The sequence below is a fragment of the Silurus meridionalis genome, chromosome 13, assembly GCF_014805685.1.
Source record: "Silurus meridionalis isolate SWU-2019-XX chromosome 13, ASM1480568v1, whole genome shotgun sequence".
NCBI classification, from domain to species: Eukaryota; Metazoa; Chordata; class Actinopteri; order Siluriformes; family Siluridae; genus Silurus; species Silurus meridionalis.
The window spans coordinates 19,499,576-19,643,754 of record NC_060896.1 but is presented as its reverse complement, the minus strand read 5'-3'; the positions used below and the strand labels follow the sequence as shown (position 1 = coordinate 19,643,754).

At 36.6% G+C, this 144,179-nt stretch overlaps 3 protein-coding genes across 8 annotated transcripts; 2 read left to right on the top strand and 1 right to left on the bottom strand.

The window, feature by feature from the left end:
* Nucleotides 1-6,480: 6,480 nt before the first annotated feature.
* LOC124395544 (golgin subfamily B member 1-like) lies at nt 6,481-57,957 on the bottom strand. 3 transcript variants are annotated; one of them, XM_046864117.1, is made up of 29 exons: nt 57,805-57,957; nt 49,732-49,792; nt 48,874-49,014; nt 47,735-47,881; nt 46,968-47,096; nt 46,718-46,885; nt 46,319-46,486; nt 45,368-45,490; nt 44,901-45,014; nt 44,490-44,742; nt 42,865-42,980; nt 41,478-41,595; nt 40,691-40,782; nt 40,383-40,543; nt 36,546-36,696; nt 35,482-35,575; nt 33,437-33,570; nt 31,348-31,457; nt 31,097-31,265; nt 30,906-31,010; nt 24,919-29,550; nt 17,120-17,247; nt 15,201-15,255; nt 14,366-14,491; nt 14,007-14,159; nt 12,981-13,078; nt 12,683-12,817; nt 9,317-9,431; nt 6,481-8,672 (listed from the first exon to the last, which is right to left on the bottom strand). In XM_046864117.1, the coding sequence occupies exons 2-29, from the start codon at nt 49,774-49,776 to the stop codon at nt 8,514-8,516; spliced, it is 8,139 nt and encodes a 2,712-aa protein (XP_046720073.1). In that variant the 5' UTR covers nt 49,777-49,792; nt 57,805-57,957; the 3' UTR covers nt 6,481-8,513. The 3 variants fall into 3 exon arrangements, with proteins under 3 accessions (XP_046720073.1, XP_046720072.1, XP_046720074.1); XM_046864116.1 differs by having other exon boundaries at nt 35,449-35,575; nt 36,546-36,697; nt 40,384-40,543; XM_046864118.1 differs by having other exon boundaries at nt 35,449-35,575; nt 36,546-36,652; nt 40,384-40,543.
* Nucleotides 57,958-62,213: 4,256 nt separating this feature from the next.
* Nucleotides 62,214-69,610, top strand: LOC124396141 (latent-transforming growth factor beta-binding protein 1-like). Its single transcript, XM_046865152.1, has 4 exons — nt 62,214-62,595; nt 66,296-66,366; nt 67,557-67,797; nt 69,198-69,610. The coding sequence occupies exons 1-4, from the start codon at nt 62,372-62,374 to the stop codon at nt 69,217-69,219; spliced, it is 558 nt and encodes a 185-aa protein (XP_046721108.1). The 5' UTR covers nt 62,214-62,371; the 3' UTR covers nt 69,220-69,610.
* An 11,913-nt stretch (nt 69,611-81,523) lies between these two features.
* LOC124396137 (latent-transforming growth factor beta-binding protein 4) lies at nt 81,524-141,005 on the top strand. 4 transcript variants are annotated; one of them, XM_046865146.1, is made up of 37 exons: nt 81,524-82,113; nt 88,329-88,550; nt 92,923-93,200; nt 94,740-94,839; nt 102,734-102,802; nt 106,981-107,103; nt 109,771-109,935; nt 110,897-111,280; nt 112,581-112,688; nt 115,448-115,576; nt 117,276-117,401; nt 117,972-118,091; nt 118,207-118,326; nt 119,729-119,848; nt 120,250-120,369; nt 120,444-120,563; nt 120,686-120,805; nt 121,412-121,531; nt 123,689-123,808; nt 124,793-124,912; nt 125,702-125,821; nt 126,290-126,409; nt 128,502-128,627; nt 128,840-128,965; nt 129,250-129,372; nt 130,987-131,118; nt 131,272-131,397; nt 131,596-131,730; nt 132,670-132,903; nt 133,450-133,521; nt 133,674-133,802; nt 136,389-136,532; nt 138,023-138,175; nt 138,503-138,740; nt 138,941-139,137; nt 139,697-139,846; nt 140,186-141,005. In XM_046865146.1, the coding sequence occupies exons 1-37, from the start codon at nt 81,906-81,908 to the stop codon at nt 140,320-140,322; spliced, it is 5,454 nt and encodes a 1,817-aa protein (XP_046721102.1). In that variant the 5' UTR covers nt 81,524-81,905; the 3' UTR covers nt 140,323-141,005. The 4 variants fall into 4 exon arrangements, with proteins under 4 accessions (XP_046721102.1, XP_046721105.1, XP_046721103.1 ...); XM_046865149.1 differs by lacking the exon at nt 106,981-107,103; XM_046865147.1 differs by lacking the exon at nt 112,581-112,688.
* Nucleotides 141,006-144,179: the final 3,174 nt, after the last annotated feature.

Sequence of the window (144,179 nt, the reverse complement as noted above, 5' to 3'; positions counted from 1 at the left end):
GGTGGACGGTGAGTAAGACTATGGTGGATAGAGAGAAGGTCATGGTGGACGGTGAGTAAGACTATGGTGGATAGAGAGGAAGGTCATGGTGGACGGTGAGTAAGACTATGGTGGATAGAGAGGAAGGTCATGGTGGACGGTGAGTAAGACTATGGTGGATAGAGAGGAAGGTCATGGTGGACGGTGAGTAAGACTATGGTGGATAGAGAGGAAGGTCATGGTGGACGGTGAGTAAGACTATGGTGGATAGAGAGAAAGGTTATGGTGGACGGTGAGTAAGACTATGGTGGATAGAGAGGAAGGTCATGGTGAATGGTGAGTAAGACTATGGTGGATAGAGAGGAAGGTCATGGTGAATGGTGAGTAAGACTATGGTGGATAGAGGAAGGTCATGGTGGACGGTGAGTAAGACTATGGTGGATAGAGAGGAAGGTCATGGTGGACGGTGAGTAAGACTATGGTGGATAGAGAGGAAGGTCATGGTGGACGGTGAGTAAGACTATGGTGGATAGAGAGGAAGGTCATGGTGGACGGTGAGTAAGACTATGGTGGATAAAGAGGAAGGTTATGGTGGACAGTGAGTAAGACTATGGTGGATAGAGAGAAGGTTATGGTGGACGGTGAGTAAGACTATGGTGGATAGAGAGGAAGGTCATGGTGAATGGTGAGTAAGACTATGGTGGATAGAGAGGAAGGTCATGGTGAATGGTGAGTAAGACTATGGTGGATATAGAGGAAGGTCATGGTGGACGGTGAGTAAGACTATGGTGGATAGAGAGGAAGGTCATGGTGGACGGTGAGTAAGACTATGGTGGATAGAGAGGAAGGTCATGGTGACGGTGAGTAAGACTATGGTGGATAGAGAGGAAGGTCATGGTGGACGGTGAGTAAGACTATGGTGGATAGAGAGGAAGGTTATGGTAGATGGTGAGTTAGACTATGGTGGATAGAGAGGAAGGTTATAGTGAATGGTGAGTAAGACTATGGTGGATAGAGAGGAAAGTCATGGTGGACGGTGAGTAAGACTATGGTGGATAGAGAGGAAGGTTATGGTAGATGGTGAGTAAGACTATGGTGGATAGAGAGGAAAGTCATGGTGAATGGTGAGTAAGACTATGGTGGATAGAGAGGAAGGTTATAGTGAATGGTGAGTAAGACTATGGTGGATAGAGAGGAAAGTCATGGTGAATGGTGAGTAAGACTATGGTGGATAGAGAGGAAGGTTATGGTAGATGGTGAGTTAGACTATGGTGGATAGAGAGGAAGGTTATGGTAGATGGTGAGTTAGACTATGGTAAATAGAGAGGAAGGTTATGGTGAATGGTGATGAATGACATGAAAGGCTGTAATGTATAGTGAGGGATGGTGAGGAAAGTTATGGTAGATGGTAAGGAATCTATAGTGCTTTAGCCAGATTTAAGCTGGAATGAGCTGGTTAAACAAAAAAAAAACAGAAACAAATTTGAATAAAATGCAAACACATTTCAGGTTTTGCGCAAATTGGCATAGTAATCTTTTATATATGTATAAAAATTATGGAAAATATTAGGCATGTGAAAAGTAATTTTCCAAGTTTGTAGAATTCGAGTTATATTTATATTAAGTTTGTAATCTTGCGTACCAGTGTAGATTTATTCATTACTAGAGATTTAAAGCACTTTTGTACGTCACTCTGGATAAGGGTGTCTGCTAAATGCCGCAAATGTACATGTAAATGTAAATTTCACAAAGTTGATGCAATGTAAGAAGAAAAACTGAGCGACTATAAGGATCCGATTGCCTTTGAATAGGGCTAAAATGTGATGCCTAGACTACAGATCTTGTGATCCTGGTATGCAGTGGATAATACCTACCAAAAGTGGTCTAAGGTAAAGTGACAACAGGGTCATTGGCACACAAAGTCAAACAATCAGATGTGTGTTGGGAATGAAGTCTAGTCCATCTCCAATTTCACAGAAGAGCCACAGTAGCACAAATTGCTAAAGAGGCTAATACTGGGTATGAAAGAAAGGTGTCAGGACTTTTTTAATGTGTTTTTTTAAAGCGTGTGTGTGTTCATGAGCTACAACAGTGTAGTTACAGTGTAAAGTGAACTAAAAGTTTTGGTGAACAGAAAAGATGTAAAGGCTGGAAGAATAATGCTGTCAGTCAGCCAATACACACACACACACACACGCACACACACACACACACACACACACACACACACACACACACACACACACACACACACACAAACTATAAATAAATAAGACTGTGTGGTGTTATAATGGATGAGTATGGCCTTGTCTCTTCTGACCTGTGCTGTCAATCATAAATGCCAAACGCGCTTTGCTATATGGAAGTCTCTAAATTCACAACCTTTAAAGGCAAAGTCCTTCAAACATTGCAGAACCGGAGAAAAAAACAATTTATTCAGAGATGAAAAGATAAGGCAAGCACATTTTGATCATGGTCAAATTGTTGCAAGATGAATCTTTTAAATCTTTAAATAAATTATTTGTAAAAAAAAAAATATAGGTTTAATCAGAATTAAACCTTTGCTCTGTTGAAGTTTTTAAACCTGATCGTCAGAAGGTGTTTAGTTTTCTGTTGCAGTATGTTTCTATAATAATTCGTCCCCAGGCGCTTTTTACATACATTATATTTCCAAAAGTATTGGGTCACCTGAACTTTCCTGCTATATGTGGTTCTTTTGCAAACTGTCACCACAAAGCTGTTGTTGACTTAATTGTATATGACGTCTTTTTTCATTCACTTAAACATGGAAACCCAAACCTGTTCAAGTATGGCAATGCCGATGTGCACAAAGTGAGCTCCTTAAGATCTGGTTTATGCTTTGAAGAGGAAGATCTTGAGTGGTCTGCTATAGAGCTCTGATCTCATCCCTACTGAACACCTTTGGGAAGAATTGGAATGCTGACTGCACCCCATGTCTCCTTACCTACATCAGTACCTGCCTTTCGTAATACCCTTGTGGCTGATAAACACAAATATCCATAAACACACTCCAAAATGTAGTGGAACATCTTCCCAGAAGAGTGGAGGGAATTATAAGAGCAAACTGGGACTAAATGTGGAATGCAATGCTCAAAAATCACATACCTTACTTATGACCAGGTGACCCAATACTTTTGGATATATAGTGTATATATAGCCTTCAGTTGTCAGTTGCTTTCCAGCTTCTAAGTACAATGATGAGTAAAGTCAAAAAAGAGTTCAAAAGAGAGAGAAAAAACAAAAAGTAATGGCAGTCTATAAAGACTATAATCTACAAAATATGTATTTTGCTTAACATAGATATTACATATGTATTTTCTATCTAGATTTATTTCCTTGCTCAAGTAAATTCTTTAATATTATGCGATACATCAATATGGTGTACTGCGGATCATATGTACAATGTATCATTCCAAAAAACTTCCAATTTGTTTTTAGTCATACATTTTCTTTTGTTTGTTTTCCATAGGACTTAAAAATGTAGTGCAAAAGTAAATACTATTTCAGCTGCTTTCAGGTCATCCTGCAACTCTTTTCTGACTGCTGGTCTCCTTTATATTCGTATGCATTAGTCTGAGAGCACATTGCGAAATTGCACTCCAATTATACTGACAGCGGTGTTTGAGTATTTTGGCTACGGCTCTGTAGATTTTTTATTAGACCACTGTTTAATAATGCCATCTACGAGAACTTTATTTACTCCTTCATTTTTATCATTGTTGATTCTTGTTGCATGCAATCTTTCCAACCAATGGTGACGCTTTAGAAAATGACAAAGCACAATTTGTGTGAGAAACCGTGTTTGCAGCACTAAATTTCTGATTTGATGTACACTGTTATTGAGGCATCACAATGGTTTATACAGCTTTACTTCTGGATTTACTCTAGTGATAATTACACCATTTGTGTCTCCAGAGAATGAATTCTTCTGGTGGGTTCTGATTTTTTTACTTTGATAGTGACCGTAGTTTAGCCTTTTTCCTGTAACTATACTTTAATCAGATATCGATATATAGGTATTTTAAGATTTAGGATTATGCATAGGGTTGTACTTTACCTCGGATTTCCATTGTGTAATAACTATGGCGATCATGAATTACTGTAGAAGTAACCTAAGTTTCCAATCCTAAGATTCTAACAGATAACAATGGAAATATGCAGGTTCATCTCAATTAAAATGTTGATTTATGTTAGTAATTAAATACAAAAAGTATAGCAAAACTCGTATATTATATAGATTCATCACACACAGACTGATATGTTTCAATTGTTTATTTCTTTACATTTTTATGGTTTTGGCTCACATTTAACAAAAACCCACAAATTCACATATCTCAAAAAATTTGAATACTTCTTAAAAAAAATTTTGTGAATTGTTGGCCTTCTGAAAAGGATGTTCATATACTGTGTATGAACTCAATACTTGGTAGGGGATCCGTTTGCTTTAATTACTGCCTCAATTCGGCATGGCATGGAGGTGATCAGTCTGTGGCACTGCTGAGGTGGTATGGAAGCCCAGGTTTCTTTGACAGTGGCCTTCAGCTTATTTTTTTCCTTGATAATACAACATAGATTCTCTATGGGGGTTCAGGTCTGGTGAGTTTGCTAGCCAGTCAAACACACCAACACCGTGGTCATGTAACCAACTTTTGGTGCGTTTGGCAGTGTGGGCAGGTGCCCAAGTTCTCCCACACCACCCCACTGCTGCGCTTCCTCCACTGGCTTCCAGTCGCTGCACGTATCAGATTTAAAACACTGATGCTTGCCTTCAAGGCCAAAAATGGACCAGCGCCATTTTACCTTAGAGACCTAATCACATATTGCACTGCACCACGCTGTCTGAGATCCTCAATCACTGCTCGACTGGTACCCCCTTTACCTCTCATTCTCAGAGTATACTTCAAGGCTCTTCTCTGTTCTGGCACCGAGGTGGTGGAAAGAACTTCCCCTAGATGTCTGAACAGCGGAGTTCCTGGCTGTATGTAAATGGATATGTAAATATAAGTGCTCTAAAACTTCTTGGTAGATGGCTGTGCTGATCTTGGACTTGACATGACCCAAACCAACACTGACTGCGCAAACTTTACACCAGACCTCAGGCAACTTGGATTCTGTGCCTTGATTTCCAAATGAAATTTAATTTTTTTTTCCTTTCATCTAAAAAAAAAGACAACTTTGGAATACTGAGCAACAGTCCAGTCCTTTTTCTCCTTTGCCCAAGTAAGACATCTCGGACATTGTCTCTGGTTCAGGAGTGGCTCAACACAAGGAATGTGTCAGTTGTAGCCACTGGATACGTCTGTGCGTAGTGGCTCTTGAAGCACTGACTTTAGCTGCAGTCTACTTTTTGTGAATCTCCCCCCAAATTTAATGGGCTTTGTTTCACCTTTTTCTACCACATTTTTTCCTTTCATTCAACTTTCTATTAATGTGCTTAGATACAGCACTTTGTAAACAGCAGCTTCTTTAGCGATGACCTTTTGTGTCTTACCCTACAGATGTGCAGGGAGTCACTGATTGTCTTCTAAACAACTGTCAAGTCAGCAGTCTTCCCCCATGATTGTGTAGCCTGAACCAGACTGAGACACCATTTAAAGGCTCAGGAAACCTTTGCAGGTGTTTGGATTGAATTAGCTGATTCAAATGCGACACCACGAGTCTCCAATATTGAACAATATTCTAATTTTCTGAGATACTGAATTTTGGATTTTCAATAGCTATAAGCCATAATCATCAAAATATAAAGAAATAAACACTTGAAATATATCATTCTGTGTGTGATGAATCTATACAAGATACAAGTTTTACTTTTTGTATTGAATTACTAAAATAAATAAACTTTTTAAAATAATATTCTAATTTATTCCACCTGTATATGGAACTGAAATGTTTTGTGTGGATAATTTTTGTATTTTTTTGTTATAGTATAAACAATTTTACACTACTCTTTTTGACAGGGCAACAATCTGGGTAAGGTAAACCTGAACATCTTTTTATCACTATTATGGAACACAATATAGCTCTATTCTCATCTCTGCACATTACCCTCAGGATGTACCCTCAACATTAAAAAGACTTTTGGGAAGCATTATTTCCATTTTAATGTTTATTTTTTATAGATAGGATGTGTAGTTAATGGTAGACATGAATATTATAGAGCTTGGAGCTTTTATACTTGTGTCTCACTGTCTGCTCTATGGACCCTAAAGTCACTTTTAAAATACAATTTATGTCCAAGATGCTGCTGTAATCCTAGGAACTCCAAACTACCTAGTCAGTATCACCAATACGATGATGTTCTCTTTCAAGTCTGGTTCCTCTCAAGGTTTCTTATTTTGTCTGAGAGAGAAACTGGCTTGAAATGATCACCTCTGGCTTCTTCATTTTAGATAGAAACAGAAAACTGTACATTCAGATTTCTGAAAAGCTGCTGCATAGAAATATCAGGTGTTAAACAAATAAAATTGAACACAACAACAGTTTCAATAGAAAGTTTTCTAACAGCTTTATTTAAAATGCGCTTCATTTAAATAATAATAAAAAAAAACATTCCACCATATTGCACACATTTCAGCCCACCAACTAAGGACAGCCACAGTCTCTCTCTAGTCGAACGATTCTCCTCAAAAATAGACCCTATATAGAAAATAGGACAATTTGAATGCATCAGTAGTTTTCATTTTTAAATAGAGATCCTTTTAGCTTGAAATCATCCCATATTTACAGATCACTTTAGTGTAGAACAGCATTATACAGTAAATCAGCCTGTAAACATTCAGTGTTATGGTACATCATCTGTAGAATATATATGTACACACACACACACACACACACACACACACACACACACACACACAGTAGCATAACATATAGCAGTGTTCTTTGCAACAGTTTTCCAGCTGTGTTCTGTGCAACACAGCCGTTCCTGCTCGGACTCACCTCAGCCCCTTAGAACACACCCACATCACACATGCTACATGCCCCTATGTATTTAACTTCATATATGTGTTGACGAGTTATCATATTTCGGTACGTCATTGTGTTAGTTCCTAGTGCTGTACCTATATGTAATATACTATTTACTGGATTTAATAGAATGCCATCATTTTAAGCCTTTTTTTCCCCAAAAGGTAACACATGGAAAGCAGGATTTAAGACTATACATTACCCAAAATGCACTATAAAAGATGAGCTATAAAAATGAGAAGGTTTTCATCATATTAGAGTGAGTGAGTAATGAAATAATCAGCTTTGTTATCTGTGCTAGAGCAAAAAAACACATTGCTTCAACATACTAATGTGCAAAAAAACCAAAAAAACACTGCATGCGGTTTGGGTTAAGGAACTGATGAGCTGAATCAGGCATGTTCGAGCAAGACGTACACTACTTTCTGCAGACCGTTAATGCTTCCTGGACCATGTTTTACACCATCTTTACAGTCAAATTAAATACACACACACAGTGTCCAAACCTCTGAGTAGTGTCACTAGTCACAACCCACACAAACACACTATTTACACAGCACTTTCTCATCACGTGTGCATGTGGTGTTAAAGAGTGAGAAAGTGTGTAATAGAATGGAGTTTATATATTGCAATATTTGACATGCACAATATTGTCACACCTCTTGTGTACGGTGCTGCCTATATAACGTAGCACGCTGAGCAGTAAGATTTATTAGTTTTATTTCCCCCCAAAGTATATTGTTCTAGGACCATAAACCATGTTTAAAAATTAGCCAATTATGACGATCAAATGCAATATTAACACAGGCCTAACCAGTAGATATAGAGTCCTGTTTTAGAAAATGTCACCCCGAGTCCTGCTTCACTGTCTGTAATCCCTAAATAAACATTTAGTACAATAACCGCAGCAGCAGCGAGAATAACAGATGCTCGATGAGTGGACACAATGACATCTGATGCTGTCAAAACTGTCAAACGCAATCAGTTACCAAACACCAAAACATCTCTCAGATAAACCTTATTACTGAATAATCCCATATTTAGCATGGAGACGGATAGATAGTTCAGCCGTGTAAGAAATATTTACACTGAAACTGGAGTATGTTGCTGTCAGCTATTAATGAATAAAGGCCCTGATACACAGAGAGCTGATGCTGTTGAAATCAGTCATTTGACAGACATTCTGCTTGATAAAGAGGAGTTAATGGAAGTTAGGGGCAGTCGATATAAAAAAACCTCAGATTGATTAACTACATCAGTAATTAATCCATAGCAATACTATTCTTTCACACTGTTAAATGAAGGAGTATGTGGCTGTATGTGGTCCTTCATGTTCTAAAAAACTTTTTTATTTACTAAGATTTGCAGTAAAATGGTTGTTTGATATCTTTGTTAGAAAAAAAAAAAGATAAGAAATTAAATAATTTAAGTGATTGGTGTTTGATAACTGATTAAACAGCTTTTGGTTATCAGCCTTTTTGACCACAACACTAGAAAATTACACTCGTTCTCGTACGTGCATGTAAAGCGCCCTTGGTTTGAAACATCTATAAAGCTCCAGCGAAGCACATGAAGACGAGGATATGGAGGACGAGCAGGTAGGTCAGGAAGAAATAGCGGGATTTTGCTCTGGAAGTCAGCATCTTGGTGCAGTAAAGACTGCGGCCTCGTAACCAGCGGCGGAACGAGTGGACACCACTCTTCATCTGGAAATACAAGCAATAGTAAGTTTTTTTTTTTCTTCTTTAAGCAGAGACTGATCCATGTACAAAATTAAATATGGGGCTATGGTAAAGTAATTATAAACCAACATGCTTTTTATAGATTTTAGAGTCATTTTTAATGTTGTGGAATGTCCATCAAACAAGTTAGCGTATTCATGTACATGGAATTCTTTACAGACAAATTCATTTCAACCATTAAATCCTGACATTTAAATTTCAGCTGGAACTAATGTAAGAATTGTGGTTATAGCAATTTATCAAAACGTTCTGCTCAATAAGAATCAAGAATTCAATAAACCGACATTAATGAACACAAAGTATTTAAAGGTATTTATTAGTCTAAGGTTTCCATTAATCATGATCTTAATGAAATGTGGGACGTGACCATGGCAACCTTTATCATGACCTATTCTATACTTTACTAACAAACAGATTAATGTAGACAAGATTTATTTATACTCACAGGTAACAGAATTAGAAGACTTAAAACTAGTTCTTGAGCTACTTTTATACTGTATAGTTCCGTTCAGCATAATGAGCCACCAGGAGAGTAATTTTAGTCAATAGAGATGTAAGCTGAACTTTAGAGTGTTCCACACCTTCACCTCACGGAATCATAGACTTACTGTGCGCATAACCAGAGGTTGCGTCGGGTCTAAAATCAGAGCTTCCCACTCGTCCTCGGGCTCTAACTGGATACTGAAGTCTCGCTGAGAAGTTCTAGAAGGGCTAGGTTCCATACTGACATACACACACACACAACACACACACACACACACAACACACACACACACACACACACACACACACACACACACACACACACACACACACACACACACACACACACACACACACACTATTGTTCAACATGCATAATACTGTTAATGTATGGCTTGTGTTAAAAATAGATGCTAATGTTTACTGGAATTTCATGAGCACTAACTAAGACATTATTGTAATGAGCAGATTTTGTGACAATTTAGTAACTGCAGTTGGATACAAGTGAAAATAAATACAGTATTTGGGATGAAAAAAAAAAAATACAAGAATTGTTTTTTCTTACAAAGTTACTGGAAAAAAACTAGGATCTCCTGTATACCTCCTTACTTATGTAATTATCCAATCATAGAATCACATGGCATAAAATGATGCAATTACAAACAATGAGATTCAGCTACTATTTAAACATTGACCATAAGTATAAGTGGTAAGTACCTAGTTATGCTGGCAAATCTGAAGTCACGACTGTAAATTCACTTACTGAGCTATTTGCTATACCTAAGCTCATTCTTGCATAAAAAAAGCAGGCCTGATAAACACCATTTTGTTCTAATTTAAATCACTGTTCATATCTTGTGGGTGAAAACCAGTGGTGGATGAAGTACACAAACCATGTACTTAAATTAAAGTAGAGATACACTTGGTAAAATATTACTCCAGTAAAAGTGCTCCCTTTAAACTGAAGTAAAATAATATCAATATACAATATAAAATACAATAAGAGTACAATGTCCTACTATCATTTTTGTAAAAAAAAAAACTCTTACTCTTAGCAAAAAAATCTATTAATAGAATGATATCAATTAGTCACACTCTGATTGATATCTATTTAAATGATCACAAGCCCAAATCCTTCTTTTTTTTTTTTTTTTTTTACTATTTTGGTGGGGGGGAGAAAAAAAAATTAAATATACACTGGCGATCAAAATTAAAGAACAATTTATAAACAATTGAACAATTCTGAAATAATGTCACCTTCACTGCTCAACAGTTGAAGGAGTTTTTGTCCTGTCTATACCATGCTACCAGAACACCATTTCCACAAAATAACTAATGCATTTAAAAAAAACAACATTATTTTACAGAAAACACACTGATCAAAATTAGAGAACACTTTCAGATACCTCCCAGTTATTGGTGTTAATCTGGTACCTGGTGCTAATTTCCTTGATTATCTGTCAACCCCTATTTAACTGGCAGCCTAACTTCCAGTTTCACTGACTCTGCTAGATGGTGGGCCGTTCTAAAGTGACTGAAAGCCGCCGGCAGCAGGTTGTTCAGATGAAGGCCAAAGGGATGACCCTATCAGCCATAGCAAGACAAGTTGGTCGTTCCAAATCTGTGATTTCAAGAATATTGACTCTTTACAACATCACAAACTCATTCAAGTCCGCCAAGAAGGCTGGTCGTCCACGGAAGACAAATACAAGAGAGGACAGGATACTGCGGAGGATCTCAATGGGCAATCGTTTCCACACTGCAGCTGGAATTGTTGACCAGTTCAGCACTGAACAGGGTAAGGATCTGTCTCGTCATACAGTGTCTCCACGTTTAAGAGCATTTGGACTGAAAGCCCAATCTGCAGTGACCAAACCTCTCATTAGCAGAAAGAATCAAAAGGCTAGACTAAGCATGTTGTGTGGACAGAGGAGAACTGGTCCAAAGTTCACTTCAGTGATGAAAGCAAGTTTAATTTATTTGGGTCCGATGGGAAACATTATGTTCGGCGACAAACTGGAGAAAGACTGAACCCAAAGTGTGTAAAGAAGTCAGTGAAAAGTGGAGGAGGAAGTGTCATGGTTTGGGGCATGTTTTCTGCAGCAGGAGTTGGGCCTCTTATACAGCTACATGGCAGAGTGAATGCAAATGTTTATCAGAACCTTCTTCAACAACATATGGTTCCTTCCTCGTTCATCACCCAATCAGCCCGCAGTGTTCATGCAGGACAACGCTCCATGTCACACAGCAAAACAGGTAAAGCAGTTCCTTGAAACTAAAAACATTGAAATAATGACATGGCCTGCCCAGAGTCCTGACCTCAACCCAATTGAGAACCTCTGGAAAATCCTTGGCAACAAAGTTATGGCCAAAAAAAACCACTACAGTCACCGAACTGTGGAGGAGACTGGAAGAAGAGTGGACCAAAATCACACCAGAGCAGTGTGAGAGACTGGTGCTGTCCTGTGGCCACAGATGTGCTGAAGTCATTGAGAGCAGAGGCCTGTACACTTCCTACTAATTGCTGACTGTTGTAACCTTCAGAAAATTTTGTTGTAATCTTTTTCCATGCTACAGTCATTGTTGTTCTCTAATTTTGATCAGTGTGTTTTCTGCAAAATAATGTTTTTTTGGAAATGCCTTAGTTATTTTGTGGAAAAGGTGTTCTGGTAGCATGGTATAGACAGGACAAAAACTCCTTCAACTGTTGAGCAGTGAAGATGACATTATTTCAGAATTGTTCAATTGTTTATAAATTGTTCTGTAATATTGATCTCCAGTGTATAAGGCCAATATGGTGTTGTGGCAAGTTAGAGTCCGGAGTTTTTTCCGCCATTTATTACTCCTAAAAAAAGTTCTGCTTGCGGTTGAACTGACGCTGAATTGTATGTTGGTGAGGAGTAGATACCACCAAGCGGCAATCAAAACTAGTTCCAAACAGAGCGCGCGCTCTACCCTGATCAGTGGCTTACTGCCTGCTTGACCAGTTACGTTTTTATCAGCTCAGAAATAAAAAGGAACGACTGATTTCACGAAATGTAGTTGAGTAAAAAGATATTTTGAAAAAACTACGTATGAACAATAATGAATCACATGTACTTAGCTACTGTCCAACACTGGTGAAGACATTCATAGCTTTGCTGGCAAGAAAGCTGCTCTGAAGTCAGACAGCAGGTTATTTAAGATATTAAAATATGTATAAAGCTACAAAGCAGATTAAAAGTAATGCCAGATGTAGTTTTTGACACTTCCCTCATCCAGCTTGATAGGACATTACAATATTTGGACTCATTCTGAGCTTCATGATACTTGTGTCAAATGTTCCTTACCCACTGTCTGGTACTAAAATCTAACCATCTAACCATTCTAACCGTTTAATTGCATGAACAAACAGGTGCATGAACAAAACAACAGATACTGAAACAAGTGTACTATATGGACAATATGGAACAAAAGAGCATTAGCATAGGTGAACATAACTGCCCCAGTACCTCTTCATCCTCTGCTCAGCAAATCCCAGTGCTTCTTCAGCTGCCTGTCTCCGCACCCTTTCTTCCTCCAGCCTGTCGTTGAGCTGAGACACATTTTGCTGTGTTGAGTCAAGCAGGAGCTCGGCTTCTGCCAGTCTAAACAAAGGAGACAACATTTATTCATCTTTTCATCTTCAAATGTAGAAACATTTTTTTCTATGTAACATCTTTTTAAATAGTGTATCAATGACTTGTTATAGGGTTTCAGTGTTCCACAGTGGCCTGCCTTGCCCTGTTTCTGCATTCATACTTAATTCACCTGCTTTTGAGTTCTCTTATGTCCAATCCATCCAGATCGCTTGTAGCACTGCTGATTTCCTGAGGAGCTCCTGGAGCAACTTCCACACAAACTGTACCCTGTGATAAGGTGCATTCTATGTTAAAAAAGTTTTCATGTTTGAAAAAATAATAGTACTACTAATAAAATTGTAATATTAACATATAAAAGCAATACACATTTAAAGCTTAACAGTTATTAAAACAGCGTCGTTTGGGTATTGCAACCTAAAGATATATAATCACTTTAATCATCAGCATTATTAACATGTTGCTCTTTAGTCTTCTAATGTGAGCTTTAGACCAGTGGTCCCCAACCGCAGACCGGCACCAGTCCGTGGGTCAATTATTACCGGGCCGCTCAGAAAGAATACATCACTTACATTATTTGTGTTTTATTTATTATCTGATTCTGAACGATTTTATTTTGGAAAATTACCGGATTCTCTCTGCCACATCTGTCTATGACTCACTCTTGATGCATGTCATGATGCCTCGGTCACATGTCTTACCTCCATCCGCTACCTTCTTAAAGGGGCTGCTCCGGCCGCTAACACATAATACATTACCGCTAAATTCAAACCCTCAAGCGAGCAAAATGAACAAAAAACAACACTGTGGATTCACGTTTATTATTATTTAGAAAATACCAGTTTTTATGCTGGTCGTATCATTTTATTTTATAGTATTTATCCGCCACACCTTAAAGGCTGGTCCGTGAAAATATTGTCTGACATTAAACCGGTCCGTGGTGCAAAACAGCTGCTTTAATCTCAAGATTAACCAAACAATGAACCCAGCCCAAGCCAAACCCAGGAAATACCCAATCCTACACAAGGCCTATAAAAAACTATTCCGCTGTAATCTCTGCAAATGTAGACAACGGGACCACTGTAGCATTATAAACCCCCACATAAAGGTCTGTTGAAAAGTGGCACAACATTGCTAAGTGAAAAGTACAAGGCGGTTGAAAAAGAAGACAAATGCAGGCAGAAATAAACAATTATACCTGTGTGGGTGAATGCTGGATTTGTTGTTGATTTGCTATCCAGTAATAGCGGTTCTGTAGCTCACTCAGTCTGAGCTGGGTTTCTCTTAGAGTCTGAGATACAGCTCGCAGTTGAGCAGAAACGGCCGCTTTTTCCTCTACAGACTGCTGCAGCTGCAATACAACACAGAAATTTACAGAAATTTGACAAACAGGAAAATTAATAATAATAAAAAAAAGCCATTAAACCCAAAAACAGAGACTTGGATTTGAGTCTAACAAACAGAGCCAATCAAATAGAGAAATATATAATATAATGAAACGATGGTATGCTGATTTTGCAGATATGAAGAGTTTTGTGTGCTGGTTTGATCACACACCTTGATGTTGAGCTGCTGGAAGCCAATATCTCTCTGCTGAATCTCCACCAGACAGCGCTGCAGATGTGTCTGCAGCTGCACAACTTGCTCTGCAGATGTGCCTTTATTTGAAACAAACCCTGACTCCTACACACAAACACACAGACAGTACTACCATTAGAATTATGCAAACCTATAACCTTTTGTCACATGATGCATGATGTCATGTTGTAAACTGCTTTACCATCAGCCTGCATTTAAAAAAGTAATCAAATAAAATGTCTTCAGGAGTGAAACAGCCTTGATGGCTGGGAGAAGATGATTATACAGAATGTCTATGCTTTTTTTTTTTATTTATAGTTGTCCAAGATAAGTGTTCAAAACAAATGCAATTTTTAGTTCTAATTCAAAAATGTGATGAATCTCAGAAAATGTATATTTAAACACTTGTTTGTGGATTAGTGAGGTTTTTTGATTCTCATTCAAAAATCTGAGACAATGTGTATTTACACACTTGTTTGTGGATTAATGCGTTACAATATCTAATCAGAATATTTGATTCGATTATTATATCTAGTCAAGTCAAGTTTATTTCTATAGCGCTTTTCACAACAGACATTGTCTCAATGCAGCTTTAGAGAAATCAACAGTCAAGGTGAATGGTGTGCATTTATCTACCACTCTACACCTAGTCAACTCACACAGCCTGATGAGTTAGCTAATAGATTTATGATGTGTCAACCCGTCATACCATATGTTAGTGTTGAACTAAAAGATCTAATCATTTATCATGTACTTTAGATACAAAACGGTGTGACCTCTCAGCCTGTATGAAATATGACCTGTATTATGTTACCTTGTTGATCTCCCTGAGAGCTTGACATTCAGACTGCAGTCGGCACTTTTCGGACCTGTACGGTTGGGGGTATGAAAAAAAAAGAATCATGATGTCAGTAACTCCCTTCTTCCAAGAAATGATACACACATTTTCCTGGCATAGTTAGCACATCATGCCAAGCATAGTGCTAAAGGCTTCCTCTGTGTGTGTGTGTGTGTGTGTGTGTGTGTGTGTGTGTGTGTGTGTGTGTGTGTGTGTGTGTGTATGTGTGCCTAATAGCTGTTTGTTCTCTAAGTCAGTTAGGTCCCAATAATCGCTGCTTTATATAATCCCTATTTACTGTACATAATTCTGTTTACAATACATTTACAATCATCACTGTTTAAATCATTTTTGCCTGTGTTACTGAATTTATTTTGATAGCTGATATTTTCACACTAAACAGCCAATTAAAATTCGTATAAAACACTGTACAATACCATCTGATTGTATGCAGAGCGCATTTTGTGTCAATGTCACAATAAGCTTTAAGCGAGTCAAACATAAAAATGTAAAAAGTAACATCAAACAATTTCCTTATAAGAAGTCAATCCTTTTAAGAAACTCAAACTAGAACTTATCATTGGACTGTGAAGAAAAACACAGATAGAAAAAAAAAGGATCATAACTGTAAACTTGTTACTTTTGTTTTAATGGTTTATCATACTGATGTGATGTAAAGTCTCACTGAGCTAAGAATTTCAAATGAAAGATATTTATGAGATTATTAACAGATGACAAGCTTGCGGATAAGCGGAGCCGCTAAACACAAGTTACAGTTTAGTACACTACAGTGCATTAGTCCTATTTCAGAATTTATTCTATAGTCAATTCTGATTGGCTGGAAGGTGTGCATACAAAGCACAGGCGGTTCTGGTCAGTAATTTTTTTATCACCGTTCTAAATTAGCCCACTGCATTACACAGTAAACAACTAAAACCATAGTAACATACAGAGCTGGCCAGCTATTCTAAACCTTTTCATTATTATATTACTTTCCTATTATTATATTACTGGGTGATTTCGTCCATCATTTAACTGAAGATGAGTGAAAAAAAAAATTATAAATAAATAAATAAATAGATAAATAAATCCCTGCTTTTTACTATTTCTGTATAGGATTCAGAGCAGGAACAATTCTAGATCAAAATGAAGGAGGATTTTATTTTTTAACCGCTATTTATATCGATTCAGCTACTTCTGCACTGCGAAAAAAAGAAGAAAAAAAAAAGCGTTTGCTATCCATTTCTTAACCACTGCGAAACTCTGCATTCATTCAAATCACTTATTACGAGTAAAACACAGTGAACCAGTGTCAACATTTATTTTAGGCTTCATATATTATAAACAGAACATTTTAGCAGCAGGCTTTTCTGAATGACCTTTCTGTCCTTTAGTATACGATTCTTTAAAAATAAACGGTTCTTGGTAGTGCACACAGGCATGTTGAAAAGACAGCGTGGACATATTCGTCATGCTGCATTTATCTGTCAGCACTGACAGATTTGCTTAACTAACCCAGAGGAACTGCATCAGTCACATAAATAAATAAATAAATAAATAAATACATCCTCAATAGTCCCGTTGAGTAATGTAGGTAAGAATAACTATGACTTCATATAATAGTGTCCTTAATTAAACAATGCTGCCTTATTTACCCCTTATTTTGATTATAATTGTATATAAAAATCCACTACTTAAAAAAAAAAAAAAAAATAATAATAATAATAATACTAATAACAACAGAAATGCACTCAATTACAGTAGTACTCTAGAATGATATTATATTCTCGAATTATAAGAACACATTTCAGTTATTGAAAAGTAATAGTATTTCCCCTTAGAAAAAAAAGAAAGAAAGAAAGAAAGTAAGAAAGAAAGAATTGTCCCAGAATTACCTCAACTCTTCCAGCTCAGTCTGGTATCCCAGTATGTCCTTTTCACATTGTTGTTTGTAGGTGTGTGTTTGTTGTAGTGCCCTCTGTTGGTCATCATATTTCTGCTTCAACTCCACCAGCTTGGTGTTCTGAGACAAAAAAAAAAGGGGAATAAAAAAAAAAGAATAAAGGATTTAAAGAGATTCAAATTTTGTGAATTAATATTATGGCAGAAAAAACAGCCAAAAAAAAAAAAAAGGACTCAGAATGTATTGACTTGTGTCCCATTGTTTCAAGCCATCTTTTTTTTTTTGTTTTGTTATAAATGTACAAAGCCCAATTGTTCTAAATCTCAATTGTGATGAACAAACAATCTCTATTGGAAACAGATAATTCTATTGGAAACAAAGCCCCACAGCCCTTTCCCATGCCTGATGCACCACAGATGGAAAAAAATGGGACAGTTACTTTTTTGGTTCAGATGTACAATTGGTCATTTTGAACCAAAAGAAGATTAAAGACAGAATCCCATGCTCTAGCACATCCCGGGCAAGCCACAACAAAGCACACCAATCAGACGTGCATGCCACAGAATCTAATCAGAGACACCGCCTAGGACTCACCAGGCCATCTCTCTCAGTCTGAAGAGCACCAACACTGACGCTAAGGCTATTCGAGTCCTCCGATCGGATTGACTTGATTGGATCGGGGCTTGTTTGCTGTCTATGGTCGACTTCCTTCTTGGCCCTGCTGAGCTCCTCCATGAGTCTGTCCCGGTCAGACTGCAGACTGACCATCGCTTTAGAAAACGCATTGACCTGCCTGCTACATGAGCTCTTCTCCAGGGAAGCCTGTTTAAGCTGGGCCTCCTTCTCCGATACGGCTTGCGAAAGATCATTCACCAGCTCCGATAATTTCGAGTGTGGATCTTTGCCTTCCAGTGCCGACAGCTTTTGGATCAAGACATTCTTTTCTGTGGTGAGAGCTGATACCTCCGACATCGAATCATTTAGCAGGTGCTCAAATTTATTCACGGATGCCGTAGCTTCCCTGAGTTCTTCCTCGTACCTGCTGCGTAAAATCTTGAAGTCGTCGATGAGCTGATCCCGGTCGTTTTGCAGGGCTGCCATGGCTTTCCCGAGTGATTCGTTCTGAGATTTCAAACTCTTGTTTTGGCTTTTAGCTTCAGACAAATCCTGCTCTGCTCGCATAAGGTCTCTGGCCAATTCGGCAACTCTCTGGTCCGCGGTTTCTCTCTCGGTTCTCATTAGGTTTACTTCGCGCTCGAAAGCGTCTAATTCCTCGTTGTACTTCTCTTCAGCCTCTGCCAGTTTTCTCTCGGACTCTTTGAGGGCTTCAATTCGACTCCTGTTCAAGTCGTCTGCGGCCACTTTTTGCGCAAACGACTTCTGCTGAAGTTCGTTACATTCGGAAGCTTTCAGTGCTATGGCTTGCTGCAAATCAGCTATCACTTTACTCTCATTCGTCTCCTGTCGCTCCTTCTGTAAGGCTGTTAAACTGTCTTGCAGTTCTTGCACCTGAGATTGTAGTTTTGCTTTTGCTTCTTTTAAGGCTTTCATTTCCTCGGCTTCCCTTTGCAATTCTAGGAGGGCGTCCCGATGATGCATTTCGACACTTCTTTTTTGGTTCTCGAGATTTCTTATTGAATCCTGTTGCTTTTTCAGAAGATCCTTCAGCTGGTTGTCTTTAAGCGATAACACCTGGTTTAAATCCTCTCTGTATCTGATGAGCTGCGCTTTCAGCATGGCATTCTCCGAATTAAGATCGTCCATCTGATGAAGGAGGGTTCGGATCTCTTGTTTTAGGGTCTTGGTTACACTCTCGGCAGATTCTTCTTTACCCTGTTCTATGATCTGCTTCAATTCGGATGTCAAGCGTTCTTTCTCAGATTGCAGAGATAACATCGAGTTCCGTGAAGAGTCAACATTTATTACCATCTGCTCCTTCTCCTGTGCACATCTTTCCAACCTGGCTTGGAGATTTCGAACTTCGCTTTCGAAAGCTTTTATTTTTTTTTCTGCACTTTCCTGTTTGGTATAGAGGGCGGCCAATCGATCCTCATATCCTGCTAATTGAGCATGATGGTTAGCCTGAAGCTGCTCCAGATACCCCGAAAGCTGTCCGTCTTTAGAGGATAACAGCGAGGATATCTCCGAATCTTTGCTCTGAATAAGTGATTTCAAGTGCAACGAAATGGCTTCTTGCTTCTCCAAATCGACCAGAAGTTTGCTGCACTGCCCCTGGACTGAAAGCAGCTCGGACTCTTTGTCTGATAACATTTTCAAGGAGTGCCCAAGACTGGACTTTAATTGGGAAGCGGAATATTTTTGCTCGTCAAGTTGCTTCGTGAGGGCGCTTTTATCACCGACTAACCTCTCCGTTAAGGCACTTTGTTCGGAGAAGCGTTTTGTAAGTATTTCAAGGTTCTGATTGAGTTCAGTATTGCTCGCACGCATGACAAACAGCTGCCTCTGGTGTGCTGCAGCTGCAGCCGAATATTCGTTTAGAGTCCTCTCCAGTTTCCGGTTAGTAACCTGCATGTCATTTAGCGTCCTGGTTTTCTCCCGGTTGTCCTCCGAAAGACGAGTAATAACCAAGTTTTGTTCATGAAGCTGGCTGTCCTTATCACGCAAGACTTTTTGAAATAGGTTGTCCCACTGCTTTCCAGCATCACTAATGTTTGGATCTATGCTTAATGCTGCTAGTTTGGCTGAAGTGCTCTCCATTTCTCTCTGCAGACATTTGATCTGCAAATCTTTAGACTCGACTTGTTTGTGTAAAGAGATATTAACTTGAGCATCCCTGTTATTCTGCTCTTGCAAGTCATTGATTTGGATTTGTAGCTCAGTTCGCTGCTCTTTTAATATGGCTTGTTGCTGTTCCGTTATTTTTTCCAAAGACTTCTCCTTTTCGGCCGACTCGAATTCGGACCGCGCTCGCCTCTCCTCAAGTTTCTGCTCAAGAATGTCTTTTTCAGAAATAACACTAGACAGTTCCTTTCTGGTCTCATTGAGGATATTTTTGTGCGTTTTGAGCTCGTTTTCAAGACTCCCCTTATCCTTTTGCAATTCTGCGATCTTCTCAGTCATGTCTCTGAGCTCCTTAAGTACATCTTGGTGCTGGGTCTCGGAGTGCTTTAAAGACCTTTCCAGATTCAAAATCAGTTCCTGATATCGAATACAATCCTGCTGTAGCTGGTTGATCTCTTGATGCTTTTCTTTCAGCAGCTCTTGAAGCTCCTTTCTCATGTTTTTTGAGCCTTCGGTGCCTCTTTGCAACGCTTTGAGCTTCTCTTCGAATTCCTTCACAAGCTTCAAGTGCAACTGCTCCCTTTCCTGACAAGCCTTCGCCTTGTCCTCCTTGACTTCCATCACTTGGGCTGAGAGCTGCATTTTTTGCGTTTGCAGGACTTTAACCGCCTCGGTCAACTCGTCAATTCTTTCGGAATTTTTTAGAAGCATCGTCTCCAAGTACTCGTTTTCGTTTTTTACCTTATCAGACGTCTCTTGAACGTTCTCAAGTTCCTCTTGTAGCATACATTTGTCGTCTTCCAAAATCGTAACCTTTTCACTCAGGTTGATGGTTTCCTGCGTGTATGTTTCGATCAGCTGCTGAAGTTCTGATAGCGCTCTGTCCCGCTCGCTCACTTCTGCTTCGTGTTCCTTCTCCACCCGTTTAAATTTTTCGGTAAGATTCAATTTCTCCTTCTCTAATAGAGCAACCATTTGGATGTGCACTTCTAAATCTGTTTTTTGACTCTCTAGTTGTGCTGCAAAACTCTCTTTCAAACTCATTGCCTCACTCAATTTCAGCTCCAGATTGCTTTCAGTTGATTTCGACTCGTTTTCGCGTTTCTTAAGGGACAAGCTGGTTTCTTTAAGTTCCTTTGCCAAGATCTGGTTATACTCCTGGAGTTTACTCATTTGTCCTTGTAGCTCCTCTGATGATTCCTGAAGGGACTTGATTTCACTTTCCAACTGACTATTTCTTAAAGTCAACTCGTCGACCGCGCATTTCTGCTTGCCGTCAAAAGACTTCAGGTCCTTTCTTAACTTTTCATTTTCTGCTTCGAGTTCTTCAAACTTTTTTTGCTTCGACTTGGCAAACTTCCTCATTTTTTCTTTCATCTGGTCATTTTCCTCTTCTAATTCAGCAATCTGCTTTCTAAGAACCTCTCTTTCAGATTCACACTTGTGAGCCTTCAAAAGAGCTTCCTGCCTCTCTCTCTTGGCACCTTCGAGAAGCTGCCTCATCTTGTCTATTTCGCTGCTGACGTTCTCGTAAGCTTGGAGGAGAGATTCGTACTCCTGCTTTAAATCAGCATGCTTGGACTTCCATTCAGATAACTCCTCAGTCTGAGAGTCTTTCAGGGACTCGAGCTGGCACGAGAAGGCTTGCTTCTGTTGGGTGATGTTCTCGATTGTGAGTTTAAGGCTTTCGCAGGCCGCTGATAAGTTGTGATTTTCGCTCAGAATTCGATCCGCGTCCATTGCGAGAGTCCGTTTCTCAGCATTCAGCTCGGAAACGCTACTTTCCAGTTCTTTTTTCTGCCTTCTTAGCTCAGAAACTACACTTTCAAGAGATGACTTTTCATGTTCGTTTTTCGACTGCAGTTTCTGGATTTCTTCTGCCATGGCCCGGTTCTGCTTCAAGAGCTCCTTGCGAGAGATTAAAGCGGCTTGCAGTTTTTTTGTTAGCTGTTCTGCTGACTTGTGTTCTCCGCTTTCTGCCGCTTTTTGTTGCCGCTCATTTACTTCGATTCTCATTTTTTCCATTTCTACCTCATGGAGATGAATTTGTCTCTGAAGCTGTTGTTCTAGAGCAGATATGAGTTCCTCCTTTTCTGAGAGCAGAGACTGAAACTCTAACCGAGTATTATTCGTACCCTCTTTAAAAGAGGATTGCTGTTCGTATGGTACACATGATACAGATGGCTTCTCTTCTGACGCAATTGCCTTGTCGGTTAATTCGTTCTTAATCAGAAGTTCCTTGTTTTGTGCTTCGAGTTGCTTTAACAGTGACTCAAGTTGGGCGAAATCCTGTCTGGACTTTTCACAGTCCACAACGTAGATGTCCTCTTCTCTCTTTAATGTTTCCACTTCCAGTTTCAGGTGGTCAGCTTCAGATTTTGCCTCCAGCCACCGGGAGTGCTCTTCAGAGATCTTGCTTTTCAAAGCTTGCATTTCTTCCGATTTCTCAGTGACCATCTGTAAGGCAGACTCAAGTTCTCTAGTTACGATTTCTCTTTCTCGACCACTTCTTTCCAATTCCTCCTGCATGTTATGTTCAGCTGCCTGCAAACTCAATTTGAGCTCTTCAAATGATGCCAACTGATTCCAATGCTCACACTGTAGCTTGCTCATATTTTCTTTAAGCTGCTCGAGTTCCTGGTTCTTCTCACTGAGCTCTTGAACAAACTTTGATCTTTCAAACGAAGACTTCTCAACCATTTCTTTGGATTTTTCCTCCATCTTGACTAAAAGGTCATCTTTATTGGCCATTTCACATGTTACCTTTTCTAATTTCTGCTTCAGACACTCCAACTCGTCTTGAAGTACAGATGACCGTGTTTCTTCAAGGGATGCATTGAGCATATTTAATTGATTTTGATGGTCAGAGTGTAGGTCGGTCATGTTTTGTTGCAGGTCCTTAAGTTGCTGTTCAGTCGTTTGGATGTAAGCCTTTTGCTTGGCAATGCAATTATTCTTTTCATTGATTTCTTTAACAAATTCAGATCTTGCTTGCTCCATTTTCTCGGTCATTTCTTTCGACTGTTCTTTCAAACCGACTAGTAATTCATCTTTATGGGCCATTTCAGATTTCAAATTTTCCAGGTTTTCTTTAAGGCACTCGAGCTCTTTAAGAAGTGATGATGTTTCTGCCAAATTCGCTTCAAAGGCCACTTGTGAATGCTGCACAGCTGTTTCTCGTTCCTCAATGGCTCTCTCCAAGGCCTCGATTTTGTCTTGCAGACATTTTGAATTCTGCACTGAACATTCTAGCTCTTGAACTTTGAGATCATAACTCGATTGGACCGCCACGAACTCGTGTGCTTGCTGGTCGTGCTTCTCCGTTAGAGCTTTGAAGGTGGCTTTGAGATCACAAAGCTCATCATTTAAAATTTTCTGACTTTCTTGAGATTTTTTTCGTGCCAGCAGTGCAGCGTGGGCTTTCTTCTGAAAATCTGATTTTTCCTTCTTTACCCGGGCCAGCTCGTGTTCTAATTCTTCAGTACGATGCGAGATCTCAGAATATTCGTTGTTGGTTTTCATGCTTAGGTCTTTCTCAAGTTGTTGAAGTTGCGCCGTAAGTTTTAGCTTCTCGTTCTCAAAAGCAACATCTTTTTTGTTGATGCCAACTTGAAGCTGGTCAATTAAACGCCTCTGATCTTCTAGTTTCTGAAGCGTGGAAATTGAACTCTCCTCCTGTTCCTTTAATCTACTTTGTAAACTTTGAGCACTGTCTTCCATTCGCACTATGATCTGCTCCTTTTCCGACATAACCAGCAATAACTCGTTGATTCTATTGTCTTTATCCTTTAGTTGCTGACTAAGATCAGAAACAGTTGCATTGTGTTCTTTTGTGATGGAGTTTATTTGCATATTTAGTTCTTCCAATTTCTCCTGTAAACCCAAAATTTCTGCCATGTTCTCCGCACTTTCGGCATTTTGTTTCTCATGTTCCTCGATTTTCTTCAGCAGCTCTTTTCTGATGACAAGCGCTGCTTGAAGCTTTTTCTTCATACCGTCTTTTTCTTTAGTTAGCTTGGAAATTTCATGTTTGAGATCATTGTTGGCGTTCACCAAAGCCTTGTTTTCGGATTCGGTATTTTCCATTTGACTTCGGCAATGAGAGAGATGTCCTTTTGTCTCTTCCAGTTGCGAAAGCAGACTGTTTTTCTGCTCCTCGTACGTTATCCTTTCATTTGAGGCGGATGCAACCACCTGTGTTATTGATGTATCCCTTGCTTTTAATTGCTGGCTGAGTGCAGCGAGAAGTTCCTTCTGCTGGCTGATCTGAATGTGCATACAACCGATTTCATCGTCTTTCTTTTGAATGAGAGCGTTGTGTTTCAAACTAACCTCTCTGAGCATTTCTGATTTCTGGATTTCTGCCTCGAGTTTGTCTTCGAGATCTTTAATACGTTCAGATAATAAATCGTTCTTACCTTCACGCTCGGTTTTATTCTCTAGACCCTCCACATGCCTTTGCTCTAGCACCCTATTCAACATGGCTATTTCCTGTTCAAAGATAGATACTTTTGACTGATTGTCTTCTTGTAGCTGTTTAATTGTAGATAGCAGGGAAACCCTTTCTTCTCCGAAAGCCACTTCTTTATCTGAAATAGACTGTGTTAAACGTGCTACCTGTCTCTGAGCGTTCTCTTGATGTTCTTCTGATTTCTTGAGTTCTATTTGCATATCATGTAAGGCCTGTCGTAATTCAAAATTCTCCCTATCCTTTGCTTGGACTGTGAATGCAATCTCCTCTAATTTGCTTCTACTCATTAAAGCATCCACTTCTTTCTCCTTAAGTCTCTCTGAGCCCTGTTCAACGGCCGCCGTGGCTTCGGCTAACTTTTTGTTTAAATGATCTAGGTCCTGTTTCAGAGTGTTCACTTTACTATCTTTGGATGTCAGTTCATGCTCGACTTCTTGAAGCTGCTTCACGAGGGCATTCTTCGCCTGCGTTTCCCTATCAAGAACCGACAGCCACTCTTTTTCAGACTCCTGAAGAGTTTGTTCAACTCTCTGAACTTCTGATTTCAATCCGCTGATAATATCATCTTTGGCACTAACCTGGATGTGGAGTTGCTCCATCTCGGTCTTCATTTTCTCCATGCTACCACGTTGCTGCAGTTGTTCTTGTGTCCTCTGAGTTTCAGAACTGTATTTCCTACTGAATTCCTCTTTTTCCTGAACTAATTTATGGAACTCCTCTTCCTTTTGTGTTCTTTCGTTGTTGACTCGATCGAGCTCCTGCTTGGCCGAACGATTTTCTTCTTGCAGCTTCTTGCACAACTCACTCATTTTCTGCATCTCTGACATCGTATGCTCGGTATGTTTTACCTGAGAAGTGTATTGACTATTGATAGCATGTAGAGCCAGTTCCCTTTGCTCGAGGTTCTCAGTCAGGGAATTGACCTGGGCTGCAACTTGAAGGTGTTGTTCCCTCAATCTCTCAATTTCTAATGTCAGGGAATTGGCGTTCATTTGCTGGGCAACTAATGCGTCGTCCTTTTGCTTAGAAAGTTCAGCACTAAACAACCGCAGCTGTTGGACCTCATTCTGCAATGATGACGACTCCTGTTGGAGAGCGTGAAGTTGTCTGTCTCGCTCACTTATCATATGGTTAAGGTTTAGCAATTCTTCATTCTTCTCAGACAGCTGAATCTTTGTTTCTTGAAGGTCTTCGACTTGCAATGCAAATTTATCCTGAAGGTTCATTAAGGCACTTTGCTTCTCTTCTACGGTTGTGGAAAGCCTCATCGACTCTTCCTTGAGAGCCAGAATTTGACTTTGCAGCTCAGACACTAGTTCTGTACTTTCCATAAATTGACTCTTGAACAATGCAGCTTCATCGGCTTTCCTCTGAAGTTCCTGCAAAGCTTGGGTTTGCTCCACCACAGTGCAACCACGTTCTTCAAGGGCGGCTTTTAATCTTGTTACCTCTGCAGTTTGCTCACTAAGGTTGCTGCTCAAGTCCGAAACGGATTCCTTGAGTTTGGTCAACTCTTGTCTTATGTTGTCATTTTCCAAATCCTTTAATTTCAGCGTTTCATTCAGGCTGCTGATCTCTGCAGAGTGAACAGACATAGAGTCTAGAAGGACCTGCTCTTTCTCAGCAAGTGCAGCCCTGAGTTGTGTGGTCTCTAAAGATGAACCCTGTGCTTCACAAGTCAGTTGTGAGATTTTTACTTCAAGCGCAGTAGTGCTGGCCTTCATACTCAGCAGCTTCTCTACTTCATTCTTCAATAAAGAATTCTTCTCCGCAAGAGCAACACCGCGTCTGTCATTTTCCGCAAGCAATACCTGCAAGTCTGCTTGCAATTTAGAGATGACATCCATGTCTGATTTAATTTGTACTTCAGACACCTCTGAATCTGCTTTTATTTTTGCGCTCAACTGCGAGATCTCTTGATCCTTCTTGAGCAGAAAGACATCTTTTTCCTGCAGTGATCTTTGTAAGTTCTGAACGTCCCTCTGTAGATCAGCGAGGGCTTCCATTTTCTGACTGATCTGACCTTCGCCTGATTCAAATCTGAGCTGCAATTGACTCAAGAATGTCTCCTGTTGTCTAAAAGACTCTTCTTTTTGCTGCAACTCCAGATTTAAGCTTTCAGCTTTGGAACGCTCGGTTGCCAGCTGTTGCGTCAAAGAAGTCAAGTCTGCATTCCTGTCGGACAACCGACACTGGAGAAGACCGATTTCTTCCTGCCTTGTGGAACTCTCTTCTACTGATCTTTGGAGCTCTGCTTTCATTGTACTATTTGCCTCACTTAGTGCCTGGATGTTATCTTGAAGATTCACAAGCTCGACTTGTTTCTGGGTCAGCTCCTCTTTCAGTGTTGCACTTTCTGCCAAACGATTCTCCAAAGAACTTTTAAGATGTTCATTTTCTGAGTGGAGCTTCGCAACATGTTCGTTCATGGTTCCCAGCTGACTACTGAGGGAAACGAGTGACTCGTTTCTCTTGTTGAGCTCGTCGGTGTGTTTACAACATTCAACTTCTTTTGCTTTCGAATCCTCGACCGATTGTAAGCATTCCCCTTTAAGCCTCTCGTTCTCAGTTTGGAGATTTGCATAAAGCTCTCTTTGATAATCAAGCTCACCTTGTAAGGAGGAACACTCCTTAGACTGCTGTTGTAAAAGAGTGTCTTTCTCCATAAGTCCTGACTTCAGAGCACTGCTCTGTTCCTGAAGTAATGAGAGAGTCTCTTGCAGCTGAGTAAGCTGGTCCTGATAGCACTCGAGCTGTTTGCGTAGATCTGAAATGACCTGGTCTTTTTCAGCAAAGCGGCTGCTAAACTGAGAATTTGACATCGTTACCTCTTCACTCAGACGGTTCACAGTGTCTTTGCTCTTGTTTAGCTGTCCTGAGAGTGATTCACATTCAGTGGTCTTTTCAAGTATGGTCTCGTGGTTTTGCTTGATTGTTTCGCTAAGATCTTCTTTGTCTTTAAGCAAGCCCTCTATAATTTTACGGTTTTCTGCATGCTGCATCTCTAACCCGGATATTTTATCGTTTAACGCACTTCTTTCCAAGGCTAACTCCTCTAGTTCTTTTTTAACTTGATTATTTTGCTCGGTAAGTACGGAGACTTGAGAAGCGAAATTTCCTTTCTCTTCCAGGGTCATAGCTACCTTTTTATACATTTCAGACACCTCCTGACTTAGTTCGGCTAGCTCCTTCTCTTTATTCTCATATAAAGCTCGTATTTGTTGGTTTTGTGTGCTCAGGGCATGAATGCTGTTATGGAGCTCGATGATATTAGCCTGCCTTAAAGATAATTCATCAGTTAGGTTCTTGTTATTGGCAAGCAACTCTTCTAGGGACTTCTTCACGTCACCATTTTCAGCCTCAAGCTTGGCATTGAGCTCATTCATGGTCCCTAACTGACTGGTGAGAGAAGCAAGAGATGTGTTCCTCTTGTCCAGTTCATCTCTATGGGTTTGACACTCAAGAGTTTTATCACTGAGAGCTGTATTTTGTTCCTGAAAGCTTTGGCGGAGTTGTGTACATTCTTCTCGGAGGGAATCGCACTCAATGTGAAGCTTTGAAAAAAGGTCCCTCTGTTGTACAAGTTCGTTCTGTAAATCAGTGAACTGAGATGTTTGTTGCTGTAAAAGGCTATCCTTCTCCAACCGCCCTGAATTTAGAGTCTCCTCCAGATGAATGAGTTGATTTTGCTGAGCGTCTATTTGTGCCCTCTTTTCGCTCAGAGACAGCTCATTTTCTGATATTTTACAGTTTAATTGGTCAACCTGAGTGTTCAAGGCCTCAATTTGGCTTTGTAAATGACTGACCAGATCTTTACTGCTCTCCAAAGATTCTTTAAGCTGACTACACTCGCTTGTCCTCTCCAACAAATGATCAGAAAGAGACTGCTTGTTTTGCTCAAGTTCTGTGGCTCTACCATCGAGCTTCTCCTTCTCCTTAACCAGATCCTCTAACAGTTTGCTGTTTTCCACATGCTGCGATTCAAGTTCTGCTGTTTTCCTCAGCAGCACGTCTTTCTCCTCTGAAACCTGTTGCAGTGACTGAACCTTATTCTCAATTTCCTGCTTTAGAATACGATTCTCTTTGGTGAGGTCCTCCAATTGGGACTGCAAAGTGACATTCTGGTTTTGCATCTCTTCCATTTGTCCCTGGGAGTCTTGCAAAAGCTGTTTTTGGGTCTGTGAATTCTCCTCAAGAGATTTCTGAAGACCTAGATTTTCCCCCTTAAGTGTTTTTAACTTTGCTTCCAGCTTTGAAATGCTCTTCGTTTTGCCAACCAGCTCTTTTTCCAGCATCATCTTTTCTTCTTCTGCCTTTTCCTGTACATTCTTAAGCTTTTCCTCCAGCGACGTTATAATCTCCAGTTTCTCCTCGACCCCTAGCTTGACCTGCTCCTGGCACTTGACCTGGGCTTGAAGCTGAGTGGATAGAGACTGAAGTTCGTTATTATATTTTGTAACCTCTGCCAGCAACTTGTTGCGTTCATCCTTGAGAGTCTTCATCTCCTTCTCATAAGTCTGCTCCCGGTCGAGGATCTGCTCTTTAAGCTTCTCGTTTGAATTTTTTGTCTCCTTTAGTTGCTCGAAAACATTCTCCGAGTCTTGGAGTTTTTGAGTAGCGGCAACCATTTGTACCTTCAGTTCTGAAATTTGAGTTTCGCATTCGGTGAGATGAGCGCGCTGACTTGTATGCAGCTTCTGAATTTCCACGTTGAGATCTTGTATTTTCAGCTTGTCCTCTTCCAGTTGACTGAGCAGTTTCTTAATTTCCGTTAACTTTGACTCGTTCTCTTTTCGGGCCTCATTTAGTTCGCTCTCTTTGACCCCTAGTTGTTCCACCAGCTCAGCTATTTTCATATTAAGGGAATGCTGATCAGAAGACTGTGACTCTCTAATAATTTTAGCTTCCTTTTCAGCTTTAACCAGAGCACTCTCAATACGAACCAAATCCTCCTCTTTATGTGTTATATCCTGTTTGAGCTCTTGAATTTGTTCCGCATATTCCTCCATACTGCCCGAAAGAGCCGAAATCTCTTTGTCCTTGTCAGCAATAACATCTTTAAGGCTGTCGATTTCTCGCTCACAGCTCTGGAGATCATGAATCAGCTGCGCTCTTTCTTCTAAATGGGTGGTGTTTAGCTTGTCAAGCTCATCATTGGTTTGATCCAAGTCGCTCTGCAACGATTCAATTGTAGCGTCTTGTCTCTGTGTCTGAAAATTGAACGAAAATAAATAAATTAAAGGGTGTCCAATCATACACTGCATTTTCCGGAACTAGAAAAATATCTATTTACACAATATACTGCTGAACCACAATGACATAGCAACTGTTTTAATCTTCCGTGATTGTACTGCCACTAAAATTGCCGTTTTCATACTGTGTTTCTATGGTTCACTGTTTTCCACGCTGAGATTTATCATTAAAAAACAAAAAAACAAATGCACACTTTTACATTTATAACATACACCCACTAGCCTCTGTTCACGTCTTCATTCATACAACTATCCATTCCTGTGGCACCAGTGCAATCCATAAATCCATTTAAATGCAGGTTAAAAGCTTTTTACATCAAACAGAACACTGATTACAAAATGTAAAAAAGTGAGATATTAAGTGATTTGAACCGTGCCATGGTTGTTGGTGCCAGATGAAATCTGCTGATATCCCGGGATTTTTATAAATAAAATAGACATGCGCAAACATCAAAACATTCAGTTCTTTCAAACTCCACATATTGTGTGATCTTGGTTTAGCACAATGCTCATACAAAAGAAATGAGTAGTTTGCCTTTATATACTGATTTACCAAAAACCGCATATAAAGATATACTGTATATTCCGGACTATAAGCCGCTACTTTTTTCCCACGCTTTGAACCCGTGGCTTAAACAACGAAGCGGCTAATTTATGGATTTTTCCTCGGTTTTTCCCGGTTTCACAAACTTCATGCCAAAAAACTGAGCCCCATAACATTAGACCAATGAAATTGCGGAACAGGTTCAGGTGAACCAATGAAACTCTTTATATTAAATCAGATGCGCTCCCACTGAATCGGGCCGCACCACATCATAAATATGGATGAGGTTCCTCTGACGTTTGACCTGCCTCTCATTCGGACTGGCAACAGGAAATGCGAATCATTCGTCACACTGAAAACAACCGGGCATGAAAAAACGCACTTCACCTGTGTTCTGATCAACGATGATGATTTTTAAACGCACGACGATGCCAAAAGATAAACTAAATAGTTGTGAAAGGAAGGAGGAAGACAGTGAATAATGACTTTCTTGGTAGGCTGCTGTTTATATACAAGCCGTGTAACAGACACTGTTTTTCATTAAAGCCTGTGTAAAGTTCATTAGTTTCAATGTAGACACCTACGGCTTATAGACAGGTGCGGCGTATTTATGTTCAAAATATAAATCTTTGTAAAATTCAGTGGGTGCGGCCTATATTTGGGTGCGCTTATTAGTCCGGAAATTATGGTATTCAGCCAGAAGTTGATTACATCATTGGGCATTTTATTATTATTTTTTTACGTACAACAGAAACAAAATATCGCTCACCTTCTCCTTCAGCACATTAATCTTCTGCATGAGATCTGCAACTGTTGCTTTCATTTCTGTGCACTGCTTCTCAAATGTACTGCACTTCTTCGTCACTTCATTCAACTAGTGAAAATAAAAAATACAAAACTCTTACAAAAAAAAGTGTATGTTTAAAGAGTAAATCCCGTTAAAACGACAACATTACTCACGTTGTTTTCAGTCTGCAGTAGTTTATCAGCAGCTTCTCTGTGCTGCTCCTCCTTCTCCTTCAGTGCATCTCTCAGACCGTCAATAAGCTCCAGTTTTTCTGAGGTTTGGGCGAGCGTGTGCTCTTTCTCCATCAGAGATGATTCGAGACACTCCTGTGTGCTGCTCAACCTGGTGTACACATTTATTTAATGTGCATTTTCTCCAAAATATCTTTAGGCATTATCAAGAAAATAATACTAAAAAATATTACCCTTTGAGTTGTTCATTCAAACTTGTGACAAGGAGCTGATGCTTTTCAGCGTCTCGGCTTTGCTGGTTGCGAAGGCTGGTAAGTTGGGCTTGAAGTTTCTCAGATTCGTTCTAAAAAGTCACAAAGTAAAAACATTGAAGGTCATGGAATAAAACTTCTTTAACCAGGAAGTTAGTTTACAAAGCACCAAAAACCAAACAGGAGAGCAGTAAGTACGACAAACCCAATCAAGCCAATGATTAAATGACACCCTGTGTAAAACGCACACACCGACTGTCACATTTACACACAGACACACCTGAGAAGCCCAAAATGGCCAACCTCCTTCATCTACATCGAAGGTCACCTGTATTAGAAGGACGCATTTCAAAGTTCTTGGAATGAGCACATGCAAGTTACTGGATGCCCAAATATGGAACAAGGGACAAAAATACACGATTTAGAAACAGAACAGTTATGCAGTAAAAAAAAACAGTGCACATGAACTATATGAACAAAATTATTGATACCTGACTTTTCCAACCTTATGAGGTTCTTTTAAAAATCTTTTACTGGTTAGAGGCACACATACTCTGAAACACAACATCCTATATACATAATGTCCCAGATGTTCTCCAGATTCAGGTTTGGGGAATGTGAGAGCCAGTCAATGGCATGAATCTTGGTTCCTAACAGCAGTAAGAGTACCATCGGCTAGCACATGGGGTCTTTACGACCCTCCAAGGATATTCCCCCAGACCATCATTGGTCCATCACCAAACCAATCATGCTGGATGAGGTAGCAGTTACCATAATGTTCCCCACTAAATCTCCATACACTTTCATATTTATCACATGTGCTTAACTTGCTTTCATCAGTAAACTTGAAGCACCAGGGGCAGACCTGCCGATTCTGGTGTTTTCTGGCAGATGCTAATTAAGCTGAACGATGCTGGACAGGTCCCACTAGAGTATTTCAGGCCAACCATGCAACCCTCATGGAGTGTATTTCTGACAGATTGGTCAGCAACATGGACACTAGTAGCCTGCTGGAGGTTAGTTTGAAGGGATCTGGCAGCGTGACTCCTGTTCCTCCTCACACAAAGGTCTTTCCTGTTCAGCTCTCCATGAGTAACAGCCTGCCTCCGGGTATATACTTCATGCTCTTAAAACTGTGCTGGAAGACACACCAAACATCCTGTGCAACCTGAAGGGGCTGTAAATACTGCCTCTAGTGGTACCCTAACAAACCACAAAACTAGAGATATATCTCCAGGTGTCTCTCCCATGCACCTGTTGTCACTTTTCTGCAACTTTCACCAAAGCAGGTTAAACTGATTCACTTATGCTTCCTAACTGGATAAATGAAAATCCCTGAAGTTGGTGTTACTGTGAAGTTTGAATGTTCCATTACTTTTTTTGAACAGAGTTTTTAGTTTTACACTACAAGTAAAATATTTTGGAACCCCTAAAGCTTCTAATTGAGTAGTATAGTTTAATGACTAGTACTGCCAGAAATGCAAAAATCTAAGTTATATAATAACATTTTAATCTGGATGATGTGCTGTAACTAAAATGGGTGATTGTCCAGTAAAAACAATAAAAAATACTATAAATGTTTAAGATGGTTTGGGTTTCACCTGATTTTAATAAGGAAGGATCGTGTATATATAGGTTCTTTGTTTAGATGAAAAAATCTGCTTCTTTGCTCATTGTAGAATTGTATTTTGTAGTAGTCTTTGGTAATTGTATAGGAAAGGATCATTTTATCAATGTCAACTGCCTGCTGAAGGTTGACTGAACAACTCCGCAGAACAACTTGTGGTTTTGCTGGTTTTATCTTTATGACACTGTAGAAAACCTGTTAACTGTAACCGCACTGATTTCCCATTTATGTATTGTGTATATCCAGGTAAAAAAATAAAAAAACATCTACACAATTCTAAGTGTGCTATTCACTTATACTTCATTTATTACATTCAATATACATGCATCTGGTGATGTTCTTTTGCTACAAATGATTACTCAGCAGTGTTAGTGAAACCCTGATTTATAAAGCCAACATTAGGGATAAAAATGAGTCCTGTATGAACATATAAATGTGGTGTACCTGTAGGGACTCAATGCGAGCCTGCAACTGCAGCCGATCCTCCAAGTCTTGACACCGCTCTTCCAGTCCAAGGATTTGCTCCTGCAGTTGATTTCTTTCGAGCTCCAATTCTTCCACAACAGACCTTAGACCCTCTAAATGATTAGATATAGACCGGGTAAAAAATTGATTACTTAGCATGTCCATTCATTCTTCTGGAGAAAACTTTTTAACATGTATAATATAAAGGGGAAATAAAACAAAAATTATGCAGACATTTGAACTTCAAACCATATGTACTTGTTGAGCATCTTGTTCCAGATTTATCTTCCTAAGCATTAATTTCCCCCTAAAGCATCCCATACAACAGTGTAATTCCAATTCTGTGGCATGTTTGGTCATCAGAGTTTAAAAAAAAAAAACCCTCCCAATAAACTAGAAGAGATGAGAAGTATAGTTAATATTTACACTTTTTATAATAATTAGCAAACTTCATTTTAGTTGTAAAGACATGGAGGAAAAGAGACGAGACGGTAGGGAATATAGACCTCTTGAAGACGCACATTAAAGTTTGTCAAATTAATCTTTAAATTTATAAAGTCCAACAAATGTATTTGTATTTATTTAAATTAATGCTAGTCTTGTAGCCACAATCAATAATTAACAGTAAATAACTGGTGATTGTCCACCTCACATTCATTAACTTAATTTAACTAAATATATTGTATAGTAGTTGGGGTGAATGTTGGGGTCAATGAGTTCTTTGCCCTGAAGTGCCATGTTGAACATCCAGTGGTCAGTATGAGAGAATTGTACTCAAAGCAGCAAATAGCAGACATGAACATGATGAAGATTTATTTACTAAAATGGTTGCTAAAATGTGAGGGACTTTTGTGATACACTGTATTTATGCTACACAGAAAACTCACATCACGTTCACATTACAGAAACGCATTCGCTTTACTACACAACACAAATGGTTGAAAAGTAAACACTTACCACAGATGGAGGTAATACACACCGACATTATTACACACAAAAAAAAGCCTGTTAAGGGCATTCAACATGGACTAAGGCCTACAGAACTGAGACTAGGCAGTTCATCCAGCACGCACATGCTCCGAATAATCTACAAAAATAAAGCAAATACTACAGAAATATACATCAAATGAATGACACCATAACAGTGGTTTGATTGATGGGTTAGAAAAAGATCAAAATAAATATATGCATTTGAATAAAATTGAGTAAGATGTGAGAAATACAATGCCAAATAACAGAAATGCAAAAAGAAAGTGAGTAAGACGAAATATAAGGCCCATGTTCATATAATAACTGCATATTATTTAATAGAAATTTGCTAAACTCTAACTTTGAAATTTGAATCCAATCTGTTAAATCACAGATTTTACTATTACTCATAACTCAGATCCAGAAAATGCCTTGGCATTGTTTCACTAATTCGCTCACTGTAACATTTGCATTAATTTGCTGCAAGGGTTACATTCAGCTAGCTTAAGCAATACAAATTTGACAATTTGAAAACTCACTTTTCGGCTAGTATTACAAAGAGAATGACTAAGATACATTTATATTCCTCTTTTGCATTTCTTTTTTCCATAAAACGTTTTAAGCATACAGTGAGATACAAAGGTTGCAAAATGATGCTGAGGTACATAGTTAAATGCTGACCAATAAGAAAAGCTAAACATAAATAAATAAAATGCCAGGAGATTTCATGATTAACCTAAGCTCATGCCTTATACAACCTTGCAGATAAATAACACGTTCCTGATTATTGATGAGTATAAATACCACCTTTCTAGTGTTTGAGGAAGAGGAAAAAAAAAAAAAAAGCCCTTGATTTAATCATCTATTTCAGAACTAAAGTTGAAATTACAAAAGATAATAAGCAGTTATAATGCTTTATGAACATGAGCACTTGCAGAGAGTCTTACCAAAATACAGCATTTGAGGATGTCAAACTATGAGGAGAGCGCATGCCAGCCTGAACTGTCTAGTGAGCTTCACACCTGTGTTTGAGGCAGTGAATTCGGGCCACCAACCTCCCATATTCTCCCCTTCCATTGGAGTGATGCTGCCAGAGGGATTGTGGGAATCAGGGAACGATGACCTGTTGTCGAACTCCTCAAAGTCCTCCTGAAACAGCAACATAATCAATCACTGCATCATGCAGTAGCTGAACCGAACTAAAATGATTTAATAGAAATACAAATCGATTACCGCCTCCACACTCATGTATATAAAAGAATATTCATAAGCCTGTGTGTTGTATTTTTCCTCACATACAAATAAATAAAAACAAATACCCTTACTTAGATAATGCAAATAATTATAACAAATAATTCCATTCATTTATGAATAACTGATTAAATTGCCTTATCCTCATTTCTGACTTGAAGGCAACAGACTAACAGCAAATTCTATCAGATTACCAAATAAATATTAAGCATTCCCTGGCTAATTATATAATAAATTACTAATGAAGCATGTTTCACCCTCCTAGAAGAAACCAATACATTTGCAAATACAGTATACAAATTATCACAAATCGAAAAAATAATCATGACTATTATTCACATTAATAGTGAATACAAATATTCACTTTTATTTGCATTACTTGCTCTAGTGGAACTCTAACTGGACTGGACTAACACAGAGTTACTTTTTTACACAAGCACATTAATGACACTTTGCTGACAATTACATCACACTGAATCACTTTAATCTGTACTTCTGTCATACATCCCTTCTATTAATTCATGTATGTGTATACATCTATATAATTTTTTGGTATTGTGTGTGTGTGTATATATATATATATATATATATATATATATATATATATATATATATATATATATATATATAAAATAAAATTATAAATAAAATGTATACATATACTTAGTCTGATAATATTTTAATATATTTTTATACTATTTTTAAATTTTTACTTTTATTTTCATTTGTTAATCTTATATTGTAATCTAATACTTATAAAAAGCATTTCACTTAATGCCTTACTCTGTATAAATGTGTATGTGACATAAAATTGGACTTTGAATTAATTGCTCGATTTATACAAACAAAATTTCCAACCGGCTCGTACCTGCAGGTTGCGAGGGGCGGAGCTTCCCGTCTTCTTGCCCTTTTGTGGACGGAGCCCTCGAGCCTGAGCCAACTCCTCCTCCAACTCCCGCTGCCGATCGGCCAGTGCTGGATCGGAGCAGCCAGGAAAGAACCAGTCATCCTCAATCAGTTTTGTGCCACAGGAGGTTATGAGGGGTTTAATAACATTTGCACCGAAAGAATGAAAGAAAAAGTAACTGAAGAAAGATAGGAAGTGACTGATGGCGTAAAGAACTGTATGACTTGGAGGTGGGTTGTGGGGTGGGGAGATAAAGAGCAACTTAAGGAATGGGTATCGTGCACACACAAAAACACACCAGTTTTCATAGAGACCTCGCAATCGCACAAAACTGTACACCAGAGGAAAGAAGTAAAAGAGGACATGTACAGTCTGAGTGCACGACCAAGAGCTGTTTAACGTATAGTAATTAATATGACACTTCCCTCATCTCGCTCAAATGAATAATGTACCTTCATAATTTTTTATTAAACACCAGGGCAAATCAAAGATGACCTGCCACATGTTGACAAAATGTGCTACCTTGCATTGGTGATGCTCCAGTACAATCTACTATTATCAGGATAATGCACTAGAAACTTTTCCAGAGTGAAAAAGCTGGACATTTATACTTTTTTTTTTTTTTTTCTGAGGTTTCACAATCACACTAGAGAACACAAGAGAGGCAAAAGATTTACGTTGACCTGAACATCCAGATACCAGACATTCATCTACATACTACAATATTAACAAAGACGAGCACAATGGTGACGTACTGATCAAATATAAACAGCTCTTAGTGTTGCACTTACATTTATGGACCTATCTGTACATGCCAGTGCGTCTTTGCAAGTTAAGTGAAAAGCCATGCGTATCATATTTATTGTAATATAATAAAATGATAAAAGCAGCATGATGAAGTGTCCAAAAGCAACGAATGGACTGCGAGGAAATGTATTTCGATTGCGTCGTGAAATTCCTCCCAAATTCTGCTTTGAAAGGGAAAAGCTGTTGGGTTTATTATAAGGTAAAATTTCGGAAATTTCCGGAAGCGTGCCTACATCAACATTGGTATGTGTGTATCGTTGCGAATAATCAGCACAAAACATATCCCCATCTGTTTTGTGGCAACAGTGAAGACTGGCTGAGAAAAGCAGATTAAAAGATTAATAAAGAGAAGGACAGGCTTTATGAAGTCGCAAAGAAAAGAAAGAAACAAACAAAAGGTTAGAATTCAGTAAGACAGTTTATTTACTGCTACTATTTTACTACACTCATTGCCTATTTTATGGGGTCACTTTGTAGATTTACACTTACTGACCGCAATTAGTATCTTATGCATAATTTTCACACTAGCTTTACCTATGAGAACGCAGGTACTAACAGCGGACCATTAGCAGGTTCTGTACAGTGCTGAGAAAGCACTATTGCCTGGATATTATCTAATGATGATGCTACAGTTCGGCTCTGTAAAGTAATAACTGCCTTGCATTTTGAATTGCCATTTGCAAAAGTTTCATGTAAATTCCTGTTCATCTTAAATGTCTGGCAATATGCCTTTAAATCCTTCTTGTGTCTCACCATGAGGAGGTTGAAAAAAAAAAAACATGGTCAGAAATCTCTGCCTCGTCCCACCTCCTTAATCTCTCTCGTCTACATAAGAGGAGGCTAGACCATGCCACCTCCATACTTATCCACTCTGTTGGTTTTAACATCAGCATCCAACATCTAAAATCACAGAATGTGTGTTATAAATTTCATCACCTGACCAAGTCTGCTCACAAATTAACCTACTGCTATTTAAATTTGATTGGGGTTGACTGTCATCATAAAAACATATCCCTGTGAGGGAGACACATGGGAGCCACACAAGAGACAAAGATGGTCTGATTTGATCTTCTTAAAGAAGAAGCTCCTCCTACTTTTATTTGTAAAGAGTACAGTGACGGTTCAGTGGATAAGGCTTTGGTTTATAAGTTTGCCGAATCAAAGTTCGATCATAAGTTTGGCGGGTACCATACCACGGCTGACCCTGCGCTCGGACCCTCCGCTATGTGAAAAATGCAATTTTCCTTTGGGATCAACGAAGTAATCAATCTATATTCGTACATGACGGGTGACGAGAAAAGGTTTGGATTAGCTATTTAACTCTGCAGTGCCTTTTAAGAGAAAACCTGCCTATAACTCAGTCAGATCAAATAGCCAGTGAGTGTAGACATAACGTAGCTCTTTCCCAATAAAACTGCCAACTGAGAATGCTGCTGTATAAATATTAATACATTTGAATGGATACATGTGTAATCCAGTATTAACCAAGGCAAGCAAATAAAGCTGGTCCTTGTTGTTCAGGAATATATACTTGAACATATATACTGTTAAACATTATTCACCACTTTTTTCAATTAATTCAGACTTTAAAGCAGACTCTTCAAACAGCATCAAGAATTCAGAGACATTTTCTGGAAAGAGGATAGTGAATTTCAAAAGCAATAAAGCACCATGTTATTTTGGATCATATCAAGTATAAAAGCAGAATATAGTATTAAAAAGGGTGATGTTAGAATGAGTACATGAACAGGTGGTTAAAAAAAAGTGTGTTAATAGTGTGAATTTAACATCGCCAGGCCCTAGGCGGTCAAGTCATTGAAAGGGAAAAATATGCTATGATGACTTATGCATGGCGCCAAGAAAGGCGGCAAATTAATCATGTGAAAAGATATGATCAGTAAATCTAGCTTAATCCAATCAGGGAAAAGAGACCAACTATGTGAAATACCAATATGGGAACAAAATAAATACATTTGCACTGTAAGATGCCAACTTTCCTATAATTAGTTTAAATATTCAGTTCTTCTTTTAATATATCAAATTTTATGTATATCAAAATGATGCCCAAATTCTCCTTATATAAACAGTTAACAAGGTTTATGTATTAAATAGGACTAGACTGCTTTCGACAATGTAATACATAGACATTTAATAATGGGCTGATTCCTTTCATTAAAATATGTTAATATTGTATATCTGCACATGCATATTCAGATATTGTTAGAGCACCAACACCAAAAGCATGGTGTGCATTTAGAGAGTGTTAAACAGCAGGCGAGTTTCAAGCCAGGCCTGGTCAACAAGAGTTCATCAGAAATAAATAAAGACATGTAAGGGGGTCGGGGGGAAGAAAGATGAAATAAAGAAAATGATGATGCCAGACATCGACCTCGGCTGTACTGCTTCTGTTTCCGCATGGACAAGTAAAAAAGGATGATGGGAAACAGGAAGCAGTACAGCAGGAAGACAGATGCTGAGTGAAACCTGCATGCACAAAACTGACGGGAAACTGTTTGGCTCTCTTTGGCTGAACCAATCACAAGGAGGGAGGGAGAGAGGGATGGGGGAGATGACGGGCACGAGGTGTGATGGGGCTGAGGCACAGGGCCAATGCTCAGCTCATTGACGGTGGAGAGAAAATGAAAACATAAATGAGGGACCATGCTTTTACCCTTGAATGAAAAAATCTAAAGAAAAAAAATATATATATTGTTCACAACTTGTAAGAGCTTTTGTGGTTTCAACATTTAATGCTAATGCTTGGATTGTATCCTCCATCATGGATAAAATTATCCAGAAACAAGAAGAAAAAAAATCATTCGCAAAATAAAAATCGCCATATTGGATATGACAATCAAGAATTGTTCATACTGTAACAAAGAATAGAAACTAGGCACTGTTTCAGACAGCAGATATTATTATTATTTTAATTATTATTGTTATTATTACAAGCTGTTTATAATAATAAAAATATTATAAACTCTCTTCTCACCCTCTCTTTCCTCCTCTATGTGGCTCATGCGGATTTCCAGTGCGGTTTTCTCCTCTCGGATCTGATTCCGTGACTCTTCAGCTTCAGCCACCATGGCAATCATATCCTGCCACTCCATCACCTGACTCTGAGCATCATCCATGCTTCCAGATTCACTCGCCTGCAGATGACATCACTGTTTTTTTTAGCAATATTTCATCTAATCCAGTGTGCGGTATTCTTGCACAGAACAGAAATCTGATTTGTTGAAGGACGTGATGACACAAACCCGACTGCTAACAGCCTACACACTGTACAAATGTCTGACCTGGGAGGCGGCTCTTTTGGTGACCTGTTCCAAGTCTGCCTGCATTTTCCTCTGCTGTTCCTCATAAACCACCAGCTTGGCCTCCAAAACATCTACAGACATAACCAAAGAAATAAAAATAAAACAAAAAAAAAAAAATATATGAGCCATTTCACATGCATACATTATAACTATAAATGTATATGAAGCGAGCATTTATTTTTGACCACCGTATTTAAACGATAAGACCACAAACATGAAAGAAAGCATATAATATAAAATCACCTTTCCGATACAATCTCATTTTTTATAAATCTATTCTAATGTCTTTTTTTGAATTCAACTTAACGGACAATAAACTTCAGGGTTTCGGATATATGTTAAAAACAATACTTAAGCAATTTTGTATTAGATAGTATTAGATGTTTTTGTGGTTCAGGGGAAGACAAATATGACCTGCTAAAACACAATAACATGAGGTTTTTATTTCATTACAGTTCAAAAGTGCCAACAGTAATTTTACTAAATACTGAAACTATGATTTTTTTTTTCTTTTTTTATTGAATTATTAAAAAGAAAAAAAAAAAAAAAAAAAAAAAAAAAAAGAGTTATTGTATTGCTTATGGATTTTTAGCTCTCAGGTTGATAATTTGGGTTTGGTGAACAGACTAGGGTCCTGTATCCCAGTCCCACAAAAAAATCAATTGTGTGCAACAGTTATGCGTGTTTTATGCAGTAATAATAGAAGAATATTTGGATTTGGTAGCTTTTTGCAGCAACGTTTCCTTCCTTTCTTTTTGCTTCTTACCATTCTTGGTTTTAAGTTCATCGTATTGCTCGAGTTTACACAGCAGCTCTTCTCGCTCCTCCTCAAGTGCATTAACACGGCTGCGGAGTGCGTCTACATCTGGGGTCGTATTTTCACACTGGCAGGTCGAACACGTAGGATAGAAAGAAGGCGGCAAGGTATTTAGATAAGAGTCACACAACACAGGAAAACATTCCTGTAGTTTTTTTTTTTTTACACAACAAACTGGGTTAAAGACAAAAACACAAGAATTAGACTGTGAATGGCCAGTAGAAAGTTCTGTGGACAGATGAGTTCACATTTGACATTTTTGTCACTAACAAAAGAACTTATGTTAGATGGAGAACAGAAAAGATGTTCGCAGGCTGCCTCACACCCACAGTCAAACATGGAGGTGGAAGCTTAAATGTTTGGTGTAACGTATTCGAGGTGAAAGCAATACTGGACCAACATTACACTACTATTTTATAATTTATTACATCGTCGGTCGGCTTTAGTTTTTTTTTTGCCCGTTTTTTTATGCCGAATCAGCGGCGGAAAAAGAGAACGGTGAGAAAGAGAACTCCGATTGACTATTCTGCTTAGCGAATGAGGACACAAGAAAAAACTAAACAGGGGGCAGAACTCACTTGTTGTAATTCTTGCTCTTGTCTTTGTAATTTAGTAGACATGATTGATAAAAGCTACACGAATCAGTCAGTAACACTGTTGCTTTATATTTTCACAGATGTTTCTTTTCCGGTTCCCTTCTTTGGACGTGGAATACAGACTACTGCCACCTGCTGGTATTGAAGTTACGCACGGTTTGATGTGTCAGATGCGCCTGTCTAATAATCGTTCTAATTTGCAGCAGAAACGAGTTAATAAAAAAAAAAAATAATTGGCCTGATTAATAAAATAAATAAATAAATACATTTACAAAATCAGCCCATTTAATAACAATAATAAAAAAATCGGCCCGATTAATCGGTCAACCTCTAGTCTACTCTGTAATTATTTTTTAGAGAGCAAACAGACCTAAATCCTATTGGACTGCTCTTGGATGAACTGAATCACAAGCTCAGAAAGATTATTAGAAATGAATAAAGACTGTCAGGATGGCAAGAAAGTATAAAAGCTGTTATTTATGGTAAGAGATTTTTTTAAGTTTAACGCTTGTACATTTATTTATTTGTTTGGCTAAAGAAAATCTGTTTTAATTAACCAGTTTGTTGCATATAAACAAAAGAAACAGGAATGCATCTTAAAAAAATATATATAAAAAATTCATAAAATGTGTTTGTGTATATATGTATATATACACTTTGTAATTACACAAAGACAGGAATAATTATATTATACTTAAAGGCAGAGTAATTTATTGTTATATAGTTGGATCAAATCTAACCTGTGCTTTCTTCAGCTCGTCTTCCAGCTGTCGGGTGCGGGATTTGGACCAGGCTTTCATCTTTAAAAACTTTGCCTCTGATTTGCTGGCCTCTTCTGCCTTTAGCTTGACTTGGGCTAAAAAAAAAGAACAATACAAATAAACAAGAGACATTTACGCATTCGTTTTCATAATTCAGAGCAAAACGAACATCTGTGTACAACAAGCCTGTTCAAGTCACGCTTGCTCAAGGTGATAAGTTGACCAAAATGGCCCAATCAAGTCTGGGCTCGACACTGGTCTGTTTTTAATAAGGCTTAGCTAGTACATCAATACAAGCACACTTGATCTGCATCACAGCATATAGGTTTGCTCTCAAACTGCCAGCAGCACACCAGCAGTGTTGCAGTTATGTGTCTCAAACCTTAATGTGTATTTTTTTATCTCTATATTATTAAATACTTGTCGTTTATTTAAAAAACAAAACAAAAGCTATTATAACCTTATCTCAGAAATGTATTGTTACAATTGATCATGATGCTAATATCCTATCGCTCTCTTGTGTTCTATCATTCTAGTGCTTTAATTACAGCCAGTGCTCATTGGTCAAAAATAAATGAATTGTTTGAAGTCTGAAGTCTGCTTATTTAGCTAACTACAATGTTATAGTTATGGGGATAGTAGTAGCTGTAGTTTAATACATTATCCATATACATGTGCTTTTTTTTTTTTTAAACCTTTTCAGGTAGTATATTATTAAACAAAACCTTAAGAGATAGTACTACACTTTTAAAAGTGCCATGTACTTACATTAAAAGAAGAGCAGTCCAATTAAACGTTAAATAATCAGTAATCAATAACATTACATGTATATCACATTTGCACATATGTTGTTCGTTATGACTTTTGTGTTGTCTTATGTAGCACCTTATTCCTGGTGGAACGCTGCTTTGGGTAGTTTTGTGTTAATTTGTGTTGTCTTATGTAGCACCTTAGCTCTGGGGGGATGTTGTTTTGTGTAGTTTTGTAGTAATATGTGTTGTCTTTGTAGCACCTCAGTTCTGGGGGAACGTTATTTTGTGTCGTTTTGTATTAATTTGTGTTGTCTTATGTAGCACCTTATTAATTGGGGGATGTTATTTTGTGTAGTTTTGTATTAATTTGTGTTGTCTTATGTAGCACCTTATTAATTGGGGGATGTTATTTTGTGTAGTTTTGTATTAATTTGTGTTGTCTTATGTAGCACCTTGGTTCTGGGGGAATGTTGTTTTGTGTAGTTTTGTATTAATGTTGTGTTGTGTTGTGTGTTTGGTTGGAATGACAATAAAAGCCTGCTTGACTTGACTATCAGAACTATGCCGCCTGAATTACTTTCTATAATCTTGAGTAGGGTGGAAAGAGATACCACCCATTTGTTTAGCAATATTCTTCTTATAATTATAACCCTCATACCACTTCTTATAACCTTCATTCAATGTCAGAAACTGCATAAACCAAGAGCTTGAACTGGAGTGTTCTGGAGAATCCAATAACTGACACATCCTAAACCACATACCTTATACACTATGCAGGCAATGTGTCAGGAAATGACCCGTGTCTGTGAAACTTATTAGCCAAGCAGTGTAGAGTACATGCAAAAAAATGACCTTCAAGATCTGAGAGTCTCTGCTTTATCGATGGGTCAACGGGCAAGTCTGCAGATGTGGTGATTAAAGTGGAGGACATCATCTCTTTCTCGGACATCTCCCTCTCATATTTCTCCGTCACTTTCTTCAGTTCCTCTTGGTGCTTCTCCATGAGGTCTCGAACCTGAGTACGCATGATGTGCTTCTCGGCATCCATCTTAGACTGAAGGTTTTCCTTCTCGCTCTGTAGACGTCTCGAACGCTCGTTCAGCTCCTTTACAAGAGGGTGCAAGTCAGACAGTCATTCCTTTAAGAAGCAATAAAGTCTTTAAATTTAGTTTAAATTAATTAAAAAAATCATTTGACCCAATCATTCAGAGAAGCCATTTTCCTGGAATTGTCTCAACATGTACGCTGTGTCCGTGTCCTCACCTGGATTTGCTGATCTCTTCCATCCACTTCTCCCTGAAGGACGTCGATCACCTGGGTTTTCCCCAGAAGAACCTCTTCCTTTTCGTGCAGTTTCTGTTTCAGAGCTTTTAAAAGCTGAAAAGGTCAAACCAAAGAGATGCAGCATTAAACCACTGCACACTGAACATGCACCCATTCGACTTTATCTGTAGCAGGATGCAGTGACCTGGATATCACCAATATTAAGCACCGATGTTCTCTTTTGGCTTTTTTAATAGGTTTTGTGTGGCTATAAAGTTGATGTCTGTTAACTGATAAAACTGGGGAAAGCAGTTTAAAAAGCACATCACACCTTTGAATACATTTGTTAGACGCTGATCAAATGAATGTGTGATTTTTGTTTAATCTGTGTGAACCTCAATATGTTCTTCAAAAACACATAACTTCTTTATATATATATTATATTTATCCAAAATGACTTCTCTTACCTGCTCAAGATCTGCACTAGCATCTGACTTTGCTGCAAGTTTAAAAAGCTCCTGTTCATGCAATTGATTGATCTCCGTTAATCTGTGGTCTTTTTGTAAAATGATGTCCTTAAATGTCTGGATCTGTAACAAAAAACACAAAGATTTCTGGTTTTATACAACTGCTAAATCTGTGATAAATAAATAAAGATTAACTAATACATTATTATGGGAAGTATGACTAAAAAGGGAGGTAGGTATATATATATATATATATATATATATATATATATATATATATATATATATATATATATATATATATATATATGACTAGATGGATAGACAGCAGGAACTTAAAGAGATGGCAAAGACAAGTGTTTCTAAATAAAAGAATGGATGAAAATAGATGGGCAGATGAATGCATGGCAAGTACAGGGCTACCTAAATAAATGGTACATGATGGCTGGCTGGGTGGCTAGATAAATGAATGGATAGAAAAATGGATTGATGCATAATTGGATGAATAGATAGTTTTGGACTGCCTGACTGAATGGTACATGACAAACAGATGGCAAAGACGGGCTTGACTGAATAAAAGGATGGATGGACGGAGGAATGGATAGACAGATGGATGGACAGATGGATGGATGGACGGAAGAATGGATGGACGGAAGAATGGATGGACAACAAGCCTGGTGCATTGTGGTACTACCTGATAGAATGATGCATGATGGATGAATGAAAGACAAATATTGATTGCTTGAATAGTGCATGATAAGCTATGAACAAACTTGTATGAATGACTAATTGAGAGCGAAATGCATGACCTGATACAAGAGATAAATGGTTAAATGTTATGAACCAATTTATGAACAATTCGTTGTCATCTCATTCTCTACCACAGTACAGTTCTCTGATTAATGGTGTACTTAGGAGTCAGTTAAAAAAAAAGTGAAAAGTGGATCGTACATTTTGCTTGTACATGTTCTCCTTCTCTTCAAACTGAGCTCTTTCTGTGACCAGCAACTCCCTGAAGCTGTCGCTCTGCTCCTTTAGGAGACTGTACTTCTCCTCTCCATCTCCGACCTTTTTCGTCAGGTTTTTCACCAGCATCTGCAGCTCCTGCACTGATGATTCCTGAAATAATAAAGCGCATTGATGATTATCACTCAATCACATAATTACTTCTGTTACAACATACTCGCATTCATTAGCTGCCCCTTAATATTAAATAGTAAACTATTTAAACACCAAGTGTTAAGCTGTGTGAGGTATCAGTGTACACAAGAACAAACTAAGACGTACTTCAGCAATACAGTCTGGTTTTTTGTTAATACGTTGAACAAAAAGGTAAAAAGTGTTTCTTGCCTTGTTTTCCGGTGTTATTTCCTCCACTGTTTTAACTGCTTTCTCTCCACCAATAGCCATTTGTAAGTGAATGATGTAGTCCTCTTTCTCAGCCAGGCATTTATCCTTTTCCACCAACATGGCATCCATTTCAGCACCGCGCCCCCTCTGGGCTTCCAGCTCCTGTGTCTAATACGTAAAATTACAATTGAGATACAAAAATATGTCTATTTTTTCCACCAACTATATTAAATGGGCAAAGCTTCTGTACCTTCAGTTGCAGCTCCTGGTTTCTTTGTGCAAGCTGCTGCTCAAGGTCTTCCACTTTCCTTTTAAGCAACAAGATTTTCCCTCTGCTGGCTCCGGTGTGCTCAGAGTCCCCCGAATCTCCACTTCCAATCTATACACATTAGTTATCAGAAGCCATTAATGATTTATCCAACACCACTGCAATCTTACCGACTGTAAAATGTAAAATAAATAAAAAGCTTGAACAAAACAAAGCGAAAAAAGGATTAGACTATCCGTAATGCCTCAATTGTTTTTTTTTGTTTGTTTTTTTTTTTTTTTAAGTATTTTTAAGTAAAAACTACGCTGTGAGAGAGGCAGCACTTCTAACACGTATTTAAGCTGTGAAAATAACAAAAAATATCTCAGAATTCTTTCAGCAAAGTCAAAGTGTCTTTCACAGAGTGACTTCCCTTCTCCAGTCTATTGAGACTGCACTTTACGTCTAATCATAACGGTTCTGACACGATAACTGCCGGAAAAAAAAAAAGTGTTAAAAACTATGAGTGCTGGATGAACCTCAACCTGACCCTCATTGGGCAGAAAGTTAAACTATCATGCAGACAATAAAGTGAGTTTAAGCTCTCAGCTTTGATCCATATTGCAAAAAAATAAAAAATCTATCAATCAAAACAGAAATCCAAAACAAAGCATTACATCCCAATAAAAGGGACAAAATAATTTAGTCACGTGTCATAGTAATTCCCTCTGTTAAAAGTGGAAAATAGAAGCGATAATAAGCACCGTTACCCGTTTGAGTTGTGGTGTTGCGGTTTTGCCCACTGGCTCCCCCTGCTGTTTTCTCAGCTCCTCCAGCTGTGAGTTTAGAGACGTGACCTTTGCTTTGTTCTGGAGCCGCATCTTCGAAAGCTTCGCCTCGTACGTCTCTTTTTCAGCCTTGTGCAGTGTAGTAAGAGGGGAAAATAATGAATCATTTTAATGGTTTATAAATGTAACACTAATTACCTTACATCAGCTTCGTGTTCTTATACACTTTTCAGGTTTGTGCTGGAGCTGCATTACTAAATAAAGTGCTGTTGAATGTGTGTATTTCACCCTGGTTAATTTCTTACAACACTGACAGATTAACTGGACAGCCCAGAAGTCTGCAAATAACCATAATACTCTATTGTTGCTGTGTTTCCCTTGTACTTTGCTCTTCATTCCAGATAGATAAGCGACTGTGAGAAACGTTATCGAATAAAGCAGGAACGGTTGTGTGCGTTCATGGGCTTCTATCCTGTAGAGCAAATATAATGATGGGCAACAAAATGACGCCATCAAATTGACAGCAACCCGACACAGGTGTTATACACTACTGCACCAAATAATATACCCACAGTGCACTGCAAAACAGCAGCTGGATTGATGCTTCAATCTAAAAGGCAACAACTGAAAAAAAAAATGTGACAAATATCAATACTTTATTTGTTATTGATTATAATTGATTGATATTTTATTATAAATAGAATGTTACCCAAAATATTTACAGACAACTAGTCTGTTATATTAAATTCGTAGTTTATTTTAAAATGATGGCGTGATGGAAAAAAAAAATATTTTCTATTTCATCATGCATGTTCCATTTTACCCGACTGCAAAAACTTTTTTATTAAGCTGTAACTTAAAGCCCCAAGTTTTCAGGGGTCGAGGGCTTTTGACTTTTTGACATGTTTAAAGCTGTTATGACTCAAACTGACTTGATGAAAACGGGTGGTGGTGGTGGTGGTGGTGGTGGTGGTGAGGAGATAATATGACATTTGGAAATGTGGTTACAACTCTGGGTGGTAATCAACATCACATGGCTCTAGTGCTAATTATTTTCAGCTTGTACTGAAGAAGAAATAATAATATAAGTATCCATATGGTAGTGATCAATAGCTGATCACCTTGAGTTTTTCATCTTTTGTGTTTAAAGCTGCATCTTTTTCTCGGATCATCTCTTTCAACTGAGACACAAGCTGCTCCATCTGAGCCAAGCGCTCCGTCTCCTCGGAGAGAGAGGGGTTAACACCTCCCTCATTGCTGGCCTGAGAGAGAGACAGAGAGACAAAAACAAGGATGTTAAACATAATTGTGTATTGCATTCAATGCAAGTCTGTTTTAAAACTAAAAAAAGTAAAAAATGTAATAAAAAATGTAATCATTTAAATTCAGAGAGTAAAAAATAGACAGACAATGATCTACTTATTATAGCCATGGCAATGGATATCAATCTTGGTACTACTTTGCAAAATTATGTGTAGTAATATAAAGGATTAAATATGGCAATATATGTCAGACACATCCACTTTTTTTTTTTTTTTTTTACATGAATGACTTCCTCTAACCTCTATTTCATTAAGTATAAAGGGCCTCATTTATCAAGCTGGATACAAACAGAATTATTAATAACTCGTATAAGTGACATGGAAATATTGTAATATCCTGATCACACAGGCCATGGCACTAAATCTGGGATATTGAATGATATGAAACAATCATCGGAAGCGATACGGAGGTTCTGATTACAATTAATGACTATCATATATCCATTTAGAACAAAATACTGTCAATTAAACAAAGTACAAAGAAAATATATATAAGCAAAAAATAAACACGACAGTATATGGCTTTAATTATTCAGGAATAAGCACAATACAACACAACAAAATAAATACTTCATATTTACAACACTTTTTAAACAAAAAGCACTGCATTACAAGCTTTCTATGAAATTCAGCATATTTTCTGATTTTGTTACTCACTCCGGGTGAAGCGCCGGCGTCGTCGGAGCCGAACCACTTCAGCATGGTTTAGATCTCAAAACTGTAATGCAAAGGACACACAAGAACTCTGTTAGCATTTAGTTTTCTTTAAACTCGTCTATCGCTTCATTCTGTAACTTTTTGTAATAAGATATTTAACCTTTTATCAGAGGTGAGAATTGTATTGTCTCATCAGTACAGTACAATATAACTCCTGTAAACCATCCCTAACCTGAGTACTAAACTAGCAATTTAAGGTTAATTCAACATTCATAAAGTCTATAAGCTTCACACATGCTATATCAAGGCAAAGTCCTGCCAACCTTGGCCTTTCTGTATGTCTTGTAAAATGTAACTACTGTGCTTTGACGTTTGCATGGAGTATTTGTTTGTAAATTCATGCCTTTCTGTTTTTTTTTTTAACCATTTCTAACATTGTAACCCCTGACCTACGAACCCCCGACGAGATATGAACAAGGCCACCCAAAAAACGCAAGAAAAATCAAGATCAATCAAGAAAACCTTCAAAAATCCAAATTCAGATTTGACAACCCAGCCGCAAACAGAGAAAGAAGAATATCCATAAACACATTCCAAAATCTAGTGGAACAGCTTCCCAGAAGAGTGGAGGGAATTGGGACTAAATGTGGAATGCAATGCTCAAAAAGCACATACCATACTTATGACCAGGTGACCCAATACTTTTGGCAATATACAGGGAGTGCAGAATTATTAGGCAAGTTGTATTTTTGAGGATTAATTTTATTTGAGGATTTAATTTGAACAACAACCATGTTCTCAATGAACACAAAAAACTCATTAATATCAAAGCTGAATATTTTTGGAAGTAGTTTTTAGTTTTAGCTATTTTAGGGGGATATCTGTGTGTGCAGGTGACTATTACTGTGCATAATTATTAGGCAACTTAACAAAAAACTAATTTATACCCATTTCAATTATTTATTTTTACCAGTGAAACCAATATAACATCTCAACATTCACAAATATACATTTCTGACATTCAAAACCAAACAAAAACAAATCAGTGACCAATATAGCCACCTTTCTTTGCAAGGACACTCAAAAGCCTGCCATCCATGGATTCTGTCAGTGTTTTGATCTGTTCACCATCAACATTGCAGCAGCAACCACAGCCTCCCAGACACTGTTCAGAGAGGTGTACTGTTTTCCTCCTTGTAAATCGCACATTTGATGATGGACCACAGGTTCTCAATGGGGTTCAGATCAGGTGAACAAGGAGGCCATATCATTAGATTTTCTTCTTTTATACCCTTTCTTGCCAGCCACGCTGTGGAGTACTTGGACGGTGTGATGGAGCATTGTCCTGCATGAAAATCATGTTTTTCTTGAAGGATGCAGACTTCTTCCTGTACCACTGCTTGAAGAAGGTGTCTTCCAGAAACTGGCAGTAGGACTGGGAGTTCAGCTTGACTCCATCCTCAACCCGAAAAGGCCCCACAAGCTCATCTTTGATGATACCAGCCCAAACCAGTACTCCACCTCCACCTTGCTGGCGCCTGAGTCGGACTGGAGCTCTCTGCCCTTTACCAATCCAGCCACGGGCCCATCCATCTGGCCCATCAAGACTCACTCTCATTTCATCAGTCCATAAAACCTTAGAAAAATCAGTCTTGAGATATTTCTTGGCCCAGTCTTGACGTTTCAGCTTGTGTGTCTTGTTCAGTGGTGGTCGACTTTCTGCCTTTCTTACCTTGGCCATGTCTCTGAGTATTGCACACCTTGTGCTTTTGGGCACCCAGTGATGTTGCAGCTCTGAAATATGGCCAAACTGGTGGCAAGTGGCATCTTGGCAGCTGCACGCTTGACTTTTCTCAGTTCACGGGCAGTTATTTTGCGCCTTGGTTTTCCACACGCTTCTTGCGACCCTGTTGACTATTTTGAATGAAACGCTTGATTGTTCGATGATCACGCTCAGAAGCTTGGCTATTTTAAGACTGCTGCATCCTCTGCAATATATCTCACTATTTTTGACTTTTCTGAGCCTGTCAAGTCCTTCTTTTGACCCATTTTGCCAAAGGAAAGGAAGTTGCCTAATAATTATGCACACCTGATATAGGGTGTTGATGTCATTAGACCACACCCCTTCTCATTACAGAGATGCACATCACCTAATATGCTTAATTGGTAGTAGGCTTTCCAGCCTATACAGCTTGGAGTAAGACAACATGCATAACGAGGATGATGTGGTCAAAATACTCATTTGCCTAATAATTCTGCACTCCCTGTATATATAAATAAATATATAAATATCTTCTGCTCATGGATCCTCAACCATCTCCAAAATCTTACATGATAAAATATTCTATTAAAGTAATCCAATAGTAAAATATTCCAGTATTCTATTTTAGTGTTTCACTGGACCGATCCATTATCCAACAACTCCAGCTTCTTTAAGACATGACCCAGAGTGGCTTCTGTAGCAGATCCTCTGCTGCAACTTATCCACGCATACACAATTAATAAATGATGTAGCTGAAAGCAGCTAATCAGGCAAGAGAGAGCAAAAGAGATCTGAAAACAAGGTTTAAGGAACGTGTACAGAAATAAGGTGAACTGGAAGTGAAAATAAAATAAACAATTGAAGTGTCTTTCATTCATTATCGAAATCGCAACAAGTTTAACTACAAACCAGGTGGGTAATGTTTTGTTACAACACACCATGATGTTGGCTTGACCAAGCCAGTCGCAAAGCTTGAAACCATTTCATATGCTTGAAAGATCATTTGAAATCGAAAAAGCAGACATACTAGTTTTGAGATGAATGACAAATAGACTGGAAGTGTACAAGTAGAAAGACTGATGAGAAATATGAAGGGGGGAGAGATATTAAGAGAGCGTAAAGCACCGGTAGAAACAGACTGCGTTACAGGTAAAATGTAGAAAAAAAAAAAGGAGAAGACTTCAGGCCATTAACATACAGGTGTGTGTGTGTGTGAGTTTTGGCATATTTACTCTTGAACGTTCCAATCTAAGAATGTTCAAGTGTAAGTGTATTGGAGTTAAGAGGATATTTGTTTGTCCACTATTGAAAAACTAAGTACAATCGAATAACAGAAACCCAGTCATGATCAGTCCGAACTGTCTGAAGGAATGTGTTTATTTGTAGGAGCAGCTTGTAAATTAAAATTTCATTGGAAGTCAGTAACATTATACAGTATAACAGAAATAAATAGTATTTCAGAAAACATTTGAAAACAAGCTTTTAAAAATCTCACACCTGAGTATTAGGGACCTCTTCAACTGTAAAATAATCTTCACAAACATCCTCAGCACAGATTTGATTAATGAACAAAATAGGACTATTCAAACCCGAAAGGGAAGAAAAAAACCCAGCAATATTATAGTAATGTTTTAATAAAAAGGTCAAAACACTAAGCAATAAAATGACAATTAATTAGTTTGACTTGTATCCAGATCTTAAGGAGCTCACTTTGTGCACAGGGGCATTGCCATACTGGAACAAGTTTGGGTCGGCAAGTTCAAGTGAATGCAAAATTTTATTATAGCGCATTTGAAGACGTCCTACGAGCCAGTGTTTGTCCTGGTTCGGAGGTGTTATTAGTCCTCATGACATTGGTTACTGGCACATGCGAGCACATCATTCACGCAGATAACTATGGACTTGTATATATTCATGAAGTGAAGTCTTTTTGTTTTCTATGGAAAGCCTGGTAAGACCACTCATTGGACTGGGTGATAACCAGTCACCTCGTTGTACAATACCAACAATTAAGAGAAAAAGCTTTCATTTTCAACAGCCACCCAGTAAAAACAAGAGGTGAAGCGAATAGCAGAGTTGGAAAATCTTTGTGTGACCATGCAGAACTTTGTGGTTCCAACCAGCAGATAGTTTGTTTTCTGTTTTCATTCCATGTGTCATGTTACCAGTCCATACTCTGTGTGTGGGTGCTTGTGCATTCACCACTAATGGCAAAGAGCATACATATACACTTTTCCTTCTCCTTGTAGAACATATGCTATTCATATACACCCTCCCTCCAGTGTGTTTCATTTTTGCTGCAAGAAAACCGACTAGTTAAAGGTAAATCATGCCACCCACTATTTAAATTTACTCTGGCAACTAGTAGGAATGGCTACTGCCGACCTCATAGTACAGCAATGAACGGGAAAGGAAATCGCCTCATGTGTGCGAGAGGCATTCATCATTCCAGCTCGTTTACCTCATCTACGTATATACTCTGCTCAAACAGGTTCAAATCTTTTATGCTAACATCACAGTCACCTCTTAGGTCTGTAACAAGCTGAGCCGGGTCATTGTCGGATCTTCTACTAAAAACCGGCAAATGTCTCTCTGCGAAGGTGGTTAGACCCAACTGGATTACAGCATGGCAGTCACATGAAAAAACTACTTAAGGCCAAAAGTAAAAAAGAGTTTCACAGAAACATTATATACAACTGATAATAGCCTAAACAACGCCTGCAACAACTTAGCGATAATAACCGATAATGAAATTCATTGTTAACGAATGCGGTTATCGAATAGTCGGGCTGCTCAAGTTCTGGGTTAGCGTGACAAGATAACACAGCCGATTAAAAATGGTGGAGGGTACAGGGTCAACCGGCAGCAGGAAAAAGGATGCGTCTCATGACTCCGCTTTACGTGGGATGGGAGTTTTAGAGTGATGCACATGCACGCAAAACAAAAAACTGGTGTCAGGGACGAAGGTGAAACATCAGCACGGTAAGACAAAACTGTATAATCCTCATCATGTGAAAATGGTATAGTTTAATGAAGTGCTATTGTGTAAACTGTGTGTTTGTAACTTCGGGACAGTCGCATCTGTTCGGATCTGTTCTGTGGTGACTCACGAGCATCAGGTTGCACAATCAGCTCACTCACAACACAGTGATGGATTCAATTAAACCGGTGCGAACAAACACTAAATCTTAAAGCAAATAGCAGCAGTAAACAATTACATTTTTAGTCACTGTTGTGGTTTTCAGCAAATTATTATGCATTTGTACACCAGTGCATTTTTTTTTTCAAGCCTGTTAGCTTGCTGTGTTTCTCCGTTTCATTCTCTTTCTATACCATTTGTCTACTACAACAGTGAACCCGTTTTCTAAAGTTTTACTGCGGCTTTACTATGTTCAAATGCTTATTTCAATGTTTGTATATTTAATTTGGGTATATTATATAATTATGATATGAAATTAAATTAATTATATATTCTAGCTGCTTATAGCTTTACAAATTAACAAAATATCTGTGCTTTTTTTTTTTTTAAACAAAATTTTATTATATATGTTATTTAGGTCCCCTGGTGGTCTAGTGGTTAGGATGCGGTGCTCTCACCACTGCGGCCCGGGTTCGAGCCCCGGTCAGGAAACCAACCCCAGCCACTCTTAGTGCTGGTCCCCAGCCTGGATAAATAGGGAGGGTTGCGTTAGGAAGGGCATCCAGCGTAAAACATGTGCCAAATCAAACGTGCGGATGATCTGCTGTGGCGACCCCTAATGGGAGAAGCCGAAAGAAATGGTTTTAATTGTATATGTTATTTAACAATACTATTATATGTTATAGGGGTATATCAGTAGGAGAATGCTGAGTATAGAGCCACCAGGAAGGAGGAAAAGAGGAAGACCAAGGAGGCGGTTTATGGATGTGGTGAGGGAAGACATGCAGGTAGTTGGGTTGAAGGAGGCAGATGTAGAGGACAGGGGGGGTATGGAGACGGATGATCCGCTGTGGCGACCCCTAATGGGAGAAGCCGAAAGAAGAAGAACATGATTATATTTTATATAGACTTTTTAAAGCATGGTTGTCAACTTGCCATTTGTAAAATACAATACAAATGCTAATTTACACAAATTGCTTCACCTTGCATACTCAAATGCTATTTTTCTTCTTGTTTTTTTTTTTTTTAAAGAAACAACCCAGCGAGAGTGAATTTGTTCAAAGGAGAAATCCCTGCATGCATCCCTCAACAAGCAGCTACTATAAGCTTTATAATACACTTTAAAATGTCTAAATTAAAGATTAACTCAACAACCTAACTCAGGACATAGAAATGCTTCCGAAATAAACTATACCACACAAGCAGGCACAACTAATCCCACATGATTTACTAAAATAAACACAGCTGACCAAATGCACCAATACACACCCCCAGCAACCCCCACACACATTCTGCTATATTCCAGTTAAACCAGTTATGAAAGGAAATTATGGAAATGCTACAAGCGCTGAGAAAGGAGTCTAAATTATGACATTATGAATACTACATATGTGGTGAAGGGCATGCCAAAGAACTTAACTGGTTTCTACGATCGGTAACATTCAAGATGATCCAATTTAGAAACCGGGATAAATCGGAGGCCACAGATTTAAGTAGTTCCCTGGTTCGCTGTTTAAATAGAAACATAAAATCCATGTAATGAATAAGCGTAACAGACTTCAAAACTTTACCTAGTATATACCAGTTTACTTTAGCTTGTATATAGTATATACCAGTTTACTTTAGCTTGTATATACCAGTTATGCTGGTATATACAAGCAATTGTCCTCGGCAGTCGACATACAAACGTTTGTCAAATCTGGAACGTTTTTGATTTGCTATAAATAGCATATACAAGATGTCTGAGCAGAAAAAGATCCATCACCCATAACAGTTATCTAAGAAATCACAGGTTATATTTACGCATTTAACAGACACCTTTACGCAGAGCACTCGCTCACTCAACATTTGTGTTACTGAACTGTTACAACCTGAACTCATTGCATACTCAATACTAATTTAACTTCGTACACATCCATGTCCTCAGCACCACCCATATTATATCATATTAATCATATTATACTGTTAACATGCTGTTTTGCACCTCCTTAATGCAGTTATTGCCGTTTTTGCACCGTTTAAAAGGTACACTTTTGTTTATGGGTCTCTCTTTTGCACATTGTACTGCTATGTTGTTTTATGTAGCACCATGGTTCTGGAGTAACGTTGTCTCATTTCACTGTGTACGGCGTCAGCTTTATATAAACTATCAGCATGGATTTTTGCCTGATAGCGCCAGTAATCAACTATCCGTACCGATTAATCGGTCAACCTCTACTTACATCTCATTAATACAACCAAGCAGGGCCTCGCTCAGGGGCCCAGTGGTGGCAGCATGGCAGGGATTTACACCCACACCTTTCTGATCCAAAGTCTAATGCCCCCCTTATGCAACTACAATAAACACAATTTGTAATGTTGAAGGATTTTGTGTTTTGTTTACAAATTCAAGAGTCTAAAACAGGCAAATTGCATGATATTTATTTTCTGAGAAATGAAACCAGCACCATGAGCTCAAGCTGAGGAGGAGACACGGGGAAAACAAGGGCAGCATTCATATGAAGAAAAGCTGAACCGGATAAAAATGAAACAATAGGTACCCGTGGGTTTAAAAGAAAACAGGTTCGATAGTTAGTTCTCGTCATTCCATTTAAGCTTATTTTATTAAAACTATTTTAATTAAAATGGCATTATAATGTTGTGCAAACGGGAATAAGATTTAGGTCGTGACACTTTAAACATAACATAGTACCTGCCTTGCTAACCACTGATTATACTACTAATATATATAATGCAAACAAAATATATATATATATATATATATATATATATATATATATATATATATATAATAGCTAAATATAATAAAATATACGAAGCCTAAATAATCTATCTACCCAATATTTTATTTTCCTAAACAGTTTTTAAATAGAGAAGCAAGTGACTAATCTTGAAATCCCAAACAGGTTCGCACCCAGTTTGCGACAAATTCTTCCTACTTGGCTGTGATTGGCTCATTCTTACAGCACGCGCGATGATATGATTGGATATCAGTTGACCCGACTTGATAGAGAGCCAATCCCATCAACGGGGGTGGAATATTCTCGAATACGGATAGGTAAAAAAAAAAAAAAGAAACTAATGTATTCAGCTATCTAAATAGCTATCATAATAGCGAACTGGAGATCGTGGAACATGGGACACTACTGACAAGAAAAGATTTGGCGCTTACCTGCTTTTTAGGATCATAGAGGGCGAAATATGTTTCCGCAGCTGAATCGTTACCCGCTTGTGTTTCCGCAAATACGGTCAAAATTCCGAGACATCATCACGGGCACTCATCGCCGCCATCTTCGTCATGTGGACAAACACGTGTGCTGCGCATGCGTAGAACTGCCCCTGCTAAACATGCGCTCCGTGGCCGGGACACACGTTGGGGGGCGCTGCTGTAACATAACATATATACTCATTAGCATAAACATAAATAGATTGTTATATATAAAGCTGAACATGCCTAGATTTCTTTGCAGGAAAGTCATTAATTACTGCACCAAACAACAAATTCAAGAGACACTTTTGGTGAATTAAAAGCAGGCTGAAATAAACTGTAACGGAACAAAACCAAACACAGAAGATTAAATTTGTTTACAAGAAAATAAAGTACAATTAAATAATAAATTAAAAACAAGCAAAAACGTTCTACAGTGTCAATGTTGCTCACTAGGGTTCATGTCTGGAAACATAATTGGCCACTCCATCACCTTCACTTTCAACTACCTCAGTAAGGGAGTTGTCATCTTTGCAGTGTGGTTGGGGTCATTATAATGTTGGAAAAGTTCAGTTTCTGAAGACAGGGCATCATGTTCTGCTTCACAATGTCACAGTACATGATGGAATCCATGTTTACCTAAATAAACCGCAGCTCCTCAGTACAAGCAGAACTCATGCAGCCCCAGACCAGGATGCTACCACCACCATGTTTAACTGTAGGCAAGACACAATTTTCTTGGTATTCCTCACCAGGGCGTTGCCACACATGTTGAACACTATCTTGGCCAAACAAGTTTATCTTATCTTATCTTATCAGCCCACAAGGTTCCCTGGTGGTCTAGTGGTTAGGATGCGGTGTTCTCACCACTGTGGCCCAGGTTCGATCCCTGGTCAGGAAATCAACTCCAGCCACTTTCAGTGCCAGTCCCAAGCCCAGATAAATGGGGAGGGTTGTGTTAGGAAGGGCATCCAGTGTAAAAACATGTGCCAAATCAAATGTGTGGGGGATATGCTGTGGTAACCCCTAACGGGAGAAGCTGAAAGAAAGTTTATCTTATCAGACCACAGGACATGGCTCCAGTAATTCATACTTTTGGACAGGTTGTCTTCAGCAAACTGTTTGCGGGCTTTCTTGTGAGCCAGCTTCAGAAGAGGCTTCCTTCTGGGACGAAGGCCATGACTTGTTCATAACGACTTGTTCATAACGACTTGTTCATGCAATCTGCAATTCTTCAAATGAACCTTGTGTTTATGACAGAACCAATTAATCACCAAAGTAAAATTTAATGGAGTTTCGGGATCAAGAGTGCTATACTTTATTGTGGATAGGATCAGCAGGACATTTAACTGGTGCCTGGGTAAAAAAATGAAAGACCATGCAATGTCATTTTCTGACTGTTTTACGGTTTAGGTGGCAGTAAGGTGAAGCCACACTAACAAGAAATAAAGTGACAAACACTCTGATCGAATAGCAATACACAACATGTCACACAACACTTACCAGCTTTAAATTTCTTATTACACAGCAATTTGATGCTGTATTGATGTTGGGTTACCTCTAGATGGCGAAATGTAGTAATTTTTAGGAGTAGCATAGCTAATAAAAGACGTTTGTATGAAATCTGTCTGGAAAAACGCATCTCAAATGTTTATTTAATGGCTTGATTCTTCACTACTACCTTCTACTACTACCACTACTACCTCCACGTGATATATAAATGTATGCATCAATGCAAATAGTACGATAAATACCATATAAATATATCATATACAGTCGGTACAGTACACAGTGAAAAGAAACATGTCAGTAAGTGATGTAGAATCTTTGATTTTGGTTGCAATTTGATGTAGTAAAACATGTTTTCCAAAAAATACAGTTATAGCTTCTTATTTTAAAAATTGCAAATATTCTGTGTTTTCCTTCCCTTCCTCGGTTATTAGTTCCTTTCTGTGAGGAAACTCAAATCAAATTAAATCAAATTTTATTTGTCACATACACATACATACAGAGTACGACATGCAGTGAAATGCAGTAAAAATCTGAGAAAGGAAGCAAAACCTAAACATAAAAAAACAAACAAAGACATAAGGTATCGATGATATAAATATTTAGCAACTGCGATAGAAACTTGCTCACTAAATCAAGTCCATTTTTCCAAAAGATATTTCCTCAACTGGTTATCAAGGGGTAAATTTGCCACCTTACATCTCTACTATTGCAGTTTTGATCCTTCGAATTCAAGTTTCTACCTGTGTGGAGTTTCACATTTGCTCCTGTTTGAGAAACTGCATTTGGGAAAAAGGAAACACACACTCATGCTTTGCTTTAACCAGAGCACCTGCACACCTATAACACCAATCAGCCATCATGTGGCAGCAGCAAAATTGATAAAATCATCCCGATACAAAGTTTTAGTTAATGAGCTTTAGCTTTAGTTAATATTCACATGAACAACGTGAAAAGATTTTAGTCAGTGACTTTAACTGTGACATGGCTGTTGGTAGCAGATGGGGTGTTTTGATCATTTCGGAAACTGCTTATCTCCTGTGATTTTCACACTGCAGAAGTGGGAAGTAATGAAGTGCAAATACTTTGTTACTGTATTTAAGTAGATTTTTCTGGTATCAGTACTTTACTTCACTGTTTATTTTCCGACATTTTTTTACTTTCATTTATTAAATTTTTTCTTCTTTTCTTCTTTTCACTTTCTTCTTCTTACATTTTCAAAACAGGTTCATTACTTTAGCATTAATCTATTTGTTGACATGATTAATATGTTTTCTTATCATTGTGAACCATTTTCAGCCCATCAACCTATTTGTTATCATTGTGTGTCTTTTTCAACCTACCACTGGTTTATAATTTCCTGGCCATTACACACCACTAGCGTAGGCTAATTTACAAAGCTAACAACAAGCGTGGCAGAAGGCAACGAGAATTGTAGTTAACGTGATGAGACAGAGGGAGTCGGCGATGTAAACATGAATGAGAAAAGAGACATTCCTTATCACCTGATCGTCATCATTTTTGCTCTGCTTTGTGTTCAATATGGTGGATGTTCATCTTGGAAACATTTATAAAAAAAAAACATTCGAAAGTCTTTTGTATTAATATGTTAATATGATGTGAGGTCCAGTTACCAGCACAACACCAATAAGGTAGTAATAATAGCTACATGTCAGCACTCATACTTCTTCACTTTAACTTGTGTGGAAAAGTGTTTAAAACATAAGTATCTGTATTTCTACTTAAGTGAAGGATGTATGTACTTTTGCCATCTCTGGCAGTCTGCAGTGTTTAAACAGAATGGTGTAGAAAACATCCTGTTTACTGAGGGTCTTCAGGCCTTGATGTGAGAGATCAGAGGAGAATGACCAGACTGGTCTGAGCTGACATGAAAGCTATAGTAACTTATATAATCGCTATTTACATCTATAGGGAGCAGAAAAGTCACAATGCAGAGTACATGAAACCTTGAGGATTTCCTTACAACATTAGGTTTCACTCCTGTCTGAAAAAAGAACAAGAATCTGCTATATTCATGGGCATGGACATACCAAAGATCTTCTAAACTTCAACTGGCCAGAGTCTTTGACCATGATTGCCTCAGATTGCTTTTTTGGCTGACAGAAATAGAACCTAATGTGCAAAACATCAAGGTTTGTTGTTTTATGCCTTTGAGGTACCTTTCTGCCCACTAGTTATAGAGTGTGTTCCTATGTCTGAATGATTTTTTTTTATTGTGCTGCTTTTTGTTATAACCTTATAAAATAAATGCATGAACGTGCATGTTCTGCTATTAAAAAAAGGAATATATCAAAGGGAGATCTTTTTAACTGAATTAATTCTAAAGTATAGAGTTATAAATGTAAGTTACATTTAAAACTAGTGATACAACATTTGTGTTTGTAAGAGCAGGAATACACCCTGAATGGGTTGCTAGTCCATCACAAGGCACCACACACACACACACACACACACACACACACACACACACACACAAACACACACACAAACACATAGAAGAAAACTGGTACACCCTGAGAAAACCCATTGAGTATCTTCAGTGATGTCAATGTGATCCCAAATGTTAACACTTTTTATTAACATACTTCACTTTATAATAAAGTCATAAAGTATCCCTTATTTGCAGACAGGATGCTTAATCAAGGGCAAGTGTGCAAGAGGGTGTTAAAGAGCAGGATTGGGACTCAACTCTACAATAAAGTGCTGAAGGAGGAGGTGTGGTCTTGAATGGCAAACTCAAATATGATTGGCTGTTTCTTTATGCCTTTCAAAGTGCTATTGACTGGATTTTTTTCCTCTTTTATCCTATTATCCCATTCACACTCCTGCTGGAGTCCTAGAAAATTTAGCACACAGCCAGAAGCCTCAGTATTCATTATCTGAAATAATCCTTTTTGAAACATAGCAAAGATTGAAGATGGAAATGTAACAAAATTTAAGTCTAATTAAATTAGTTTTACATCTATGTTAAAAAAAATAGCATCCAAACTTTGGATGCACCATGCTACACTGGAGCAATTTGTTTACTTGTGCATTTGGATGTGTGTTTTTAATGTTCATCTCTTTTTCTGAGACAAAAAATCCAACTGTTGGATTGATCCCATCTGAAACCTCACAAACCAAAAGCAACTCAGGCTTTAATTCCACTGGTCCTAAACTCATGAGAGGGCTGAAGTACATCCAGACCAGTACGAACAGAGCAAGAATACAGATTGATTTAAGTGGGTGAGTGTGTCATTCAGTTCAATTCAATTAAAGCAATTTCTTTTATACAACATTGTGCATTTGTAGCAAGATACATTAAATTCACTGCATTATATGTTCCAGTATTTATATGACCTGACTAATGACTGATAATTTAACAAATATCAAATGTACATGATGTTTTCCTTTTGTTTTTGTTGTATCAAATCTATATATTTTACAAAGTCAGTAGACCCTCAAAGATATAATCCGTTGGTATATATATATATATATATATATATATATATATATATATATATATATATATATATTGGTAATATAATAATATATTGGTAAAATAATTCTCTGGTGCAAAATCAATTTAGATAGATAGATAGATAGATAGATAGATAGATAGATAGATAGATAGATAGATAGATAGATAGATAGATAGATAGATAGATAGATAGATAGATAGATAGATAGATAGAGATCATTTGAGCAAACATAGCATAAACACTGGGATAGCATTACTGCCTTGAGACACTTAAAAATATACAAAATTCACAATGCAGCTCTTTAGTGGGGACTGAAGGCTGGCCCCTGTGGTCTAATCCAACAGACATACTGTATATTAGCCATAAAGGCTATATCCACAACCTGTTGTTCTAGGACATACACATATATATATATATATATATATATATATATATATATATATATATATATATATATATATATATATATATATATATAAATACATATTGAATATTTTATTGTATTTGTATTATTTTATCCATCTATTTCTACAGACATTTTTATAATTCAGTTTTTTATAATTCATTATGGGGTACTGAAAACTATTTTAAATAAAATGCCTGCTTTTTTAAATAATATATAAAATAATTATTATTTTATTATTTTGCAATACACTTTTTTATTATATTGATTTAATTAAGTAATTGATTAGATTGGGACAAATTTATTTGATTAATTAATATTAAATAAATGAAAAACATTTTATTAAATACTTTACATTTGTTGGACCACATTTGGGTAAAGTGTGTGTGTGTGTGTGTGTGTGTGTGTGTGTGTGTTTTATATTTAATATAAAATTTTCTAAAGATATGATTGACTGTTCATATTATAGCAAACTGTATGTGTTTGTTCCTTTCATCCTTCATTCATTCATTCCCTCGATATGTGGAACTGTCAGGATTTTCTCCTTTTAAGCGAAATTCTGGAAGCTGGACATAAAAACGCTAAAGAATCCATATCGCTAGCGTTAGCCGCTATCCACTTCCTGGTTAGCCTCTAAAGCTAATGCTATGGATTCTTTAGCATTTTCATGTATGCATAAAACAAATCTTATTTCTGGTACAGAGTGAGTAGCCACAGTGACACTGTGCTAACTTAAGTTTATGTTTTATACCCCTGGCATTGTTGTGTATGTTTTCAAATTTAATAATTATAATAAATAAAAAGTGCAAGGTGGGGACTAAACAAACTTGCGGTCAGCTACTTAATACGTTCCTGAGAGATCTGAGATTATAACTATGTTCTGCAAGTTGAAAAAAAGGATTGTATTTGGTACATGTGTTTACCGAACTGAGTGCCCTGTCCCGAGAAATTTCAGTACAAATACATGTACTGTTACTGTGAAAATGAACGCATTAATAACGCATTGAGGCAAATTAATGAACTGCACTCATTTTATTAACGTGCAATTAATGCAGCACTCATTTCTGTTTGACCATTTTTAATGATAATACAAATAAATTAATATAAAAGAGGCTAAATTAAAACCTTTAACGTAACACATTTATTCACAACGTCCTTTCTTTACTCAAATAAAATTAACTCCACCGAAAAAATTTTATTTGTGAAAAATTCATTGGAGTTTCTATTTTATTCACTGCTCTTGCTGGAAAAGTGCTTTCTCTCCCTATCTTCATTCTCTCTCTCTCTCTCTCTCTCTCTCTCTCTCTCTCTCTGTGAAATTAGCGTCTGTGAAATTAGCTATACATACGGATTTGAGGTCAGAGGTAACACACCATGAAAAAACGACAATAAAGCCACAACACTGTAACCAATTTGCAAATCCAAACTGCAAAATGCTCTAGTTCATGTGTAGCTGGTGGAAGATTTTACTGTTACTCCCTTTTTGAACTTTTGAGCTCCTGTTGGCATGCTAATTGCTTTTTCTCTCAGAAACCAACTAGACAAACAGGGAGGGAGGCTAAGTTGAAGACTCTTAATCAAATTGTGTTTACTCACTAGGGGGAAAGAAGTGGTGTTAAAAGTGTAGCTCTTATCTGAATGGATGGAGGCCCCTCATTCTTATTCATTTACTACTTATTCTTCCTTTTGTTGAGTTCAGCTCTGGGTGAGGGGTCAGTGAGGAGTGTTAATCTCACACTCAGACACGTTTTGCAGCAGCTTATGCTTGTAGCTTTAAATGACATTGAGATGATGCTTTTTACATGTACCTTAATAATTTATTGTAGTTTATTTATAGTGCAATGTAAGTTGATGCTAATATTTTATACAGGCTAATAATTCCCACAGGCATCCCAACTTTTAACACCCTCTGTCTGTATAAAAGGTTAAGGTTCACCCTCATAAGGATTTTTGGACATTACTGTACTGTAAGGAAGTAGTATATTGCTAGTGTATTTAGTATTTTGCTATATTGAGTATATTGCTAGTATAGTATGTAGTATATTTAAAAAAAATGCAGTTTACAAAGGAAGACAGATAGATCATTATATCCTTTAAAAGTGTAGGTCTTTTCTTTAAGGAAACCAAGTACAGTTTTCGACTCCATCAAAAGTTACTAGGAAACTGTAGAAAACATGGTCTGGAAGACACAAAACCATAACAGATTTAGAGGACAAGCTTCTTAAGGGGTCAACAGCTTGCTATATAGGCAACTGAGGCGACAACAGCTTCATGCACAACTTGACACTGGATGAAGTAAGCATTTCTCAGGTTCAACTGTGAACAGAAGACTTCATGGTCAGATGAGGTGCAGGTTTGACAGGTTGAGTGACAGTAGGAAAAGCACTACTTAATCTTATGGACTGATGAATCCAACTAAAATCTTCATCATGTTTTTATAAGCTGTTGAGTAGCTAAAAGGATGATTCCTCCATGTGTGACACCAACTGTCAAACATGGAGGAGGAGGTGTGATGGTCTGAACCAAAACTACTACTACTACTGCGTTTTACAGTGCTATGCATTACCTTCTGTTATATGCCTAGTGGGACAGGGGTTCATCATACAGTACGATCATGACATGTCCGAACTACTTTAGAATAAAAGAACAGGCTAGTAAGCTTCAAATCCTGCAATGGCTCGTGCAGTCTCCATTCTTAAACCCATCAAGCTGGTTTGAGATCAACTGGACAGAAGTGCAACACTTGTACTTTTGCAACACTGCTGGGAAGGACTTTCTAAACAATATTTGATTTCCATTGTAAGAAGAATGCCAATATTGTGATTGGCTGTTATATCTACAACAGGTGGCTACTTTGATGAATGAAAAACTTTTAATTCAATGAAAACAATTCAATGATTTTTAAATATCTATTTGCTTATTTTATGTTTTAATCCCAGGCATCCCATATCTTATATTTTATATATTTACCATTTAACATGGCCAACTGTAATGAAATAATCAGTGGCAATAATTTTACCTAATTCAATGAGAATCTGATAACCTGTCTGTTTTTCCACAGGCCAAACGTCTGCGGAACGAGATGCTGTACCGGCTGGATTGTTCACCCCAAGACTAAAAAATGCACAAAATGTGAGTGATTATGAATAAAATCTCATATAACTTTACTAAAGAAAGGTTTTCAAAGATCTCAAAAACCTTTAAAGATCCTGCATACACCTGGATCATTTGTGTGTTTTAATTATAAGGATAATATCTATAATAATGAATGTGTAAATGCATCTGAAATGACTAATACATACATTGTATTTATTGTATGTATAACAGTTATGTATATTGTATAATGTATGAAACTTTACAATAAAAATTTAAGTGTAAATATTTTATTATAGAATTTAAGAACCAAAAACACTTTCATGTCTTCAGGCTGCTCCCGTCAGGATCATCCATCTCTATACTACCCTGTTCTCTACATCTGCCTCTTTCAAACCAACTACCTGCATGTCTTCCCTCACCACATCCATAAACCTCCTCCTTGGCCTTCCTCTTTTCCTCCTGCCTTGCAGCTCCATCCTCAGCATTCTCCTATCGATATATGTCCCTCCTCTGCACATGTCCAAACCATCTCAATCGGGCCTCTTTTACTTTGTCCCCAAAACGTTCTACATGTTCGATCCCTCTAATAAACTCATTTCTAATCCAGTCCATCTTCATCACTCCTAATGAAAGTGCTTTCCAATACTCTTTTCAAAACACTTTCCTATACTCATTAAAATTCATGTGGTTCAAATCTTACCAGCTACATGACACAAAATCAACCAGATGTAAAAAGGTTTCACAGGACTGTGACATTGGTCAATTACGAGCATCTTTGAGGTTTTGTAAACATTGTATAAAAGATAACATTTTGATAACATTTATGAAATACACATGAAAAGACTGTCAATGTTGTATCATGTTTACATTAGAAAATCATTTACCTACAGTAAACCATTTCCACATTATGGAACTGATGGCATGGATGCAATTGGGAGTGTATGTCAGCAATTTATCCAAAACTTCTCATAATGTTTAAGTAATGAAAAAATGAATGCAGTTTAAAAATTTTTTTTAAATAATAAAAGATGAAAAATTTACCAGAGGTTATATAATTAGCTGAATGGAGAATAGCTGTGCGACTTGTCATTCTGTTTTAACACCAATTTGGCAATAGACCATTAGGTTAATATTATTAATCTAACAAGGTTTCTCTCTCTCTCTCTCTCTCTCTCTCTCTCTCTCTCTCTTTCTTCCTCTCTCTCTCTCTCTCTCTCTCTCTTTAGCAAATTGCTCTTCTCGCTGTTTTAACAGAGGTGTGTGCAGTAAGCGAAGTGTGTGTCAGTGCCGTCTAAGCTCTCCACACTGCAAACAGAACCAAATAAACTTGTCATCTGAAATTACATCCACACCTGTAACCCTACCAGAAGCTACTCCCACATACAGCACTTTACTTGCCTCCCCAACACCAGCCATGACAGGCTCAAAATCCATGAAGAAATATTCTGTACACTGGAAGCCTCTAAGGTAAGATACGATATATTATTAAAACCTGCAGGTTGTTCTGAAAAAATTAAAAAATATCTATATTTATTAGTGAGGTTTCAAAGAGAGCTCATACATTATATTGGACTGGGACATGCAAACTTCCCAAACAATTACTACAAAGTCAGAGGTACACAACTATAAAGGATGTATAGAATGGATACATAGAACGGCATAACATTGTTTTTTTACTTGAACTAGGATACCCAAACATGTTCTAGCTTGACGATGCCCCTGTGCACAAAGCCAGCTCCATGAAGATATGGTTTACATGGGATGGAGTAAAAGATCTTAAGTGACCTGCTATAGAGCTCTGACCTCAATCCTACTGAACACCTTTGGGGGTTAATTGGAACATTGACTGCACCTCAGGCTTCCACCCTCTAGATCAGAAACTGACTTTACTTAACACCCATGAGATGGCAAAAGTACACACATCCTTCACTCAAGTAAAAGTACAGATACTTATGTTTTGAAATACTCTGGTAAAAGTCAAAGTTTGCATGTCCCAGTCCAATATAATGTATGAGCTCTCTTTGTAACCTCACTTAGAAATCTTCCCAGAACAGTGGAGGTTTATTAAAGCAGTAATTGGGGACTAAATGTGTAAATGTTTTAAAAAAAACAAAAAAACAAATACAAATCTTATGCTCAGGTGTCCACAAACCCTTATAATGTACTAACAGGAACAGAAATATTTGTTACAGACAAAAAATAATATTGAATAATTAAATAGTTACTTTAAAAAATATATTTTGATTGATTTTAATTCATGGATTAGGATTTTTTTTATTTTATTAAAATGTTATGTACAGTTACAAATATGTATATAATAGAGTTACATTTATTTTAGTTGCCTAACACAGAATATGTAAAGTTTCCTACCTACAAACAATGGTCTGTATAAATTCAAAGAGAAATAATGCTATGCAATATTGTAATATTTTTACATAAAATTACTTTCATCATGAGGCCAGTTTAATTATGCATGTGTTACCAAGTTATTGTCAATAGGTGGCACTCTTATTTTCTTATTTTCTATTTTTGCTCTCGAGACCTTTCTCTCTGTTATTCCTAGTGTGTATCACATGTGTGTGATCCTACTAAAGATACACTATATGGGCAAAAGTTTGTGGACACCTGACTGTAGTATTTGTATGTGAATTTTAAACATCTCACATTTTGAACAGTTCACATTCAGTCCATCTGCTGTTAAAATTGCCTTCACTCTTCTCGATAGGTGTTCCACAAGATTAAGTTGTATGTTGTGCAGATTAGTGCTCATTTAGCCATAGAGGCATTTGTAAATTCAGGTACTGATGCAGGGTGAAGAGGCCTGGGGTGCAGCCAGTTTTTTAATTAATTTCAATTGTGTTCAATAGGTTTGAGGTCAGAGCTTTATAGCAGGCCACTCAAGATTTTCCACTTCAAACCAGATAAACCATATCTTCATGGAGCTCACTTTGTGCACAGGGGCATTGTTATGCTGGAACAGGTTTGGATCTGCTAATTCGAGTGTAGTGACAATTTTACTGTATCGCTTCCAAGGAGTGATGGCAGGATGGATGGCATAGTGATGCAGCATGTAGCGTTGCAGCCCCACAACTCATGCAGGATCCTGTTTGATCCTAAGCTCATATTAATGTATGTGTTAGGCTATAGTGTATGTTCTACTTGTTCTTGCTGTTTTTTATGGGTTCTTTAGTTTCCTTCCACCCCTACAATGTGTTATAATGTGGATGGTCTAATGGTGTATTGTAATAGATCAGTGTCCTACCCATGATGTATTTCTGACACATACAGTACCTAGTGTTTTTGCGATACTCTCCATTACTCTCCAGAATAATGGTGGATATATATATCCACCATTATTCAGACCTTGGTAAAAGGGTAATCCTCAGCCAAAAAGTAAACCTTGAAAAAGTTATCACTAGATATTTTATTCAGAATAAGTAGGTGGGTGTTTGAGTAAACATCTTATCTATCCTTTCACATATCCCTTGTAGGGGAAAAATTACATTTTCCATCACATATTTTAATATTTCATCAAGATTAGATTATCAGACTAAAACTCGAGTCGATTTATTGCTATTGGCTCTATCTCTGAGGTTCTCGCTGTCTTTGAAGTCTGGCCTGCTGTGATCAGATGAAAATAAATGCATGAGGTAAAATAGAAAAAAAAAACATTCAACATATAATCTTGTCATATTTGGAGATTTCATTTCAGTTCAAATATCCAATCCAACAGAGTAACTGAAATCCCAACTGAAAGCTCCATGAACTGTAGTTATGTCACAGTGTAGTAGAACATGGTGCAGGGTGTGGTTGTCCTTCAGTGAGTGTTTAAACAGTTTGTGTGTAGCATGGAAAAGGTTGATTCTGTTAAAGATGTCTTTAATACACATAACGAGTTGATATTAGGAATACTTTCCTAAAGGGACAGGACATATTTGGGTCTGTGGGAATTCTTGCTGGTTGGTAGGGAATCAAATACTTATTTCACTTGATTAAATAGAAATAAATGTATAACCTTTCTTTAATGTTTTTTTTCTGGATTTTTTTTATTCTGTCTCTCTCTGTTAAAATAAACCTACCATAAAAATTCTAGACTTCATTTCTTTGTACTTACAAAATCAGCAGGGGATCAAATAATTATTCCCAAAGCCAGAATGTTTGATGAAACCAGTGATAGATTGTGTGCTGGCGGTTGATCAGTAGTTTACAAAAAATACCACAATATGAAAAAAACCCAAAATAAAATAAAAATAAAAATAAGATAAGAAACTTTAGATGAGGCATATTTTAAATATTTAGCATTTTGAGCAAATATATAGTTTGTTTAATTTTATTTTCAAAACAAAAAAAACTGTGCAAACGCAACATTCACACACCTTCAACCAAAGGATATTTGCATTTTGGGAAGTATTGTAGACATATTGTATTTGTCTAGGAGCCCATTAGCTACAATCCCATTAGCTACAATTTGTGATTTTAAAATTGTCACATTTAATAGAAAGAACATCTTTCCAAATTGTAAGAATAGTATTGGCTTTTGGAGTAATGTGTTACAGGAAACAAAAAGATGAAAGCAATGGATTTCAGTAATTATTGGAAAACTCTGGAAGCAAATGTGACAAAGTCAATCAAGAAAATGAAGTTGTAAAGAGATTGACATCTAGAACAGAGTAATGGCCCAAAACATTTCACAACATCCAGCATTAAAGTATTCCAAAGCTTTTGGAATGGCCCTTATGGTCCCCTGACTGTGACATCACTGAAATTATGTGTATAAATCTTAAACATACTGCATACAGAAGACAGCCAGGAAAAATCTCAGAACAAGAGTTTTTTGTTCAATGAAGAGTGGGTGAAAATTTGTTGTAAAGGAAAATAATGGAGGCCATGATGCTGGCTATACAAATGCATTTGCAAGCTGTTAAATCAGCCAAAGTGGTACATATAAGTACTGATAAAATGTATCCAAAATATAAAGTAACTCTGCACTAATACTTTTGCTGCAGAGTTTGTATTCTATACAACTATACAGTAAAAAAATGTAAAACTAAAAGAACATGAGCAGTAAAGCATCTATTTCGTCTTTGGTTAAGGTTTTTAAGTGTATGTTCGCTTGAATTCAGCCTATTAAAAAAACATTTTACTCGGTGCTATAAACGGATGTTGTGTTGAGTGAAGTATTCGAGTGTGTTAATATAAGGAAGGAAAGTCTTGGCATAATAGAAATAATTTTGACAATGAACCACTGAAATGGCCAAATAAGGTTGTGTTTTGCTTTTGTTGTACTTTGGCTGCTCATTTTTGGGATTGCCACAGCAGATCATTAGGTGGCATATTTGATTTGGCACAGGTTGAATGCCAGATGCCCTTCCTGATAAATTCCTCATATTTTATCTGCGCATGTGACCAGCGTTTAAAGTGCACTGGCTTGTGCATCTCTCCAGTGGCTGGGATGGTTCCACACCCGGGAATTGAATGCGGGCCACAGCTGCTAGAACACCAGGGAAGGGTGTGTTACCCATTAATGATGAAATCATTGTCCACTTGTGTCGTCTTCAGTCTCCATAAACAGCAACTTTGCAACAAACACCATCACAATCTATCAAGCACCAATACTCTCCATCAAACAATATTAAACAGCAAAATGCTCCACTAAACTGCAGCATTCTCCACTAAACACTAACATTTCCAACAAAAAAAATCAGACACCATTGATCACAGTTTAACACCAACATTTTCCAGCAAACACCCTCCAACAGACTCCTTTTGTATTCTCCAATCTGTAATATACATCATCAAACACCAAAATTATCAGCAGTCAAACACCTACATTCTCTAGCAAACACCATCGAACAGCAAAATGCTCCACAAAGCAGCATCATTCTCCACAGAACACCAACAAGCACCAACAATTCTAAGAAAAACCACCATACAGCATTGAGCACCCTCAAACAGCATCCTCTTGTATTAAACTTTAGTATTCTCCAGCACCATCAGAACAGCAATATGCTTCAGCAAGCACCAATATTCTCCAGCCTACACCATCAAATCTGTAAGATCAACCGTTAAACATCAACATTCCCCAGCCATTTTTTGCATATTTTAAAAGATGGATGTTAATATATTGGTTTTGCAGCACAACAGAAAAATATAAAGGAGATAACTGTGCAAAATTGTGACGATAATGTAACATTGAGCATAAGGACTATCACAGGATTGTTTTACCATATCAGAGAGGATATAGTTAGGTTTACATTTATTTAGTTCATTGTGGTTCGGCTTAGTGAAAATCCAGATGTGCCGCAGGGGTGTATACTGGGTCTAAGCCAAATGTCTTATGTCATACTCACTTGAACAAGGGGCCTCCCTCAAAACATGTCCTGTGTCTCCATGATCCACCTTCCTGTGTGTACACTATGTGAAGTGTGTAATGTGATTTTTTTTTTTGCTCTGTTATTCATTTGAGTCATAAATGACATCAGCATATTTTTAAAAAGAAAATAAATCTTGGAATTTGTATGAAAAAGTGTTTTTATATGTCTGTACTTGGACTGTACAACTCCAGACCTGATGTCATGATTTTACCTTGCCATGCCTCATATTTACTCTCTGAGTAATGCAGCAGGTCAGCAATGTTTGAGTTCATTCAGCCCCAGAAAACTTACCTAATAGCATTAAGAGCATATTTGTTCATGTAGGTATACAGCTAGGATGGAAAGATTGTGCTACATCATAAGACTACATTTTTAATGTGTACATGAGTGATGCATTTACAGTTATGTACTTCCAAATTCCTTAGTAACTACCTGAGTAACTAATTATATTTGGTGGTGGTGGTGGTGTGTGTGTGTGTGTGTGTGTGTGTGTGTGTGTGTGTGTGTGTGTGTGTGTGTGTGTGACTCCATTCCAGTGTGAAAGAGGCCCAGGTGATGCTGACTAGAAAAGCTCTAGTCAGAGCAGTAGGAGGGAATACAATTGTTAACATCTTGCTAAAACACATTGAAACCGAGAGGAACAGATTCCAATCCTGCAACTGCACCAAAGAAACGACCAGCACTAAAGCCTTTTATACCCAACATGGCCAGTATTCGCTCACATACTCTCCAGGTCAGTGTGTACTTCTCAACACATGCCAGCACCAACACAAATCTTCAACAAACACCGGCTATCACACACCATTATACAGCTCCACAGAACATGCATTAATCTGAATTTACACACTTTCAAAAAGCATGCTTAACAAATAGTCGTGAGTCGTATACATAGTATTTTACAAAACGCAGACACATACTGACATCCATTACTAACACTCACAGTTTTCTGTATGTTTTTATAGTGACTTTTCTATTAAGAGTTTAAACTTTTAATAGCAAATCACATTTTATAACACACAAACCTTCTTCACTAATCTCCTATTACTGATATTCCCATTTAAGCACAAGTGTTTTTCTACATCTACATTTCTTCTTTCGTGTTTTTACACTTGCTATATTTATATATCTATATGATCGTATAGACCAAAACAACAAACCAAAAATACTACTCTATTTATCATATGCTTTAATGCATACACAAAGCCCTCAGGTATTTATAGTGTTTAACCTCATCCAATAAAGATGTTTAACAGCAAATATGTTTAGTTTTCACAATATCGTGTAAGTGTAGCTGGTTTGATAAATGCGCACATACCTAGGCCTCTATATCAGTGGAAAACATGGCACTTTCCAAACAAAGTCAGCGTTTGGGAACAGATTGCCTTAATAATTTGGCATCCTTCCTGCTTTTTTCGAAAACGTTTAGTGAGATAAGTTTATCGCTGGCTACATTTTTGTACTAGTGTTTTCTCAGATAGCATTGTAGGGGATTCCTGTCATTGTTTGCCTTGGCTCAGGGGTGGAGGTGCAGTAATGATTTTGGATGAGATGAACATGGCTTGCTAATGTACTATTTTGCTCCATAATGTTTCTGCCAAAAGCAGAATGTAAACATAAGCTATTGTTATTCTTATGACAACATCATTGCATGGCAAAGAGGCAACTTTTAGAATACATTTTGTAGCATATTTCATGTCTTTAAAACTTACTTGAGGATTAAACCTTCCTTTCAAACTTACACGATTGCATGCTCTTTTGTATTGGCTGTTGTATTCCGCAGGCGCTATTAAAAGTCATGCTTTCCGATGCAAAGTGTCACTCACATTACCAACTATGACCGTTTGTTTGAGGTATATAAATAGAATATGATGCTAGGTTAATGAAAATAACATTATTTTAATTATTATTGCCTCAATACTGCATTAAGAACAAAGAATTTTGGTTCACCGAAAACAAACTTTACTAACAGCTTGACAGAAATGCTTCTCTGGCATCTTTTCTATTATGAATTCTTATTGACCAGAACAAATTTGACACCTGCAGCAGACCGTAGGAATCTAGTGGTAATGTAGCATCCATAATTTTGCAAGACATTCGAATTTAGTTAGACTACATCTTTTTGTCTAGTTGATGATAATAATAATAAAAAAAACTAAAAAACATTTGTCCAAGCAAAATATTTAAACATACACCACATTGTAATCACCACTTACAAACTTCAGGGTCATAATCCAAGCTCAATTAAAATACTTTTTTATACATAATTGCTTTGTACAAAAATCTCAAAGATCCCATTTAATTCAAAAGTAATTTAATTAAATTATTTCTTTTTATTTATGTAAGTGAGTGTAATCCAATGACAAAACTGCGCTCTTTATCCTTTTCTATCCATGACCTACTTGACAACAGTTCAGCATTTCAGTAAATACTAAATGGGAGCTTTTGCTCAGAATTGATGGGTGGAGGCTCTTGAACAAGGTGGATTTGACAAATTTTCTAAACATTAAACTGTTAATATCTTAACAAATATATAAAAAAAATTATACCTACTCATAACTGATTACTGAATGATAGAGTTGCCAAAATACTATATAATTTTTTGTTTCTCCTGCCAGAAACACAGCTAAGGGGTGTCCAGTATTGGTATTAGTTCTGTGTCAGGAAATTCTGTATTTCCGAAACATTATTTTTTTTATTTTTATAAAGCTGCTTAAAATAAACAATCATGATCAAAAAGGAGCCTTGGGCCCATGGTTCATGCCAGGGTCTTGCATGTGTTCACATTATGAAATGGTGGGAGGAAATGGAGTGAATAATATACCATTTGCATCACTGTTCTTTTTCACATTTTCAAACATGACTTTAATAATGAACTTCTTGATTTATTATCATCAGCATAAATGAGCCTTGCCATACTTTAAATACTAATTATATACATTTGTTGAACTTTTTTTTTTTTTAGAATTGCTTCACAAAAATTACAAGTTCAGTAAATTGCTGATTGTGCAGAAATTTGGATAGTGTTTGAAAAAGCTACAGATGCTAGGCTTCCAAAAGCTCCAGAAACTTCTAAAAGCTACAGAAACCAGTATTCTGGATATTCTGGCAAAAATCATCCAGCAACCAGATTTACTGTCCAGAGTGACTTGACTGATATCTGTGGATTATTATATTCTCAGACATTTCTATACAGTATATAACTTTAAGAAATTGACTAGATAGATAGGCAATAATCAAATATTTCAGCAATATTTTAACGTCAAGTCTATAAAACACTGAAGTAATTTCGACATTAGGTAGACATTGTAATAGTAAAATTCAAATTCAGCCTGAAAACATTCCTAAAGATAAGAAAAGTGTTCGCTAATTTCTGTCTGATCCGCGCAAGACAAGCCCCTGCACAAATATTTAGTGACAAATAGGCTGATACTGAGATCCTTCTAGTGCAAAAAAGAGGAATGCCATTGCAGATTCCACAGATAAAGAAAAGCTCAGTCTGGCCTCTTTGTGTCACTTTTACTTTGCCAAATGAGGATGCTTTTGTGACACAGTGTTGACTCTGGCGAAGATTATGTTTAAACTGCGTCTTTGCATTCTGAACTTTTTAAAATTTGCATGGAGTAAGACCTTTATAGTCTTTAGCCTCATTGGACTTAACTATATATGAAGGGTAACCAAATACATTTTAAACATATAAACCTTTTTTTTTTACTTTCTTTGGTAGTAAAGGAAGTCTTCTTTTTTAGTCTGGCTTTTTCTGCCATCTGTTTCACTACTGCTACACATTTCTTTTCATGCTGCTACGCATTTCATTTCAATCTTTACTTTAATTTTACTGTGAGCAACTGCAAACCAACAATTTCTGTATGGAATTGGTAAAGTAATCTAATTCTGATTCTGATTAGTAAAAGTTCTTTTGCTTGCAGTCTTTTTTGTCTTTTTTATTACAAGTGTAGTTAGATATAGCTTGTAAGTGTGTACGATGTGTATATTGGGTCATAATGATAGCATTGACTTTTTGTGAGTGCTGCAATGAACCGCTGTAGAAATAAAATAATAAATAGGGCATAATTGCTAAAATGACTAATAGAAAACATTTACCATGCAAGCCAGGTTAAATTTTTTCTTCACCCCATTATTGGTCTTGTGTTTGAGAGCTTGTGCAAGTAGTGTCTTACATTAGTAATAAAAAAAATAAACCTAGTCTTGTGACATCACTAAATCAACAACCAGAAACATAGTCCCGCCTCTCCTCGAACAAACCAGCATTATCCAATAAACACACATTCTACCCAAGACTACTATACACACTACATATTTCTTATTAGGGAGATAAAAAAAATTAAATACTAATATTTCAACAACCATCAGTCTGCATTACAGACACCATTGTTTCATGACATAATGTTTTTAATCAAACACCATATAATTATTTGTTACATTTACACATTTACTTCTCTAAAGCCCTCAAAAAATACCCACAATTCCTATTACATAGGCTCATATAAACTTAATCTTTGCATATAATCATTTTCCAGTACAGCACAATATTTTAGCTAATAATTACCAATAGCTTCTACAAAACAGTTTAAATTGTAACGAAACATTACATATCATTAGTAACCATAAAGATAGTTAAGATAAAAGGTAATCAATTACTACACCACTTACAAATAGCAAACGATTTTCTCTTATAAAAAGAATATTATGATCCATCAGGCACTAACATTTTCCATCAAACACCATTACTTTTTATTAATTTTCGAATAGGCCTACCACTATTCTTCTTCAAACATGAATACTTTCCCACCAGGTGCTAAAATTCTACATTAAACACATGTAATTAAATTACATCTAATGAAGTACTGAGTATTTATAAACACCTTTATAACCTATAAAGAACCAACATTTTCTATCAAACACACCAATATTCTCTTTTCATGTACCAGCATTCTCTTTTAAAACCCATAACTTCCCATCAGGCACCAGAATTTCTCTATCAAACAAACTAATTACCAACATTCTATATAAAAACCATTACTTACTGTCAGACCTTTTCTTCAAGTCAAATTCTTTTATATGTGAATTTTCCTCAAAACAAAAATCTTTATTAAATACTGACATTATCCATCATTCGACTAAAACCAGAGCAAATAGACACTCCCAACTTACAGTGTTACTGTCATGTGATGACCAAAACAGCTTATATCAACCCGATCAAAACACTCTTGTGTTGTACATTAGCATTATTATACCTACTAATGTATACTGTGTATATTATGTACTGTATTGGAGTCTTGTTATTAATAATTATATGAATGACATGATAATTGATACACTTAAAAACAATTCAAACTCCATGTTTAGCAATGACTCCATGTCCTCATGTGTCCCTTGGAATATAGAATTACTGCAACACCACAGGGGCCAGTTTGGAATAAAATGGTCCATAGATTATCCACATAAATGCAGACAGAAAGGAATCCTCCCTGCAGTCACACCCCAGATTTATTGCTCCACTGGATTTGGCAGTGCTGGAACTCTCAGTATGTAGGATCACAGGTGTAAGAAAAAAAAATATCCCTAGAATCTCCTAGTCTAAAATGTTAATCTTTGCCTTTCAGTAACCGAAAAGTTTAAGAAGTCTGGGATAGAAATGCACACATGGATTTCACTGCCATTTACATTATTTTTGGTGGAAGAAGTCAAAAATCTAAAAATCTAAGTGGGTGGAGTCAATTATAAGGATGAGGAGACTACACTATACTAGACTCTAAATACATGTATACGATATGGTCTAAAGTATGTGTTTTGGTTTGAGCTCTGACCTCAACTCAATTGTACATCTTTAGGATTAACTGGAAAACCAATTGCACCCGGACCTCCTCATTTGATATCAGTGTCTGACCTCACTACTCTTCTTATGGTCAATGGAAAAATACCCATACACACACAGGACCAGGCAAAACATTATGACATTATAACATAACATTAATAACATTATAACATTAATAACACTGATTATCTCTTTATCTTGTCACCTGTTAGTGAGTGGGGTATATTATGCAGCAAGTGAAAATTATATCCTCAAAGTTGATGTGTTTAAAGCAGGAAAAATGGGCAAGTGTAAGGATTTGAGCTAGTTTGACAAGAGCCAAATTGTGATGCTGGATGACTGGGTCAGAGCAGCTCCAAAACTACAGCTCTAGTAGGCTATTCCTGGTCTGCAGTGGTCAATATTTATCAAAAGTGGTCCAATGAAGGAAAATGAAGTGGCAAACCAGCAACAGGGTCATGGTCGGCCAAGACTCATTGATGAAAGTGGGGAATAAAGGCTGGCCAGTGTGGTCCAATCTAACAGATGAGCTACTGTAGCTAAAATTGCTTTTGAAGAAGTTAATGCCGGTTCTGATAGAAAGGTGTCAGAATACACATTGTATGACAGTTTGTGGCGTATGGGGCTGTGTAGCCACAGACCAGTCATGGTGTCCATGCTGACCCCTGTCCACTGCCGAAACCGCCAACAACAGGCACGTAAGTAAGAAAGTGGTGCAGCAATGGTTGATGAGCACAACAATGTATTTAAGGTGTTGACTAGGAATCCAAATTCCCTATATCTCAATCCAATTGAGCATCTGTGGAATGTGCTGGACAAATAATTCCGATTCATGGAGGCCCCATCCTGCAACTTACAGCACTTAAAGAATCTGCTGGTAACATCTTGGTGCCAGATAACACAGCTCACATTCAGGGGTCTAATAGAGTCCATGCCTTAAGTGGGAACCAACACAATATTAGGCAGGTGGTCATAATGTTATGGCTGATTGATATATAGTAACTCTTGTAGTTAGTTAAAATAGGAGGATCTTGGTGTGATGAGGTCTCTGAGGTAAGATGGTGCTGTTTCATTTTTGGCCTTGTAGGCAAGCATCAGTGTTTTGAATCTGATACGTGCAGGTACTGGAAGCCAGTGAAGGGCGCGCAGCAGTGGGGTGGTGTCGGAGAACCTGGGCAGATTGTACATAAGTCATGCAGCTGCGTTTTGGATCATTTGCAGTGGACGAATAGCGTTCAAAGGAAGCCCTGCCAGCAGAGAGTTGCAATTGTCCAGTCTCGAAATGAAAAGAGACAGAACAAGCAGCTGGGCAGCCTGTGTGGAAAGAAATGGTCGAATCCTTTAGATGCTGTAGAGAAGAAATCGACAAGAACGAGCCCCATCAGCAACATGTGAGGAGCAGGACAGTTGACTGTCCATAGTTACCCCAAGGTTGCGAGCAGTGGCTGAAGGGGAGAGCAAAGAGTTAGGATGAGAGCATAAAGAGTTATTCTGACATCTAGACCTGGAGCTGAATCACCTGGGATGACCATCAGTTTTGTTTTGCTGGGGTTGAGTTTTAATTGATGAGCTTAACTCATCCATGAAGATATGTCAGTCAAGCATGACGAGATCCGAGTCATAGCAGTGGTAAGAATAGCAGTGGTATGAAAACCCATGTGAGGATATGACTTCACCAATGGAGTGTGTATAGAGGGAGAAAAGGAGGGGACCAAGTAATGAGCCTTGTGGGACACCAATGGTGAGTCTGCATTTGGCAGATGTGGACCCCCTCCATGTTACCTAGTATGAGTGACTTTCCAGGTAGGAAGCAAACCATTCCCGTGCTGTTCCACAGATACCGAGGCTTCTGAAGGTAGATAAGAGAGTCTTGTGGTTGACTGTCGAATGCTGCTGAAAGGTCAAGGAAGATAAGTACAGATGACAGCTTGGCTGATCGAGCAGCATGCAGGAATGTGCCGCTTTGAAGCCAGACTGGCTTGGAACGTGGAGCTTGTTCTGTGAAAGATAGTCAGAGAGATGGTTAAAAACAATGCTTTCTAGAGATTTAGAAAGAAAGGAGAGAAGTGATACCGGTCTAAAGTTGTTGATGTCTGATGGATCCAGAGTAGGTTTCTTCAAGATGGGAATGACCCTTGCTTGCTTGAAGGAGCTGGCACATAGCCAGATGTAAAGGACCCATTGATGATTGTGAAGATGAAGGGCAGAAGATTTTGTGAGATAGTCTGAAGCGTAGTTGAAGGCATTGGATCCAAAGGGCAGGTGGTGGGATTGCAAGATTGGATGACTTGCAAAAGAGTAGGGGATTTCTGACTGTGTTGTGTAATCATTGTTGGGGAGAAAGTGAAGGTCTGGCAAATTTCCTTAATCGTCTTATTCTAGAAGTCATCAGCTGCCAGGGAGGATGGAGCAGGTGGAGCAGGGGGGTAGAGTAGTGAAGAGAAGATGTTGAGGAGCTTACGAGGATCTTGTGCAGAGACCATAAACTTTTTCTTCTTGTAGAAGGCAGTCTTAGCTGAAGTCAGCTACCACTTTACACAGTGTAGCATTTTATATAGGTCTATAAGAAGTGTGTGCTCGAATTTGTGAAGTTAATGGGGATCTGTGTATTGATGTGATCTTTCTGATAGAAGTGACAAACCTTCATTTTCCTTTATATATATATATACACGTTCCATTCTACTAGTGCAGTTTCTGGCTAATTATTAGTGCAAAGAACAATAAGTGAAAAGTGTGAGAGTGGAACAAAAGTACAAGCTTGCCACCATCAAACACACACACACAAACACACACACACACACACACACACACACACACTTCCAAACAGTTCTCAGCCACATATACAGTGCCAGCAGTACAGTACCCCTTTCTCTCTCTCTCTCTCTCTCTCTCTCTCTCTCTCTCTCTCTCCCTTCCTCTCTATATGTCCCACTGACTCCCTCTTTCATTTTCCTTTCCTTTTTCGCCGCCCACTCTCCTCTCATATGACGTTGAAAGTTCTGCTTATACACAGCAGTGTGTGCATGTGTGTGTATGTGTGTCTGAGCTTCACTTCAGTGCGTGATGGATCTCATCTTCAGTACACACTGGATTGTTCAAACTACATTTCTTTTTCCGATTTTTGGGATGATAAAACTTTCTAAACAGGCAGCTTGATACAATTTTTTATTTCTTCTAAACACCCACAGGTGTGAGAGAGTGTTTTAGCTAGTGTGTGAGTGTGAGTGTGTGTGTGTGTGTGTGTCTGGGTGCAACTATAAGACAAAAACCAGAGAGAACCTAAGAGGACGCATGGACTTCACTCAGGCTCCATAGCTCTTCTTTTCTCAGTGTATGTGTGTGTGTGCGCATGTGTGTGTAAGACAATGTTTCGGACACTGATTGTGCTGCTGTGTTGTGCGTCGGCACTGCTGCATGTGTCTCCAGCGGCCGAGAGGATTAAAGTGCTCTTCACGCCAACCATCTGCAGGCTGCGCTGCTCCAACGGACACTGCACCAACTACTGCGAACGAGGCAACATTACCACACTGTACAGCAATGAGGATGCCACACACTCGTCCGGCTTCAGAGTGTGTAAGTACACAAACACACACACACACACAAACACACACACACACACACACACACACACACACACACACACACACACACTGTATGCACCTATTTCCCATACTTTTTTATGGTATGACTGAACAAAAAACTGAGCAAATCTCGGAAAACTTAAACAATCCTAATAGTTCAGCAGTTTGGTTCCAGGTGTTTTCTGCCAAGGACTTGTATACACACACACAAACACACACACACACACACATACACACACACACACACACACACATACACACACACATGCAGATGTGTGTGATATCTTTATTAGGTATTTGGGAATGATTAGTTAACTAAACTAAACAAACACACGGGGGGACACACCCACACACACACATACACACACACACACACAAGCATAAACATACAGCAGTCTGGTTCCAGCTGTTTGACACTCAAGACACCCACCCACCCACACACACACACACACACACACACACACACACACACACACTGTTGAGCTTTGTAGAGCATGAAGCTGAACGTAAGGGGGGGGGGAACTCTACTAGTTTTAAAAAATGAACACACACACACACACACACACACACACACACACACACACACTGTTGAGCTTTGTAGAGCATGAAGCTGAACGTAAGGTGGGAGGGGGGTAAACTCTCTACTAGTTTTAAAAAATGAACACACACACACACACACACACACACACACACACACACACACACACACAGTGTATATAAAAGAAACAAACCACGGCTGATATTAACCAAGAAATCCTGAGGAAACAAGTGCATACTTTTTTGAAATTATCAATCAACTCTTCTACATTTTTTACTATACTTTATTATATTATTACATATTTTTACATAATGATATGTAATTATATTACATAATTACATATATTATACTGTATCATGACAGTACAGAATGTGCTAACAGGATGTTGAGTAGGAGCAACAATGTCTTTTTTATTATAGAACCAGTTCAAGCCTTCTGTATCCAGGTGATGAAACTGAAACTTAAATTGAGTGCAATATTGTCCATTAAGACCATCCACAGCATTCCCAGATTCAGAAATGGGATCAGAATGAATGAGGCAGAGTGAGAGGAGTCACAGAAAGTAAGGATCAGATGTCAGCATTACAGCTCGACACACAGAACAGATTTGCATGTATGCTCGTCTTAGATCATGCTGCTTTGAAAGATTCTACATCAAAAAAACAAAAAAAAACAAAGTGCAATGTAAACTCTAGCAGTTCTAGCTATCCAAAATGTAACAAAGGCCTAGGGTGCATGCTGGGACATGATGACAAATATAAATGATGTGTAAAAGGGGTGAATATTTTCCTTTTGCGACTTTTAATGGCAAAGACAGGAACTGCCACATTTAAAGAACCTGCACAGCAGATTTGATACAGTCACTACTGATGTATAGATTTAGCATATACAGCTGATAATGCCTTTAATTCAGCTTATTTAGGCTAATTAGGTGTTTCACTCAGTAAACTCATATATGAGGAATATTGCTGTTTCCTAGCTAACTTCTTGGATATCTGATGAAATAAAAAGAATTCCCAATAGTGCCCTCAGATTTGGATCAGTGAGAGACACTATAAATCATTTTCTTTTTATTACAAGATTAGATTTTTGTGATAATTTAATGTCTTTAAGGTCTCTGCTTTGCCAGATAGTAAATTTCAAAAGAAATTACATCTGACCAGCTTTCATGACCATTAACCTCAACTTATGTTACTACACTGTATGGTGAGATGTATGTGGACACGTGACCATCGCACCTATATGTCTGGCTTTTACCCCAAACTGCTGTCACAAAAATATTATATTATAGGATTGTATTGGATTTAGCTGTAGGATTTCCTATTATTAAAGCAAAATGACGCAAACACGTTCCAGCATGAAAATGTACAGAGCCATGTTTTGCACAGAGCCATGATCTCACCCCCTCTGAATACTTTTGGGATGAACCAGAACACCACAAGACTTTTTCTTCTGACATCACTACCTGACTTCACTAATACTCTTGTGACTGAATGAGCACAAATTCCCACAGCCACGCTCCAATATACAGCGTAAAGCCTTTCCAGATGCCTAGAGGCAAGCAGCAAAAAGGAGACAATTTCTGGACTGAGACGTTAGCGAGTGATAGTCAGGTGTGCACATATTTTTAGCTAGTGTATTGTGTGCTGTTTATGAAACAGGGTGGTGTTTTCTACCGAACCCAGAGAGGTATTTGATGTTCAAAGTAAAGAAGCTCACCAAATCACTTTTAAACTTTTCACACTGTAGATTTGACCTTTACGAACACACACACCGACACAAATAAAGACCCACCCACCCACACACACACACATACACATTTGTGTCATTGTGTCAACATTTGACAAACAAAGCAGAAAGAAGATGTCCATATGGTCTTTACTAACATCATTTCCTCCTAGCTATGTTTATGCATCCTAAAATAGAAAAATCACACACACACACACGCACACACACACACACACACACACACACACACACACGAAAAAAAGTTGAGTAAAAGAACACAAAAATTTTAAAGGATGTAATGTGTTTTGGGAACTTTCACATATGCTTTCTCTTTAACACAGACACAGACACACACACACACACACACACACACACATGCACGCACAAACACACACACACACACACACACACACACACACAGAGTGCACTCTGCATTAACACTTGAAACGAAGAAGGGAAAACTATGGGAGGGGGTATTTTGAGCTAAATTAAAACCACATGCTGCAAGTACAATAAGAAAAGATAAAAACTACACACCACAATTGTTCACACATATTCACATGTATAATATGAATATTATACATTACAAGGCTCCAAGATATTGAAGCACATTAGTGTGGGATGTCTTTAGCTGCATTTTCATCTCAAAGAGTTATACAAAATAAGTGTTTTGTTTCTACTATTGTGTTAGATTGTTGTAGAAAAAAACAATAAATATAAATATATATAAATATATATATATATATATATATATATATATATATATATATATATATATATATATATATATATATAGACAATTATAGACAATAACAAATTGTCAATTATAGACAATAACAAATTTTTACAGCGTCTTAGTATTTGTATTTTCTATTTTTTTTTTGTGTAGTGCTGGAACACAGACTCCACAAATATATGCAAAAACTTATGATCCATTTTAAATCAAATACATTAGAGTCATCTAACTACATGCCTCAATGGAAGAGATTAGGACGAATCTGACCTTTTGAACTAAGCAGTTCACATGGTCAATATCATACATCTCCTTAGCATTTTAATAGGGCCAAGAGATGTGCACAATCTTTAATATCAAAATATTGAACATACTTTCTTTATTTCAAAAATCATAAGCCAACCATTTTTGGTGTGTGTGTGTGTGTGTGTGTGTGTGTGTGTGTGTGTGTGTGTGTGTAAAACCAAAATGCTTTTCAGATTCTCTTATCAAAATGATAGTAAGGGTAATATCATTAATCCATAACATTCAAAGATGTTTCACATGTCTCATACGTGGAACTGAACTAAATGATTACAACACAGCACATTTTCTTCAACGCTGGCATGCCTCAACTGCAGCTCCATCTCTGTAAGAAAAAAAACCTCCTTAAATAATAACACATGCTGTCAGAATATTACCTAAACTTGCTGCTTATTACAAAATATGTCAAGCTGCTCATGTACTGAATGAAGCATTCACTAAGAGCTAAAACCATAGTGTGTGATTTTTTATTTATTTATTATTTTATTACTGTTCTGACATTTTTCATCCTGACAGGATTTGCAACACATTACTGCTTTCACAGTTACTTATGCACAAGGCAGCATGTTGTTCTTTCTGTGGTAAATGTGTACAGTATATATAAATAACAGTAAACAATTCAGTTTCAAATATTAAATACACACACATACGCACACACACGCACACATTGCAGGACTGATCTGACTCAGCAAACAATGAGGTCTTGTTACTTAAACTGCATGAGATCATTGTGATGTCATGAGTAAAGTAATGCCTCTGGTGATTCTGTGTGATAAAACTTGGGCTCTTTGGTTTCTACACAATCATTGGCACACATCAGTTTATTTTTTCTAATAGTCTTGGGCCAACTTTAAATGTGTGTTGGAGAAAACGCACACACACGAACACCTTTGGACAACCAGGTATGGTCTAAAAAAAGATCAGTCATAAAATTGATGGATAGTTGTGGACTTTGGAAAATGTCCAAGATTTTACCTAATGTATGTCTGTGTGTGTGTGAGTGTGAGTGTGTGTGTGTGTGTGTGTGTGTGTGTGTGTGTGTGTGTGTGTGTGTGTGTGTTGGTATATTTGATGATGTACATATGCAAGAGTGAATGCATAATAACTAAAAGACAAGCAATACTAAAATCTTTTTAAATTAGTTTTTATGAATACGCATAAAATGACATGAACACAGCGTTTTTATCCATCCATATGCATTTCTAAAAATAAAATCTTTATAATTTAACAAATATGGCAATTTTCAGTATTTCACAAGGTTGGTTTGAAGCAGTCTGTGTTAATGAAAGACCACATTCAGTGATAATTCGATAATAAGATATAGATATAATATGTAAGTGAAACAACGGGGTGTCTCTTCGACTGTTGAATACACAGTTTTGTGTGGAAAAGTTTATTTAAAGCATTTATTTCTAAAAACAAAAAACTTGATATTTTTTTGTTTTTAGTAATAAATGCTTTAAATGAAACAGTTGGTCAATAGAAAAAGACTAGTTTCAGTCTGAATAGAGTGCAAATAGCTTGAAATCAGTTTGCAATGAATATAAATGTGCAGAAATAGGATTAATTATCTTATATTTGTTTACTGAAATATTATAATATGAAATCCTAAACAAATAGGACAATATTCAAGATACACTATTTGGACAAAAATTTGTGGACACCTGAACATAAGATTTGCATGTGTTTTTTGAACATCCCATTCTATATTTAGACCCCACTCTTCTGGAAAGATGGTCCACTAGATTTTGGAGTGTGTTCATGAACATTTGTGCTTATTCAACCACATGTGTGTTAATAAAGTCAGGTACTGATGTGGGGTGTGGAGGCCTGGTGTGCAGTCAGCATAATTTATCCAGAGAGCTCTATAGCAGGAGATCTTCCACTTCAACCCATTTCAAGCATATATGTATGGAGCTGGCTTTTGTATGGAACAGGTTTGGATCTCCTACATGAAATGAAGGGAAAATGTAATGCTATCGAGACTTTCTATTCAATTGTGCTTACATTTTTGTGGTGACAGTTTTGGGAAAAATCCCATATGGCTGGAAAGGTCAGGTGTCCGACTACCTTTGTCCATACAGAGTAGCAATCACATGTATGCTAAGATAATTGTCATTCTTCCATCCCACATATTTGTTGTACATACATATTTTGTATGTATAGTTTAGATACAACGCTCATAAATGTTCCAAATAAACAATTTTGGTTCTATTCTACTGTAGCAATATGCAATAGTATGTCTACCTCACTGTTGGAAACTTTTTTTTAAGTCTTTTACCATATATGTTGAATTGTAAACCTTATATTAAAAACTGTGATGATTGTAATAAAATTAAATAAATGAAATGAAATGTGGAAGAGCAATAATTGTTAATTCCACTGCCCATTGCCAACAAGAAGTAGATTTGTTCCCTTTCAAGGTTGGTTCCTTCCTCATGGTGTCTCAGAGTTTTTCTTAGTGTCTTAGACACTCTGTCCTCTGGCCTGCTTATTATGGATCAAGGGTGTGTCTGGATTTCTGCATAGCTGCTTTGTGGCAGTTTTATTGTTCAATGTTTTACACACATAAAATTTGATTTTATGTCAACAAATTTTTAGTTAATGATTTCTAGCTAGTTAAGAGTAAATATATTTAAAAACACAAAACAAATGAACAGTTCACAGACAAATTGAAGATATAAGAATCTCCAGATAATAGTGTATTATGGTGCAGACATAACACTTCATTCGAATTGTTTTAAATAAAATACTGGTAAAGAGGATGGAACTGTAGACCTATGATGTACATCCAGATTGTATCTTATGTAGCTGTAACTAATAAAAGGTCCAAAAAGTGCATTCAGCATACTGACTTTGATTCGATGAAATGTATCTAAGTTTCTCTCTGTGTCTTTCTCTTTAGTTCTGTGCCCCTTGTTGTGTAAAAATGGAGGTGTGTGCATTCAGAAAGATAGATGTCTCTGTCCTTTGAACTTTACTGGAAAATTCTGCCATATCCCTGCACCTTCATCTTTCTCCTCTGTCAATGAGATTGAGAAGATACCTTCAAGGGCAACAAGTCAGGGGCTGATGCATTCGGAGTACGTCCTTCCTTTACAGAATCGACAGCAGAACCTCACTAATGGTAAGTTAAACTAACTGTGTCTTGATTGACCAGAATCTATGGATTGGAATTTGACATGGAGATTGTGACTGGCTGTGTCTTATTCTACAATAAAATATAAAAGGCAGTTATTAAACAATAATCCAACGTTTTCCTCAGAGACACACACACACACTCATTGCACACTGTTTTTAAACCCCATTTTCTGACAATTTGGACATTTACTGCTACCAACCATTTCAGTATATAACTTTCTATCATAAAACAATACAATTAACCCAATATAATTTTAAGCCAATTTCTACAGTTAAAAAAAGTTATAAAAGAAACTTGCCTACTTTTATGTTGTTAATGTAGGCAAGTGTGTTAAAGTAGTTATACCTTTTAAGATATTTTTACTTTGGGAAATGTATTTAATTATCATTTAATTACTTTTTCTATTTTTTTATCTTATGTCTTAATTCATAAATAAATAAGGTCATAAAATTAAATAAAATATTAATATAAAAAAAGATGGAATGTTGAATGCATAAATAATTATAGTTCTTGCAACTTTTAATATTTATAACAAAATAAAAGGGAAAATATTTCTTAGAGTAATATTTGGGCTCGTGATGTGTACTTTTACAGAGTACAGAACTGGAGCTAGAAAAGTAAATAAAAAGAAAGGTTGCTGATTGAAAGTTTATGTTTACCTTCATTTTTTTATTATTCCACAAAATTGTTAAATATATCTTCAATTAATTGTGAATGAATACATACATCTTACTGTACCTGCAGTACAATAACAAGAAAACCTGTATGAAAACTGTTTTAGTGTATGCAGAAGCAGCATTATTATTAGTGTAAGATGACCTTGACTGTAATATTTAAAAAAAACTCATGTGGCACTTATGATCCCAAAAAGTGCAAGATACAAAATTTTGGAGGCATTCCTAAGAAATATACTAAACTATTATTTGTGTAACATCAGCTAAAACAAACATACATATACATTACATGATATTAACTCAATTTATCTTGACAGTGCCTTTTATCAGTCTGGAAAATTCAAACAAGGCGAGTTAGTACTAATGTGAGAGGTGGTAATGGCTGGGGCTTTTAGAAGGTTTTGTATTAGAGATTTCAAAATGACAATTGTAACATTGCAGATAAACATATCAGTTGACTCATCTACTGTTTCCATAGGAGGAAAAAAGATAAAGACAAAATTAGTAAAGATTGAGAGGAATCTACCACCGTTTCATATCATTTGGCTCATTGAGACTGGAGTCCCAGTTTTGGAATTTCATGAAATTTTCACATGACCTATTAAATAAAGTTGTGAAAAACAATCAAGCAGTTCTTTTTGTTGCGCATTAAAATTTTTTTTGGATTTAACTGGTTTACGGTTAATGCGCTGATAACTCTTTAAAAAGCAATATTTCATAACTAGGCTATACCCTAGGCGATACCCCTAACACAATGCCCCTAACACAAAATATCTCTCTCTCTCTCTCTCTCTCTCTCTCTCTTTCACACTCACTCACACTCATAACAAACTCCACATGGCTAAAGAGAACAGGCAATGATTCTATTACATTCTAATCTCCTGCTTAATCTTTCCCTAGTGTTCACTACTTGGTGCTCTGCTTCCCCAGGTCGTCTCATTACATTTTACAGCAATACATCTCTGAATTTAAACCACATTGATGCTCATGCTCAAGGATTTCTTGACTCTGGGTTGTTAACACTAAAGTCTTGCACAACTGCATTATTTTCACATATTTGGCTCATGCATACAGTGTGGGAAGCACTGTTGATGTCATGGCCTATTTGGTGTTGTAAATCTTTTTGTTAAACAGTTTATATCAACAAACATGTGGTATACTAGGAATGAGACTAAATTCTTAATAATAATGAAAAAGCAGATCACGATATTGGATGATTTTCAGCATCCATTAAGAAGATGGTAGGATTCTGATGACCAGTGTTCGTTCTGAGCTAGCTTTCTCCTGCAATGTTTGTGATATAACTTATCTTTTTTTTATTCAAGCTGATCTTAAAAACTAAATCTTAGATGGTTTTCTTTAGTTTAAAAGCAATTATTCACTAACATTTTCCCGTGTTTATGAAATAGTTAGAAACAAATTTGATCTTTTGAGCTGTGAATTGTCCAACCTGATTTTTATTTTTTATGTTTTTATTTTTTTACTACTAGCAAACTAGTCTTGCAAACAGCTAGGAGTTGCAGTTATTATTATGGAATAATTGAAAGTACAGGGCCTGCTACAAGTTTGGAAACCCTAGCCTTTTATGGTTTTTAAAACACATGCATGTTCCTTTTGTTTATTTGCAACAAATAAGGTTAACCACAAAAACACAAAAGAATTAAACAGTAAATGACTGGAAGAAAGTTGTGTGGACAGATGAGTCCTAATTTAAATTTTTTTGGTTTACAGTAGAGCTTATGTAAGACAGAGAACAGGAGAGAAGATGTTAGCAGACTGCCTCACACATTTAAACATGGAGGTGGAAGCTTGAAGGTTTGGAGCTGTTTTCAAGCAGGGAATGTTGGGCACTTATTCTGGGTGAAAGGAATATCGAACCAATATGGCTACTATTCCATATTTCAATACCAGATAATTCCATCTATACTGTGGATAACTGGAAACAACTTTATCATACAACAAAACAATGACCCGAAGAATATGTCCAAGCTCTGTAAGCATTATTTAAAAAGAAAACAGTCGGCTGAAGTTTAATCTATCATGGAATTGCTTAAATCACAGCACCTAAATCTTATGAACTGCTCTGGGATAAACTGGATCACAAGGTCAGAAATAAATATTCAACTGGCCAAGGACACCTTTGGCAAGTTTTACAAGAATCATTTCAAAGTGTTTCAGCTGTATGTTTGGACAAATTAACTGTCTGGATGTCAAGAGTGTGTAAAGCTGTTATTCCTACTAAGGGAGGATTTTTCGATGAAAATAAAGTTTAACATCTGTACATATAAATATTTGTTTGGGCAAAGAAAATGTTCATATCATTAAATGACCTAGTATATTGCATATAAACAAAAGTAACATGCATGTGTCTTTCAAAAATTATAAAAGACTTGATGTTTACAACCTTTTGACAGGCTCTGTGAATTACTAATTAGTATACACAGTGCAGATTATTCACAATGCTTCACTTTTTCCATATTTTGTTACGTTACAGTCTTATTGGAATTTAAAATGGATTAAATGTATTATTTTGCTCAGAGTTCTACAAACCATACACCATAATGACAATGTGAAAGAAGTTTGTTTGAAATAAAAAGTGAGAAAAGTCACATGTACAGTGTTTTCACAACCTTTGCTCAATACTTTGTTAAAGCACCTTTGGCAACAATTACAGCCTCAAGTCTTTTTCAGTATGATGCTACAAGCTTAGTTCACCTATTTTTGGCCAGTTTCTCCCATTCATCTTTGCAGAACCTTTCAAGCTCCATCAGGTTTGATGGGGAGCGACCCAGCCATTTCAGATCTCTCCAGAGATGTTTATTTGGGTTCAAGTCTGGGCTCTGGCTGGGCCACTCAAGGACATTCACAGAGTCATTCCGTAGCCATTCCTTTGTTATCTTGGCTGTGTGCTTGGGGTCATTGTCCTGTTGGAAGATGAACCGTCGCTCTAGTCTGAGGTCCAGAGTGCTCTGTAACAGGTTTTCATCAAGGATGTGTCTGTGCATTGCTGCATTTATCTTTACCTTGATCCTGACTAGTCTTTCAGTTCCTGCCGCTGAAAAACATCCAAACTTCCTAACTTCTTCTATTTATAATTAATGGAGGCCACTGTGTTCATTGAAACCTCCAATGCTGCAGAAATGTTTCTATACCCTTCCCCAGATGTGTGCCTTGATACAATCCTGTCTCAGAGGTCTGCAGACAATCAATTGGACTTCATGGCTTGGTTTGTGCTCTTACATGCACTGTTAACTGTGGGACCTTACACTGTATAGACAGGTGTGTGCCTTTCTAAATAATGTCCAATCAACGAAATTTACCACAAGTGGACTCCAATCAACTTGTAGAAACATTTCAAGGATGATTACTGGAAACAGGATGCACCTGCTCAAAAAAAGTCTGTGAATATTTATGTTCATGTGATTTTTTTCATTTTTTATTTTTAATAAATTTGCAAAGATTTTAAACGAAGTTCTTTCACATTGTCATTATGGGGTATTGTAGATAGAATTTTTTTTAAATAATGAATTTCATTCATTTTGGACTAAAGCTGTGACATAACAAAATGTGGAAAAAGTGAAGCCCTGTCAATACTTTCCAGTATGCACTGTACAGTATTTATTAATGTGATAAAGTTTATGTTTGTGTATGCATGTGTGGCTGCTGTGTGTTCATGTATATAGGATCTCCTATGGTGACAGTTCGAGTCCATCACCCTCCTGAGGCAAGAGTGAAGATTCACCAGGTGGTGAAGGTCACTTCAAGTTCAGGCTCGGAGACCATGATTCGATCATCAAGACTCTCAGGTTCCAGTGGCAACAGTGATCATAGCAGTATGTTTCTGGCAGACAGAGCAGAGGATCAACCTGCTCTTGTCCAGGCCCAAACATTAAGGGGAGACTCTATCTACACAGAGGATTCTGTGTTTAAATATTGCTTCAGAGAAGTTCGCAATGGCCAGGTGAGGAATATACAACACACAGACACCACACACTCTTGCACAGTCTCTCCACATTTAACAAGTCAGGCAATAGTGTAGAAAACACATCATGCCTTATGAATTTAGATTGTCAGACTTGCCAACTGGACATATTCATATACATGGTATAATTACAGAACTGGCGAGATATGTTTGGTTTAACAACACAAATAAGATGAAAAGGAATTAATTAAATCTTGTGTATTGTATAAAATGTGGTATGATGATAATTTGGCCAGATTATATGCACAATGCTGGGGTAGCAAGCCTTGCATGCTATCGTACTAAACAGTACAACAAGATACACCATCGGTAATATTTTATTATGGAGAACCTAGTATGCAGTAGTATGCAGTTTGTGTGTAATACATGATAAATAATACACTACACAGTACATGGCAAAGTATTTGATATGCAGTTATAGAGGATTAGATCTGTTTTGCGATATACCCTCATGGACATTTTAAAAGCTAAAAAGCTAACCTTACTTTATGAGGCATCAATACAGGTATCAGGTTGATACTGTGCTAATCTTACTATGACCCCAATTCCCAAAAAGTGTAAAGTGGACCACTGTGTAAAATGTAAATAAAAACAAAATGCAACGATTTGCAAATCTCATACATCCAAATTCTATTTGAAACAGAGATATTGAAAAACATATCAAATGTTTAAACTGAGTATATATATATATATATATATATATATATATATATATATATATATATATATATATATATATATATATATACAATTTTAAAGAAAAAAATAAGGTAATTTAGATTTTTGATGGCTGCAACAGGTTTCAAAAAAGTTGGGATAGGGCCAGGCTTAGTTGCTGAAACCAGTTGCTGAAGTTTTGGTGATCTGTAATGTAATTAATGAGATATTCTGCTTTTCTTGTTTTGCAATTTAATGTTGAGGAACATTATTCTGAAATTATTTCACAATTTGTAAACACAGATTGCTGAAGCCCTGCCCATCTTTACTTCTGAGTGGCTTTGTCTCTTTAAGATACACAATTTATACCCAATTCTCTTACTGACCTGTTACTGTGTTGCATCCAAAATGACTTTTTTTTTACTTAAAATTGTAAATTTTCTCTGTTTAAGCATTTGATATGTTTTCTATGTTCTATTTTGGATAAAATATGGGTTTTTGAGATTTGCATTCTGTTTTAATTTACAGTTTACTTCGTGTCCTACCATTCTGGAAATTAAGGTTGTAATAAACAGTTGCTCCAGTTCCAACATCTGGTGCCATGTGCTAGTATGTAATGTAAGCCTAGTGTACTTTCATGTACAATATAGCATGCACATCGGAGATCTGTGTATGTTTTTCCTCTGATTTAAGATATTAATCAAAGCAAAGCAGACTGTAAACTTTGCTAAGTGACCAACATGTGCACCCATGTAATGTGTAATATCTATACGAATAACAATATGTTAAGAAGCTGGTCTCATTTCTTGAATATGCTAGTGTAGGTGGTCCTAATGAATCCTTATTGTTTTTCTTCCACAGTGCAGTTCTCCACTGCCTGGCCTCCACAGCCAGGAAACATGCTGCAAGAGAAATGGTATAGCATGGGGAATAAAGGACTGTACACTCTGCCCTCCAACAGGTATGACTCCGACAGCTATGTACATTATTTATACAATTTATACAATTGTCATTAAAGCATATTTATCCAAATTTTTTATATTGGTGAGGTTTTGTATTATCCTCACAGAACATAAAAAAAAAGCCTGTATTCATATATACATACACCTACCAGTCATAACTTTACGACTAAGTCAAGTCAAGTCAAGAAGCTTTTATTGTCATTTCAACCATACATAGTTGACCCAGTACACAGTGAAATGAGACAACGTTCCTTGAACCATGGTGTTACATAAAACAGCTTAGAGCTTCATTACACAACACAGAGCTACATAACAGAACACAGAGCTAACAACTAAAGTAGGTCGTCCTGGTCACATACAGTAAAGTGCATCGTGTGCAACCTAGTGCAAACAGTGCAAGACAAAAGACAGAACATGACAGTGTAGGACAGATACACAAATGCACAAGATAGCGCCATCCAGTATACCTGTTGAATAATGTGTCATACGGTACAATGTGCAAAAAAGACAATTATAAAGAGGTGTATGTGTAAACATAAACACAATGTTTTGCAAAACAGCAAAAGCAGCAATTGAGAGGATGTGAATACAGCATGTAAACAGTTATAATATAATTATATGATGAAATGAGTACTGAGTGTGGGTTTGAGTTCAGGTTTGTAACAGTTGAGTGTATGTGTGTGTGTGTGTGTGTGTGTGTGTGTGTGTGTGTGTCTGTCTGTCTGTCTGTCTGTCTGTCTGTCTGTCTGTCTGTCTGTGTTAAGAGTTAGCTGACTTTCTCATTTGTTGGATAGGACCACATGGGCCAGCCTTCACTCCCCACTTACATCAACTTGTCTTGGCTGCCCATGACCCTGTGTTTACCACTGTTCCTTCTTTGGAACACTTTTGGAACACCACACAAGAGCTGCAGTTTTGGATATGCTCTGACCGTAGCCATCACAATTTGGCCCTTGTTAAACTAGCTGAAATCTTTACGCTTGCCCATTTCTCTTGCTTCCAATGCATCAATTTGTTGAACAAAATAGTCACTTAGATAATCAGATAATCAGTGTTATTCACTCATAATAATATAACGTTATAAGGTCATAATAGTATGCCTGGTCGGTGTAAATATATACACTTACAAAAGTGAGTACACCCCTCACATTTCAGCACCTTTTTATTATATGTTCTTAAGGGACAATATTTTAGAAAGGAAAATTGGATATACTTTAGAATAGTCAGTGTGCAGCTTCTATAGCAGTATAGATTTACTGTGCTCATACAGCCATTATTGTCTAAATATCTGGCAACGAAAGTAAGTAAACCCTAAGTGAACATGTCAAAGTGTGCAAAGTGTCAAACACCATTGTTATCCAGCTCTGCATTAATCCTTCTGAGCATGGAATTTGCCAGATCTACACAAGTTGTTGCTGGGATCCTCTTCCACTCACTCTTCCATAATGACATCATGGAGCTGCTGGATGTTAGACACATGGTGCTTTTCCTCATCCCACATAAGGATGTCCCGCAGGTGCTCAATACTGTTTAGGTTTTTAGACATACTTGGACACTCAATCATCTTCACATTCAGCAAGGCAATTGTCATCTTGGTGTTTGTTATTATGTTGGAATATGCCGTTTGACCCAGTTTCTGAAGTCAGGGCATCAGAATGTAACAGTACATATTGGAATCCACGTTTCTCCCAATAAACTGCAGCTCCCCAGTAACAGCAGCACTGATGCAGTCCCATACCATGATACTACCACCACAATGCTTGACTGTAGGCAAGACACAAATTCTTTGGTACTCCTCAACCAAACAAGTTAATTTTATTAACTTTTTTGCAGGCTTTCTCGTTAGCCAGCTTCAGAAGAGGCTTCTAAAGGCTTCTCTAATATATATCCAAGTTTAATTTCTATAGTATAGTCCCTTGAGAAGATATACTAAAATGGTTGCTGAAATGTGAGTATCTCACTTTTGTGAATTACTGCATATAGCATTGTGTTATCTATACCTTGTTTTTGTGTCTGTGTTTGCATGCAAAATCAGCTGCTGATTATATATATATAATAGATTTTACTATTGGTTGTGGTGTCCTGATTTGACAGATGACCCCTGGTAGTGCTGTGTCCTTTTCAAATGGGTTGATTCTTTGAGACAGTTCTTAGCTGAAAATTAGAGGCATCTCAAATGTCCAAAAAGGCTTTTTCTCTATTTTGGTAATATGAGACAAATAGATCCTGTGATGCTTATAATTAAATTTGAGTAAATATCTGTACACTTCAGGCCTACATACCATTGTAATGTCGACAACTGAAAGCCGAATGCATCAAGTTGATTAAAGAAGAGATGTGTTTTTGCCAAAGCACATATATAGTCAAACATCATGCTTGTGTAGCAGTAGGAAGCTTTACTGACTTCCAGCTCTATGGTTCCAGTTTATTTCAGCTTGAGTTACTGTCTGTGGAAAGTTTTGAATGTCCTTCTTTATTCATGGGCTTCCTCCCTATTCCCTGGTTTGCTTTTACCTTCCAAAAAACATTCCAGTAAATGGATTGTCCCTACATTTTAATAACCAAATTGCAGGCATACTTTCTTTCCTACTAATGCTTCATGTACTGCTAAAAACCAGTATGGTTTTAATTTCATGAGATTTCAAGAGAATAGCTAAACAATATTGTCTAAGCAAGCCATTACCTTTGTACTTTTAAGCTCTGTATGGGTTTAATATTGCTAGTCTGCTAAGCTGTATCTAAAGAGTACTAGCCAAGACTCTTAATAAGATAGCTGATATTTGGTGATTTATTTGGGAGGACAGCACACATTTGTGACTGACTGTCATCACATATTAGCAGAATGATGAAATTTTATTATGCATTTATTGAACAATAGAAGCAGAGGAAAACTCCAAATGGCAGATGTCAAGCGACTGAGTGGATGCCTGTTTTTTTTTAAGTGAATTTACTAGTTCATAGAAGGGGAAAAAAACATTCCACAGGGTGTTCAGTGCAAAATACCTTTTTTCTTTTACATTTTTGATGAGCTTTTTCAGCTTGGCCATTAGCATAGGAATGATAACCTGAAACTTTTTAAAAACATAGTTTTGCAAAATGATGAATATCATTTACCATGGATACCCAATAATAAATGCTTTGGACCAGTTCCTGAGCCTTAGTCACTCTTGGATATACAGATTCTAATAGCCTTTGGGTCAGAGTTTAGCATGATTAGCATGACAATACGTCAATGTTGAGGTACATTATGAGGTACATTTGTCCTGTCTTGTGGGGTTTTAAGGGTTCTGGAATAGAACAAGCAAAATACGTAAAATAAAGTGCATCTGTTTTTTGTGTGTTTCTTTTGAGTGCTTTTGAGCCTGGACTGTATGATGCTGTATGATAAAGTGGAGAATGGAGCATAATTTTAGGTTTGTGTGATGGGCAAATATGAGAAAACCCAGCCATTGCCACCACGTCTCAGGTTCACATCTATTAACTAGGACTTAAACAATTCCTTGAGTAACGTGAGTAATTTAAATACAAAAAACGAATTGAAGCAAATTATTTGCCTCGATGCTTTGTTTAGTCCATTTAACTATATATGGAACACTGTGTTTCCTCACGGACCATTATTACTGACACACTATATGCTAAACTCTGGACCGCTCTGGACAGGTAAACACAGAAGACTCTGCAGAATGAGAAATGGCAGAATGGGGAGTTAACAGTGAGGGGCGAGGAGAAGCCCGTTTTTCGACTTCTTTTTCTCTCAATTCTGACTTAACTGCTTGCAATTCCAAGCGGGCAACATCACCCCCTCTGTAGTGCCAGAAAGCTTTACACATTGAAAATGAAACCATATAACCAAATCTCTGAAGAGAACTCTGTCTAACAATCAGCTCTGGAGGAGACAGGAAAAAACAAATCAGAACAAGTCAGAATTACGAGAAAATTGCAAGAAAAAAGTCAGAATTAGGCAAACTTTTTTTTAGCCAGACTTGGGCTTTCATAGGATTCAGGCAAATAAAAAGTGACAGAATGGTTCCAAAGTTTGGGATCATTTCAAACTAAAACATAAAGAAAACACCATACAGTGTATTCTTTAAATAAATGGCTTAAGTAATCTGAAATTGATATAAATTTTTTGATTTTTGATATTATATATTTGTATTTACATTGTATTTGTATGCACTCAATGGGTTTAGTTTTCACAGATATTCTTGCATGCAATTTCTGCAATAAAATGTAATTTTTTTCTAAAAAGGAAACAAATTACTTGTTCGTTTTATGAGACCCGTCTTATTTTCTCTTTACTATTTAGTATTGCTCTTTAATAAAGAAAAAGCACTTCTTACCTGATTACTCGATTAATTGTTGGAATAATCGGTAGAATACTCGATTATTGAAATAATCAATAGCTACAGCCCTACTATGAACACAGCTATCTGTATGTTCTAACTTTTGTCAGAGGAGAAGGAGAATTTCAAGATGTCTTCACTGGGTGGGTAATAGTGGGTCTTACAATGTCCTGAAATTGAAGACGGTGCTTGCAACTCTGGTGGTGATGAATACTTAAGAATGAAAATATCTGTCTTCATAAGGTATCACCATATATAAAAGAAGATTGATTTGGGAATGAAGACACTGAATGTATTTACAGCATCAATGCTCTCCTATGCTGCTAAGGACAGTTTTCACACCACAGTAAAAGTATAGGCATTTTTTTCCCAGGTCTGTTCAGTCTACTGACAATAAAGTACATACTATATAAAGTATAGACAATGAAGTGAATTTCTTGCTGAAAAGTTTATGGAGAGATGAGAAAATGGTGTTCTTCCTCTCAGCAAGAAGTTCATCTAGGCAGATTTCTTCTCAAAACATGGAGGTGTGCCAGTGTTTCGTCTATCACTTATCACTTTGTGTTCTTTATTCTTCAGGTCTTCAGGTCTTTGTCCATCACAGAATGTATTTAATAAATAATTAGAAATAGAAAAGCAAATTTAAAGGGCAGGAGTACCTGATCCATATTATGTGTCATTGGTGCTAAAGTGACGTTAAACAGATTAATTGTTTACTATGTGGCTGTGCATGGCATTCTGATCTAGTGGTGGATTGTGCATTATGGACAAAGTCTGTATCATGATTTTGCAGAAATGTTGACCTAACCTGATGATGATGATGTTAAAATTGTTCCATATGTTACCTACAAAAAATTACAAAAAGTAGCAAGTTACATACAGTATAATGATCCAACATCACATGTTTTGTGAATGATAATTATGAGATATAAAATATATATATCAGGAGGATCCTTGAGCATGGGAAGAACTTCCATACAGTTTCTTTCAGGCTTCTTCATATTAATTAACTCTAAGTTGCACATTGGTAGGAACATGTACAGGAGCATTCTGTTGACACGGATAATTTTAATCATGTAGTTGCACAATTCTCCTTTGCACAATGCTCAGGCTGGGCCAGCACGATTGAGCAAGAACATCATGTTTTATGAAGTCTGACCCAAGGGTCCTCTGACTAATGCACTGACACTATGAGAACTTGGAAGCCTTTAGTAGAGCTTTTTAATTTTGATCATGATGTTCTGCTTTGAGGTTTAGTGCAACTTACAATACACACTGCAATCTAAACCATCTGGGTTCCATTCTAAATACAGACACAAAGTTAGTGACAAGTTTTGACATTATATTAAACATTGTGTTTCACTTCACTTTTGTGTATATATATATATATATATATATATATATATATATATATATATATATATATATATATATATATATATATATACATACGTATTTATATGTATATATATAAACTACTAATTTTAAGTTCACAGTTAAAAAAAATGCAACATTAAGTAAACGATTTGTAGAGTAGATGGATGGATGGATGGATGGATGGATGGATGGATGGATGGATGGATGGATGGACATCAACATTATTTTCCTCTTGCACTGTCCAAAATGAATCGCAAATACAAAATAAGTAACCACATATTGAAATATGCAGGAAATAATGAAATATTTAAGCTGGATGAGCTCTTGGATATCACTGAAATAAAGGATCTTTTTCTTTTATTATTATTTCCAGAGGCTAGAGATGCTTTAACAGTAGTAGGCATAGATCTCAATAATGCCTCTATCACCTTCTACTGAAATGCATCACCTTTAGAATAGTTCTATTCATTGCTATCAAAACTAAATCAGTAATAAAAAATGGACTACATTTTCTTGTATATAAATACTTAAGCTATTCAAAGCCAGAGGCACCGATGGCTTTTTTGAGGTTTTACTTGATCCTTCAAGTATGTTGAAGGAAGAACAACAATTTCATTTTCCTCTAAGGCCCTCCAACCTAAGGCTGCTTACACCAGAAAAATATGTGTAGCTACTTAAAAACATGATATTCTTCTCAATAGAGTAAACTGTGTGGATCCGCCTTGCAGCAGCTAACAGAGTTCAACTCTCCTAAGATCCTCTGTAACGTGAACACTGATTATAATGTATGATGTATGATGTCTTTGCACAAAAATGAACAGCTGTTGACTGTATGCCACAAAACATAATATTAGGAACATAGCTACATTGTCAGTGCTAAGCACAGCTTGGATAGATTATTGTTTATGTAACATTCTATAAATTATAACTAGAGATTTTCAATTTAATACAGTTGCACGTAAAGGGGGAGAAGGATCGATCTTAAACCCTCAGAGAAATAATCTTATTCATTTACAAAACCAGCATGAAATGTCTTTGATGTCTGTCTAGAAGTTTGCGTCAACTTTCTGCTTCCAAGAATTTGGGGAAAATATAGTTTTGTTGCTCATTACATAGATACTGAAGCCAAAAGCCTGACATTAAGAGCAATAATCTTTTGTTTAAAATCATTATTCACCCAGAACTAATGTCAATGACACGACACCACCACATTTTCACCAATGTCATTCTTTAATTTATAACTCTAATATTGATGATGGATCATTTTGGTATAAAAGAAATTTTTGACTCACGTTAAGCCCTCAGAACAACGTCTCTTTTTCACCATTTTTGCCATTGTTGTCAAAGGAAGCATTGTGTATTTGTTTTTTAACTACTAAATGCTGTACTTAATCTTTAAAACTACAGTAAATAACTGGCATTACACTCTTGAGCAGAAGTTGGAACATTAGCTGTTCAGTACTATGAAGAGAAGTAGCTCACTGGTCAAGACATTGGCCTTCTGAATAGAAGGTCGTTAGTTCAACTCCCTGCACCACCATGCTACCACTGCTGATCCCTTGAGCAACTCTACTTTACTAAAGTTTTTCCATTTTGGGAGACTTTAAGTTCAGACAGAGAGAGAGAGATACTTTAAATAATTTAGTATATTTGAAGGCAAATACTTTGTACTTTTACTCAAGTGAATTTTTTTTAAGGGATCACATTTACTTTTAATAGAGTAATATTTTACATAGTGTATCTCCTCTTTAACTCATGTACATGCTTTGTGTACTTTTGTCAACCACATTATCGTGTCTACTTACTAAAATTTGTGTCAGTGTCAGTTTTAATGTCACAATGGAGTCAAACTGAACATTTCATTCAGAAACTTCTGTTGCATACCCAGTCCATTGAACTTCTTGCTAAATCCATTGCTGGAGGTTTGGTTTGTGTGTGAAATGATCTTCAACTTAAATTGACATTTATATTTGGTGGAGGTTACTGAGCTCAGTGCTGCTGTGATGACAACATGCCTGTATTTTGCCAGTATTTTGTCAGACCACTGAAGAGGTCTTGTGTCTCAAGGGTAAATCGTAGGACATTACTGTAATTCTTTACAAAATGAAACTGAAGAAATAAAATCTTGGCCTATAATTCAACAATAAATTTGTGTCAATGTGTTTCTTCACAGGAAGTAGCACAACTGGAGAGAAAAGCTGTCCGCATGGTTTTGAGAGGGTTAATGGTACACAGTGTGTGGGTATGTACAGTAAACATTAATAATTATCATGGAATGTGTCTTTAATTGTTGTGCTTGTTGAGGACAATATAATTTGTTTTTGAACTATAATGCAAACGAATAAAGCCACAGAAGGGTGTTTTATTAGTGTGATTTTATTACAGGTAAGGGTGTATTTAGTCACAATGTGACTAAATCATCCAACGATGTCATTCATTAACAATATTATTCAGCATTTAAATAATATTTTAATTTGGTTTTAATCACATTTGCAAAAACTGTAAGCTTTGTTTGTTAAGCAACATAATGGACCATTTTTATACTAAAGAGACCAATAGCAAGTTTTAAAGAAATTCTGAAAAAAAAAAATACAAAAGTGTGTCGTTGTGGTGCAGTTACAGGTTTGCATACATTGTGAATTTTACATCAACTACAAAATCATTGTGAAATAGCTAGCCAACTAGCCATCAGGCTACCAATGAGTCTGATGGATCTTTTAAATTTACACTATATGGACAAAGTACTATATGTGGACCCCTGACTATAAGATTTGCATTCTAAACATCCCATTCAACATTTAGTTCCAATTTGCTGTTATAACATCCACTCTTCTGGTAAGTGTGCTTGTGGAGATTTGTGCTCATTCAGCCACAAGGACATTAGTAAAGTCAGGTCCTAATGTAGGATGAGGAGGCCTGGGGTGCAATCAGCTTGCCAATTCATCCCAAAGGTGTTAAACAGGGTTGAGGTCAGAGCTCCATAGTAGATCTTCCACTTCAAACCTAACGCACCCAATTCATTTGATATGATTGTTTGTCTTAACTTTGTGAAGAAACAAATATAGCTGGAAAAGTCAGGTGTCCCAATACTTTTACCCCTTATAGTGTATATTTCTGGGTTCTGGTCAGCTAAATTGAACAAGAAGCATTCCAGAGGTGCTAAACTTTTAGTTTATCAGCATTGATACATTTCACTTATGTGAACTCGTCTCAGACAATTAGACATAAGAACTTTAATTTTTTTTTTTTAATAAAAGTAGATAAGGAAGCAGAACTCAAGTTGTGCAGCATTTATATCAAATACATACTGTAATAGATAAATTCCTGCACTATTGGACATGCTGCATTTTTCTATAATGTTTTTAGAACAGTTACACTTACACTCAAATTGCTGGTTAAGAATTTCTGAAATCTTTTTTAAGTATGTAAAAAAATGAAAATAAGTAATATTGCATAAGAACATTAATACAAAAGATGTGAAAAAGATGATGGAAAAATTGAATAATGTTGGAAGTTTTAGCTGTTGGTCTTGTGATCAGCAGGTCTTGAGTTTGAAGCCTAGCTCCACTCAGCTACCAGTTCTGGGCCCTCAGGTGTCTCAGAGGTCGTTCTGGATAATGGCGTATGCCAAACGCCTTAAATGTTGATTAGCATTACCTAATAATAGCATAGTTTTATACAGAAATAAAAATAATTACTATGAGAATTACTAATTACTATTATTGAAGGCTATAAATGATCTACCTCTTTTTGAAATATTTTGTGTTAGTTTTACTGGATTAAATCTTCACCTCTGCTACATTGCATTTTGTTTATCCTGTTGAAGAAGATTAAACTTTAAGAAGATCATCTGAAGTATAGAGGACTGGTATAATTGGAATTATGCTACTCATATATGCTACTAGTAATTTACTTTGTGTGCGTGCATGCCTGCATTTGTGTGTGTGTGTGTGTGTGTGTGTGTGTGTGTGTGTGTGTGTGTGTGTTTCCTAATGTAGTGCAGAAATTTTGTAGGTGGTTTAATTATCTGTGTGTGATATTCTATGCCAATCAGATAAGTGATGTCACACAATATGGTAGTGAGGTGTGTGTGTGTGTGTGTGTGTGTGTGTGTGTGTGTGTGTGTGTGTGGAGGGGTGGGGTAGGGGTAGGGATGTCGGGGTTGCGGCTTATCACTGAGATGGAGACAAAATGTCTGTAACTCTCTCTGCCTCAGAGAACAGTTTACTACCAAGAGAGATACAAAGAAGAAGCCTGCTCTGTGCATGTGTGTGTGTGTATGTGTGTGTGTGTGTGTGTGTGTGTGTGTGTGTGTGTGTGTGTGTGTGTGTGCGTGCGTGCGTGTGTGCGTGTGTGTGCGTGTGCACGTGTGTGTGTCCACGTTCATTCTGGCTTTCAATTTTATTATTATATAACTATAAAAGATGTATAAATAAGGGTTTCAAGTTTAGTGTAGGTTAGATTTAATGTCCAATTTAATTCAATTCAATTCAATCCCAAAGCAGCTTATAAAATAAATATATTATGAGTAAACACTTTAGTGTTTCTAAATAAGTCCCAATCAGGTTATCCTTCTGCAATGGTCAACTGAGATGGTATGAGCTAGAAAATCTTGAGAAGAATTGGATTCATAAGGAAACCCGTTCTCATCTGGATAACACTAAATATCCATTCATTATAGCAGTGGTCCCCAACCACCCGGGCCGCAGACCAGCACCCGTCCGTTGGTCAATTGGTACGTGTTGCAAAAATGGTTGGGGACCACCGCATTATAGTTTCATCATTGTTGAGGTTGTTATCTATTTACTGATGTCCACCTGACTGTAAAACTGTTCATTGCAATTGCAGCTCATACCCTTTTTAGCCAACAGTTTATATGAATTAGAGTCCATCTCCATTGTTTTTGAGTTTTATAATAATTTTAATAATACCAACTTGGGAATTGTCTTTACAACAAGCTACCTAATGGGATTGTTTCACCATATTGGAAAGGTTAGATTTACATGGAGTGGAGTAATGACAAATATATTAGGTACTTCCTCTTAAATTTTCTTTTTTTTTTTTTATAGCTGGTGCCTCCAGGGCCTGCTCTTTGAACAGTTCATGTCAATCAAAACCTATTGGCAGTTTCTACATAGATTTACATGGCTATAATGTGATAGAATCACACAGCCGTAATTCAAACCAGTGTCCATTAACTTAAGTTAGACTGCCCTCATTGACCTCAATAGAAAAAGTACAGTAACTGCTTATTGAAATGTGCATAAAGCAGATATAAAAAGTCTACAGACTCCTTCTAAACCAGAAAGGTTAAAATAAAACCAAGATAAATTAGATATGGAATTGAAATAGCAACACAAATTAAGTCAAAAACAAATAAAAAAAACTTAGAAAATATATAAAAAAACCTTAGCTCAATGTAAAAGGGAATCTTTGCACAGCCCACACGTTGAATAGCATATGGATCAAAAATGGTCCAGCTGATCTTCTTCTGAAGCTGTTCCTTTTGTTGGCATGATTTTGTACTTTTGGTTGAAAGTGGAAACATTTTAACATTGGAGTACACTGGTGTATTGACATAAATATGCCAAAAATAAACATGTTCAACTGGCACAATTGGTTTCAAACTGTGAAATCTATATTACAAATCATTTATCGCTGTTTTTAAAACTAAGGTATACCTTTTAAAAGTTTCATAGTGCTATTGCATATATCAATCAATTTCACAGAGACAGGATTTAGTCCTTGGCATGCAGTAAAGTGTTACTACTCCCTTAGAATATTGCAGCATGCTGGCAAATGAGGAAAACATATAAAGAAATTGTCCTGAGTGTCCTTGAGCTGTCAGTGGCATCACTGGTATGTGGTAGGTAGTGGAGGCATGAGTCAAGAAACAGCATCACATTCCTAAGCCTTTCATGACATCACATTCTCAAGCATAATAGTATATACTGTAAGTTCAAAGACAACCAGCACCTGGTCCTGTTTATGATGTTAGTGTGGAATCCTCTCAAAGGGCCCCTCTTTCTTAAGTCATGGAGCTGTTGTATTTGTCCCATGGCCTTGGGCATGCTAAGGACAGTACCATCCTCTAAACCTTTAATGCACACACAACCAGCTCCAGCTGTAGATGTAAAAGAACAGGAACTTGATAGGAAAAAACATGTATGCACTCTTTTGTATGACTTATACCACACACTGCTTGTGTATAGTATGTGCATATTTATAAGAATGTATATCCATACCATTAAACAGGAGGAAACACTTTAATGCAGCATTTAGGAATGTGTTTGTTTTTCTGCTTCTATATTTATGAGCAATTTTACCTAAAACCATTTGGATGGAAATAATTGTGACACACAAAGACACACCCATGCACACGCCCACACACCTACCTGTAATCTTCCTCCCTTGGTGTAGATATTAACGAGTGTGCGCAGCAGGGTTTCTGTGAGAACGGGAAGTGTGTGAACACCCGCGGGAGCTACAGCTGTGTTTGCAAACCTGGTTTCTTATTGGACGCCTCACGTGGCATCTGTATCTGTAAGTAAATGCTGGAATGATGGCAAGACTGAAGAGTCTGTTACAGTTAAAAAGCAATAAAGAGGATCAGGTTCAGAGGTCTGACATCACTAACAAAAAGAACTGCTTTCATTTCTAAGGTTATAAATATTTCATTTTAAAATAAAGGTTAAGTTTGGTTTTAGTGTACGTATTTTTAACATTTAAATATGTAATGGTGAGTACTGCAGAGAATTATTTAATGATCTAGACAGAATTAATTGTTTTATTAAAACTACAAGGGTGATATAAATGACTGAATACACTAATTATAAAATTGATAAAAATTGTTTAATTTGTTTAAAACATTTTTAGCATCCTGACAAGAATAAAGCAGCTATTAAAAGTAAGTAAATAAATAATTATATATATATATATATATATATATATATATATATATATATATATATATATATATATATATATATATATATATATACACACCAAATACCAAAGTAACCAGAGTTTCCAAATAAACAAAAAACTAAATTGTGAACAGGTGAACAGTGCAGTATGAAATAAAACTCGGTAATAATTTCCCAAAAATAAAGATTACCTTTTACGTGCTGTTGAAAAATTTTAATTATTTATTTTTAATTCTTTCGGATATATCTATACCAGCTTTTTGGGCTAATTTTAAGTTTAATACTGTACATTAACAGTGCATACAGTAACTGCTGTTGTAAGCTGTAATCATTTGAAAAAAAGAAAAAAAAAAGCTACAGTTAACAGTTTATGTTTTTATATCTTATGAGATACAAGCTAATCTAGTCAAACAACAAAATGCATAAAGGTTAAGAAAAGAAAGTAAAAAAAAAGGTAAGAAAGTAAAAGGATACTTCAACTAAATAAAAAAGATTTAGCAATACATATTTATTCACCATTAAAAATAAATTAGATAGTGAAATTAAAGAATACAAAACAAAATAAGAATTATTATATTTATTATATAATAATATTAATAATAATATTATTATATTTTGATAGATGAAAACCCCTTACTGACTGACTAGGACCTATGATGTTTGGCACAAAACCTTACTTTACTGAGTGTACTGTAAGTAAGGAATACATATATATATATATATATATATATATATATATATATATATATATATATATATATATATATATATATATATTAGTACAAGGATACATTAATTAATTAGTTAATAATATTTAATAACCATTTCTCTATTTATTTACAGATTATGTAGATCCATGCAAGTACTCACACATAATTAGTTACTATGAAAACAATAATGTATTACAATGACCACATTTAAAGTAAATGTCTGAATCATAGATAGAACTGTTCTGTTACATAAATAACTAAATAATAAATAACAAATAAATAAAATGTATAATAAATAAAATGTACAGATTTGTGGTATTATATAGTAGGTGTGTTTTAAATGTTTCGATTTTTGGTTTATGGCAGTTCTGGTTTAGGGAATATTTAGGGAGATTTTTAAGCAAATTAAATAAATTAATCAATTAATCAATTCATTGTTTAATAAGCATCTCACTGCACATGTATAGTTGTGCAGTGACCAATACAATTTTTATTTAAATAATGAATAGTAGTAATACTCAGTAGTAGTGCACTCAGACTTCTGGATGTGCCTCGGTACATTTTTTTTAGAAATGTCACATACTCTTCAATCCAAGACAGAGATGAATATCAGAAGAGACAGAAAGAAGTGTTGAATGTTTCGAGTGTTAAAATGCTAAATGATGGCTGTGCGAATCTGTCGCTGTGCTGCTGTGGTCTTGTGCTTTCTTGATGCCTTTGACCTCTGACCTTTACACAATTTGTGCTCCTTTTTTTTTTTTTTTTTTTTTTTTAAATGCACGTTTGGGAGCATCAGTGTTCTTTTTGGAATGTTGTTAAAGCGTCTTATATATGGATAGCGGTAGGTATGTTTGTTGTGTGCTTGTGCTTTCATGCATGTGCATGCATGTGTTTTTAATAATGTTGTGCCAGCTATTTATTTATATTTTCTCTCTAGCTGTGTTGGTTGTCAGATCTGCTCCACTAAGCTAATCAAGATGTGTGGAATAAAAGTAAAAGTAAACTAAATATATCTCTGTGAATTATAGCCTAAAGATATTGAGATTGTATTGTGATTATATTGTGTTTGTTTTGCGAAAACATGGCAAGGTTGAAGAGGTTTAAATACATATGCTGTTTAAGTTCTGAATAGAACATTCGATGGCTGTCAGATGGGGTTCTAAACACTTATGATAATAAAAACTAATGATTGCTGTGTCATGTGACAGAAAGGGGTTCTCACACTCTTTTTATTGTAGCTTTATTTTATGAATGCAGCTATTTAAATATTAGAGTTAGAATTCAAATATAAACATAATAACGATTTGGGTTTTATTGTATTAAAGAATAAAGCATAGAAACTTGCTGAAGGAAAATGTGCAGAATTGTCCATTGGCAGCACACATTAGGTGCAAGTCCAGTGATCAGGCTAATAATCAATAAAAACAATGGTCAATTTTCTAAATCATAATGGCCTGGCATGAGGAGAATGCTGCATGTTTGAATCCATGTCTTTGTTCACTCAGTCTTTCATGCTTGATTGCTATTGTTTTGCCTTTATGCAGTGTTGTGACTTTCTTTCCCTCGTTACACAGCCCAGAGAGTCATTTCAGACGAGAAGGATCAGTGTTTCCGTGTTGTCTCTCAAAGCGTCTGCTCTTTGCCCATTCTGAAGAACATCACTAAGCAGATTTGCTGCTGCAGTCGCGTCGGCAAAGCCTGGGGAAGGAAGTGTGAGGCGTGCCCTTATTTTGGATCTGGTGAGTCACTTTTTTTTTTATTTCATTGAAACAGTGTTTAATATTTAGTTGACCCAGTTTGTTATATTTGGTTCTATAGTCAGGTTTGATATTACACATCATCAGGAAAGACACAGAAGCTTGACCAACAAATAATAAAACTAAATTGACAAAGTCCTTTATATCAAACTTTGATGTTATTGAAAGAAAGAAAGAAAGAAAGAAAGAAAGAAAGAAAGAAAGAAAGAAAGAAAGAAAGAAAGAAAGAAAGAAAGAAAGAAAATGAATGGACAGTTACTGGTTGAAAGGTAGATGACAAATGGAGTGATACCTGTAGAAAGACATATGAATGAAATATTCTCACAATTAAATAAAGTGAGAGATTGATAAAGGTAGATATATAAAAAGACATGCAGAGAGGGTGTGTATGTGTGTTGTAGGTAGATTTATATTTATAATAATAAATAAGTGGGAGTGTGTGTTACTGGTACATTGACAGAGTGTGAGAGAGTACAGGGGCTTCAGGCCATGTGCACACAGTTATATGTGTGTGTGTGTGTGGGTGTGTTGATGGGTGGGTGGCTGTGTGTGTGTGTGTGTGTGTGTGTGTGTGTGTGTGTGAGAGAGAGAGAGAGAGAGAGAGATTTGACATTTGGAGTTTGAATCATGAACATTCCAATCTTAGAGTATGGGCGTATTTGGAATTTTAATCATTCTCTATGAGAAAATCATAAGTTTGCTCAGTGCAAAAATATAAAGCTTGGTTTGGAATCGTCTGAAAGCTGTGCATGTAGCTTGGAATGTTTAGGAGTTATAACGGTCCAAAATTTTAAATGGAAGCCAATGGAATTACTACTTAAATTATTTTCTCAGAACTAAAAAACAGTAACTTAAGGAATGCAAAAACAGGATTATACCACAACTTCAAGATCATACCGCAGTTTGCTTTAATTTTCTACTAATATACAATCTATGTCCACAGTTGAATTTAAGGAGATTTGTCCTGCTGGTCCTGGCTACCATTACTCACCCAACACTCTAAAACTGAATCAGAGGGTTTCAGAACCACATAGCCCTTCCTTGATCTCTCACACCAATCGTACTTCAACAACAGTGTCTAGATACGACACATCATTATTGCAGTCGACAACAAGAAACGAACCACCACCTAATCAAAGACCTCAATCTACGAGGACTCAATCGGCAACTATCAGCCATAACGTCAGGATTCAGCAATCTAGTACTGGTCAGAGGCAGCCAATCACATCAGAAGTTTTCATCATTCAGAATGAACCACAGCTGAGTCAGCACAGACAAACTGGAGGTCTTGCTTCAACTACCAGCCAACCAAGCAAAGAATTTTTCCGTGAGTACCCATAACTTGAAAATGTAAAAACCTAAACGTATTCACTTTGTTTATTCTCAAGATGAAAACCAGTTGCTAGGAATATTATAAGTAATAGAGCATATATTGTTAACTTTAGCATATTGTCTATCATTATTTATCCAAATACATCAAAACACACACACTTATTTATCAGTCTGTTAAGAATGTATGGGCCAAACCAAGTTTAGAATTTTGCCAGATTTCCAAATGTTGTGTGGACGAGATAACACACTCAGAGTAAACCATTATCCACACACTTTTAGATGCATGAGCTCACAGGCATCACTATTGTGTATGTGATTAATAACAAAGTAAGGATATGATACCTTGCTGTAAGCATTGGAAAGTTTTACTCTCTTAGACTGCAAGGAACAGATAGATCATTTTTAAAAAATTTTATATTGATACAGTTTTTAATAGTTTGACAATACAAAGTGTAAAAATCTTATCTGGCACAAATCAACAAATTTCTTTCAATTTCTTTAAATAGGCATTTCACTGCATTTTGTACTGTTGTACAATATATAAACTACATAGGCAAAAGTGTGTGGACACTTGGCTATAAGATTCATATTTGCTTTTTGAACACTCCATTTACACACATTTAGTCTCCATTTGCTGTAATAATAAAATCCCAGCTCCTGGGAAGATGTTCCACTAGATTTTGGAATGTAGTTATAGAGATTTGGTATCAATCAGTCCCAAAGGCGTTATTAAAATCATGCTCTGGTGTGGGGTGAGGTCCCTGGGGTGCAGTCAGCATTTTAATTCACCCCAAGTTTTCATTGGGGTTGATGTCAAAGCTCTGTAGCAGGCCACCCAAGATCTTCCACTCCAAACCATGTAACACATATCTTTATGAAGCTGGCTTTGTGCACAGGGGTATTGTCATGATGGAACAGGTTTGGGTCTCCTAGTTCAAGTGAAGGGAAAATGTTATGCTACTGCATCCTAAGTCATCCTATATAATTGTGTACCCATAACATTGTGGTTACGGTTTTGGGAAGAACCACATATGGCTGGCAAATTCAAGTGTCCTAAGGGGCCTTTGTCCATATAGTGTTTTTATACCATGGTCTGTCTGATTCATAGATTGTGATTCGCTTAATTAATAAGAATTCTATATCTGTAAAAACAAAAATTAATTATTATTTTTATCCAATATGCCAGTTTTGCTTACAGACAACTTACTTTTTTTACATTTTAAAATGTAAAATTAATAAACGTGTTTGATTATTTTAAACTGATTAACGTAAAACATTTCTTTCCTCATAAATAGACGTGATTAGGACCCACACAAGTAGGCCATTGGTTTTTCAACCCCATTATCCTGCAATCGTATCTCTCCCAATTCCCTCAACGGCTCGTCCACCTCCACCCAGATCAGGTCATTAAAGAATTTCTTTTACTTTCACTTTTGTATCTTTGTTCTTTCTACTCCATTCATACAAACTTTTAGTTTTTTATTTTCTCTTTAAGGGTTTTAGTTGCAATAATGATGTGCCTATGGAAGAAAGAAACAGTTTAAAAAATATATATATATATATATATATATATATATATATATATTTCTAGAAACAATGTTTATTCTAGCTGTGTATTTTTTTTTAATTTTTAATTTTTTTTTATTTATTTTTTTTAACAGATTCACTAAATAACTGAACCTTACACTCTGGCCTTAAATGTCTTAATTTTTGAAACTGGGAACCTGTAAGCAGATACTCTACTGAAACCACACAGATTAAAACACAGCCAGCAAGCTGTTTAAATTTCTTGAGAAATGTGGAGACAATATGGAATATGGTTTCAGTCCTTTTCTTTGATATGTAAAGCGACTGAGATGGTGCCAGTGTATTCTACAAGCCAAAAATATGGACTTGGATGGAGTTGAGAGAGTAGCACTAATCATTCATCATTGTCTCAAAGACACATAGAACGAGTAAAAGAAATATACATTAAACAGACATATGCACCTATATAAACTTAAGCATTTTATATAGCATGTTGCCCTGTTCCTCAGTCTCAGTCTGTTTTATTTTAAAAACCCTATATGCAAAGAGAATTGCAGGGAATCTTGTTCTTGCCAAGTTACCCTGTATGAACTGTTAAACTAGATGCAGGTATGGAGAACAGTCCTCGCTGCAAAAAAAAAAAAAAAACAACCATCAAGGATTTGAGGGTTTAAATTACAAATAGCATTAAAAAATCATCAGCGGTTAACAATGAAAAACATTACCAGACGGTTAACATTATGTATTAGGTTTGTGTACATCATTAATTCATTATGATAAAACAAAAAAATATATTGTAGAAACGTACTGAAATCTGGATGCATAAAAATGTCCTAATGGTGTTGAGTGGATACAAACATGTGATTTACAAATTGCCAAAGTTTCTTGATTGCTTTTGAATGGTATCCACCAGACATACTATGTTATTTACTTTATATGCTTTGCGATGTATATACACTATACAGTTTCCATTCAAAACCAATACAATGCCCACTATAACTATTAAACCATTACAAGTGAACACCCCTATTCCCTATTACAAAGGGTACAGGTGGCTCACTGGTTAGTGTGTTTCTTCTGACTGGCAGGTTGTAAGTTCAAATCCAAGCACCACCAAGCTGCCACTGCTGGGCCCAGAACCCTGTACCCTTATCTGTTTAGATATTTGTATAAATGGACATTCGGTGCAACCCAGATGAGGATGGGTTCCCTTTAGAGTCTGGTTCCTCTCAAGGTTTTTTCCTTATGCCATCTCGGGGAGTTTTTCCTTGCCACAGTCGCCACCGGCTCGCTCATCAGGGACAAACTTACTTGTAAAGAACATATTTACATTTAATCACCACATTATTTGTGTAAAGCTGCTTTGAGACAATATTCATTGTTAGAAGCGCTATACAAATACAAATAAAAATGAATTGAATTAAATTGTATTGTTTAGTGTATAAATCCCATAATTGTAAGTTGCTCTGGATTTGGGTGTGTGTCACAAGCCGTAAATGTACATTACTATCAGGGCTAGTAAGAGTGTGAGACATGCTGTGTGCTTGACTGTGTGCTTGACATGCTGTGTGCTTGACTTTAGCCAATAGCTTCCTGCTTTATGATACAGGATACATAATTCTTTACCTTTCGATATATGATATATAGATACACGATATAGGCTAAGTACCTGGCTTTTTCAGCTATATATGGTTCCTCCCTAACCTTCTACCACAAAGTTGGAAGCACACAATTGTATAAGAGGTCTTCAATGCTCCAGTATTACATTTTTCCTTCACTTAAACTAGAGGAGACCAAAACCTGTTCCAGTATGACAATGCCCCTGTGTGCAAAGCCAGCTCCATGAAGATTTGGTTTACATGGTTGTTAGTGGTCTGCTGGAGAGCTCTGACATCAACCCTGTTGGATACCTTTGGGATGAATTTGAATGCTCTTACAATCCACTTTATTAGGAACACCTGTGCACCTTTCTATATTTAGGCAGTTATTGCAAATAACTTATTAAGTTATTCCAAATATGCTTTGGAATGGCAGTTTGCATACTGTATGAAAGCGGGCAAAGAGTTACAGAGATTTTCATGATTAACCTCACGTCTTTGTTGGCAGAGGGCAGGACACAGAAATATGACCAGGCTAATAGCTCTATGTAGCTCAAAGTTGTTACTTTAAATGTACTTTATGTTTAGGTTTAATTATCCTTTACTTATTGCTAGCCCCAACCTCTCTGCTTTTACCACTCTTTCTGTGTTATTCATTATATGGATGCTTTGCAATGAGGCATCAGGAATCAGTACTGTTAGCCAGGTCTTTATAAAAAATGCACTGAGTATAAAATTACTGGTCTGCATTCATCCATTTTATTAAAAACAGATCTCATGTTCCCTATAATGAACAAGGGTAAAGCAGGGTTGATCATCCACTTCTTTTTGTAGTTATTTTTCACTCTATTTTTCTTCACTTGCCTGAGGGTACTGGTGTGCTCAATCAAAAAAAAAAAGGATTCACTTTGAAAACAGTCTGTGTGTGTGTGTGTGTGTGTGTGTGTGTGTGTGTGTGTGTGTGTGTGTGTGTGTGTGTGTGTGTGTGTCACAATCAGTCATCACTGCTATTAACACTGTTTATGTGTGTTTTGCAGACAAGCGTGTGTGTGAGGTTAACCCTCAGGTTTGTGGGCCTGGTCGGTGTATCAATAAGGCTGGGGGAAAACACACATGTTTGTGTAATTCTGGATTCATTCTCAATTCTCAAGCAGGTCATTGCCAAGGTATGAAATGTTCCCTGTTCTTCTCTTGCATTCTAATTTTCTCAAAATAGCAGACACTAAAATAAGTGTATTTCTGGCATGTGGTTAAACTATGAAAGCTTGCCTTCTCTGGTAGAGAAATACTTGTACAAACAACTTGGGACAAAACAGGGCAAAATAAAAATATTGGAAACATGATCTTTGATCTTTCTCATTTTGAGTGCTATAATATAATATATAAGTATGTAGTAAAAATGTATGTAATAATTTTTGGACACGGTGTAAGCAAATTTGTCTCAGTGGTGGTGCGTTAGCAGAAGGAATGTTTCTTAGACCCTCCTTAATAATTAAATTCGACATTATTATTATTATTATTATTATTATTATTTTATTTATTTATTTATTTTTCTCAGCATGCTTAATGGGCAGCTATGGACAAATTAGCCACAAAAAATAGGAATTATATAGCAAAAAAAATAAGAGTTTAAGGTTTTTACTGTTTATTACAATGAAAAAGAAGACACAGCATGAGAAAAAAGGCAGAATTCACACATCATGCTACAGAGCTGATGAACAGCTGATAAACCACTATTCTGTGTGCACTGAATTTGATTTCAGTATATACAGTGGCACCACAATCTAATAAAAAACAATGAACTAAATTAAAACACAATATTACGTTTTTGATTTTAACCACTAAATCTGTTTTGGCATTAAATAGTGCAATTTAATATATAACAAATAGAAATCAGAAAAAAAAATGTACCTGATATCTGATGTTTATATATTATTTCTTTAACACTTAAAATCTGAATTAAATTCAACAATTATCCATGGAAGGGATGCCATTGTTTTGTTTTTGTTTATTTTTTTTCTTGCATTTGACCACTTTACATGCTTTAGTCTTTTCTACATTTTCCCAGGGACCTTTTAAAGCTCCTAAAGGTCAAAGTTCATTTCAAAGAGTTTGAAGACTTGGTCAGGCTTTCACACAAGTAGCATTACCCTCAGCTAAACAATCTGCTTTTGTTTTCAGGAGTCTTTGTATTGACCAGCCACAAAATCACCTTTAGAGTTTTATTTTGCTGGCTATATAATAACCTTTGACCCTGAAGGTCATGGGATCCAAACGTTAAAACCTTCTCAGCTGTTATTAGTCCTTAAAGGAAGATATAAGTTTATGTCTCAAGTCCTCAATTTTTTTAGCAACTGTACAAACCACTAATTAGCCTACTAGCTAGCAGCTTGCTATTAAATAGACTGCAATAAAACCAAGTTTTGGCATTTTCATTTGTAGTTACTCATCTTTATTATATACTTTTATATGCTGTTTGTTTGAAGAGTACGTTTTAGAATTTGTTGTAAGTAATTAATACAGTAGCGCATTAAACAGCATGAAGTTTTCAGTAATGAACATATACCTATCACAACTTTCTGTAATCATGCTATTGTATTAGCTAGTAGCTAGTAAATAACCTTCTTTCCAATGAGCTTATTAGCCTGGCATAGGAGCATGAGGTCATCTAAAAACATCAGAACTCTAGTTCTGTATTACACATAATACAGTCTATCCATATAAAATTTTATTACACAGTATGTAAAATATGTTATGTTTAAAAAAACAACTCTCTGTCTTTCTTGTGCATTAGTAATGCACATGCTAAAATTAGATTTTGATTAATTAAAACATATTGAAATGTATCACTTTGTGTATTCGCAGACGTAAATGAATGTTTGTTGTCTCCGAGGCCATGTTTGGCTGGTCACTGTGAGAACACAGTGGGAAGTTTTCGCTGTGTGTGTCCTTCAGGCTTTCAGAGTAATTCCCAGCAAAGCCTGTGCTCAGGTCAGTGTGTGTTAACAGCAGTTTCGTCTTTTTAGCAGCTAATCCTGCTTCAGGATTGTTCACAGAATGCTTTGAGAGTACTTCAAGAGTTCATCGAATGTGTGTGCTAGCACTCCAGTTTGGCAGTTTATATCGACTATAAGTTGACCAATGTTCACATTTTTTAAAGGAAAAGAAGTTACTGGGGTTTTTAAATGGCTGTTGAAACACAGATTTGGTCTTTTACTGATATTAGCTATACACTAGAGCAAATTTTTTCTGCAAATGTCAACCATTTCAGCTATCTCTCTGCCACAATTTGTTCTCTTTTATATAGTTATTTAATGCAAATATTGGGAATTTAATACCTAAATTGTGCTCTATCCAGATTTAAATGTATACGATTGTAATTTCGTACAGGGAAAAAAATCATGATCTACACTTATCCTTCAAACTCTGGGTGCATCTTTTATACAGAGATCATATTTTGCCTATTTTCTTTTTTTTAGCACTATTTAAATAGTGTTAGTTACAACATACTCAACGGCAGACCTTTATTTAAATTGAAAACATTTGCTCAATCTCCTATAGATATTGACGAGTGCCGTCTGATCCCTAACCCTTGCACTAATGGGCGCTGTGAGAACACGCTCGGCAGCTTCAGGTGTGTGTGCAGGACAGGATACAAGCTGCAGAACAACACATGTGCAGGTAATTCTATAATTCTTATGTTCAGTATAGCCCAGTGTCTCACTCTGCCTTTTTCTGTTGAGCGACAATGACGTATGAAATTGTTGATGTCATAGAATCCATCTGTGTGTTTCAGACATTGATGAGTGTGATGACCCGCTCCGCTGTCCAGGGAAGGAGTGCATAAATACTCAGGGTTCCTACAGTTGTGTGCTCTGCAAACCTGGATTTGGTCTCCTTAATGGCCAGTGCTCAGGTGTGCTCTATCAACACACGTATTTATTTTGCTTAAAGGAACCATTACATGCACATTTTCTTGCCCTAAATTGTCTATTCACCAAGAAATGTTGGCTCTCGAAGGTTGCCATTAGTAGTTTTATTCTGGTTGGCATTAGTAGTTTTATTTGTTTCATGGTTAATGTAACCTGCATCCTCCAGTATAATGTGTAAACATTCCTTGTTAGTAATTACACATTAATTGCGCACTAATCAAACATTTCTTTAATACATTTCTGATTAAATGTTTCTAGCAACTACTGGTAGGTAATGTTAAGGTGCACAAATAATTTTTTAGTAATTGATTGTATAACGTCTTGTATTAATTAAATGCACAACCAAGCCAAAACATTTCTCTTTCTCTTTTAGTTTTTCTCAGTTTTTCAAAACTACTTTTTCAACCTCCACATCATGTAGTCACTTGTGCACATAAAAGCATTTTTTGTTGTTTTGATCAATTTGTGAATGTTTTTGTACATTCATTTAATTGATTGTGTACACTTGTCTGCAAAAAGAATTGATTGTGTACAATTGTCTGCAAAAAGCAGACACTTGTACACAATCAATTAAATGAATGTACAAAAGCATTCACAATTTGATCAAAGCAACAAGAAATTTTCTTATGATGAGCACAAATGACAATATGATGTGGAGGTTGAACAAGTAGTTTTTAGAATTACATTTCTGATCTGAGAAACGCCCCAAAGCAACTAAGAACGACTGTAAAGTGTTTTGCTGTGGATGTGATTGTTGTCATTGGTTTGTGTGATTGAAAACCACTGCCCCTATATCCAAAAGTATTTGCTAAGTTACAAAAATATCCAGATACATTTATAACAGCAATCAGTCTTTATTAATACACAGAGTCTGGACTAATACAGAGATACACACAATAGATGCAGTCCTAAAACCTTGTCTGCAACTTTGCACATTCTCTTTTAAAACTGATGTGCACAAGTTATGCCCAAATCACAGAAGATTAACAGTACGTACAGTATAAATCAGCCATTAGTGTCTTCTCTATGGGAGATGGTTGCTGACTGGAAGGTCGGGGGTTGAAGCCCCAGTATCGCCAGGCTGCCACTACTGGGACCTTGAGCAAGGCCCTTAATCCCCTGTGCTTTAGGGGAACTGTATCATGGCTGATCGTATGCTCTGACCCCAGCTTCCTAACATCACTGGGATATGCACAGAAAGAATTTCACTGTGCTGTAATGTACATACATGGAAAAATGCTGGCCCTGTACCAGCTGGTTCTGTTGCATATGTTCCTCTCCTTCTGTCTCCTTCTCCTTCTGGATGCAAGGAGGATAACCTGTTTTTGACTGGGATTTAAGGAGTCCCTGATGATGTTTATTGCTAATTTTTCTCATGTTCCACAGATATTGATGAGTGCCGTCAGCGTCCGGCCCTTTGCTCTAATGGCCACTGTGAGAACATGCCAGGCAGCTACAGATGTGTGTGTAATATAGGCTTCAAGCTACAGGGTAACACCTGCTCAGGTACAGTGCAGTTTCTATTTTTTCTATTGGTTCATATTTCTATTAATTTAATAAAGTTTGCTTTTTTTTTATTATTCTCATTAATTTAATTGTTTTGTATGCACATGAAGTCGAAGGTTTACATACAAGTAGGCCAAATATATTCAATCTCACACATTTTATGTTAGCATTACATTTCAAAAAGGTATACTTTCAGAAATAATATAGGAATAAGAATAACACTAGCTAAGAGATGCTAAACAAAACAAATTGCATCTAAGGTGGAAAGCTGATGCATTATTAGCATATTTGGTAATACAATGTTTTCATATTTTCTAACCAAAACCCAACAAATTTATGGGACAACTGATGGTGTATATGCATTTGTATCTTTTATTTATAATTAGTTGTTTTTTTTTTAGATGTAAATGAATGTGAGGACTCTCTGCAGTGTCCTGGTCAGGGATGTATTAATACTCTGGGTTCATACAGATGTGTGTCTTGTGGCCCTGGGTTTGTAATAACCAACAGAAAATGCACAGGTAAATACATTGTTTTATAACTTTCTTCTTTTATTTATACCATTTCATAATAAACGTACAATCTGATCCCTTAGATATTGATGAGTGTCGTCAGATTCCTGCCCCTTGTTCTAATGGTCGCTGTGAGAACACACTTGGCAGCTACAGATGTGTGTGTCATACAGGGTACAAGCTTCACGATAACAAATGCACAGGTGAAATCCATATTGCCTTTCAGGCCTGTACTGTCTTTGCATTAGTAGAGAGCGAGAGATAGGTAAAGAATAAGATGTATGCAGTACATAATGTAGTACACCTCTGTGTGTGTGCATTTTAGATGTAAATGAGTGTGAGAACCCTCTGCAGTGTCGTGGTCAGGTGTGTGTGAACACACCAGGTTCATACAGGTGCACAGCCTGTGGTGCTGGATTAACCTTTCATAACGGTCAATGCACAGGTCAGAAAAATTTGATTTTTTTCTTTTTATCTCTATATCAGATAGAATGCTACTAGCACATTGTGTATATGATAAAATTGTTAACTAGCTGCTCTGAGAAACCAGCATGTGTATTTACTATCTTGGCTAATTAGCAAGCTAGTAGAGTATATCTATTAACTTGAACACACTTCTTCAGGAGAACGTCAGTGTCGCAGTTTTGCTATTTTGATCAGCCATCCTGAAACCTAATCATAGAATGGCAATGAAATAGTTTCGATTACATTTATAGCATTTAAGAGACAGACATTTTTATCTAAATTAACTTAGAGGAGTGCTAGAAGAGGTTTCTACCAATAAAAATCATACTTCATACTTCACTTGGTCAGAGACTAAAAGTACTATGAGGTAATATAATATGAATACACGAGACAAAACATTTTTATAGTTATTATGAAGTCTTTATTTGTTTTGTTTTTTGTATTTGTTCAGACATCTAGGGGAAGTTCAGTTCATCTTCCGATGGGGGAAAAACAATAATATTGTAGACTAAATACTATATAATATGTCTGCTTAGTGATTAGCATGTGTGACGTGTCTTATTTGCGGTTGTTTTTTTTGTCCCAGATGTGGATGAGTGTGCTCAAAACACACGTCTCTGTGCTAACGGACGCTGTGAAAATACCCCCGGAAGTTTCCAGTGTGTATGTTTACCTGGATTCAGATTGAATGCAAACACCTGCACAGGTAAGTATCTTCTCAGTCATACTTACTATACGTATACAATTTGTGTATCTATTTAAGCCAAAATCATTTAAAAATGAATAAATAAAAAAATAAGTTGGAACAATCCTTCTGAGGTCTTCAAGATATTTTTTCTGTGTGGGTGCTGGTCTATATTTGGTTTTGTTGGCAAGTATCAGTGTTTTAAATCCGATGTAGCCAGCTATAGGAACCCAGAAGACAATTTAAGAAGGTTGAAAGCAAGACATATAGCCACACAGGTTGAAAGCAAGACATATAACCATAGCAAACCTCTCAGGAGTGAGTTGCAGTAGCCCAGTTTTAGACTGACATAGGATAGAACAAGCAGCTGTATGGCTTCTAATATAGATAGAAATGAATGAATGATTGAGCCAGATATAGACACTACAGTTTAATTCAGTGCACAAGGATTGTTGCCATCCCTATTCTGTATCCTGTAACAAGGGACTGCAGTCCAGAAACTCTAAATCTGACAATGTGATTCATTTTCTCACGATAATGAATTCCTGATAGATATTATTCCAGTACTAATGTTGGCATTGGTGTTACAATACTAATAACCCACTAAACACTATCTGAATTGAATTACTTTCACTGGATGACTTCATACTTTCCATGTGCCAGCTGGATATATAGTTATTAGAGTTGGTGACCTATAACAGTAGGTCAGTTGGACAATATTTTTCATAGAGATGAACTAAGACAAAAAAACCTATCGTGTATAATTTCAAAGAGAAGCCACTACAAATAAAGGAATTATGTCACACAAGATTTTATAAATTAATGGACTCTGGATAGGACTTAAAATAAAAAAGAAAGATGAACCTTGATGTCACATAATAATTTTTCAGACTGATTAATCATCTTTAAATTTAGTTCATTTCCCTCCTTGATGCAAAACTGCTGCCTGCCTTGAGAGCCCTCTATCTATTACAAACACCATGATAATATTATAGACTGAATACTATATCATTTGTACACCCAGTGATCAACATGGACATGGTTTATATTGTGTTGTTTTTTGTGTCAGATGTGGATGAGTGTGCTCAGAACACACGTCTCTGTCCTAACGGACGCTGAAAATACCCTGGAAGTTTCCAATGTTTATGTTTACCTGGGTTCAGATTGAATGCAAACACCTGCACAGGTAAGTATCTTCTCAGTCATACTTACTATACATTTATTATTTGTGTATCTATTCAAGGCAAAATCATTTAAAAAAGAAGAAAAAAAACATATGTTGGCATTATCCTTCGAAGATATTTTTATTATTTTTGGTTTTGTTGGCATGTGTTTGCATTTTAAATCCAACGTAGGCACCTACAGGAACTCAGAAGAGAATATCAGAAGGTTGAAAGCAGGTCATATAGCCACATTCTGGATTAGTGCACAGGTTGAATAGAGTGTAGAAGCAAACCTCTCAGGAGTGAGTTGAATGGCTTCTGAAATAGATAGAAATGAATGAACCCTCTTGATTGAGCCAGATATAGACACTACAGTTTAATTCAGTGCACAAGGATTGTTGCCATCCCTATTCTGTATCCTGTAACAAGGGACTGCAGTCCAGAAACTCTAAATCTGACAATGTGATTCATTTTCTCACGATAATGAATTCCTGATAGATATTATTCCAGTACTAATGTTGGCATTGGTGTTACAATACTAATAACCCACTAAACACTATCTGAATTGAATTACTTTCACTGGATGACTTCATACTTTCCATGTGCCAGCTGGATATATAGTTATTAGAGTTGGTGACCTATAACAGTAGGTCAGTTGGACAATATTTTTCATAGAGATGAACTAAGACAAAAAAACCTATCGTGTATAATTTCAAAGAGAAGCCACTACAAATAAAGGAATTATGTCACACAAGATTTTATAAATTAATGGACTCTGGATAGGACTTAAAATAAAAAAGAAAGATGAACCTTGATGTCACATAATAATTTTTCAGACTGATTAATCATCTTTAAATTTAGTTCATTTCCCTCCTTGATGCAAAACTGCTGCCTGCCTTGAGAGCCCTCTATCTATTACAAACACCATGATAATATTATAGACTGAATACTATATCATTTGTACACCCAGTGATCAACATGGACATGGTTTATATTGTGTTGTTTTTTGTGTCAGATGTGGATGAGTGTGCTCAGAACACACGTCTCTGTCCTAACGGACGCTGCGAAAATACCCCTGGAAGTTTCCAATGTTTATGTTTACCTGGGTTCAGATTGAATGCAAACACCTGCACAGGTAAGTATCTTCTCAGTCATACTTACTATACATTTATTATTTGTGTATCTATTCAAGGCAAAATCATTTAAAAAAGAAGAAAAAAAACATATGTTGGCATTATCCTTCGAAGATATTTTTATTATTTTTGGTTTTGTTGGCATGTGTTTGCATTTTAAATCCAACGTAGGCACCTACAGGAACTCAGAAGAGAATATCAGAAGGTTGAAAGCAGGTCATATAGCCACATTCTGGATTAGTGCACAGGTTGAATAGAGTGTAGAAGCAAACCTCTCAGGAGTGAGTTGAATGGCTTCTGAAATAGATAGAAATGAATGAACCCTCTTGATTGAGCCAGATATAGACACTACAGTTAAAGTCAGTGTACAACGATTGTTGCCATTCCTATTCTGTATCCTGTAACAAGGACTGCAGTCCAGAAACTCTGAATTTGACAATGTGATTCATTTTCTCACAGTAATGAATTCCTGATAGATATTATTCCAGTACTAATGTTGGCATTGGTGTTACAATACTAATAACCCACTAAACACTATCTGAATTGAATTACTTTCACTGGATGACTTCATACTTTCCATGTGCCAGCTGGATATATAGTTATTAGAGTTGGTGACCTATAACAGTAGGTCATTTGGACAATATTTTTCATAGAGATGAACTAAGACAAATCGTGTATAATTTCAAAGAGAAGCCACTACAAATAAAGGAATTATGTCACACAAGATTTTATAAATTAATGGACTCTGGATAGGACTTAAAATAAAAAAGAAAGATGAACCTTGATGTCACATAATAATTTTTCAGACTGATTAATCATCTTTAAATTTAGTTCATTTCCCTCCTTGATGCAAAACTGCTGCCTGCATTGAGAGCCCTCTTTCTATTACAAACACTATGATAATATTATAGACTAAATACTATATAAATTGTATACCCAGTGATCAACATGGACATGGTGTATATTGTGTTGTTTTTTTGTGTCAGATGTGGATGAGTGTGCTCAGAACACACGTCTCTGTCCTAACGGACGCTGCGAAAATACCCCTGGAAGTTTCCAATGTGTATGTCGACCTGGATTTAGACTGGAGGCAAATACCTGCACAGGTAAACATCATATCACACAATCCTATGTAAAAGCTGGTCCCCTCGTATGCTTTTATTGTAACCTTACCTTTTCTGGGTAGGGTTTTAACTAGATTTTGAAGTGTAGCTGTGGAAATGTACTCATTTAACCACAAGATCATTGGTGAGGTCAGGTGCTGATATCAAGTGAGGAGTCCAGGGGTTCATTACTTTGCACATCCTATTTTTTTTTATGTTGAAGTGCAGGGTCAGCAATGATACTACACACCTGGACTGGAGAAGCAAACGGGTATTGTTTATGTGCCTATCGAAGGCAGTTTGGATTACTTCTGATTTTCTGATCAGTAGCCAAGGGCCATAACTGTTGAGCTACAACTAACTCTGCTAAAGAGGTTTAGTCAGCATTACATTTCATGTTCCAGTGTTCACTGTGTTCAGTGGGGTTTAGTTCATGCTACAGTGTATATTTTTGTGTGAATTTAAAAAGCTGATAAAGAATTCATATGGGTGTGCTGGTCAGGTGTCCACATAAATCTGGTGTAGGACTGCTTACCATATCATAGTGTATAAATGTATAAATAAATTTACACATCTAACATGCACACACAGTGTATAAATGTATAAATATACTGTAATGTAAGAACTTATTTCTAGATTTTCTAAATGTGAATGTCAGAAGTGTTTTTTTGCTAAAAACTAATTTTTCTTGTATCTGTCATTGAGGCTACAAGTTACTATGTTATTATTTACTAGTTAGAAATAGACAGTGATTAAGGTTTAAATCTGTGTGTGTTTTTCCCGCATGCTTAGATGTGGACGAGTGTGAGAATGAACTTCAATGTCCAGGGCAAAAGTGTGTGAATTCTGTTGGCTCTTTTAAGTGTGTTTCATGCAGTCCAGGCTTCGAGATCATTAATGGCCAGTGTCAAGGTAACTAACAATATGTCTAAACGATAGCTAAATACGTTTTCTATCTATTTACATGAAATACATGTCAAAACTGTACAATCAATGTTAGTTAGTTACAAGCTGTTGGTACTCACTATGCACCACAAGTGAACATTACATTTAGAATTTTTTGAGTTTTTTTTATAATTTATTTGGATAGTGTTTTAAACTAAATAATAATAAATAAGCAAAATAAGTTTTATACTGTAATGAATTTAGCTACAGGTTTTTAAAAAATCCACTTACAATCACTGACTATAGATTCTAAATGTTTTTTGGAGGAGAATGCATAATATCATTCTTACTTTCATAATATAAAAACATATATTATTATATTATATATTATTATATATTAATAATATATAAATTAAACATGACTTCAAAGTGCGTTACTGTTAAAGTCATAATCAGAGATGCAGGACAATAAGGCGTTTATGTTTATGTTTGCAGATGTAAATGAGTGCAGTCAGAAACCATCTCCATGCACTAATGGTCGCTGTGAAAACACTCCTGGCAGCTTCACATGTGTGTGTCGTGCTGGATTCATGCTGAAAGGAAACACCTGCACAGGTGAGAATACACGAAATAAGTCAACCTTAGTCTATAGTATTTGTATTAATATAGAACAAAGAAAACATGATAATCCCCCTGTTATTGGAACAATTAAAATGTATAGTATGTAATGTTTGTTAAATGATGTTATATTATGGCACTGTTGAATTCCGTAATGACAGATTTAGTGATATTGATACTTATCTGCTATCATTTTTATTTTAGCTGCTAAATCACAGGGACTTATTCACTTATACACACAGCCTATTCAACTATTAAAATGTTATTTATAAAACAATAAATTGTTGATCTGGTGAATCTTTCTGTATGAAAAAAGTTTTCAGGATGGAGAACTTTCCACTTTTGTGGAGAATGGCTGTAGATAGTTAATATAGCCATAAGAAAATCTAATAGAAATTGTTTCCTGGGTTTGTTACAACATTATGTAACTCATTATGTAAAACATTGTAATCCTTGGCAAATTGTTGTGCTATGAGAGGAATGAAACATTTCTGGACATGCTGTATTTCAAAATATCACAATCCACCACATTGTTGTTTTTTTCCCTGTAAAAACACACCGTGTCATGTTTTATTCTTTACATCATTAATGTACAAACTCTAAACCCAAACACCTACTTTTTATCGTCAAGCATGAATGTTTGCCTTCTGTTACACAAACACACACACATTCATCCTTACACATCTGCACTTTTCTGTCTATTTTTCTTGCATCTTTGTTATGCCAGACTCCATCTATTGCTTTCCTATAGATTTGCCCTGGAAACTTTATGAAATACACTATATGAACAAAAGTATTGCGACACCTATCTTTTCCCGCAGACTTTTCCAATGTGGCTTTTCCACCAAACTATTACCACAAGGTTGAAAGCGTGCACAATTGTATGTATGTATGTAATGAATGAATGTAATGAATGAGTGGATGCAGACTACTAGAAGCCCTAGAAGAATTGGAAGACCCAATCCTGTTCCAGCATGACAATGCCCCTGTGCACAATGTGAGCTCCACAGTGTTTGGTTAACATGGGCTGGAGTGCAAGATCTTGAGTGGCCTGCTAACTGCTCTGACCCCAATTCTATGAATATAAGTACCTGACTTTATTAAAGTTCTTGTGGAACATCTTTCCGGAAGATTAATATATTATTAGATTATAGATAAATTATTAAAACGGTTCCCTGGTGGTCTAGTGGTTAGGATGCGGTGCTCTCACCGCTGCGGCCCGAGTTCGATCCCCGGTCAGGGAACCAACCCCAGCCACTTTCAGTGCCGGTCCCAAGCCCGGATAAATTGGGGAGGGTTGCGTTAGGAAGGGCATCCAGCGTAAAAACATGTGCCAAATCAAACATGCGGAGGATCCACTGTGGTGACCCCTAATGGGAGAAGCCGAAAGAAAGTTTTATAGATAAATTATTAAAACGGGAAAATGAAACGACATTCCTCTCTAAAAACTGCAGCAATGAGTCTCTTCAGTTCCTGGATGTCTACGGAATATTGTTTAAAGAAGAGGGGATGCTAGACGGTAGTAAACATGTAGTAAACATGGCCATTACCCAACTTTTGTTAAAGTATTTTTATGGAAGTGTTGCATCCATAAAAATTTTAATTACTTATTTTTCATTTAAAATAGTACGATTCCCCAGTTTAAACATTTTATATATTTTGTATGTATTATTGTGAATAAAATGTGAGTTTCTAATCATTTTATTCAGATTTAATTTACATTTACAGCCAACTTTCACATTCAATTTTGTTGGAATTGCAGTTATATATTTTTATTTTTTATTTTTATTTTTTGTATTTTTATTATAACATTTATTTCAGATCATAAATGAACAAATTTGCTGAGAAATGAGAGAGATAGTTAAAGAGAGAGAGAGAGAGAGAGTGTGTGTGTGTGTGTGTGTGTGTGTGTGTGTGTGTGTGTGTGTGTGTGTGTGTCAGACAAAGTTTCAAGTGAAAGCCACTAAAATCCTCTTAAATCCTATAGTACAACAGCATGAACATATTTCATTAAACCATACATGCTAATGTGTACATACAAATGAACACACCTTTGTGGTAATGCTCTGATTTGTCCTGCCACTTACAGACATTGATGAGTGTGGGAGCTCCGGAATATGTGGTCCAATGAGTGTGTGTGTGAACACGGACGGCTCCTACAGGTGTGAGTGTTCACCTGGGTTTCGGGCTACAGCACCTGGACGCCAGTGCCGAGGTCAGAGACTTTGTGTTCATAATGGGAATTTACAGTTTGTACATTTGTTTGTTTTATCCTATTAACAGAGACATGGTTTTCTAACCCTAACCCTGACACTTACTACTACAATCCTTAATCCTAATCCCTCTAACACGTGATACTGATTCTAGCACTGCACTCTTACTATAGAATTGAATGTGTTTTTTTGTTTTTTACATTTGGTGTAACAGACGTTAACGAATGTTTGGAGGGTGAGTTCTGCTTCCCTCGAGGAGAGTGTGTGAATACCGAGGGCTCGTACATGTGTGTGTGCTCTCAAGGTTACCATACCAGTGCCAATGGGACTGTCTGTAATGGTATGTGTTTATTAGTATGTTTAATGCTGTGTCTGGGTATGTGCTAATATATGACTGTCATGTCTAATATTATTTATCACAGTTTTATCGTTGCTGTTTTGTGTACGGTTCAAGATTAATTTCAAATAACATTTTTTTATGTTATATAATATATTTAATACTTTGTGATGCATAATGTGTATATTAACAAAAGTATTGGGACACTTGACCCCTGCACACAAAGCTGTAACTAAAAAATCAAGGCACAATATTAAAAGTGTGTGTGTATGTGTATATGTTTACAGATGTGGATGAGTGCGCCCGGGATGGAGTGTGTCAGGATGGGCGCTGCACCAACACTGATGGCTCGTTTACGTGTCACTGCAAAACCGGCTTTACTGCCAATCCTGAGAAAACAGCCTGCCTGGGTAACACACAATTACACACATACACTCACAACACTTCCCTTTCAAGTGCTAGATAGTGTTCTCACCAGTTTAAGCATAAGAGCCACTGGTGTGATTCTGTGTGTTAGAATATGGCTAAAACTTCTTTATGCTATAGAAAAGACCCAATTTTGGGGCCTAAATGAGTTGAAACTATTTTTAAAGCCTTTAGGCACCTCTGAGAATGTTTTTCCCATTGTCTCTTTGCATTAGTTATTCAATTCGTAACAAGGGATCCTCCTTGAACTCCTTGTTTTAATTCATTTTGCCGACAGACTTATGTTACAATATTGACAATACTTGCAATACTTTTGTTGGTACTCTTTATGTACAGTATAAATGGAAAAGGCTTGCTATTTAACACAGGAAAATCATAGTTGTAATGAACCTGTTCAAGCAATAGACGTGTATTTACACAATGGAATTAATGTTCGTGAAATTCTCATTATTTTAGGAGAAACATTCGAAACACACTCATACTACTGAGTGCATGTAAATGTACACATGACAGACAATGAATGAATGAAACCATGACTGAATTGACATCAAATCGTATCATTTACATGGAGTATTACACTTTTATTTATAGATTACACACTCAAGCTTAAATAGCTAATAGCTAATATTAAGTTTAACAAGTTAGCCAACGCTTGCTAATAAATCCATAAACTAAGACAAATAATATTCAACATGAATTTAAGACAAAATGTTGTATATTAGAAGATAAGTACCTACTTTTAATGCTGTGGATCACTTTGTTAGAGCCACATTAAGTGACCTAACAAAGTGTTGGTGACTGATCTGGGATGTATAAAGCTGTTCACATATGGCGGATACATGCCTTTCTGCTTTACATGCTGCTCACAAGGGGCTGAGGGATTTCTGGCCAAGAGATCCTAAAATACATTGTTTGATTAAAAAAAAACAATTAAAAGTAAATTATTATCATAAACATAAATTAAATCAAACATGTGTGTGAAATACAGTATACCCTATATATATTCTTCTCAGATTCCATGTCAAAGTATTTGTCTTATTTATCTTTAATAATTTATTTATCTTTATAACTTATCTAAAATATATTTGCACAGCTTTCAGTTAGATTCCACAAAGTTTTCAGCACATGTTCTGTGTATTTATTGCCCTGGGTATCTACTGTACTGCTTATTTATTGTTCTGCACTCGTTCACAGTGATGCATATGTCGTTTTATATCTATTTTTCTGTGTTACAAGTCCTGGAGAAACAACATTTCGTTCTAGTTTATTTAGGTGACATATAGGAATGACAATAAATAAACACTTCACTTGACTTTTTGTAGGTGCTGTAACTCTGTGAAAATATCTTTTCTTTATACCTAAGTGTATTTTTGCTTGTCACTCACCATCTTAGTGTGATCTTGACTAAAATCATTAATTTTGTGTCTGTAACCAACAGAAATCAGTGTTTTGCTTTGTTTGGAATGTGTTGTGTGGAATGTTTGCGTCTGCAAATATTTACACAAAACCTTAGGAAAAGCTTGATAAATAAGGTCAATTGTGTGTGTGTGTGTGTGTGTGTGTGTGTGTGTGTGTGTGTGTGTGTGTGTGTATTTCAGACGTGGATGAGTGTGTGGACTCTGGTGGGAGTGTGTGTGGTTCTCAGCGCTGTGAGAACACCATTGGCTCCTTTCACTGCTTCATCACCTGTGAGCCTGGGTACAGCATTACAGCTAGAGGAGAGTGTGTGGGTAAGAAACACACAGACACACACAGACACACACACACACACACACACACACACACACACACACACACACACACACACACACACACATATACACTAGAGTATTAAAGTTTGGATTAAAGATTTTGCTCTCACAGTCGTTTCCTCTGTCTCTCAGACATTAACGAGTGTGCAAATGAGAGTGTGTGTGGCCATCACATGTACTGTCGAAATTTGATTGGAACGTATCAGTGTCACTGTGACCAGGGCTACGAGTCAGCACGAGACGGACTTTCCTGCGTGGGTATGTCATACACATACAAGCCTTTTCATAGCCATTGTCTACAGTATGTCACTACAGCACATAGTATAAGTGTAATACTGTGACACTGTAATATATGGTAGTTGCATGGACCTATGTAGGGTTATGAATAGGTTGTTTTTTTCTGTGTGTGTGTGTGTGTGTGTGTGTGTGTGTGTGTGTGTGTGTGTGTGTGTGTAGACATTAATGAGTGTGCAGTGATGGCAGGTGTGTGCGGTGCGGCACGCTGTTGGAATGTTGAAGGTTCATTTATGTGTGAATGTGAGAAACGGGAGGAAGTGTATGACTCAAATACACAACAGTGTGTGACCACAGGTAACACACACACACACACACACACACCTAAACACACACACACACACACACACACACACACACACACACACACACACACACACACACACACACACAGGGCTGACTTTATTTCATTGCTGCCACCTAGTGTTCCTAGCTATGAAATACAGATAATTAAGCAGAACAAAACCTCTGTATTTGTCACATTCACAATGCAGTACAGTGAAACTTGCTCAAGGTCTCTTTAGTTGCAGTTTGGCACTGCTGTGCTATGAACCCCTGACCTTCTCTATCAGATGTTCTGATAAGTAGCCCAGTAAGCAATCATTTCATTCTAATGCCAAAGTTTGATATAAATCATACAGCTCAAAAAAACTAAAATGGCCCAGCTTTCCCAGGCATCCACAATGAGTGAAAGTAAATAAGTATTTTTATACTGCCTACATATTAAGAAGCAGTTTTAAAGATGCTGCATATAAATTGTCCTATGGAAAGATCAGTGCCACCTTAAGACAATGCTGCTGCTTGGATTTTACGTTTTGCTGCTCTATTTAATGCTCAGTCTTGACACCATTTTCCACTTTTCAACTCGAAGGCTATACAACTTTGTTCTCTTTAAAAAAATAAAATTCTCTTCCGAACAGTTCACCACCTAATCCACAAACTGTTAGAGGCTACAGTAAAGAGAACGTGGCATTTAATATGAAATACTACAAATGTTATTTCATTATACTGTAGACAAATAGCAGTTTAACACAGAGAACTTCTGTTGTACAAAATATGGAAATAATGTTAATTCATTATTAATAATGTCTGTAAGAATATGTAATGGAGAAATTGATGAGTTATTGCATCATTGGATAATGAAAATGTTTAAGTGTATGGTCAGAGACTTAAATGAGGGTGCTAATTTTTGTGTCTAATCTCTAATGTCTGTGGGCGGGTGTGTGTGGGTGTCAGGGTCAAGGTCGGGGTCATCCTCCTCCTCCTCCTCCTCATCATCATCATCATCATCATCATCATCATCACCACAACCTCAGCCAGGAAAGAAAATAGAGTGCTACTCAAACGTGGATGAGAGGGACCAGTGTGCAGTTCTGTCTTCTAATGTGACTGCTCAGGAGTGCTGCTGTACTGTGGGACGAGCCTGGGGGCACAATTGTCAAAAGACCCTCTGCCCACAAGTTGGAACACGTAAGTAAACACACAACCCGTGTTGTTATGAGAGTATAGTCAGGGGTGGCTTGGTTGGACCTCCATGGCAATAAAGATGGTCAAAATGGTATTGAAGTAGATTATTGGACTTAAAAACAAAAGTGAAAACAAAAGTCCTTGATTCATACCAGTTGAGGTGCATTATCATGGAATTTCATCGTATTCTTTGTACTAATGCTTCAAATTTTGTTATGTCCAAATACCATTTTCCCTAACTGTTTTTGTGTGCTAATATCATTACTAATATTAATGAATGCACAAAATGTATTCATATTAAGCAAAAATCTTATAAAGTCAAAAGACAATATTTGTTCAAACTGTGTACATTTAAAATAGATATATGTATGCAGTGTCCTCACTTTCTCCTCACTGTACACATGTATATACACTTGGACCAGCCTAACTCACTCTATGAAATGACTACAGTCAGTAACTGTACCCTTACAAAGTGACCTAAGTGCGATGTGTACCTGATAAACTGGCAACTAAGTGTATGTGTACACACCTGTATTATATTTTCCTCAGCCGAATTCCAAGCAATGTGTCCGAGTGGACGTGGCTATGTGACTAATGCAGTAGGGGCCTTCAGCTATAGGGGTAACACACACACATGCACACACACAAACACATACACACGCTTTTACTTTATATTGTAAATAGTATCTCTTTCAAGCTAAAGAACTGTGTGTGTGTGTGTATGCCTTGTTGTGCTTGTTGTTGCTGATTGGTGTGTTGTGGCATCACGGCAGACGTGGACGAGTGTAAACTCTTCAACGCGAGTTTGTGCAAAGGTGGTGTGTGTGTAAACAACATCCCTGGCTACTCGTGTTACTGCCCTAGTGGATACTACTATGCTGAACACTTAATGGAGTGTGTAGGTAAGAACACATCTATGTGATTTTTTGTGTTTATGGCACACACTGAAATCATTGTATATAATTATGTCATATACTTCACACATTTTATATCTACTGTACACTCTGTTTGTGTTATCTGCTTCTGTCTCTTTTGATCTCTATAGATCTGAAATGCATGAGCAATATTGATTAGGCAAGAGTTGAATTCAACATTTGTGTTTGACTCTTTTTTTGTGTCATAGTGCTTCATCTCTAGAGATTTCATTTCTGGATAATTGAATCATGGGTCAAAGTGAACACTGATAAAAATATATTTATATGTTCTGTCTAAATCAGCTTTCAGTGTAAAGGAAAAATGTATATTATTAATTGACACTATTCAAGATTACTGAGTAAAGTATATATAGTAAATATTCTATAGATCACTACATACTATAAATATTTAATAGATCAATCAAAGCCAATAAAATCAATTTAGAAATGCGTCTTAGAAACATATTGAATAAACAAAAAAATGTAAAACATTGTTTAAAACAAAAAGTTCAATGTGAATTTGTGTGAAATGTGAAATTCCTTCCTGTCTTTTTACATTTCATGTTCTAGTGGTTCATTTTGACATTATGGAACATTTAATATTCCCAAAATCTGACATCACTGGGTTTTTTTAACTAAAAATAAACAGAAGGATTTGAGTTCATGTAAATATTTTTAAGATTCTTCTTCCAAGAAAGATCCTCCCAAACGAGATATCTTACCTTGACTTGTCCTTGTAACAAATTTAAAATACAGTATCTCACAAAAGTGAGTACACCCCTCACATTTCAGCAATACCATAGAAATGAAACTTGGATATATGTTAGTCAATGCAGTATAGATTTACTGTATTATTATCAAAATAGCTGGCAACAAAAGTGAATACACCCTTAGTGATGCAAAGCTACATGTCCTATTCATGTTCATGTTTTTGCCTACTTGACAGGACCATACAAATTTGTGTATCGTATATTAGAGCAGTTAAAATGTGTTGCTTTGAGTTCAATTCTCGCAAACTAACCACTGGATGTTCAACATGGCACATCATGGCAAAGACTATTTGAGGATTTGAGAATTGTTGTCTCCACAAAGACGTCCGAGGCTATAAGAAGATCGGTAACACCCTGAAACTGAGTCATAGTAGCCAGGGTCATATAGAGGATTTCCAAGACTGAGGGTTTCCTCTCAGAACTGACCCCTCAAGAGTTATTTAAAGAAGTCGAGTCCTCGTGCTGTGCGTCAGGTGCAGAAGCAGCTTCAAAAAACAGACGCATGAGTGCTGCAGAAGCGGAAGGTCCACTTGTCAGTGCTCAGACTGTACGGCGCACAGTGCAGCATGTCGGTTTGCATGGCCATCGTCCCAGAAGGAAGCCTCTTCTGAAGCTGGCTTATAAGAAAGCCTGCCAAAGTTTTTTGAAGACAACCGGTCCAAGAGCATGTCCTGTGGTCTGATGAGACTAAAATAAAGTTGTTTGGCTCAGATGGTTGTCCAGCATATGTGGCAACACCCTGGTGAGGAGTAACAAGAAAATGTTGTTTTTTGCCTACAGTCAAGCATGGTGGTAGCATCATGGTCTGGGGCTGCATGGGTGATGCTGGTACTGGGGCGCTGCAGTTCATTAGGGGAAACATGGATTCCAGCATGTACTGTGACATTCTGAAGCAGACAATGATGCCCTCCCTTTAGAAACTGGGCTAAACGGCAGTTTTCCAACCTAATAACGACCCCAAACACACTGCCAAGACAAGACAACTGCTTTTGTTGAGGAAGCCAAACGTGAAGGTGATGGAGTGGCCAATTATGTCTTCAGACCTGAACCCTATTGAGCACATGTGGGGCATCCTCAAGCAAAATGTGGAGAAGCTTCATGTGTCTAACATCCAGCAGCTCCATGATGTCATTATGGAGGGGTGGAAGAGGATCCCAGCAACAACCTGTGCAGCTCTGGTGAATTCCATACCCAGGGGCATTGGGGCAGTGCTGGATAACAATGGTGTTCACACAAAATATTGACACTTTGGACACATACCTATACAAGCAATTCGTATAATCCTTTGTAACACTAAAATGTTGCATTCTTTACCGGTTCATGCTGTAGTGTCACTGTGTCTACTGTCTCAAGGTATTATGTTTTTTTTTGTCACACATTTTCTTTTTGTTTTGTGTTGCTTTTTGTTGATTTATGCCGTTTTATTTGGCGCCTTGGTACTGGCAGAATGTTGTTTCGTTTTACTGTGTAATGTACTTTATATGGTTGACTTACTGCTTACTTTCTTACTTACTTACTACTGCTCACATGGAGCATATATAGAACAGCTAAAAGTTTCTACCCCAGTTCACTATACAGAGGTTTCAAGTCTGTTCTGTATCTGTATCTTTATATATGCATGAACAGCACCACAGAACAGTAAAGCGTTCTCTGGTGATGAGGTCATCATTTATAACAGTATGATTAAGATCATATCCTTACACACACATGTATTTATGGTCACAGCAAAAGCAAGAGAGTCAATAATAATAAGATAACGGACATGAATATTATGAGAAATAATTTCTTATCTGTCTCTCTGTAGATAATAATGAGTGTGAGAGTGGGGAAATGTGTCCGGGTGGTCTGTGTGTGAACACACTTGGTTCATATTACTGCACATGCGAGCCTCCTCTGGTGCTGGACGGAACCCAGCGCTCCTGTGTCAGCAATTCAAGCCTCACTATGGGTATGATATACTGATATTCATTTATCTTACTACATTAATATGAAAAGGATAGTAAATACTCTGAGAAATAAACTGTATTAGTCTGTTTACTATATGAACACTACTAGGAAATGCTTTATTTACTAAAAATCAATTTATTATTAACATAGATTTGCTTCCTGTGCCTCAAATTGCTCTTTTATTCGAATAAAGCATATTTGCCAAAATAGAAAAAGAAAATATCCTAAAAATATGTGTGAAAATATAAAACGGATATGTTAGAATACTTTGAAACACCTTTTTTGTTAGCAAATAATGTAAATATTGGATGTATTATATTTGAAAATATTCAGTTACATTAACTTTGAGTACATTAAAACACTGTGAAGTAAATATCATATGATAATATTACTAGTTAGGGTACATTGTGAGTTTTGTCATATTAGCACATACTTAAACGATTTAAGCAATATAACCTATTTGATGTTCAGTGGTTGAAGAATTACAAAAAATATATACTTGAGTTAAAGTAGAAATATGTTCGTAAAATATTACTCCAGTAAGTAAAAGTGCTGCCTTTACACTTTCACTTAAGTAAAAGTACAAACATTTTTGCCCCCAAATGTACTTAAGTATCAAACGTTAAACTATTTATTCTGGCTAAAATGTATAATTTTTGTCAGTTAAAGTCTCCCCAAATAGAAATACATCAGTAAAGTACAGATGCGTGAAAAAGTTGCTTAAGTGCAGTAATGAATTACATTTACTTTGTTACTGTCCACCACTGTTAAAATTATTACATGTTTGTGACCATTATAGTTTTAAAAATGTGGGCATTTTGAAAATTGTTAACATTTGCAACAATTTTCTTAAGATAATTTTCTGTACCAATATTAATTAATAAGATTTTTTTAATGCCTGTAGAAAGGTGAAAAGTTTTCCAGTCAGTTTCGTAAACTGTGAGTTATGAACTGTGGTGCTGCTCTTTAGTGGTCTGAGTCTCTTGTTGGAATTACTAATGAGACTGTATAGTGTGCTAAGCAGTGGATAGGCTTCAGTAAGCACTTTATACTGGTCAAAGTCATGAAGAATCATTAATGGATCTTGGGAACATTGGGTGCAGGCTGAGAGGGAAAACAATTCATTGGGACCTGGGGCCACCCAGGTGCTTGTTAAGTCTCTTATTAGTGCAAGCTTTTTCTCTGTTCTGGGACCTAAGTTGGTGGTGAAATTAACTTCCCTTGATGTCAGAACAGCTGATCCACTGGCTGTTTATGAGACACAAACCTACTGTGCACTCCAGAAACTACTCAATTCAGCTATTTAAGTATTTAAAGATCCTTTTCTACTACACCAACCTCCCAATTAGGTTTTTAGACTGATAGTACTCCTAGTCCCTTATGATCTTAACCAGAACTCTGGAGCTTTAAACTGCCAATACTACACTCTGCTGAACTTTGCCATCCTCCTTTATCTTTTTATTCTTTCTCATTGTCTCTCTTTCTCTCTAGATGAGAATCCCTTAATCTGTTGGCAGCATGTAACAGCTGATTTGGTGTGTCAGAGACCTTTGCAAGGAATTCAAATGACATTTACCGACTGTTGCTGTTTATATGGAGAAGCATGGGGGCTGCAGTGTGCACTGTGTCCGCGCAGAGATGACGGTAAACACACACACACACACACACATAACTCACAATGAATTTCTTTAAAAGTGCTCAAAGTAAAGCATTTATTATTTTATACATTGTAATGTATGTAAACAATTTATGAGCAAATATGACATCATCAGAAGATCCTAATGCAGAATCTGCAACATACAGTTAGAATAGCATTGCTTCACTTTATTCAATGTTTTTTTCATCCACACCCACACCTCAACCCCTCAGGAGAAGACTTCACTTTGTTGTAAGAAGTGTGTTTTGCTGGTGTCCATTACACCTTTGGTTTGCATAAGTTCTCATTGTAGACAACTACTTGTGTTTTCTCAGAGGCATATGAGACATTGTGCAGTGCTTACGGTCCTCCTCCAAACTCTCCTCGGTATGCGGAGCGTTTCGGACCACTTCCACAGGGAAGAGGGGGCTACAGACCACCGTATGGTGGTCCTATTTACCCGGAGATACCATCTTCTGATTACAATGACTACAGTGCAGGAACAGAACGTAGATCTGGATTTAGGACACAGCCAGCTGACTCATATCCCCCCTTCATGACTCCTGAACTTGGGTAGGCAACCCGTGTTTGCGATCAAAGTTGCATAACTGGCCGCTGACATTGCTTTTACTATTACTATTATTATTATTAATAATACTATTATTACTAATAATTTTTGTACTCACAAATATTGATACAATATAAATACAATATAAAATGTGATATGAAAGTGCAGGTAGCACAGCAGGATAAATATATTCTTATCATTTCAGCTCTAGGCCTTATTATGAAGAGGACGATTATGACTCAGCTGTTGCACCTCCATTCGCACCAGATCCTCGATCCTATGGCTCACGCTTTATTGCTGAAGACGGTGAAGATGAAGATGAGTCATGGAGAGGCCACGCCCCTTTCCCACCTTTCACTGATAGAAGACCAGGAAGTGAAAGACCACGGAGAGTCTATGAAAGTGTGTACACATAAACAGCATTTATATAATTTTCTAAATCTTATTTTTTAGATTTAAATTAAATTGACCTGATAATACAAAAAAATATATATATATATATATATATATATATATATATATATATATATATATATTTTTTTTTTTTTTTTTTTTTAAGTATTATTTAATTTGCATAGTATTCACACAAAGACATTTCATGATAAATAGAAAACGCTGATTTATTAAGAATATATAGTGGACAATATAGAAACAGATCTGTCTAAATGAAGGATCCCATTTGCTCATTTGCAGCAAAAGTGCTGGTATGTGACGTCATTGTCTGGAAGAAGAAATAGGAAAAAGCCAATATATATATATATATATATATATATATATATATATATATATATATATATATATATATATATATATATATATATATATTTATTTTTTTATTTTTATTTTTATTTTTTTTATTATTATTATTTTTTTTGCACTACATTGTATGTGTTCTGCTTAATAAGCATAATAATGTCTCGATTGATGTTCTAGTGTGTGATTTGGTGTGTGTGTGTTTCAGGGCGTTATGAGTCATTTGCTGGCCTGTCAGATGATGAGTGTGGTATACTGCAGGGCTGTGAAAATGGCCGCTGTGTCCGTGTAGGGGAAGGATACACCTGTGACTGTTATGATGGATACCAGCTCGATATCGCCTCTATGACATGTATAGGTAACAATCTCTTTATTATAGTACCAGTTCTGTGTGATGTATGACTACATAGTTCTAGAGTATTATAATAATAATAATAATAATAATAATAATAATAATACATTTTATATATAAACAGATTTGTTGCATAGTCTGGAAACTGGTCTCAATAAAAATGATTTTTAATCACAACAAAAAGAAGAAACAATAATTACCACAAAAACCCAACTAAACTGATTTAACAATATAAATGTGTGTGTGTGTGTGTGTGTGTGTGTGTGTGTGTGTGTGTGTGTGTGTGTGTGTGTGTTTGTTTGTTTGTTTGTGTGTGTGCGTGTGTTTTATCTTACTCTTCTGTAGATGTGGATGAGTGTGAGGACCCAACCTTTCCTGAATGTATAAATGCTCGGTGTGTAAACACAGAAGGCTCATATAGATGTGTGTGCCTGAGGGGATTCATCATGTCACGCAGACCAAACTACTGCATAATGGTTTAGCCAAAGTCTCTCTCTTTCTTTTTCTTTCTCTTTCTCCCTCTCTCTCTCTCTCTCTCTCTCTCTCTCTCTCTCTCTCTCTCTCTCTCACACACACACACACACACACACACACACACACTCTTATATATAGCAAAAATATGAATGAACTATTAACTTCATCCTGTTTTATTGGACTATTTTGTAGACACTATAGTTTTTATCCCTTACGGCTGTAAATTGTTGTTTTTATATATATATATATATATATATATATATATATATATATATATGTATTTCTATAGCATTTTCTAGACATTACAGAAATGCAATAGACAAACCATTTAAGCACAAACTATGTTCACTCTGTAAACAGATGTCTAGCTGAAATACAGACACTGATTCACTAAACACAATTAAGTAGAGTTTATTTAAACACGCTTATGAATGCACAGTCTTTTCAGCGTTGTTTGATATTTGGTAAATAAACTTCATAGAGGTCGTAGAGGTCTAAAGCATTTGAATGTTTGTTTTTGATTGTACAGTTATGTATCGCCCATGTGTAACACAATGCACTGTATTTGTGGCCTTCTTAATTTTACAATGATTAATGAAGTTTTTCAAAGAGGTCTGTTTGTTGTATTTCCTTGATTTATTCTTTTTTATAATTCAGAGGTGTCAAAAATAATAAATGTGCAGATATTGCAGTTTATGTGTATTTTTATTTTTTATACTACCTCATATTTTCTAGTCTATAAGATAAACACTCAAAGTTCATGACTAACCTCCTTACCTAAACCCATCCTCCTCACTGCTTACTGTTCTCTGTTTCTGATTTTATTAAGAATTATTAAGATGTTGCATTCCTGTTAGAAAAGTCATTAGTTTAGTTCTCAGCATTGTCAAGCTGCCACTACTAGACCCCTGAGTCAGACCCTTAACCCTCAACTTCTCAATTGTATAAATGAGATAATTCTTAGATCATAAAATTCACAAGTGTAGTTTTATAACTCTTGGATTTTGTTCCAAACATGCAATGAATGGCAAAACTAAATGTATTATGTACAGGAAGTAGAAGATGTAGGCCTACTAATTCTGAAACAGTAGAAGTGTGGTTTGGATAGATATGTAGTATATTGGCTATTAGAATACCAAAACATAGATTGCAGTTTGTAAAAGAAACAGAAGAAAATAATTTGGGAAATAAATAGCAGTTCACCCGACATAACAAGAAATCTGTCTAATAAATCACACCAGTACATATACAATATACAAATATTATTGCTTTTCATTTGGGTTATAAAGAAAATTTAGCAGAGGCCCTTATCCAGAGCGACTTACAACTAAGCAGTAAAAGATTAAGGGCCTTGCTCAGAGGCCCAGCAGTAGCAGCTTGGTGATGCTGAGATTTGAACCTATGACCTTCCGATCCAGAGTCAAATGCCTTAACCTGAGTTACAGTACCTTCTGTTCTGCAGCTACAACCAAAACAAAATCTTTACAAGATGAATCTTCTGTCAAATTATCTCCTCACTAAAAAAGTAGGGGATTGTTTTTTAGAAACTGATTTTTGATTAACTGATTAATGTCTCTCTGAACTGCATTTTACTTTCATCATTGTGTTGTAGTTATGCCATGCTGAAATGCAACCATTGTCAAGAGATGATGAAGTACAAGTACTTTGTTTTCGGGGATCTGTACTTTACTTCACTATTTATTATTCACAGAACCTTTTACTTTCACTCATTACATTTTTGCTTTTTTAATCTACCACTAGTGTATAATTTTCTGGCTATCACGCACCACAGATATAGGTTAGCCTACGAAGCTAGCAACAAGCAAAACAGTAGGCAACAAGAAGTCTGAGGTTAACGTGGATGAGACAGACGGAGTCAGTGATGTAAACATGACTGAGAACAGAGACCTTCCTGATCACCTGATCTTCATCATCTTTTCTCTGCTTGTGTTCTAAATGGTGGATGTTCAGCCTGGATACATTCATTAGATAGAATTTTAAATTCTTTTGTGTGATTTGAGGTCCAGTGACCAGTGTGAGAATAAAACAAGTAGTAGTGGCTACTTTTAACTTAAGTAAATGTCAGAGCTCATACTTCTTTACTTAAACTTGAGTGAAACAGTGTAGTCAATACTTTAACTTTTACCAGAGTATTGTAAAACATATGTATCTGTACATCTACACTGTCCAATTACAGAGAAGAAGCAATGTGCACTATATTATATTATTTATATTGTTACCAAATTATACAAAAATTATTAGAAGAAAACACCAAGTTTGACACAGATTAGAAGACACATAAACACTAACAACTTTTCTTGTTTTATTCTCACTGACGTTGTGTAAGTAAACTCCTAACCTGCTTATCAGGCTCCCTAACCCTAATACTCTGTGTGTTTATGTGTATACAGACCATAAGCCTTTTATAGGCCAATCCACCTTCATCACTCACCCACTCACAAGCTCATTAAATCGCTCAGAGTTTATCCTACCAGATCCCAAGGTACATTAAATATCAGCTTTCTCTATAAAAAAAAAAGACATTTTACAGATTAAAAATTCTAGTAAGGCTAAATTGCAGTTTGTACCTCCCTCCCAACATCTCTGTGCAATTTATGGTTTATTTATTGTTTGAAAGATAGGTTGCAGAATGCAGTGTTGCATCTAAATTGCAATAAATTGATTATGGGAAAATGTGCTGATGTGCAAATGTGCTGTTAAACAAATAACAGTATTATACAGACATTATAGTGTTGAACAAATAACAAAAATGTAATGGTATATGTTATGATTTGATTCTAAATTATTAGAATTAGAATATGTGCATGATGTTAGTCCACTTAATCTTAGAGGAATCTAGATTTCGGCTACAATAAGAATTGAATAACAAACTAACAAATAAGCAAGCATGTGCTGGGTGCCATTAGCAATAGTAAACAATAGCAATAGTAGCAGTATCTAAAAACCTACAAGAGACAAACTGCAAGTGACAAATTTGACTTGTTATTTGCTAGTGTGAAAATACATTCAACTTCCAGCTCTTGTAAAAATCTTCACATTTAGACTGCAGCACTGGAAATCTGTTTACATTAATAAACCGACTTGCGACTTGTGTCCTTTCTGTTTCTGCTTTTTTTTTTTTTTCTTTTATACAAAAATGCAAATGGATTATTTGTTTGTATTGCTTGTATTGGTAAACAGAAGCTAACGAGCTAAAGGGGATTTTTCAATATCGAAGCAAGTGAAGATACTCTTTCTTGATTTAAGATAAATGTATCTAATGTGTCTCATTATGAGACTCTATGATAAAGTATATTAAACCTATTTATATATATACATTCAAGCGTAAAGTTTTCTTTTTCTGTTGGCCTACAGTTTAGCTTGTTTCAAGCTTGCAATGCATAAAAAATGTGAAATTAATTTAATAATTTTGTATTCAATCAAAACAATATACCAAATTGAAAATGTTGAATTTGTGTATATTTAAGATGTTTAATTTCGTAATAAAATTATAATAATCATAATGCTATTAATCAATTTTCCTTAATTTTCCGTAATCTGCTAATCGACAGCTACCAAACAAATCTTTTTCACCTACTAATAATTTTTCTTTTTTACGATAAATAATTGCATAAAAGTTATATTTTGTTTTTCTTTTTTGTACATTCTGTTTATATCTGATATTTCTGGCTGACAAGTTTCTTTTCCACAAACATTAATTAAACACTAAATGTTGCTTGTATGAATTATTATTGAACTTGCCTTTAATATGCTGTTGATGAACATAAACATAAAGATTTGTTTTCAACCAAAACTCCCAACAAAATCCTTGTTTGTGTTCTTCGAATATATATTAAAATACTAA

Excerpts from the sequence above, each read along its gene's own strand:
- LOC124396141 (XM_046865152.1), top strand. The coding sequence starts at position 62,372 with ATGCTACACTGGAGCAATTTGTTTACTTGTGCATTTGGATGTGTGTTT. Across the intron at positions 62,596-66,295 it reads ATACAGATTGATTTAAGTGG|GCCAAACGTCTGCGGAACGA; the intron begins GTGAGTGTGTCA and ends GTTTTTCCACAG. Across the intron at positions 67,798-69,197 it reads GTACACTGGAAGCCTCTAAG|GTTTGAGGTCAGAGCTTTAT; the intron begins GTAAGATACGAT and ends TGTGTTCAATAG.
- LOC124396137 (XM_046865146.1), top strand. The coding sequence starts at position 81,906 with ATGTTTCGGACACTGATTGTGCTGCTGTGTTGTGCGTCGGCACTGCTG. Across the intron at positions 133,803-136,388 it reads ACACTTAATGGAGTGTGTAG|ATAATAATGAGTGTGAGAGT; the intron begins GTAAGAACACAT and ends GTCTCTCTGTAG. Across the intron at positions 138,741-138,940 it reads TTCATGACTCCTGAACTTGG|CTCTAGGCCTTATTATGAAG; the intron begins GTAGGCAACCCG and ends TTATCATTTCAG.
- LOC124395544 (XM_046864116.1), bottom strand. The coding sequence starts at position 49,776 with ATGCTGAAGTGGTTCGGCTCCGACGACGCCGGCGCTTCACCCGGA. Across the intron at positions 47,097-47,734 it reads CAACACCACAACTCAAACGG|ATTGGAAGTGGAGATTCGGG; the intron begins GTAACGGTGCTT and ends TAATGTGTATAG. Across the intron at positions 41,596-42,864 it reads ACGAGCTGAAGAAAGCACAG|TGTGAAAATACGACCCCAGA; the intron begins GTTAGATTTGAT and ends TCGACCTGCCAG.